The sequence below is a fragment of the Leuresthes tenuis genome, unplaced genomic scaffold (genome assembly GCF_036924035.1).
Source record: "Leuresthes tenuis unplaced genomic scaffold, fLeuTen1.0.hap1 SCAF_7, whole genome shotgun sequence".
Classification (NCBI taxonomy): Eukaryota; Metazoa; Chordata; class Actinopteri; order Atheriniformes; family Atherinopsidae; genus Leuresthes; species Leuresthes tenuis.
In genome coordinates, this window is record NW_027325361.1 from 5,781,502 (window position 1) to 5,925,680 (window position 144,179).

General features: G+C 38.4%; 4 protein-coding genes across 10 annotated transcripts; 3 read left to right on the top strand and 1 right to left on the bottom strand.

Moving 5' to 3' along the window:
- Window positions 1-22,212: 22,212 nt before the first annotated feature.
- hps3 (HPS3 biogenesis of lysosomal organelles complex 2 subunit 1) lies at window positions 22,213-36,553 on the top strand. Of its 2 annotated transcripts, none has more exons than XM_072388988.1 (25): window positions 22,213-22,321; window positions 22,662-22,845; window positions 22,958-23,029; window positions 23,587-23,680; window positions 23,888-23,961; window positions 24,619-24,822; window positions 25,104-25,173; window positions 25,588-25,676; window positions 26,249-26,366; window positions 26,618-26,780; window positions 26,860-26,942; window positions 27,243-27,417; window positions 27,612-27,693; window positions 27,921-28,078; window positions 28,271-28,372; window positions 31,997-32,105; window positions 32,233-32,495; window positions 32,917-33,094; window positions 33,196-33,429; window positions 33,696-33,893; window positions 34,089-34,271; window positions 34,356-34,460; window positions 34,690-34,896; window positions 35,021-35,108; window positions 35,947-36,553. In XM_072388988.1, the coding sequence occupies exons 2-25, from the start codon at window positions 22,795-22,797 to the stop codon at window positions 36,072-36,074; spliced, it is 3,228 nt and encodes a 1,075-aa protein (XP_072245089.1). In that variant the 5' UTR covers window positions 22,213-22,321; window positions 22,662-22,794; the 3' UTR covers window positions 36,075-36,553. The 2 variants fall into 2 exon arrangements, with proteins under 2 accessions (XP_072245089.1, XP_072245088.1); XM_072388987.1 differs by lacking the exon at window positions 28,271-28,372 and adding an exon at window positions 22,400-22,537 and having other exon boundaries at window positions 22,214-22,321; window positions 35,947-36,552.
- A 16,323-nt stretch (window positions 36,554-52,876) lies between these two features.
- Window positions 52,877-62,869, top strand: ttc14 (tetratricopeptide repeat domain 14). The gene is made up of 12 exons (XM_072388989.1): window positions 52,877-53,451; window positions 54,300-54,433; window positions 54,802-55,001; window positions 55,252-55,336; window positions 55,854-55,983; window positions 56,162-56,317; window positions 57,148-57,219; window positions 57,375-57,494; window positions 57,708-57,830; window positions 58,465-58,582; window positions 61,016-61,122; window positions 61,239-62,869. Exons 1-12 carry the CDS (start codon window positions 53,318-53,320, stop codon window positions 62,212-62,214), a joined length of 2,355 nt encoding a protein of 784 aa, XP_072245090.1. The 5' UTR covers window positions 52,877-53,317; the 3' UTR covers window positions 62,215-62,869.
- A 16,641-nt stretch (window positions 62,870-79,510) lies between these two features.
- Window positions 79,511-90,792, top strand: fxr1 (FMR1 autosomal homolog 1). 6 transcript variants are annotated; one of them, XM_072388990.1, is made up of 18 exons: window positions 79,511-79,577; window positions 82,330-82,382; window positions 82,504-82,597; window positions 82,697-82,768; window positions 82,906-83,054; window positions 83,264-83,357; window positions 83,582-83,698; window positions 84,681-84,851; window positions 85,224-85,302; window positions 85,506-85,615; window positions 85,755-85,850; window positions 86,588-86,813; window positions 87,030-87,123; window positions 87,238-87,359; window positions 87,465-87,674; window positions 87,934-88,011; window positions 88,617-88,699; window positions 88,847-90,792. In XM_072388990.1, the coding sequence occupies exons 1-18, from the start codon at window positions 79,527-79,529 to the stop codon at window positions 89,033-89,035; spliced, it is 2,088 nt and encodes a 695-aa protein (XP_072245091.1). In that variant the 5' UTR covers window positions 79,511-79,526; the 3' UTR covers window positions 89,036-90,792. The 6 variants fall into 6 exon arrangements, with proteins under 6 accessions (XP_072245091.1, XP_072245092.1, XP_072245093.1 ...); XM_072388991.1 differs by having other exon boundaries at window positions 85,758-85,850; XM_072388992.1 differs by having other exon boundaries at window positions 85,764-85,850.
- A 351-nt stretch (window positions 90,793-91,143) lies between these two features.
- dnajc19 (DnaJ (Hsp40) homolog, subfamily C, member 19) lies at window positions 91,144-92,988 on the bottom strand. Its single transcript, XM_072388656.1, has 6 exons — window positions 92,884-92,988; window positions 92,466-92,517; window positions 92,248-92,321; window positions 92,063-92,142; window positions 91,793-91,863; window positions 91,144-91,250 (listed from the first exon to the last, which is right to left on the bottom strand). The coding sequence occupies exons 1-6, from the start codon at window positions 92,884-92,886 to the stop codon at window positions 91,180-91,182; spliced, it is 351 nt and encodes a 116-aa protein (XP_072244757.1). The 5' UTR covers window positions 92,887-92,988; the 3' UTR covers window positions 91,144-91,179.
- Window positions 92,989-144,179: the final 51,191 nt, after the last annotated feature.

Consider the following 144,179-nt stretch of genomic DNA (forward strand, 5'->3'; position numbering starts at 1 on the left):
GTTCTTTAAAAAAATTTTTTTCACATTTGTTTGGTATTCCTATAATTTCTCAGTAGGAAGCCATAAACTTTCCACACAACATTCTCACCCTGATATCATCCTCCTCCCCTCCTTTCTCTCTTCTTCTCCCCCTCATTCCATGGACTCTTTGTCTCCCTCCTCCCTCCCCTCTGTTCTCCTCCTCCTCTGCCCTTTTTTTCTAATGGATCTGTACATAAATGCATGCTTGTTCCCGTGTGTTTCTGATCAGAATAGTGTGTGGTGTAAACATGTCAATCGTTAGGGCGCTCCTCATTCCTTCGGTTGCAGCCCCTTGGTCTTAGGACGAGAAGGCAAAATAAGTTTGTTCACGTAGAATGAAATCTGATTCCTTCTGCCTCCTGATCTGGTTTCTATGATACAAAATGTCAGCAGCTGATCCATGTTTATCTTAATTAACCACAAGGCTGCTGAATTAGTCAAGAAGATTAGTCATCTGTGGCAGCTTCTGTGTAAATCTGGATCTGTGGATGCAGGGGTCTTAAGAAAATGAGGTGATACTGTATGCATTTTTTTGGCAATTCTTTACATTAACTTACCTATCCTAACATCTTTAAAATAGTCCATGTACAAAAGTACACATAAAATGTCTCATGCATGAACCTACAATGTATTGCACAAAAAGTACCAAAGAAGTCTTTGTTTCTCGTGAACTTTTGCTCACCTGGAAAAGGACAATAATGAGACTGTTCTAATTTCTCTCATCTGTGCTTTCACATCTCTTCTTTCCAACCTCCTCCTACTTGTGCCCAAGAAGTCTTTCTCAGCAAAATAACATGAAAAATGTTTCAATCCCTAAAATGCAACTCGATGACAGGGGAGCAAGGAGGGAGGAGGCTTGGAGCTACAACCAAGGATGCACAGGTGTATCCTTTGCAAAAGTCTTTTGTGACATTGATGTAGAAGCATCCTAGCATCGAGAAAGGTATTTCTTGTCTTGCCTTGCTTTGTTTACATGAAAGCACGTTAGTGATTTACATCACTTGTCTGATAAATATAAAACGTTAACAATGATGTAACTCACAAAACTTATATTGAGCAGCAAAAATGGAAATAGAAAAAATTAAATCTGGTTTTATCAGCAAAAAAAAAAAGACTGAGGACATTTCGGATGTTTAGATTTACTACAAGGACTTATTATGATGTTTCTATTTGGGATCAGTCTAATTCTGGGAACTAGATATTCTCTGTTCTGACATAAGAGAGATAACAGCAGAATGTTGAATGTGCAGTTGGTGTGACTGATACACACAGACAGAAATGGGAAGATGTTGATAGTACACTCAGTATTAACTCTAGGTCATGTTGATGAGTCTATCACTTTCACAAGACAGATTGTCCGTGTTCATCCTGTGGAATAAAACATCTCTACAAATACAAACTGAGATAAACTCACGCCATAGCAAACGTGTTTTCACATGATTGTTGAGCTATCTGCATTGAGCTGTAGGAGGTTGTTCTTCGATGCTGCCCACAACAAACAGATAAACTGCCACTTTCTCTTTCTTTCAGCTTATTTTGGACCTTGTTCCACAAAGCAGCACAATACATTTCTTAAGACGTCTGCAATCTGTCAAAATAGAGATTTTGACTGCAGTCTAGGTTGTACTATTGATTACATGTGCAGATGACACATTTAGTAAAAATACAAGTATCACGCATTTAACTTATGTGTGGGAACGAGTAAAGAAAGAATATGAACTTCTGCTTTCCTTCAGTAACTTCTGGAGAGTTGAACAAAGAAAAAATGCAAACCACCACAACAGCTCAGCAATAGTTTGAATATCTATTATTGTTTATAATTGTCAGTGTGAACAAGAAGAGCCTTTTTGGTCTACAAATCAACTAAGTCTCCACTGACTTGTACTGTTAGTATACTGTTACGCTGGCAATCTCAGTGTCCACCAGGGAAACCTACACACAAACGAACTGCATGGCCACCTGCTGCCCCTCTCTTCCTCACACTCTCTGACACATACACACATTAATACTTATATACACACAGAAGCAATGTCAAACTTGTGTCAGTCCGTGTTTACCACGGCATAGCAAAGAGGTGAGTTGGTCTGTGTGTGTTCTGGTATTCCCATTACGAACATCTTGGCTCACATAACTCAGCAAGGGACAAAACAGATTTGGCCCTTGGACAAACAGCTGTTAGAGCTGACATGAGTGTAGGAATGAATTAATGCAAAAATGGAAGGCTATATCATAGGAATGGGTTTCTTTTCTCTCGGGAAACACAAGTGCTCTTCAGTGCATTTTTCTGGCACCACCAAAGAAAAATGACTCTTTCAGTTATCAAATTCTGGTGGCTTTGACAGGAACAATACAATTCCATCAAAATCCAACTAAAAAAGGCTGTTTTACAAAGTAAAGCAGTGGTTATACTTTGAATATTGTCTAATAAACATTCAGACTAATACTTTCATGGGCCCCCAGTATCTGACAAATGAAGAATGGGAGCATTACTTTTGACCATTAGTTTGACCGTTATTGTTTCCATGATGCCTGTTGTGCTTTAGTGCAACCTGAAGCTAGTTGACTTTTTGCCAGCATGCACACTGCCAGCTGTTTTGTTCTCACCTTCTAAACAATATGATTTAATAGAACGCTCAAGCCTTTTTTCTTTAGTGCTACATCAGAAGGTATACTCAGGATGGGTAAATGTGTTCAATATTTCTGGAGTCTTCTCACAATCAGCCCCTGAAGTTTCCACTGGTTTGCTTTGAGCAAAAAGTCAGCGGCTGTCAGCCAGAGTTCCACATGAACAAATCTATTCTGACAGACACTGAAGCACCCTGTCTGATCGGGACAAAATGACAGAAGATATGGGAATCACACAATGAACAACCATGTGTGGACTTAGAGCTGAATATGGAGAGATACAGTCTGGGAACAGGTATTAATTACATTTTCCTGAACCACGTTCTTGATTGAATAAAACCATCCATGCTGTTAGGTAAGTGTGTGTCCTCATGCACCTTCTTGAAAGCATACAGCACATCATACAAATTAGAGGGTGCGAGATAAGACAACACAGTGTTGCTGTTTTGACTTAAACTATTATTGGTTTAATCAATGGTTATGTGTGGTCCTGTGTTGTCTATGTTCATTTTAGAATACTTTATTTCAGTTTAATAATGGACACAAACTTTTAATGCTAATAAAGGTGGTAATTATCTGAAACCATTATGTATTTAACTTAAAACTACAAACAAAACCCAAGCTTTGATTACAGGTAATCTTTAAATGCAAAGAATAACCACAGAACAGACTCAGCTCTGTCATAACAGCTGTAAGCAAACAAAACTTAAAACGAAAATGCCTGAAATATGTGAAGTATGGGCGTGCATGTGAGGGTTATGCTGATGCATCTTATTTCACCCTCTAATTGTTCTAATTAAAGCATATTCCTCTACTAGAGCATTTCAATCTCTGCCAACAAGGAAAGTACCTCTCTCTCGCTCTTACACCCACACAAACACACAGATTCCTTTTCTGTCACATTTTGCTACAAACAAACTGTAACATGTTGAAATTATCAGACCTTCCAACCTTGAAAATGGTCTCAAATTACCCCCTTATACCTCCCATGTGAAACCATGTCCCACTTTGGCATCTGGAGGCAGATCCTATCTCTTCTTTTAAGATTAGGTTAAAAGCACTTTTTTTTTTATAAAGCTTTGCTTACTGCTGGCTCAGGTGATACTTAATCATCCCTTGCCTAAGCTTTAAAAGGCTAAGACTTCTGAGGACCCTGCCATGATGTTTTGAACACCTTTTCTTTATTCTCCTCTCTTTTCATGCTTTTGATTTAATGATTATATATCTTTATGTCCATTCACTTATGGACTTCACTAATCAAAAACATTGTTTTCTAAGTCATGTTCCAACTATCTCATGTAGCGTCGACAGTACATGTATACAAGATTAAGCCTTGTCAGGAACCTTCCCATCAATGTTGCCAGTTTTGGACTAGACCCAGTCCGACTTTAAGAAGATGGAAAAAACTTTGCGAACACGAAGGTTTTCACTGAAGAACGGTGAGAGAATTTTTGTATGTCCAGGACATTGCTGTTAAAGTTGACTGAGCTGCTTTTCCTCTATACTGAAGTTCAGGAAACTGATGAGATCACCTGTCAGTACTGCCAAAAAAGTTGCTTGCACAATGGCTCTGTGTTTTTATGTAGATTAAACCCCATTTCTAAAATGCCTACATAGGCTAATTTACACATTCAGGCTTGTGCTGGTATTTGGTTCAAGATGATTTTTTTAGGATATGTTTTACAAAAGCCAGAATGATCATCTGTTAAACCAGTTAGTTCTGCATAATTTAGATATATATGTATATTTTTTCAAATAATAAAACAACTGAAAACACTTCCTCCAAAAGTGGTGAACATTTTTGCCAGGAATTGTTTGGAGAATCATAATAATTTATTTTTATTATGAGCAAAGGAGAGGGTATACATGATTTTCAGACATCAAATGAAGACGCAATTCACTTTAAACCTTTTCTAAACTCTATCTAAGGATAGTAGGTTAGTTGCTGAACTTTTTATCTCCCTTCAAACATCTCCTCGAAAGAGGAAATTACTAACAATAACTTGAATATGAACAATACCGATCTTCTGTCAAACAAAGAGCTGCGAAAAGCAAATTCTTTCTTTTAACTTGAGGTTTGCTTTTGTTTTTAAAGACACTGCAGAAAATGACTGGTTTGACTAAGATTCACAAGACTTTTTAAAGTTCCTGTTTTCTTTAGGATCTTCAGAAAATCTGACTTTTGGGAAATGCTCAGTTTAGCCAAGAGAAACAGTGTGGTTTCTGAGGTGATGCAGGAAGTACATCACATTGTTTAGATTGCAGCTGTTCTGTTCTGACTTTGAATATGTCAGCCTTTAATCCTGTACACTAACAGCTTTATTGGCTAACAAGATTTGCTAAAACTGAGCAAACAAAGCAGTCTGTCCCACTGTTTCTCTCTCTCGCACACACACACACACACACACACCTATAAAGGTGATTAAACCGAACTGGCTTCAGCACTTTTCACTCTACTTACTGACAACTTTGTAAATACGTGTGTGTGTGTGTTCGTGTGTGACACAGCATTGTCCTTAACCAGACAACCCCCTCAGCAACATCCGACCACCAGACATAAGCATGCCACTACATGACAGTGATGCTACCTTTCTCTGTCTTACTGCCTACTCTTTGGGAACACAGGGAGTCATCCTTGGGGAATCAGCAGCCTGATGGAACAGATCAGGGATCAGAATGTCTGGTTATCTATGTGTGGTGTGTGGGAGCATCTGAGTACCTCTCCTCCTTTCTCGCTCCTGGAGGAGGCACAGAGACGTAAGAAGATGCAGGCGGTGGAGGTGATTGTGGACTCCAAGCTCCAGAAGATCATACTCTGAGAGGTGGAGAAGATCCTGTAAAACATTAAAAAGTTAAGTAAATTGTTATTAATGCAATGCCATATTAAGGTGGAATAATCTGGTAAAAAAATTGAAGTCACTACCAACAACCAAACGCAGGAAAAAAACAACCCTTGCATTTTGTTTTTGACCCCCATTTCTAAAAATTGACATTGAGCCTCTCAGACTTTTAGGGGCAACTTAAGTCAACTTAAGTCAACTTAAGTCACTGCCTTTCTTGTCTAGCTCAAACTTCAGATGATGCTGCGTTTGCTGTATCTTTTGCACTTTGTTATCAACATTAAATCTCATCATATGTTATAAGGTTAACTCAACTGAATAAATAAATTACCTAATAATGCTCTACCAGTGCTTTGCTTAACGGTGTACACCCTCACAAGGACTTCAATTGTTTTAAATGGAATTTTCAATTTTTCTTTTGTCATGAATGTACCATTAGTACAGCAAAGGTAACAGTCGTAACAAAAACAAACATTGGTGAAATATTGGCCATACAAGCAACAGCTCTAAATGTTTTCAGCTAAATCCACTTGAACAGAAGTGTGAAATAATGAATGAAAAATAGAGCTTCTGTATTGTCTCTCTGTGTTTTTTGACCAAAGCAGGTCACAGACATTCATTAAGATATCTGGAAATTATGTCAGTATGTCAAGAAGGGGCATTATAAGGCATTATATAAGACTCAATCTTTAATAGAAGTACTATATCACTGAAATATCAATTTGGTTTTGAAAACTAACCCTCTGAGCTATTTCGCCGTAAATACATTTTTTTACCAGCTACATCAAACACACAAACCCACAGAGGCTCAACTAAATTGTGGGTGATTTAGCAAAGCCACATATACATTTTTAATCAAGAGTTGAAGAGTAAAACCAAAACTAAAATGTGTAAGACTTGCATTTAACAGATTTACTGATTGTGTTGTAGAATAAATAAGTGTTCAACATTTCTGGCTTTTTATTTTTGTTTTCCCATCTTCACAGCTACAGTATATCATTATTACAAACACAGCTCTTCATTTAGATTGACTTTCATGTTGTAGTCATACCAGAAAAAGTGAGACAAGGAGTTCTGACCCTGCGACCCAGGCAGAAGTGAACTCTGCCACCCTTCTCAACCAGTTTCAATCCTGACTTTGACAAGCGTCAGGTGGTCATCTTAATGAGATTGACATTTTGAAACAGAGACAAGAATATTTCTGGGGTCATTCCTTTGGTCTGTAAGTTGTACTGTCTCATCTTTTTTTCTTCCTCCTTGTCAAGTCTCTGTCTCCTTATTCATCTTCTCATTATTTTTCATTATTTTCAACTGTGTTAAGTTGTTAAGAGTTGGTTTAGAAACAGAATACAGCTGTTGTTGTCCCAGTTGTAAAGACATCCAGAGTTAAAGCTGAATTTAAAAACAAAATAACTTTTCTGGAAAGCTAAAAGCTGTCAACTGATCTGCTGAAACATGAAATAATCATTCAAATGTTAAAACTAGGTTTTATTTAAATATATCTTTTTCACCTTTATATGATCGATATTTGAGAAAAGAAAACAATTGTTTGTACATCTTAAGAATATTGGTGCAAAGCTCGTGTCATATTAGACTTAAATTCTAAAAATGTATCTTATTTTCCAAGAATCTCCCAAAAAATAACAAAAACAGGATGGTTGTATGTCTATACCTTCTTTGGTGTCTAAATATGGGATGAACCATGTTGTACTGTGTTCTGTGTAGATTAATGTCTGTGAATTTAAAGAACTGACTTTCACAACAGTCTTTCAGGCTTATTTATCTACTATTCTGAGCTGAGAGAAAATAACTGAGGTTTGAATTCTGTTTCTTGTTTTTATTAAACTTATATTATACTTCATTTAATTTATACAGTCACTGACAAACAGAAATGTAAAAAACTATCCACCCGAGCTAAAATCCAAAGTCCTGATTTATTAAACACACTTAAAAACAATTTAGTTGCTAAAGTGTGTATTTCTGTCAAGACTTGACATGATCTTCCTGATAGGTATAAAGGCATCAGCACTTCATTGCCAGAAACAGAGTTTTCTAAAGTAAAGACATGATGAAATGTTCCATAAAGAGTGTATTAGACTAATGTTGAGTAACCATGGTTAACTAAGCTTTATCTGTGGGTTAGTCGTGAGTTTTTTGGCCCAGATTTGTTTTTATTTTGTGACTGTAATCCTGATAAAGGCTCGTATGCCAAAACGTGTTATAATCTGTCTTTTTTGGTCTGAGCAAAAACGGCAGTCTTGTATATTTCAACTGAACCAGTGATACAGTTCATGTTAATATGTCTTGTGTTGTAATTATAAAAAAGGCAGCTGTGCCTGTGTTGCTGCTGAACTACAGGCTCCTGATCATCAACAGGTCTGCTTGTTTCTGACTTTACCCTGATTTCACCATGCACCGCTTTAGTCTTTATTGAAATGAGGTGGTTGTGCCTGTGTTTGCAGATCAAAACAACTTAAGAACCTCACCAGAACTGAACATCCCAACTGGTGCTATTAATGATTTCAAACACAAGCTAACCTACCCATATTCATAAATTCAGGCCTGTGAACCATATGAAAGAAAATAATGGAGAATGCTCTAAAATACTATCTAAGAGGAGTTTTCTAAATGATGCCTTGACTTTTCACTTGTCTTACAGAAATTATTGAGTTTCCTCTTTCCAGAAGCAACAGAATAACCTTAAGAAGTATTTGTCCAGAATTGAGTTAGACTGTCAAGCAGAACAATACTGTTCTCCATAATGGAAGTTTGAAAACAGTCAGTACAGACAGTTTTGTTGGCTCCAAAAAGCACTGAAACTACTGGTGACCTCCCCAAAAGTGTGCCGTGTCCTCCCCTCATCTTGCTCTTGTCATTACGCTGTCTTAACACACGAACAAACACACCCTGACTGACTTCAACCCTCACTTTGGTTTTAACTTAAATTACACCTGAAACAGACAACAATCACATCTTTAAAGCAGAGCCTTGTACAGTAGCTAATGTCACTACTCAAAAGCACAGGCATGTAAATGACACAGTGTGTCATCACATGCTGCTTCCAGCTGAAAACAAGGCCTTTTTGTTTTGGTTTCTCAACAATATGACTATTCTCTTACTTGATCACAAACACTGCTCTATTTAGACTACACACACAAGTAGTGGGCTTTCCCATGAATATAAACACACACACAGGCAAATCACACAAAAAGAATACACATTCAAAGCACAGCATCAGAGAGAGATATAGACACAAGGCACAACCACACATGCATATCTGCATCACAAAGTGGCCAACTGCACACACACTCAAACTCACGCACTCGTATGAATATACGTTTGATACAAAAAAGCCGCAGCAGGAGCCATTTGAAAAAATTAATGTGGACACACTGCAGATACATATGCACACATACAGGCTCATCGCTGGTCATTGCGTTCAACATGCCCAGACAGCTCAGTAATAACATGTTAGTCAGTTAAAGCAGAACACTACATTCATTCACACCTATAACATGTGTCTGTGTGTGTGTGTGCGTGAATGTGTGCACAAGAGCCAGAGACACGGCTGGCATATCACAAGTCGGATCTATCTTTCTCATCTCCTCTTGCATTGAAGAGCAAGTTGACATGTTTTCTTTTGTCTTTCTTTTCCAGATCATGCCGAGCTGAACAACAACATGAACTCTCATACCAGCCCTGTGGAGAGTTGATACAGCAGTTGTGGATGTTGGTTTTGCTCGGGCAAATGTTGTTGGAACAGTGAAGGTACACGAGAAAAGACAAGGCAGAGCGGAGCAGCAGAAATAGTTTTGGACAATAACCATCTCACTTTGTGGCATGAATAAATTGTTTTTGAACAACTCTACTTAGAACTGTGGTGTCACATTTTAGCACAATTCTCTGTTCACACTCAAAAACAGTTCTGAGTCATATGAAAGAAAATCAAAAAGCAGACACGAGACACTTCGGCATACAGTGGAAACCCAATGTGAATCATAGGGTAGCACTAGCGAAGAGGAAAGTGTCTTCTCTAACTAAATGCTGTGTGTTCACTGTAGTTTTGTGAAAAATAAAAGGGAACATTTTTGTCCAAGTATACATTAAAGAACTACCCACTGACCAGAAGCTTCTTTTGAGGTTTCATCTGTAATGTGTTGCTAAAGTTTGTCATTTGGAGCAGATGACAAAAACAATGAGTAATGCTCTTTGGACACAGTGTGCATGTATATGTTAGCAGTGTGAATAATGTTGGTTTGGTTTGCTTAACAACAGAGTGTTGTGTTCACAAGCAGCTTGGACAGCTCAGAGGTACTGAGCTGCATGTTGTTGTTACAATACGGAGAGGAAGTTTAGCAACGCTGCACTGAGTTCATTATGAACAGCCAATGCTCACAATTCAGTTAAGTCGTGATTCTTAGTTTTATGACCCCTAAATCAGCAACTACTCTGTGTACAGGAGCGTCAACAGCTCCAATCGTCAGTTTTATGCATACAATTCAGGTACTTCATTGAGACTGTCCTTCAAACTGAACACCCACGATAAAATGTAGTGGTTGTATGTAGATTGAATGTAAGAGTAATTTAATTGCTAAATTTCACAAGATATTAATCATAGCAACTTGCATGTATATTAAAAGCCAATTATGGTGCACCAGCCACTTTTACCTTCCCTTTTCAAAGGAAAATGCATTCACTAATTACACAAATGCTTTTTGGGTAAACATAATTCATGTCTTATTGGCTCATCAATCTAATCCCCTAGCCAATGGCTATGCAGCATTCAAAATGAAGTTGTTTAATGGCTGGATGTTAAAACAGCCTCTTCACCTTCACTAGTGTCCATTCAGTGTAATAGGCCCCCGATGAAGTTTTATTAGGCTGCTTTATTAAACTGCTGTGGGAAACACTCTTAAAAAACAACCGCTCTTCCCATTGGTTTATCCAAAGTAGAAATGTTTTTCTCCACAACGTTTATTGTAATCCCTGCTTAAACAGACTGGCTTAGGGGCAACCTCAATGAAATCACATATATTCACTGACTTATAATTCACAGGAACAACTAATTTAGTTTATGATAACACATAGGCTTTCAATAATATAATCATAATCATGGTGCCCTCTGTGTATAGATTTTGCTTTATATTATTTAAAATGGTATCAGTTCAAAAGAATCTATTCAAACAAAATTAAATTCTGAATCAACTTGTTGAAAAACCAACAGTTGGAGTTTAGTGACTTCCTGTTCTGTGCACCAGCCATTGTTTGAATATATAAATGATAAAAACCTACATTGTGTGCTGATACCTGAAGTGGAAGACCACCTTAATATCAAAGGCTGCTGTTTGATACCTGACTTATATGAAACACAACATCTTTTAATGATGACAATAATTGTGATCCCTTGACCTTTCAAACATAATTTTCGTTCCATAGACTCAAGCAGTCCTTTCAAACAAAGTCAGATGATTAGCAAACTTTCATATGAACAATTTTTGTGACAAAGTTACAAGTGTTGTTTTGAATCATCGGGAGCTGCAACTCCTTTTGTATTAGAATTTTGTGTGAAAATGGTTAAAATTGTTAATAATGCACATTACACACCTTTAAACGCCATAGTATTTACATGCAATGGTTTCTTTGCATCTGGACAGGACATAGGGCATTTGTTAACTTTACATTTCTATGTTTTTTTAGCTCCTTGTAGGTGCATTCATTGAGCAGCTGTTTCAAGAGTCACTTTAAGAACAGGAAGCTGAACACATTTTGGGCGAGATTGCATAAAATTGCGTAATTTCATGACTAAAAATATGAATATGCACAAAATCAATCAAGCATTCTTTATGCCAGTGCATTTCTTTTTTATAAATCTCAATCATCGAGAATGCATGTGCATGTTGTAAACCTGGTTTCTACACCTGTTTTTAGCCCTTAATGCATAAAAACTCTCCCCTAATTTGGGCAACTGCATATCAAGACATCGTTCACAACTAAAAAGGCATGATAGTGTAAGCTACAGTAAAGAAGAAGTGCGGATTCAGTGAAGCAGAGAAAAGTGTTTTATTTGGTGTCTCTGCTATATAATTGCAATCCAACCAAAAACTGCTGTATTAAAAAAGTAACAAGCAATCAGGTCTGTAAGAGCAAATGAGCCTGGAGAGGTAAATGCGCATCAGTTCATGCATCACCTCAGGGTTACAACAGAGAACAGGCAATTCCAGTTTTATCTACAGTAGATGAACACATAGCCTGTGCAGTTTTACTCGCTTGAAGATGATCAGGGGGAGACATAAATGTACCGATGGATCATAGTATGTTTGCGGTTATCTTTAACGACCATGTGGAAGCTTATTAGACAACTCTAAATGATAATTTCTTTTTAAAGTGTCACTAAATGTCATTTTAACCGCACATTCTTCCTTTATAAATATTAGTTTGTGTGGTGATAAAAGGGTACACGTTTTTTTTAGGTGCAGTCACCCGTTATGCATCTGCCTCCCTAGTTTATGCATAAATGTCTGTGTATTACCTCCACACCATCATATTCCTGTTCCAACACCATGCAGTACTGTGGCAGTCCCAGTTGGCTGAGCCAGCGGGAGATTGACTGGTGCTTCATGGTGACACATATAACCACACAGGAATGTAATCTGATGCAGACAGGCTTTTCAAACTCTTTCTTCTTTTAGACGGATCCTGAGAAAAAAGAAAGAGAGGAGGAGAATCAGTTGAATTTAGATGACCAGTGGAACAAATGATGCAACTAAATTAACTCAATTTAAACTAATACCAAGACTACAAATTGCTAAAATATTTAGTTTTTACTCTCATTAAAGGTCAGAGTGCATGTTGTATGCAGTTATTGCATTTAGTCTAAGACACAATTTAAAGATAACTCATCATTCCTCTGCTAAGTGACCTTTCACAGCTAATGGCTCTGGAATGTTCCAGTTTACTTTTAGCAGGAATTTTCGGAAAGAACAGCCAGACATGAATGGTGAATGTTCACATCCTTTAAGCTAGTCTGGATGAAAAACACTGGACCATCACCAGCAGCAAATTTGGGAGGTTTCTCTGAACGTATCTAAGGTATTTCAATCAATGCTAGATATAGTCGCTTTTTAGAAATCATTTTCTAGACTGCACAAAAGCTGCACTCACAGCAACACCGTGAGATTTTTTAATGTTGTGTCTGACTGGTGTATGCTGATATTTTGACCATTCATACTTTATTTTAGATCAGAAAACACACCACAATAAAAAACACACAATAACAGTTCCAGGATATTCTCATTTAATGGCAAAGCACTGCAACTTTGCAGCTCTGTTTCTGCTGTATATCATTACTTGTTTGTTGTCAGGGTCACCGTGCCCTGCATGTACGGTGTTTTGTGGGTTGTAGAGCACACATGGATGTAGGAGGTTATACTGTCATCATGTTTTATGCATGTGGGTTTTTTCAACTGTGTGTGTGGTGGCACGTCTTTGGGAAAGGCAGAACAATGAAACCACTGTCAGGCAAAGAGGCTGTGACTGTGCACGTGCAGTAAACCCCACACCCCAACCAATCACATTAGATACAGGATGTCAGTGATGTCACGAAAGGTTATCAGACCCACCACTCTCCAGGATCCATCAACACTTATACTTCCTCAGGATCCATCAATCAAATCAGTCTAATCTATGCGTGAGCCATCATGTTGATTAGAGAAGGAGAGCCGTTCATACGGTATATGGACTCCTGTCAGAGTATCCCACCATTACCAGTTTAACGTAATGGAGGTATGGAGGTCATTCGGGAGAATGAACGGCCTCTGTGTCCTATTTACAGTGAGCTTATACACTATACAATATCAGACATCAGATTTCTGAGCTCATGCAAGAAAAAGTTTGCTATCACCTTTGGAAAAACCAGGATACCAGTACAACCAAAAAATCTGATATCTTCATCCAACACACAGTTTAAAACAAACACAATCCAACTTAACTAGTGACACACAAAGAGTTGTACTTTTCATGCCTTCAAAAACACACTAGGGAGTCACACAGTGCAGGCTGGAACAGTACATGAACATCTTGAATCTACCATCTAGAGACTCCTCATGCAGTAATATCCTTCTCCAGACGTTTCCTCTGGCTGATTGTGAGACCTCCACAACAATGAGGAAGAATTTTGGGCCATTCGTCCCCACAAAACTGAGGTCAAAAAGTCCTGTAAGTATAAAAACATCTTTAAGAATTATTTTACACCTTTTGCTACTGATATCATCTGTCTTTAGGGGATTTTTTCGTCTTTTTCTTTTTTTTTAAAGTGTGCTTTTTATGTTGTGCTTCTAAGTAATCAGTGTTTTACCTATAGTAGTAAGCAGTTAGAGCACTCGCAGTTTGAAGAATCCTAAACTAATCCTGACGGGCCATCCAAGCTTAAACTGAGACGGAGGTCATAAAGATAGCTAATTTCCCATAGTCTAAAACCTAAAGATTTTAATAGTGATTTGAGTGAGAGCTATATTGTGGATTGTGGACAGTCGTTTACACATCAGTTGCACAGGTCTGCACTCTTATCGTTTAGCTTAGCGGAACCATCAGAAATAATTCTGATTCTCCAAACTCACAGCAAACTAACTGCTGTTTACTGAGGGTAACGTGGAGATTTTGTCAGTTATAAAATCAGGAATTTATTAGAGCAGAGCAACCATCTGGAAATGCTTTAAATGACCGCAAGTTGACACTTTGTATTAAGAGACCGCTTTCAGTCTCTGACACATTTAGCCGTCTTACACAAGAAAGGGAAACATATGTTAATGTCCTTATTGAGAAATCAGCTGTATTAATATTATTGTTTACAAAAAGAAGCACATCATCCCCTTTCATTATTCTTTATTGTTACTGGCCTCTTCTTTCTCTAAATCTTCTTATTTTGCAGTCACACAAACTACCATACATGTTTGCACATCACACACAGACACACATACAGCTGTTGGCATCAACAGCCGTTTCATTTTGATAGGATAGATACACTTTGCTGTTGCAAGTGTGCACACAAGCATCCCTAATCTTACTCTGCTGAATTAATCCATCAGTTGATAACGTCTTCCGAAGCACAACTGCAAATCATTTTGAATTGCAGCTATGACATGACATCTAACAAGCTGCAGTTGTATCATAAATACAGTGACAGTAAAACAACATTTATTAAATATTTTTAAGCAAATTGATCATTGTTCTCATGTTTTTAAAGAACAAATAAGGTAACTTTTAAAGCTGGATATAGTTTCTACTGTAAATTTATGTGTTTGTTATATGTTGAATGAACACACAAATGGAAAGACAAAATTATATGAATTATATCAGTTCGATTTTGAAATTCGTTAATCTGGTTTGTTATTTCAGTTGCTGTAATGTTTTATGACTGCTGCTAAGTTTTGAAGGTTTAACAAAAAAGTAACTTTGGGCAAGATAATGTACCCCACATTGCCAGTATCTGCTTAATGAATGTAATGTGATGTTTCGTATAATGATTGTTTGTTTGATCATATTTTTTCACACTACAATGACCACATTTTCCCATTTTGTCTGTTAATTTAATCTGGTTAATCCATACAGTCCATATTGCTGCTCAAGATCAATTTAGATAGCTAGAGCCAGATGAGGCATTTCTTTAAAGCTGCTTAACATGACCTGCCTAGAACTTTTAAGGTATCAATATGTTTTTGTGAATCTGGGAAATGAATAAAAAAATGAATTTTACAAATATTTAGTCCAGTGTTTTGAAGATTGGAAGCATGAACACATCATTATCAACTCTTTCTGTCTCTTTTTCCCCTCAAAAATTTCCAACCAGTAAATACTTTGAATTTAGACATTTTTCACTGCTGTTTAAAACGCTGCCACAACTGCACTAAATTGCATTTTTTACTTTCACTTAATAAAAAGGATATCACAGATGGAAAAGGGTTCAAGTTAGAGTACGTCTGTGTGATCAAAGATGCGCCATCAAGTCACAGATTTAACGACTGGAGTTAATTGAGAAGCCAGTGAAGTATAAGGATTCCAATGAAACCAGATTTTGCCTCCCCTGACTGTCTTCAGCTCTTGACTTCAAGAGTTCTGAGTGCATCTTTCAGCCAGATGAAGGAAGTTACAACTGAGCAGCACAGACTACTGAACAGCTGTACGTCGTTTAAGAATGCTACAGCTTTTCCCTGACTTTGAGTGGTTTATCTCATAAAATTTTATAGGGCTCCACATGGCTGATTGAAAAATCCTGAAAGATAAGAGAGACGAACAAATGAACATGTGGATTACATCTGAACAGGGAGTTACAGGAGGTATCACTTGGTATTAGAAACATTATAAATATGCAGTAGTTACATGTCCTTTAGAAATGGATTTCTATTTCTGATTTCAAATCAAACACAGGTTGGCATCAGAAGATGAAAGAACAACTCAGCAGTCATGTGCCACTCCTAAGGATCTCTTTTCTAAGGCAGCAGCAATTCCTACTTGTTTATGAATGGAAAGAAATGCTCCTGTACACATTCTCAATAGTGCTGACAGGGGATGAGAGTAAGAAAGAGGTCAGCAGATGAGGAGAAAAGAAGTGAGCATGAAGTATTCCCTGTAGAACCAGTGAACAAGTTCACTATCGAGAAAACTGAAGCCATAATACGTCCCATGAGAGTTCTTCTTCCTCTCCTCTCCTCTTCCTGTTGGTTTGACCTCAACTGTTTCCCATGATCACATTTCTCTAGAGGACTGTCATAGCATCCACTTTGTTATAGAGCATAAATAGACTCACTTAATTTATGAGCTAAACAGACCGGATATTTTTTAACATATATTCAAAGCATAGCAAAGCACCTATTGCAAACAACAAACTCAGAGACCAGAGCAGCCAAGACAGCATTAGAGGAGTATTCCCCTTTTACTCAACCACTCTCTAATGCCTGTGTTGGCTACCCTCTATAATCCAAGGGCATCCATTCTGCCAATCACATTAAACTGACACACAGTCTAGCCAACTGAATTAAGCTGCAAAAAAACCCCATCAGCATCACCACCAAGCCAGTTCCAGCTCTTGCTACTCAACAAGGTAGTGTGATTTCTTAATAATTTGAAAAGAGGGAAACCGTGCAGGGAAAATAAGACATTTAGATTGCAAACAATTGTGTTGATAATTCAGGTAGCACATATGGCTGCTGTTAGCTCAAATGTAACCAAAGTCACTTCATCACACCAGATTTAGCCCAAGTTGCACATTCAACATATTGAATAAGTAAAGCAAAATATATCATTTGGTTGCGAAATGACCACTGATCGCACAATGATCAAATCTCAACTAGCCTCCATCACAAAGTCAGCTGTCAGCAGATCTACTGGTGTTTCTGTCAAACAATAAATACAGTCAGTATCAGAACTATATCGGTATTCAGACATATTTCAGATTCATCTGAGTCACATTCACTGCAAAATAAGAGCTGAAATTCATGTGATTTTAACCACAGTGGGTATAATCAGTCCAAAAAAGAACTATTCAGCCAACTAACCTAAAAGTCTCTAATTCACAGACAGATATTTTCCCTACACAAACTATCTTTTTCTACACAAAGTACCAAATGTGAACATGGCCAGAGTTAAATAATCCCAAGAAATAACACTCACACTTATGCAATAAAATAAATGCTTAAAACAATTTTACAATGTTCTGGACATTATTGGGCAGCAAAGTTCAGGCAGAAGGTGGGTAGATACCGGTCCATCCACACTAGGTGGGTGAGAGGACTGTAATCAGGGCTAACGTTTTCATTTACATTCACTCAGCCACAGATGGCTGTTGATGCAGGGATTGGTTCCACATCCACATGAGGCCAGTGACGTCAAGAACAGTGATCTTAATAAATCCTACAGAGTGAGGTTAACACATCGGAAATCTAGCAAAGTGTCTAACAGTTGGCCCCAACCATTACTAGTTTTTGATAGTATTTATTGTAAATTACTCCAATTACTGTTTACCACAGTAAATCCACAGGCAAGTTCTGTTTCTTTCTCCTGGAGAGCATTTTAATGATCTGCGTAGCTAATCAAAGCCATCCTTGAATCAAATTACAGTCATTTTTCAAATTTAAGAGTAACTCTGTGACAGATTTAATACTTGACTTGAGGCACAGCAAATGATGCCTTGACTGGTTTATAATCAAAGCATTAAATCACACTTCTAGCATGTGAAATCCTACAACACAAACGTACAACCTAGTTTTCTCCTCAGTGAAAAACAAAGCTTGACCTGAACACTGAAATAAAGGCAGTAACATCACAGCTTGTGAAAGGTTCCTCGACCTTCTCCAGAACCATTTCTGAGTTGTGAAGATAAACATGTGACTCAGGTGGAATATCATTTTCTCCCTGTGGTTACGTGCTTGCTTTAAAACATGTCTGAAGCTGTCTTCAGAATGTGTTCACCTGTAGGTTACAGAATCTATAAAAGTATAACAAGAGAGTATATCTCAATGGGGATCAGATGACAAACTCAGTGACAACTGTTTGTTAACAACAGGAGGAGGCAAAAATCTTCCCTTCTCATCTCCCAATTAATCTTCCAAACGTCTTCCATCCCTCATGTAGCTTACTCATTCTTTTTTTATTTATCCTTTATCACACTACACTTTAAAAAAAACAAAAACTCTCGACTCTCTTCTTTTGTTGAATCGTGACCTCATCTCGATTGTTCTTCTCCTTTCACCACCACGTTCCTCACAATGCTTTTAACTCCTTTCCTTGCCTCCTCTGTGGTTTTTCTTCCCTATTTCAACTCTTAGAAGTACACGATCTGCTCCCTTTTGCCCCTTTTATATCTATAAATCCATGTCAAAACTACCTCCACAAATAGTTGAAGCATCCTCACAGCTACATGCATTTCATGTATGCGTGCTTACTGTATGTGTGCTAAGACATTGCCAGAGGTGGTTTATTAAACTGACGGCTTTATTAAGTTATCACTGTCTTACTCTTGCACACACACACACACGCACACACACACACAGGTGCATATCAAGCATGGCTGGGCTTGCAACTAAGTAGCCGCACAGCAGTAAACATCTTATTTGTGTGCAATACTAGACGACTTTCACTGTATCATAGCTCCAAGCAGAAGGGCTATTATCACACTGCACCATAACATCAGCAGTTTTCATTTGGTTTGGATTTTTGCCTCAGAGAGGTTGAATTTCATTTGAAGATTTTCCTCCCTTGTTTCATTCAGATTCAAATGTTTTCTTGGAGAACCATTTCCCCAGCTTTATTAGTTACCCAGAGATAAGCCTATTTTTATATGTTGTACAGGCCCTGAGGGAATGAGAAAAATACTTTGGCAGGGTAATTCAACTTAATGAAATGATACGTTTTCCAGTCAAAGTTAATCTCCTGCACTTTTTCTTTGAAATGATATAATCTTATATGACTTAAATCACTTGACTGGCAGTAATTCGCCAGTTATTTTTTGTAAATTAATATTCCAAAGATTTATTTCATCCCGAATGCTGCTTTAGTGGGATTATATAGGCCTACCTGCTTGGTACTCAAAAGTATTTCAGGAGCTCTGAGCCAACATGTTTCTGCATTACAGTTTGCAGCCCTATAAAACATCATGCACACAAGAATTTAAAACTAGTTATCACTTGCAAGGAATTCTTACAAACTGAATTTGTCTTTAAAAGTCTGGAAAGTGAAATCAGCCAAAAAAAAAAGCAAAACAGTACAATCAAATCTTGTAACTTTTCAATCTGAATGACAGTTTCAGTATAAATACATCAGTTCTCCTCATGTTGACAAAAGTAAATTGATTCAGGAATATCTACAGAGACAATTTGATATCAAGCTAAGTTAAGACTTGTTTTTTTTACCAAAAAAGAGAGAAAAAAGGTCACAACTCAAATAAAGAAGATGCAATGAAGAAAAAGGGGTTTAACTTGCATGACTCTGCTCTGTGGTAGGGCTAATCCTGTATGGAGCTCACTGATTTCCACCAGGAGTACTGTGGACCTGCTAACAACATGGCAGCATCTTTTTTTTAATCCAATAAAGGTTGGAGAAGGTTAAATGGGGCAAATTGCAATACCTGTGGTTTACAATCATCTTATTTGTGGACAATTCACTGTACAGTCTCACGCAATATGACTTAATGTTCTAGAAATGCATCTAAAGCCTTCAAAATGAAAAAAACAGACAAACCAGACAAAACAGACAAAAATATATTTGTACAAAGTAAGTCTTTGTTTCAGTTCCTATCAAATTTTTGAATCACTTTATTTTCAAAGTGCATTACAAACAAACAAAGCGTGTCTTTTGCAGAGGTATTCCTCACAGGTTGAAATGTTTCCTGCCTGGTGAATGCAGCAATGGTTACAGGGTTGCATCCTTAGCTTTCGTTGAATTTCTACATATTTCTTTTACACATTTCTTTTCAAATACATTTGCATGCTGTAAAAAGGTTTATCAGCTAGCCAAAGAAATAATAAAAACCTGTCCTACCTTGCAGAAGTTGCAGAGCGACTGAATGACACAGAGCTGCAGAGAACTACTGCAGACTGCACTGTCTGCTGAGGATTGCTGATCTGTAAGCGCACCTCAGTAAGAGCGCTGATTATGGCAGGAACGTTACACGGCAGAGTTGGATCTCACCAACACCTCAGCTGAAGTCTGCAGAGAGCCGCAACCTTGGGCTACCTGTCAGCACCGAGATGTAGATGCTGCTTGCACAAGGATACAACTTTGCCAGCATCACGACAGACTGCTTAGACAAACCACTAAAAATAAACGTGACAAGATTTATAGGTTAACTTACCTTGTGATGCAGTAGCAGGAAAAAGGGAGGGGTAAATACAAATCAAGGTGGGGCTGATTAGCTGCAGCAACATGTCTGGTTCTTATCCTTCTGAGAAGTGTTTGTATTATCCAAAAAAATTAAGACCATGCTTTCTGCATGGTCTTAATGTTCCACTGATGACTCGAGGCTTTTCTGTCTCTGCTCCATCAGTTTTCAATGGTAGCCTCAACTTAACGAGACAACAGTAACGATGCAACGAAAAAAACAAAGTCTCACATTTTAGTATTCAGATTAGAAATCTGTTACAATCACCTGGTATTTTTACATCTGAGCAAATTCCTTTCAAATCAAATCACTTCTGTTATCACAAGAAGCTACGAAATAGACGCTGGATCGTGTGATTTCAAACCGTATATCACAGTGTCAGTGGTACAAGAAGGTATGTCTCAGTGCACATAATTGTAGATACATAATTACATTCTTTTTGGAAGAGAAAACACATCATCTGCGGCATAATTTTGGATCCCTGTCATATTTCTTATCCTTTTTTGTGTCAACTTCTGCCTCCATGTGGTAGTTTTAATTAAGTGCATCAGCTGAATTACACTTTCAAGATGTGTACAGGCTTTTATTTAATTGTTTCAGATAACGTCACTCAAGCTGGACTCTGTAAAGTATAAGAAAATAGAACTGTACAATATAGAAAAAACACCAAATGCTCATTTGTAAAACTATCCATTCAAAATATTTATTACCATAAAAATGCAGTTAAATGGTTTCTCAAAAATAGAACAAATCAAACTGAAATCGATTTTTTTTATGAGTTATCACCACAAAGCAAACTGAAACAAAACTATACATCAAAACTTAAAAAATGGCAAAACTGATCATCTTTATCTCTCAGAACTTTTGCCTTCATGCAGCTCAGGAAAAATGCACTGTTAGAACAAAGACCGCAGAAGTTTTAGTAAGCTAACAAGTGTGAGGACTATAGAGGATAACAATGTCTTTGCATTTTCACTCTTTTGCTGCGGAGATGAGAGCTACTGCATGTGGTCGAGCAAATGGCTGCCCAGCTGGTGTGTTTAGCACCCTGCTGCTGCCTCTTCTGTGCAGAGTCTGGTTTCCATCCTTCTCCTCCTTAACAACATCTGATATCCTGTGATGTATACATGTGCACTCCTTCTGACCTTTCTGGTGATACGCTTAGGTTGAGTTATTGTCAGAAGATGGACAAGGTCTGCAGATACCTGACCTAAGAACACTAGAGGATGAGAGTGGTGGGGACTGAGAAATAGAAGTGGGCCCTTGTGCAAATGTGCATGTTGAGTTGGGTGCCCCTCCGATCTCGATGTCTGCGTCTGGTGTCTGTCCATGATGAGCATGAAATAATGCTAAAGAACATCACTCTCAGAGCAGCTCTCCATTTAGGTCCAAACACAGAGATGTTCCATAGAGGGTTGAGGAAACTGAAGTTTCACACTGATGTTTGGTGTAATTAAATGATCTATATTTTTTAGTACATAATTAAGCATTAGTTTTATATTAACCTGAAAATATTGTGAATGGAATTGTATTAGTTAGCCATTATCCAACTTCAAGAATGAAGGACTTCAGTATATTTTCAAGAAAGTGCGATAAGAAATGTTTGCTAAAACAGGATTTGACTGCTTTTGAAATATATATATATATATCAGACTGAAGATCACTCTGAACGTTTTCCTTATGGTACAAAATGTGGATAAGGTCATTCTTTCGTTTACACCTTTGAATCTTCACAAAAGAAAATCACGTAGAGGAAAGATCCACCCTTTAGTTTATGACAGCTTGGTAACCAATTAGAGCATCCAATACAAACAAGCAGGCTCACAAGCCAATCAAAATCAAGAGGGGGCGGGCACTATGCTGTTGTTGATGACAGTTTACTTCCTTCTTTGCAGCGTGAGATCAATAAACACCAGCGAAGACCTTCGAATAGGAAGAGAGAAGAAGCTGAAGATTTGGCGCTGATGTAGGTAGCATTTCTTCTATACATTAAACGCAGAAACTAGAATATTAATAAATAAGTGATTAACTTTTCTGATTTGAGGTGAAACAGCCTGAGCTGCTGCTGCTGCTGCTCACAAGACTGCGGCATGTGATATCGATTAGAGACAAACACACGGCTGCCTTGTTCCAGCTCACGAATATAGCTTAGTAAATAGCTGCTAAAGATACAGCACTTACAGTAAGTGGTTTCCTGATATAACAAGTGTCTCAAGTTAAGTTTTAAGTTGTGTCTTTTAATTTAGATGAAGGACTTGTCTGGAAAATTTAGCTTCTGGCTCAAATTATACATGAATTTCTTACAGCAGACATATGAATCCATGACGAATGAAGCCTTCAAGAGAATAAGATTTATAAGAGGAGTGGAAAGAAGATAAAACAGCAGGTAACAGTATTTCTATCCTGAGTGGAATCTTCTCAACAAAAAGAGGCGCAAACATGGTACACGTCTACAACTGCCATCCCTTCACCTCACAGCAGATCGTACAGGTATGTGAAGCCTAGCTGATACGGAGTCTGTACATGCCATGTTTTAGTATATTAATGATCACATGTTATATTCTGGTTGTAGTGTTAACTGCTTTCCCTCTCTGTGTCTCAGGTGGAGCAGGAACCTGGGCTGGTCTGCTGTGGTGGTGGAGCCCTGTTTGTGGTGGCAACAGGAGGATGCAAGGTTATTTACTTTTTTTTTTTAAATTATTTTTATCATTATTTGTATTGTTTGCTCATTATTCTAGCAGTGACCAAATTGTCATCTTTTGTTTCTTGCAGTAGCAAAACATTAATAATAGTCATATTAAAGCGATATCCTCATATGGATTAAATACCTTTTTATAAATAAAAAACAGAATACAAGTTAACTGTCTTATTGAATATTTGGGATGTCTTCAGTATTAATACACAGAAAAAGACAAATGTCAAAGACAAACCAGGAATGTGCAGCTTAGAGGCATGATTCAGTGTGGATTTTAGTTATGAAATAGAAAAGCCTCTGAAATCAATTAGACCAACATGAAAGATCTGAAACTTATATTCTGTGAATCATCAGGTGAAGCTGTTCATCAACAGCTTATAAATGTGCATCTGTACTTTCAGTGATGTGTTGTTTCTTAGACCACCAAATAAATCTAAGATAAAATTCAAATCAAATAGAAAAAAGTCATTTGTGGAAACTGCAGAATTCATCACCTGAATGCTTTGACTGATTGTGATGTTTCGACCTGAACCAAGGTGGAAGTGTACAGCCTGGAGAAGGAGGGCTGCCCTCTCATCTGTCGCTTTGCCACCATGGGCACTGTGAGGAGCATCCAGCACAGCAGAATAGGTGTGAACATTTCCTCTCTCCTTCTGCCACATTAGTTAGAGATACAGGAGGTGTTGATCCCCTCTTTAGAGAGCCGGTTTTCTCAGTGTGTGTCAAACTGCACATTAGCAAAATAGCTGTGTTGGGTATGAGTTGGAGAGAGAACTGTGAAATATTGCATATTTTTACATCACGTTTTTGTTTTCTTTTTGCTCTTCTTCTCTGCAGGAGACTACCTGGTAACCATTGAGGAAAAGAACAACGCTACCTATCTGAGAGCCTACACCAACTGGCGCTACCAGGTACACTGTACACATTAACCAAATGTTTCTGAACACACATTTCTTACAAATCCTTTATATCAGAGTGAAGTTTGGAAATTACGATATTATCACTTTGAAGTGATCTAAACTGGACTATAAACATGAAATAGCCTTCAGAAAGCACTACTTGGAGCGCTTCCTGGATTTATACTGGATCTGTCTGAACTTATCATAAATGTTTGATGCAATATGGCATCTGCTTGAGGCTGAAATGGTCTTCAGTTTTAGGTTGAACATGACAATGCCGCGATAAGAAAGGCGTTTTAATGGCTGTCAAAAAAGAGAGTATCTCAGAGCATTGCTAGATAAAGCAACCTTCCATTTAACAAAAATATTTGACTACATAGACTGTGAAACAGTTTCTTTAACACCTGATGCAGAAACTGGCCTGGCCTGTTATGCAAAGGTGTGCTTTAATAGTGATTGACAAATCTATGTAATAGTCTTAATATGACAATGTCCCAAAAGAGCCTCAGAAAGGCTTCTTATACTCACCTGACTGCTCCAAAACAGGTGCTAAAAAGCAGTATATTATATACTACTTATCTGCATCTTCTAAAATAATCTTTTCTCCATAAAAATGCATGATATTGTGCATTCGTGTGTTTTTCTGTTTCTATCTTCTTCTTTGTTCAGGCAGAGGAGAAGGCCCGTGTCGGGGTGCGTTTGTTGGGCCACTTGTTGCGTGGGGCATCTGTGGGGGGCGGAGTGCAGATGGAGATCATTGAGATCCCCCTGTCAGAGCGTCCCATTGCCATGGCATGTTGCTCTATAACAGGAGACCTTCTGGTTGCCTGCAAGAACACTCTGGTTCTGTTTACCTTAAGGAGACAGAACCTGGTAAGAATCCAGTTGCTTAGAAAAGTTCATCTCTGTATTCTTTTTGTTTATTTTATTTATTTCTAAAAACTTTGATGGTTTGATCTCCAAATGCACCATGAAGAACTTGCTTTTGTTTAAGGGAAAAACCTTTTTTTTTTTAAGCCCACAAAGCTATCAGAGGGTGTCTTACTGTGTTTGTTACTGTTAATTTCTGACTCCGTTCAACTCCAACAGATTGATTCATAAACTATATGTTACAGTGGTTTAATGTTTGCCTCTTTGGAACCTCCACTCCCCAGCAGAATCAGAGTCAGCAGAACCTTCAAAGCGCCTGGCCGAACACTCAGCAGAGCTGTGCTCAGAGTCAAGGTAACCCAACAAAAGTAACATTTTAAGTGTGAAAATGTGAACACATACGCAGGCAATGATTTCCTTTGTCCCAGCATCTGTATGACACCATCACAGTTACAATTCCAAGAGGAAGAAATTTAATATGGTGAAGTCTGTGCCATAATTAACTTTTTATTAACAGTATAATCTGTGATTCAAGATAAATAATAAAAAATTGGTCTGTCATGTAATACAATTAGCATGGTATTAATGTTTGTAATTTACATTGACACGCACAGATTTAACATACAGTGCATATTCAGTGCAATGCATTTGATGTATAACATTTTTTGAGGGAATTAAAATGAATGTGATTAAAAAATATATACTGTTTTCTGTCTGTTGTGATTATGTTTTTCTACTCTGGTTCAATGAACCATGTTTTTTTTATAGGTCAGACTTCAAGTTCAGACCAAAATCTTTCTGTTCTGGATTTTGAACGCTCTGTCATTCTGCATCTTCCAAAAATGACTCCTAAGCAGGTACGTTCATCTGATTTACTTTCCCAAAACTTCTTATTTACTTTTTCAAAAACCTTTGGAAAAGATCCACCAATATTTTGGGGAATTGTACACATCCCTCAAGGGCATGTTAGTCTAGTTAACCAAGAAACAAGATATCATTAAAAAGAAAAAAGACTTATTTGGATGGTCTAATGCCATAGAGTAATTGCATCAATCAAGTTTGCCATGTTCACACACATCTGTTCAAAAACCTGTTCTTGAGGTCTAATATCTTCTTAATTGTGGAATAATTTCAGAAGGCTCAGTGGCAAAAAGATTTATTGACTCTACTGCTTGAGTCCATTGGAGATGTTCAGGGAGCACCACCTTGTGGTCATTAGCGGTATTGCATTTTAAGGCACTTTTAAGCAAGTGACTGCACCTGTCTTCTTTTTCTAATCTATGACATTTAATCGTATTCATTAAAGGGAAAAAAAACTTAAATTCTGTATAACATCAACAACCAGAGACTTGCAGATACTTGTGTTTAATATATAGATTACTGTAGCATTCCCTGTGCTGAAATGAGTAAAACCTCACTCCCCTCTCAGGTGGCACTGTGTGGTGGATATGTGGCAGTGCAGGCAGAGCTGGAAGTTTTGGTGCTAAAACTGGAGGCGACATCTGAGCCTACAGCTGTGGAAGAATCAGTGGACACTAATAAGAGTGGTAAAAACTCATATGACTATGTTGGTGTTTTTTGGTCTGTCTTTAATGTGTTGCATGAGATTCAGGAGCACTATTTCTTAACTTTAAGCATCTGGTGCCAGAAAAACACATTTCAGCACTTTTTGTTTCCCACAGTTTTCTTGTTATTTTAGTTGTGCAGCACAGGAATAAAATGACATATTTAGGTAATTCAGAGAAGCTCTGGGTGTATGTTATGGGCCACATGACAGATTAATGTGTTACGTGTGTAGTTGTGTGTGCAGCAGATTATCTAGAGGACCAAAGTGACTTTCTGCTGGTTCCAAGACACCAGGAGCTGCTTGGTAATCGAGCAAAAGACTGCGACATCCCTGTCAGCATTGAAAAGACTGGACTGGACAGAGGACAATACGCACTGTCCTACGTTCTTTTCAGGTGTGTGTGTATATGTTTAATTGAGATTTTTATTTTGAGAATTTTCCTTTTTTTTAACTATGTCGATCCCGTCCTGCAGGCGTTTTTCCCCAGAGTTCTTCCAAGGCTGCAGTATAGAGGAGATGCACCTCCACTCGCTGCAGCTCTACCCGCTGTTCACCAGTGAGTGAGACGCATGAGACACAGATGGATCCACATCAATGCCTGTAACATGAAGTGTTCAAGGCTGTTTTAAATGAGAAGAAATAAAATGACACTCGATGCCGCAAAAGTTGTAAAGTACAAGCTGATTTGTTTTCAAATCTGGTCTTTTTTTAGCTGATAAAATTACTTGTTAGGATGGATACTTCTCTGCAGTGTTTTAACAATAACACACATTCAATCTTGGAAATGAGATAACTGAGAGGCTACATAGGTCGTCTTGATCATGCTCTCTTATATAACTGGTGTGTTTCTCTCCAGGTAACCAGTCAGTGTTTGCAGATGAGCCAGCGTGTGTGTTCTGCTTCTTCTCTCTCCCTACTGCTGGCTATCTGTACAGTCTGAAAGGTGGAGTGGAGCTGCTCTCAGCCTATCAGTATCCAGAGAAGGTGCTGGAGGCGGTGCTAACAGATCACCTGTTGCATGTCATAACAACGTATGTCAGCAGCCATGAACGGTGGCAGAAATCATTCATGTAGTTTGTAAAACTCTGAAAACAAGTCCAGTCAAGACTAAGCTGTTACAATTAAGATATCATTTTAAAATGAGTTTTTGTTATGTGTTTTTCTCTCAACAAAGATCCTTTTCGTGTGGAACGTAAAAAGTGTGCTTTCTCTATGTGCATGGCAGGAGTGCATTGCAGTGCTTCACAGTGCGTTGTTCAGCGGTAGCAGCCAGGTTTGAAGATCCTTACATCGATACCACCATGAAGGTATGATCCTGTTTACCAGCAATTCATGAAATAGGAGGCTAGCATTTTCTGGCTATTCTTGGTACCACGATTTTGCTGTACAGCTTACTCTCCCTGCCCTCTAGTGGCCATAAAATCAACAGATGTAGCTCTACTCTTTGGATTTCTGGTCCAGTCTGATGTAATACGTTGTAGTTTTTTTTTACATGCACTTAGTTACATTTAACATGTATATGTGTTTCTGTGAGGCTTGTCCACCCTACAGCCTGGAGGTGTGTGCTCTCAGAATGCAGTTATTTATTGGTCTGCGGTCAGTGTGCGTCTATGGCCGCCATGTCATACTGTTCTCCGCTGCTGATACAGAAACACCAGAGGAAACCGAACGCAGCACACAGCGCAGGGGCCTGTAAGTCACTCACATTCAATACACAGACACAGAGACACTCTGCAAACTTTTACTTTTAGAGGCTTTAGCAGAAATGCCATCAGTTACCTGCTTGTGGATAGCAGAATGCTCTGAACAGGGTATGAGTGATGTGTGTTCACAGACAGTCCTGCATTCATGAATCTTTTCACTGTATTTTTATTGTTATTTTAGCGAGTTGAAAGACAACAACATTCTGGCTGGTATTTTCCTTGCGGTGGGAATCAATCCCGCAACCACACCAGCTCTGGAGAACCTCCTGTCTCGCCCTTTCTTGTAAGAAAAGTCCTTGTTGTCACTTTCAGATCAAGCTGCAGCGCCAAGATCCTCAAAATAGCCACCTTAGCAAAGGATTAGTGTACAAAGCTGTAACAGCAAGAAGTTTTTATTTTTTTTTTTTTTATCCTTTCATGGAGAAGAATAAGAAGCTTGGCTTCTTGCATTTTGAAAATGATAAGCTGTATCAGTTAACATTTTAGGGTATCATTTTGCCATCAGTCTACCCCTATTTTTAGGAATAGTGAAAGATATTAGATACTAAAAAAAACTAAAGCATAACCAGGACTTTTAATGGTCTTGGCTATGGCTTGAAAAAAACTCATTTAACAGCAGCAAGGTGGGATTCAGCATATTAAGACAATTTATCCTCTTCTCCAGGAAAAATCGGATCATGTGACAACAGCAGTTAGTAAATTATCTGCAAGTTAAATGATAATCTCTTTTTCTGTGTGACACTCCAGCTTGGTCTAAATGAGACAACATTTCCTCATTTATAACCAAAGCTAGATGCCCATAACCTGCCTAACTGCCCTCTGTGTGTGTGTTTGCATCTTTTTGCTCACAAACTAAACACGTGGACTAAAATCGGAAATTTTGTTTTGGATTTTATCACTTAATAACCTGTAAATATTAAGTAGGTTATTGGGTTTCTCAATACACTTGTACACATTAATTGAATTCTTTTTGTCCTCACAAATGTCTAAGGACAAAAAATACGTAGTGTAGATACTTTAAAACATGAAAGGAGAGCAGCATCTTGCAGGTTCTTCAGAGGCGGGCGTTGCTGTGTGCACAAACACTTCACCACATCATTTGTGGCCGAACGTTAACACAAATGTTTTAATCTTTATCAAACAAGCACCAGAAGCCCTGTTTACCTTTTTCTCCCATGTTAACCTGTTCACTAACAGTTCACTAACTGTTTGTTTGGCCATGTAAAATGTTATGTTATGTTTATGTATTTAGCAGACGCTTTTATCCAAAGTGTCTTTAAGATATAACAAGCTATATAAAAAGCTAACAATAAACTACATAGAAGGATCCCACTGGTCCGACTCTGTCAGAGGTGACAGAGTAGAGATAGGGTGTAGGCATAGAAAGAAGTGCAGAAAGATCAAGTGCAAAGATAGAGGGGATAGGTAAGTACAAGGTAAGTGCTAGGATAGGAGATGCTCTCTGAAGAGCTGGGTTTTCAAGAGCTTCTTGAAGATAGACAGGGACGCCCCTGTTCTGGTAGCACTCGGTAGGTCATTCCACCATCGTGGGACGACACATGAAAAGAGTTTGGATTGTCTTAGGGGTGGTGTAGGAGCTGCTGGACGACAATCCTGGGACGAACGGAGGGACCGAGTTGTGACATAAACCTTTGCAAGAGCATTCAAGTAGATGGGAGCCGTTCCATTAAGCACTTTGTAGGCTAACATCAGTGACTTGAATTTGAACAGAGGGGTGACGTGTGTTCTTTTAGGCTGATCGAAGACCAGACGCGCTGCCGCATTCTGGACCATCTGCAGAGGTTTCATAGTACATGCTGGGAGACCAGTTAGGAGAGCATTGCAGTAGTCAAGGCGGGCGATGACCATGGCCTTCACCAGGAGTTGGGTGGCATGTTGGGTTAGATATGGTCTGATCTTTCTTATGTTTAGTAATGCAAAGCGGCATGAACGAGCAACCGAGGTAACGTGATCTTTGAAGGTTAGGTGGTCATCAATCATGACACCCAAGTTTCAAGCAACCTTTGATGGAGCAAGAGATAGGGATTCAGTTTGGATGCAGATGCTGTGGTGTATGGTTGGTTTGGCTGGGAAGACAAGCAGTTAATTTTTTGGGAGGTTAAGTTGGAGGTGATGGGCTTTCATCCATGTTGACATGTCAGAGAGACAGTCTGTGATTCGTGCTGAGAGTGTGTGGTTGTCAGGTGGGAATGACAGATAGAGCTGGGTATCGTCAGCATAACATTGGTATGAGAAGCCATGTGATCGGATGATCTGTCCCAGTGAGTTGGTGTATATGGCAAAGAGAAGAGGTCCCAGTACTGAACCTTGGGGGACCCCTGTGGCAAGGTGGTGCGCTGCAGAAGTGTGACCAAGCCAGGATACTTTGAAAGACCGACCAGTGAGGTATGATTCAAACCAGGACTCCCTGTGATGCCCATGCTAGAGAGTATGGACAAAAGGAAACTGTGGTTGACAGTGTCAAATGCAGCTGATAAGTCGAGCAGGATAAGTACAGAGGACTTAGCTGTCGCTCTGGCTTCTTTTAAGGCTTCAGTCACAAAATGTTGTACTCCATGTTAGTTGATCTCAGTTTACACAGCATGAAATCCCAGAGGTTTTTCTTCCCTGGAAGGATTATAGCGACACAGAAACCATAGTGGCCATAGTAGCAGTACACAGCCTCCCCTCTTTTGTTAGCAATTTTCAAAGCATGTACAGTGTCTTTTAAGATGGATGCTCAGTTTATTATTTCCTTATTGTGATATCAGTAACAACAACCAGATGCAGACATAATCCTGTAAAATGTAAATCAGAACTGACTGTAATGAAAACACTGGATACCAATTTAAGAAAATGCGTCTCCCATTGGAGAGAGTTTGTAGATTTTATCATCAATAGTACATAATACATTGACAGTAAAAAAATCAGTGTGTACAAGTGTCAATACCTTAAACCAGTGCTAAACGGTTGTGAACCTTCATCCCTCTGGCAGCACTGCGGTAGAAAGATACATTTTGAAGTGGGATTAACTTCACTGGCCCAGTAACACTTTTGAAAGCTGTTACTCGTGAAACAGTCTGTGACTGCATCCACTGATGCAAGTAAAAACTCGACCATGCAAAGAAAGAAATCATTTATAAACACCCCAGAAACTTCCCTTTTTTTCAGAGGTGAAGCGGTTTCTGGCCTGTGGTTTGATTGTGGAAAGTAAATAAATGATCACCAGTGGCTTCTTGACTTGTTGTTTTAAAACATCATGTCCAGCTTTCTGTTGTGCTAGTTGTGGGTTTATGGAGCCACAAGTCATCATATTTGACGAAAAGGTAGAGCTTGAAAGCTGCTTGGGCAAAGGTGTGTATCTTTGAGGACAAATGTATTTTAAATAAGTGAATTATTTTCAGAAAGACCAAGTTTGCGCTTTGTCTGTGGTAGCCAGAGATGTTTTTGGGCCAGATCAGTAACAGCCGTAAACGTTTTTAGGCTTAAAGGCATTTATGCGCCTGCTTCACGTCTGACGGCAGATGTCTATGTCCAAAGTAAGGATGTGATCTTTGAAATTGTGGGCAATGTGTCCTCCATCATTCAGTTAACAGCCATTCAACAGTTCGAAAGCAAACATCTGCGAGGAGTACACTGTCCACCAATAGCTTTCACATCTGTTGCACATCTGTTGACACCAAATATTGTATACATTTTACAATATTTTCATATATTTTTTTTTTACATTTTATGCATTGTTTTTTTTTTTTTTGTTAAAAAAAATAAGCTTCAAAGAACAGGATAGAAGGATGAAACACTTATTTAGAAATTCTAGGAGTAAAAGGTAGTCTTCATAGCCAAGGACTGAGCTATTTTTTGCTAGATTATGCCTGTTGCTGCCTGTCTTTTGAATGTTTGACCTCAGGAGCAGGAAGTGGACAATCTCCTCTCCCAAGGAAACCAGTGCAGTCGGACATGGATGGAACCTCTATGTTGTCGACACAGTCTCTCCCCTCACTCTCTACCAAGAGATGGTATCACAATCACACTCACTTAAGAGATGCTTATACAAACAAAATCTACTTGCTGTGTTGTTACTTGTATGTATTTCTTACACTTTTATACTCATTCATTAAAGATTCATGTAAAATACTGTGTCAGGTTGAGTACAGTCGGCGCTATGCAGAGACCAACCCCCAGGCCCAGAGTCTTCGACACCTTCTAAGCGAAGCTCACCTCCTCCTCCGAGCTTCCTTTCTGGAAACATCAGAGCAGAAACAGAGCGGCGAGGGCGACCCTGCAGAGTCTTTGCAGACACAATCTGGCAGAACAGCTGATAAAAAGACAGCTGCACTGACAGACAGACAAGAGCTGGAGGAGGCACTCAGGCAGAACTGTGCCCAGCTGGGAGACTGTTTCAGCAGGTAACACATCCACAGGCTTGTTATGGGATTATTGTAATTTAAAACCCCTGTAGAAACCATAATCATGTCACAACTTACATAAGTCATTTTGACTTATTCAGACTAGATATGTATCAAACTCAGTTATTTTATCCCCTAATCCTGAAAATGAGATCAGTGTGACGACTTTGAAAGATGAGCTTTTTCTTTTCTGGAAGATTAGATCTCTCTGTTGTTTCAATCCTTACTTTACATTCATCTTTTACAGGGTTAAAGATAGAGTCAAACTATTTTTTTCCATATTACATGCTGAGATTGCTTCAAGGTCTATTAAATCGATGCACAGTATTTTTGTGGCAGCTCTCCAACTTTTTAATTCCGTAACTTCAGAACTGCAAATAAGTAATTCAAGCACTGTTTCTGCTATTTTCTGTTCTGTAAGGGGAAGTCAGAGGGACTGCCACCTGGCTTTGCCATACTACAGGATGTCTGGTCTGTCCGTCACTGAGGTCATGTCCAGGAATCACCCACTTCCAGGCAGCCCTCACACCTACGGTCCTGGCTTCCTTTTTTACCTGAAACATTACCTGTTAGAGGAAACAGACCAGAGCCTCACTCGGGTATTAGATCATGTTTTGTTTTCATTTTCCTATACTCTTAATTGTTAGCTAATTATAGCATTAATATTAGAATGAACCTTTCAAACATTCTGCCTCTGCAGGAAGCTGCTGATGAGGTCATTGACATTTTCAGCCAATCAGAGCCGTCACTGCTCATCAGTGTGTGTGCCAGCCCATGCATGATAAACGTCAATCCTGCCCGGACGCTGCAGATTTTACAACGTCTGGAGGACACAGCTGGCGTGTCGGTACCGCTATCACTTACCATGGCAACCATGATGCTGCATCTGGGCGACCTGCAGCAGTACACAGAGCTGATGGCGCGACACGCTGAGGTTGGGATGTTGTTTCTGTTATTTTATGTTCCCAAATCTATAGCTCTTTATCAGGAAATTTGTCTTTTTAATCCATCCATTCTCTATATACACTTAATCCAACTCAGTGTCGCGGGAGGGCTGGAGCCTATCCCAGCGGTAACTGGGCGAGAGGTGGGGTACACCCTGGACAGATTGCTAGTCCATCAGATTTACAACCGAAATTAGAAAAGAAAAAAACATTTTTAAATGTCAACCAGCGTTAAATGATGTTGTGATGCATTCAGATGCTGATGGTGTACGGGTTCATCGAGGAGCCGAGGCTGCTGCTTCATGGTGGAGGAGGTGGCCAGCTCGTGCAGGTCCGTCCTACATCGTTTGCTCGGCAGCTGGCAAACTCCCAGCCTGGACTGCTGGTGGCTGCCATGGTTGCTTTACATGAGAACAGTAAAGTTCAGCTGGATCAGGCTGATCACATATTCAAGGTGTGTGTCATTGGTACCTGAAGGTTCACAGTCTTGAAGGTTAAAAGAAAAATCAACCCTCTTATCTGTCACATTGCTGCCTCACATGACAAAACGATTTCTTGCAAAGTATCTAAATTTGACTTTTTGCCTATTTTGATCACTTATTCATGAAATATTCTGAATCTAACAGCAGTAATTGTGCGCTGTGTGCAGGAGCTGGGCTGCGAAAACAGTTTACAGGTGGATTTCTGGGAGGCAATGCTCATGGCCTCGTCACAGGATGCCGTGATTCAGGAGCTATTGTTCCGGCTGGCGTCAGTTTACATCGACCGTCTGACAAACTCAGTCAGTGGTGCAGTTCCAAGACACAAGTCACTGAAGAGCACTGAGGATCTTGTAAGCTGCTTTGTTTTATTTGTTTCATACAAATTTTATTGATCCAGAAATCAGTTAAATTACTCACACATTTGTCTGTTTTAGATCAATTCATGCTCTCATTATGGTGCTCTGTACCCGTGGCTCACTGTTCTCAATCCAGCTTACACTGCCAGCTCCCAACACCAGGAGGCGCTGCACAAACTGCAGGTATTTAAATGATGATGAGAAGACTATTGACTTAAATATTTTATTAGTATTATAAAGGACATCAGTTCATAATCCATACACTAAACATACTAAACATATTTAGTGTTTTTTTTTAGAGCTTAACTGATTTGAAGAGCCGACAAGGCGAATGACTCGAACATGAAAATCAATGGATCAATCTTTTTTTTTTTTTTTTTAATCTTAATGATGTCTTTGTCTGTGTCTGCAGTCTCTGCTGTGCGGCCCGTCTCTTTCTCTCGGCTCCATCATGCCTCTATTGGAGCGTCTGTCAGAGGAAACCTTGTGGGGCTTCAGCCTGCACCTTCTCTGTGCTACCAGAAGGGGGCAGTATGAAAGCAGCATTGAACAGTTGCTGGACAGATGTCCTCAGGCCATCATAGCCTACGCCAACCACCAGTTACAAGACAAATATATGGTGTGTACTGAACACGACTTTAAAATGTAAACTATATTGTCTTCACTTGGTATGATGTCTCTGCTTTGTAGTTGTTTTTCTTTTCATACCCACGTTGTCTGACAGACTAGTCTAATCTTTACAGGCACTCTGGTGGGAAAAACTGCTTCCTGAGCTTTGTAACCGGACAAGAGCAGCCTCAGACAACAGCATCCTACTGGGTGCTCTCAAAGGTAGATGATTGTTGTAGAAAATTTGCTTTTTGACTTGAGTGCGTACCATAGTTTAGTTGAAGGGTATTTTACATTCATGTGATCCATTGTTAATTTGACTGAGCAGGTTGAGCAAGTTTGACAACAATTTGGACATTAGATACAGGCCTTTGGTATTGCCAACAGCTCTTGGGAGTAAATTAATGAGTAAGGAAATATGCCAAAACAATTTGTTCTCTTTATGAACATTAAAGACTAAATTCTCATATCCAGAATATAGAATTTAGACAGGAAATGGAAATCACTAGTTATGTCCTTGGGCTGCACGGTGGTGTGGTGTTTAGCACCGTCGCCTCACAGCAAGAGGGTTCAACTCCCGGCTGGGGCCTTTTTGTTTGCATGTTCTCCTCATATATGTGTGGGTTCTCTCCGGGTACTCCAGCTTCCTCCCACCATCCAAAAACATGCATGTTAGGTTAATTGGTGTCTCTAAAATTGTCCCGTTTGTCTCTGTGATGGACTGGCGACCTGTCCAGGGTGTGCCCCACCTCTCGCCCGATGACTGCTGGGATAGGCTCCAGCACAAGTTGGCACAAATAAGACACCAAGCTCAATTTTAGCAACTATTTGTATCAACATCAATAAAAATATTGCCATAAGTGGTTTGAAAGTTTTGTAAAATAGAAAATATTTTGTTAAGCACACATATGCTTGTCAGAGGTCACGATCTAATTGTTACATTCTAAAGACCCTCCTGTTTGCTTTTGATTGGCATATTTGGAGAAAATTTACCAAACAATCTAAGTGTCATTTGTGTGTGCGCATTTGGGTTTAATGTTACTGGTTTCCATATTTACAGAGACTCTGGTTGTGGTCGCCATGGAGACGAGTCCGACAGAGTTCTTGGAGCTTATCCCTGATGATGGCACAGCATCGTACTTCCTGCCTCACTTGTTGACATGTAGCCAAAGACACCTTCTGGCCTAAGAAACACACGAACAGTCCATGAACTGAAACAGAGAAAGTGTTCCGGATGGTCTCACACATTTGTCTTTGAGCTACAGCGTCGCAGCACTTAGAGCTTCAGCGTTGACCCTCAGCAAATCAGAGGATGATTCAGACAATCATGTGTTTGAAGTATTTTGCAATTATATCAAATTAAAGAGTGCTTGAAATATGTTTATATCTCCTCTCATGGATACAGTTGAACATTTCTAAAAATTGTTCTCAGACATTCAGTGTTTTGCTATTGTTTACATTTGTTTTTATAATTATTTTTAAGACTTTGAGCTTGTTTTAGCTGTTTTATTGTTCTTTACTTTTAAATTGTCTGTCTTTGTGGTGACTTTCAAATTCAGGTAAAAAGTAAATATCTCAAGTGCAAATCAGCCTTTTCTTTCCGCATGTCTATGTTCTCACCATAATGTGATATTTTTTTCCCTCCCACTGGGAAATTAAAATATTTCCTCATGTTTTGGATTTAATCTGCTGAAAAGCTGCTTTTGTTTTGTTTCCTTGTTCTTTTTCTTAGGTGTTTCACCTGGTAAATCTTAAACTCAGGTATGAGGTCAAAGTTGTTGATGGGGCAAACAGGACAGTCACCTCTGTTGCAGATTCCGCTGACTAGGTAGATAACATGTTGTTGCGTTCGTGGTTTAATAAGTCACAAAAGAAGTGAGATGTCACTTGAAGTGAACATTTTTCCTTTCTTCTTCCTCCTACAAAAAACATGATTAAATAATGATTAACTTGTCTATAGTCAGTTATCAGGGCTTCTGCTTAAGTCTATAAAAATAGAAATAAAAAAGTTTTCTTAAAAAAATCAGTTATTTGACAAAATCCAAACTGCTGATTAGGGGCATTTTAGCACAAATATCTCTAAATATTCTTTTTTGGGGCATGTAAAATTTAATTATGATAAAAACCTTTTGAAAAGCAAGTTATCATGCTTCACATATGACAATAAATCAATATTCTAATCTTAAAAAAACAACTTGAAATACTGCTGAACCAGCAACTGCTTTTTGAGAAGCATTCCAACCAATGATGGCTTCCAAATTGTCCACAGAACCAATCCTTGCCTGAGAACACAACTGTAAGCCAATCAGAGTTTTAGACTCTGATAGACTTCAGCTTGAGTTAATGAGAGCTCAGCTGATCAGACATTTCAAGGACCACCTACACCTGGATATCTGGAGGTTCAATCTTTGGGGCCGTAGCTGGAGAATCAACAGAAAATCCTGCTGGTAAGAAAGCAGTCAACAGGGATTAGAAGACTGATCAAAGATCTAAGAATAAAGCAAGTAAAATAAAAAGCAGAAGAGGACTTAAAAAGGAAGGCAACAAATCTGGCAGCTTGAGCAGAGCTTCAAAGTAGAATAAGTAAAAGTAAAAAACTAGTGGAGACTTGGTTTTTGTTGGTGGTATCACACAGGATGAGGTTGGGTAACAGGAGGGCCATGTTTCTGGCCATCTCAGAAAATATTGAGATGAAGCTATTCTCTTCGGATGAGTGCTGTGTGGTGATAACAACGCAAGAAAGGAGGGATAAAAACAACTCGGATCAGGTTTGTATTCCAGAACATTGAAGCAGATGCCCTGTGAGTGAACTTCTAAATCCTGAATCCCAGACATGTAATGAGTGACATAAAAAGAGGGACTCTCTGTAGGATTAATTATATCAAGACATGTAAATGAACGCGTCTCCTTGATAAGTTTCTGCCAATATTTGATATATATGTGAATGTTGTTCAGACACTGCTGATTTAATCAAACCATCTGTTTTAAGTGTCATGTGATGACTCCAATGATGAAATGTAGGTGCTCTGGAAGTCTTTTGAAAGGACAAATTCAACCATTTCTCTGACATGTGTATTTTCCCATGTTTTTAGTGTAATGATGCAGAAATTCATCCTGATCTTTCATTACAAGATTAATTCCTCTGGTGCTTTAAATATCTAAATAAATACCTTCTAACAGAAATGTGTCTTAGTTGCACTGGACAGTCCGCTGACCACTAAATACAGTTTTATTTAAGGTAATAGAAGAAACTTAAAAGATTCACCTTTATAACTACTCAGCAAAAGTATTACCAATTAAATGCGATGCAGTACAATCAGTGGACCTCAGCCTGGAGTCACAAGACAAGTCAGGAGATAAGTTGGTTGGAAAAAAAAGATTTCTCTCACACCAAGTTGCCTTACTTTTAAAAAGGATTCTCCTCTAAAGTTGATCACTTTGTCAGAATTATAAATATTACCTAAAAACTGCTCATATAAAACTAGCTTGAACTGGTCTTAGGTGTAAAACGCATGCAGCCAGCGCTAATATAGCTCATGCCAACATTCTTTTTGAGGGATAGCAAAAACAAATGGAAAGTGTGATTTGTAGGTTTTTAGGGTAATTTGGGTTGATTGGCCCATTTCACCATTTAGATTCTATTGTGGAGATTCTTTGTGGAGACTGTGGTTTGCAATGTGTTATATGATCAAAACAGTCATGTTTGTATGCTCAAATGGCTCGTTTTTGGATCATTTGTGCTCAGACGTATCTCTTTCTCCTCTTTTTCAACAAAACCTATGAAGTATTTTTCATATGTATGAGAGGCGACTGGAGAAGGCAGAGAACTGAACATCACAGTCCTCCAGCCCTGCTTCCTCCATGCCCATCACCCAACATGAGCCAGATGAAGGGGGGCTGCACAAAAAGAAGAAACTGATGATTAAATTGAAGAAATCTAAAGTTAACATACAATTAAATTTTGGGTAAATGTTTAAATATATTAAAAGGATGAAAGAAATTCACATGATCACTGCTGGTTGTAACATCTTGCATTTGGCCCCAGTTTTTTTCTAAGTTTGTCTTTTTTTTTTTTTAATGCCAAACCATAAACAGCCAGTGTGATGAGCACCTTTAGTTTCTTTTGATAAGTTGGACTTCACATATGTTCCTTAGTAATGCAACTTTGGGTGAGCAGAAAATCTCAAACCAAATCTTGACAAGTGTATCAACTTTTCTTTTATTTATAATTCCCTCCCTAGAAATGCAAAGTACGCTGTAAAATGTAACATGCACCTACACCCACTCTTGCTCTGTCTTGAACCCAGACATACAGATACATGGAGCATCCTCTAGTGACTGACTGTGAGGAGGATCCCCAGCCGCATGTCCACAAAACCAAAACACAGCCTCCTGTCCTGGAGCCTCAAAACTGCTTCCGTGTCATGGACTTAACACATGTAATGGAGACAGAAATGGAGGTCTGCGATGAGAACTTATTCATAAAGTTTGTGGTAACTTTTGTGGTTAAATCAAATCACGTCAAGCTTTGTTGTTCTTGTTCACAGATAAAAGAATAAAACAAAAGATATATCAATACGCTTTTCCCCAATTCAGAGGGTCGTGTTTTTAAATATCATTCATTCTATTTAATGCACATTTCTTTTCTTACTCTCCTTTTTCCCCCCCATGCAGTTGTTTCCTCCCATTAACCTTTCAGATATTGAGCTGGTGGAGATAAAGCCAGGTGATTCCTCCATCGTGACCCCGGTATGTATTATCAGGTTTCGTTATCATGCAGGAATCACAGAAAATGTCCCCATCAGGACTCAAGATGAGAGGAGGGCATTTAAATACAAAAACAGAAAACCTAAAATCATATATTTGCAGATTGAATGACTTTTACAATAACTAATGAGATTCAGATTCTGTGTTCATCAGCAGTATTCTAAAGGTTTCAAAGGCCTTGAGTGTGCTAGGTGGGTAAAAGTCCTAATCAATACAAAATCATTTTCCTAATTCAATATGAGTTCGGAATTTGGTGTCTATGAGTGTTGTGTAATGCTGTGTGCAGGCTTTTATGATAAAATTAATCTTATAGTCAAGTTGGAACAATACTAAGAAGCTAATATGGTGGACCTCTCAACGACATTTTTATTGATAACACTTTTGAGTTCTAAATGCTAAAAGATTTGGACAATTACCTGCCCTAAATCTCTAGATTCTCAATCAATTTACAAAACCTAAAGATTGGAATCATTTAAGGCTTTTATGAAGCTGAAACCTGCATTTTTTTTAAAAAAAATTCTTTAAATTATCGTAGATTTGTATTGTTCAAGTATCAACATGTGTGACATTACAGCTTATCCATCCATTTAATACATACATCAATGCTCAGTTTATTGTTTGAGAAAACTGAAAGATCAACAACAAATGAAAGGCGCGAGGATAACTGACTCTTATCAAAGCAACACCATGTTTCTGATGTAAGGACGTCACTTTTTATTCCATTTAACTGAAGTCAAACGCAGCTTAGCTGAAAGAATGACTAAATAAAAATTGTGGATCCATCGTGTTGCAGTAATACAGTATGATATTGTGTTGTGTTTCAGCCATCCCAAAACAAAGCTAGTCGTGTAAAGTGGAAGAGGCTGACTCCTGAGAAGAAAGGACTGGTAGTTAAAGATGTGATCTGTCTACCCAGAGGACACTACGTGGCACAGCTGGAGAGGTGAGCGTATCTGGAGTTGGAGGTATTCCAATTAGTTTAGTGAGATAAATGTTGTTGCTTGGATTAGGAGACTTTGTTTTTTCCAGAGAAATGTTTTAGACTTAGTAATTGGTATGAATATTCACGGTCCCCAGTAGCACCAATACTGATCAGAACCAACCAAAACTTTTATATCCAGGCTGTTTCACACCCAAAAGATCAAATTTTCCTTCATTTTCAGTGTGGATATTGTTGGTCCACAGTTAATAAACCCTAACCTAACCCTATGACCCTGTGATTTTTCTAAACTCCTTTGTTTCATTGATATAAACACCAAATGGTCAGAATGGCAGTACATTTTCTGAGAGTATCATTGCTTCTTAGAAAATTAATCCTTTCCAGTCTTGACACTGTGACATTTCTCTGGTGTTTTGTGTTTTTTTTTGTCTTTTTTTTTTGGCCTAACAGATATGAAACAGTTGGGTTTTCCTTGTCAGTTGTTTTAAAAGCACTGTATACAGCAACATATGTGCATAATTGAATTTGTAGTCCTATAAATATTCCTTTTTGTTCCTCCAGACGAATTGCCCCTAAACAACAAGTTGCTGAGGCCATGGGACTGACTGCTCGAGTCACTGTTGACTATAACTGGTCAGCCAGTCAGATGGAGAGTCGACTGGCATTGGTGTTTCAGAGCCAGTTTGTAAAGAAAGCAAAACAAAGGTTTTCCTTCACATATCTACAGGTGTGTTTTGAGGTGTATCTTTAACCTCTGAAAGTACATGTCACTGGTTCCAGTCTGTCAGAGTGATGATTCCCTGCTTTATGTATACATTTGATGGTTTGTGTTGCTGCAGTGCGTGCAAGGCTCCAGAATTCTGTTTGTCCCAGAGACCCCTGAGGAGGGCTGGACTGGCAAGCAGGTGCTCAGGATCTCTGGACATGGTGCTTTGTACATCCTCAGTCACCATGACTACCCACAGGTACTCCACAAGAACTCTGTGTATCTTTTAAGTTTGATTTCCTTCTTGCTGCATCACTGGTTGAGACTTTGTCCCGATTTATAAAAATTTCAGAAAATGGGATCCCTGCAGATTTCTCAGAAGCTGGCTCATTTTCTCAGGGCTATATCTATCTCCTTAGCAGATTTGAAACACCACAATCAATTTAAAATGTCTGACTCAACAAGCACCTGAACACAAACATGTAAAGTTGCCCAGACTAAAAGGATTTTTTCTTTTTAGCCTCCTGTTACATTTTTTTTTTTTTTTTTTTTTTTTTGTACCACAGGGGCCATTTTGAGCCACTTTGAAGTAATTTGTGTATGTTTGCTTTATTTTATTTTTTTAAACTTTAATTCTTATGAGTCCCTTCATATTAGAATTGTTTTCTGTAGTATTTTGAACTTATTAATTCCATTATATGCATGTTTTGTAACCCAAGTTTGAAATACTCATCTGTCAACAGGTAGAAACTGAAAGTTCAGCATGTGAGACTCCAGTTGTAAACAGGTAAGACGCCATTCCTTGTGAAGAAACATTCTTAAAGTATCTCAATACTATTTACCCAAATGTATTTCTGCAAGGGAGTCTTATGTGGAAAATGACCGTCATTTGGAAAGACGGATTCAGCCTTGTATCTGCCGGACACCACATAAGGTTAGTTTATTGTAAACCGACTTACAGGATTTAAGTATTTTCTGTATTTTAATCAAGGATAGATTTGTCACCAGTTTTCTGTGTCTTTCATGTGCAGCTCACTCTCAACCTGGACACAATCCTGAGATTGTACAGACAGGAGAACATGGACCGAAATGTGGAAACTCACATCCAGGTGATGAGGGAAGATGTGCTTCGCAGTGCTTTGAAGGCAGTGAGGAAGCCGGGCTTCCGCTTCACGTCGACACCTGTAATCCTCTTCAGTGAAGACGAAACCAAAAGTCGTGAGGAACCTGTTAGGGAGTTCTTCAGGTTCTGATTATTACACTGAAACTGCAGCTCAATCAAATTTGTATTTATGGTTTCTAACATAATTTTTAGTTTCTAAGCTGTAAATATTATCGGTTTTTCTTTACTCCTTTCACATGAATTCCATCACACTTCAAATATTTTCCCGTTGAAGTATAAAGTTATAATTTGTGGCGCCACAACGAGAGGTTGAATTTCTTCTCTTACAGGTTGGCTCTGCTGGAACTCGCACAAAGTTGTGTGTTTGAGGGTCGTCCAGGAAGCCTCTTCTTGACCTATGACCTCACAGCACTTGAAGATAGGAAGTATTACGAAGCGGGTGTTCTCATTGGCTGGTCATTGGCTCAGGGTGGGCCTGGGCCTTGTTGTCTACACCCTGCTCTCTACCAGGTTGGCCAAAAAACAAAAAAACTTTCGTATGTAGTTTAGTCATTTCAGTGGTTATCACAGCTCTTGACGCTTATGCAGATCCTCTGTTTAATTGAGAGTAAACGGAAGATCCTATTATTCCATGAGGATTTCTCAGGAAGGTTTCACTTAAGGAGCACATTTTAAATCCTAACACTATATGAATGTTGAAATCCTTTATTTTTAATCTTATTTCAAATTAGATTCAAAACTTCTCAGAACATTATTCTTTAGCCATGTTGTTCTGTGTTTTTACTTTGTATTTAGATATCAGTCTTGTCTAATATTGTGTCTGTTTATTTTGGGTTTTGCAGTGCTGCATGTTAAATGGTAATTTAAAGCTATATATCTTTCAAACTCCTGTTTTTCTTTTACAACATGCAGTTTTTGGTGTTTCTATTTGGTTTTAGTGCAGCATTCAGCAGACAGAGCCCAATATAATTCTGCTTGCTAACGACTTTTCATAACTTTGCTGATGCAAACACAAAATAAACCAACTTATGCTTTTAACATTCCTTTGCTGCAAACACATGTGCACTGATATTAAGACTATATGATGGCTTTTAACTCTGCAAGTTTGTGTTTCGCCTCAGTATTCTCTTTGTCATTGTATGCTTTTCCATATATCATTACAGCTTATGTGTTGCCAGAGTCCATCTTTGGAAGACTTTAACTGGAAGGATATTGCTGATACTGAAACGCAGATTCGATTGCAAGAGGTAGCACACCCACATAACGAACGCACCTGTACCAAAACCGACTCTATTGGAGTTCTCTGTAATTGTTTTGATGTGCTCTGATATGTCAGGCAGTTTATTTGGGGATTTTCTTCAAGTGATCAAATTATACTATTAAATTTACCAAGAATTTTGATTTTGTTGCATTTTTTTTTTTAAGCAGAGTAGGCTACAGTAATAAGACAAAGTTGCTTCTGGATTTAAATGGTGAGAGAATCTAGCTTTTCTCTGTGTGAATAGCCTATCATTACACTTTTTTGCGTCACAACTGTCAAGATAAACTAACTACTGATTCATTAAAAACCTCCTTTACTTCCAGCTGGAGACTTTTGCTCCATTTTATATCTCTTCTAACACTACTCTACTCCTGTTACAGTTGCATTGTTGTCATGATGTGAAACTGTTGTCTCCCAGTCTGCGTAACTGGGTTTCGCATTGTGGGATCCCTCGAATCCAATCGGCCCATTATAATGAAATACCAACTATTTATGCCTGCTTAGTAAAACACTACATCTACCATAGGTAGGACACACACATCACACATTTTTAACTTGTGAGACACTGTCTCTTCTTTCATTTGTATTTCTGTATGTTTATAAAGAAATTGCTGTCCTCTGATGTATTTTGTTGGCTGCTGCTACAACATTCACATTTTGCAGGGTGGCCAGTATGATCTCCCAGTTTATTGAGGGGCTAAACAGCTGTGGTGGATTGTGGGATCTGGTGAAGTCTGAGTGGGAGATGTTTCTGCCAGTAATGACAAGTACACAGCAGCAACCTCTTACCCTGGAGGAGTTCAAACAGCTCTTCACCATCTGCTACAGCCATGCAGACTCTGAACTGAGGGCAGCTGAGGAGGCCACAGCCACACATTGGGAAACAGTCCTCACATTGGTCAGCGGTAAGCAAACTGAAGGAAGCAAAGAAGATCGAATTCTGATCGAAGAAAAACTAGAGTGTCATTAAAATATTCAGTGTTTTCGGTTGAGCTGTGAGAACTTTTTTACTGACATGTGTCCTCATTGTGCACAATCAGGTGGTCAGACAGATTTTTCATTTGAAGACATCCTCATATTCGTCACAGGAGCTGATCGTCTTCCTCCTCTTGGCTTCCGTAAACTGATCTCTCTGCGATTTTACTCCCAGGTTGGTTTCTATCAGATCAACTTGAAAATAACTGAAATATTTCCAGTTCACATGAAAGAAGTCTAATCTCCAACTTTCACTTTGAGAGGGTTGCTTACTTTAACATCACATACAGTGGTGGCACATAGATCAGTGTATTTGATTATATAAACTTGCTTTCAGTTTTTCTTTTTGCTTGTTTTGGGCCACAACAGGCTAAAAAAATTGCTGACAGTAGCTTTTATTTAAAAATTGTCTGTCTCAGCGATAGTAGGTATACACTTTTTCTTTTTTTCCCCTTTTTAAGTGGTCTGTTCAGCAAAACAACATACATTATAAACTCGAGCAACATAGCTGACTCAGGAATATTTGTACAAGACTTCTGCTGTTTGATATCAGTATAAAATTAGTCTTTACATCTGATTCTTAAACTTCTACCCAGTTCTGCACATCGGAAGCAGAGATGTGCAGGCCATGCCTTTTCCTTTCTTGTATAAAAACAACAAAAAAAACAAGTTGACTTGCTGAATGTGAAGCACATCAGAGGGGATTTAGAATGGGGTATAAATCTGTTTACCCATCGATAACCTGCACTGCACCACTGACAACACTGGCTTCTCATGTCAATATCCCAGTTTTATCGATTACCCTGTATCGTTATAATACTTTTTAAAAACCATTTCATATATATATATTTTTTTTTCTTGACTAAAAGCACGCTCAAGTTAAATTGGACGCATGCCTTCTCAGGATACTTAATGCTATGTTTTGCATCCCACTCAAGTAAAATTTTACTTTCGAAGTTTCCTCATTGTGAATTAATTTTCCAGGATGTGAACACATCAAATCTCCCCCATGCCACAATGGGCTCTCTGGAGCTCTTCCTGCCGAGGGGAGTGGTGGAGTGCGTGGACCTGTTGATACTGCTGCGCAAAGCCTTACAAAAGGCTCTGAGCTTAACACAACTGCAGACAGATGGAGATGGACAGGAAAACTGTTCAGAAGTTGTGATGTGATTTTTGAAATGGAGGCCCTCTTGGATACTGCATGTTCATGCTACTTTCTGGAGGTCAAATTATTCTGCTGGATGTTAATGTGCTGTGTCTGGTTGATTTTAATCAGTGTCTTGTCTGTTAAAACTGCAAGTCATCTAATGGTATTTGTGACCTGTGAATGATTATATATTTTGGAAGATTAGCAGGGAATGATACTTTAAACACAAAGACAAATATTAGGACTTTTAGCTGTTGATTTTTGACTGAAATTTATTTAAAAACTGCCTGGTTGTTGACAAAGGAAAGTGAGCTACTTCTATGAATTTTCAACAGTTTTCAATGTTTTATTTGAATATTTTAATTGTCATTTTAGCAAAGTGAAAGAGCATCAACATATTATCATGATGCCACTATGACAACATGATACAATTCACATTTATGATCAAAGATCTTGAAGAAATGCTTTACAAATATGTTTGGTCTGTTTTTTTTTCTTAAAAGCTTTTAAAATAACAGTGAATGTATTTTTAACTATGTTTTAAAATTAAGTGTTGAATAAAGTTTTTTTCAAAAGGATGAGTAAAATGAAAAAACAGCTCAAGAATATACAATTCACACGATACTTTATTAATCTTGCTTTGTCTTGTTTGCTTTATTAAAAGCAAACATGACAATATTGTATCATATATCTATTTAAACTTCACCTCATGCCATAAAAAACCCTTATAGATTTTTTTTCTTCTAACAATTCCATTTTAAAGAGGTCAATTAGTAGATGTCAGATAAATAGATTAAAAAGTTCAAGGCAAAAACATCTTGAAAAATGTCAATATGGAAAACTGAAGAGATTAATTTGACTAAATTCTGTAAAGGTTGACAGCAAAAGAAAAAGAAATCAAAAGTACACCCCCGTTAATTTGTTTAATTTTCTGTGAGTGTTTGAGTCATTTAAAGACTCAAATACCAAAAGAGGAAAGTTTGCACAATGAGACATCAGAATTTCAGTAATTTATATGCAGCTCGTCCTTTTGCAAGTTAAACTCCCCATGTCTTAGATTTTCCCGCCAGTGAGAGTAGATTCCACATTACACATAGATTGTGAGCGAAACAGAGTAATCATTGTCAGGTAAAAAACTGATTGAAATCTAATTGATTTCTGTTTCTGCAACAGAAATAGACTTGGTATGAGGCACTCGCGGAGGTTATTTCCTTGTCAATGTACAATGAAGGGAGGCGTGTATTAGAAACCTACTTTAGTTTCTAGGTAATCAAGCTTGTCAGTATGGTATCTGCCTCTCCAGTTACAAAGCTTTGGGAATTACCAAAGCCTCATAGAAATCTATAACAGAAGAGATTTTTCAAATCTAAGATTCCAATAATATTCCTAAATTGCAATGTGACACTGGAGCCAAAAGCATATGGATGCTCATATTTGATAAATAAATTAAAAAAAAGTTTTCAGCCTTTATTTGAAGATGGCAATGAAGAGACTAAGAGACAATAAGTCTGAAATCTGTTTTTATGGAAAAACCACTTTGGAGAAACTGATTGTGAATATGATAACATTTATACCTCTCATTATATTAAAATGATGCCCCACTAGCACTTGAGTGAAATGCTGTACTTCATTCGTGGCTTCTGTGCACATAACCTTTTATGGGTTGACTCGAACCCTCTGAATGCTTATCACTCTAACCATGTGGGATGTTTCATTTAGGATCTGGTCTCTGAAGAACTAAACGGAGAGAAAAATGCAAAAAAAAAATGCCAACGGTTTCTTTTTATGTGCATTGTATCATCGAAAGTTAGCTGAAGAGAATTCACAAAAACATTTTTAAAATCTCATTCTGTTTCACATACCTCTTTAATAAGCTCGATGAGGGTTCCATTGCTAACCTCTCCATAAGAGGTTAACTTCATCTGTATATGTGCTAGTTGCTGCAAACCTGAATGGATTTAAAAAACAGTGCTTTAGTTTTTCTAGTAATGAATAAAAGAACACAGAATTTCATATTCATATTTTACACCTGCTTGAATAATAGCTTGTAGACAGATCTTAGCACTAAGCTACTTTAAAACAAATGATAAACTAAAGATGAAGCATAATTTCTCGACATTGTCCAAATCCATGAAAAGAGTCAAATTAAATTAAAAATACTTTCCTCTTTTTTTACAATAACATGTCATGTTTTGATTTGTTTTTATTTCATGTTTTGATGATCCTCAGAAAAAACACTCTATTTTCAAAATTGTTTGGAATTACATACCTGCCGATGTCGTTACATTTGTTGTTGGGCCAGTAATAAGCACAACTGTTGGTGCACCAGTTATTGCAGGTGAAGTTAGGATAGTTGGTGCAGCTGTTGTTGTGGCATTAGTTATTGCAGCTGTTGTTGGAGCAGCAGTTGTTGCAGCTGTTGTTGGGGCAGCAGTTATTGTAGCTGTTGTTGGAGCAGCAGTTGTTGCAGCTGTTGTTGTGGCATCAGTTATTGCAGCTGTTATTGGGGCTGCAGTTGTTGTAGCTGTTGTTAGAGCAACAGTTGTCACATCTGTTGTTGGGGCAGCAGTTGTTGTAGCTGTTGTTGGGGCAACAGTTGTCACAGTTGTTGTTGGGGCTGCAGTTGTGGAAGCTATTGTTGGGGCTGCAGTTGTTGTAGCTGTTGTTGGGGCAACAGTTGTCGAAGCTGTTGTTGGGACAGCAGTTATTGCAGCTGCTGTTGGGACAGCAGTTATTGCAGCTGTTGTTGGGGCAACAGTTGTTGCGGCTGTTGTTGGGGCAACAGTTGTCACATCTGTTGTTGGGGCAGCAGTTGTTGTAGGTGTTGTTGGGGCAACAGTTGTGGTAGCTGTTGTTGGGGCAACAGTTGTCACATCTGTTGTTGGGACAGCAGTTATTGCAGCTGTTGTTGGGGCAGCAGTTGTGGTAGCTGTTGTTGGGGCAACAGTTGTTGCAGCTGTTGTTGGAGCAGCAGTTGTGGTAGCTGTTGTTGGGGCAGCAGTTGTGGTAGCTGTTGTTGGGGCAACAGTTGTCACAGTTGTTGTTGGGGCTGCAGTTGTTGTAGCTGTTGTTGGGGCAACAGTTGTTGTTGGGGCTGCAGTTGTGGTAGCTATTGTTGGGGCTGCAGTTGTGGTAGCTATTGTTGGGGCTGCAGTTGTTGTAGCTGTTGTTGGGACAGCAGTTATTGCAGCTGTTGTTGGGGCAACAGTTGTTGCGGCTGTTGTTGGGACAGCAGTTGTGGTAGCTGTTGTTGGGGCAACAGTTGTTGCAGCTGTTGTTGGAGCAGCAGTTGTGGTAGCTGTTGTTGGGGCAGCAGTTGTGGTAGCTGTTGTTGGGGCAACAGTTGTCACAGTTGTTGTTGGGGCTGCAGTTGTTGTAGCTGTTGTTGGGGCAACAGTTGTTGTTGGGGCTGCAGTTGTGGCAGCTATTGTTGGGGCTGCAGTTATGGTAGCTATTGTTGGGGCTGCAGTTGTTGTAGCTGTTGTTGGGACAGCAGTTATTGCAGCTGTTGTTGGGGCAACAGTTGTTGCGGCTGTTGTTGGGACAGCAGTTATTGCAGCTGTTGTTGGAGCAGCAGTTGTTGCAGCTGTTGTTGTGGCATCAGTTATCGTAGCTGTTGTTGTGGCATTAGTTATTGCAGCTGTTATTGGGGCAGCAGTTGTAGCTGTTGTTAGAGTAACAGTTGTCACATCTGTTGTTGGGGCAACAGTTGTCACAGTTGTTGTTGGGGCAGCAGTTGTGGTAGCTGTTGTTGGGGCAACAGTTGTTACAGTTGTTGTTGGGGCTGCAGTTGTGGTAGCTGTTGTTGGGGCAACAGTTGTCACAGTTGTTGTTGGGGCAGCAGTTGTGGTAGCTGTTGTTGGGGCAACAGTTGTCACAGTTGTTGTTGGGGTACCAGTTGTTGTAGCTGTTGTTGGGGCAACAGTTGTAACTACTGGGGTAACAGTTGTTGTTGTTGGGGCATTAGGTGTTGCAGCTGTTGTTGGGGCAACAGTTGTTGTGGCTGTTATTGGGGTACCAGTTGTTGTAGCTGTTGTTGGGGCAACGGCTGTTGGGGCATTAGTCGTTGCAACTGTTGTTGGGGCATTAGCTGTTACAACTGTTGTTTGGGCAACAGTTGTTGAAGCTGTTGTTGGGACAGCAGTTATTGCAGCTGTTGTTGGGGCAACAGTTGTTGCAGCTGTTGTTGGGGTTCCAGTTGTTGTTGGGGCAACAGTTGTAACTATTGGGATAACAGTTGTTGTTGTTGGGGCATTAGGTGTTGCAACTGTTGTTGGGGCTGCAGTTATTGCAGCTGTTGTTGGGGCAACAGTTGTTGTGGCTGTTATTGGGGTTCCAGTTGTTGTTGGGGCAACAGTTGTAACTATTGGGATAACAGTTGTTGTTGTTGGGGCATTAGGTGTTGCAACTGTTGTTAGGGCATAAGTTGTTGAAACTGTTGTTGGGGCTGCAGTTATTGCAACTGTTGTTGGGGCATTAGCTGTTGGAACTGTTGTGGATGAAGTTGTTGCCTCTGAAGTTGTTGTGGTTGTTACAGGGGTAGTTGTATTTGTTAGTGCCGTAGTTGCTTCTGTAGCATTTATTTGAATTGCAGGTATGGTGGTGGTAGCAACAAGAGTTGCTTGGTCTGCCGTTGTGGTAGTCGGTGTTGTAGTTGTTGAGACTGCCGTCATATTGGTTTGTATTGCACTAGTATTTAGTGGTGCACTTGTTGCTGTAAAAAAAACAAAACAATTACAGATTGTCATGAATTGTTTGTACACATTCTTCCACATTTAGACAACCCTCCCATCTTTACTTGAGCAGTGACTACAAAGACGACCAGAGTTTGCACACTCCTTTTTCATTCTGTATGGAATTCTGTCATTTTCATAGCCCAGAGAGTCACTGTAAAACCAATGTTTAACACAAAGATCATTTCCCTACTTTTGATCAGTCTTAAGACGCTTTATACTGCATCAGTGCATTTATATTGCAAACATACTTTATTTAAATTTTTTTGCAATATGACTTTCATATTTTATATTGATTCATTTTTTGTGTCATTTGCTGTTTTAAAATTAATTAATTCAAAATTAATCCTTTGGTATTTTTGTTGTCAGAAGTACAATAGGAATGAAGACCCATTCTATCAACGTCTCCTCCAACTGAGATGATCACATAAGTGCAAATGTATGCAGTGCCATCTTAATCTGTTTTCTGGGCTTGTGTTCTTTACAGAGCCACTGAAACATGAAGTGCCCTCTTGAAAGTAAAACAAAGCTAATGAATCATCTTTGCTCGACCTACTCACATAAAGTTATTACTAACTATTTAGCTTACATTTCACCAAATTATTTTTTTTTAAATGGAGATTGTTAAGTCTGACAGTCATACACATAATCAATGTCTTGTCATTCATCATGTCTTAATTAACAAGAAATAAACCAGTTTTGTAGTCTTATCTTTCCTACTGCAATATGGAAGTCCTGTAAAAAGACCCTTTTTAAAAAAAAAAAAGGAATGATTAATAGAACTTTGGGAAAATATCTAACACAGGCAAAACATAACATAACATAACATAACATAACATAACATAACATAACATTTTCTAGCATGTTAAATGTATAAGATAGAATAAGCACCACTCACTTATTACTAACATGTTATCTTAGAGCAACAAATACTGCCTTCTGTTGTCTACTATGATCCAAGTATCATAAAATGCAAACTATGAAAACGATAAAAATATCACTTGTAATGAATATTTACCCTGTCCAGAGGATATGTGAAAATATCCAAGAAACAATACCAAACAAAGAATTCTCTTGTCCATGATGAATGGTTTTACTTCACACTCCTCTCAGTACAGACAGATTGTTAGTCTGTGAGTGCACATTGTACTAAGCTTGTGAATTGCTCCTCCCTCTGCTATACAGAGGGAGTGACCAGATATCAGTGAGAGCTGTTACTTTCGAATAACCTGAAAAACCAGGTAGAGTTATAGGCAAATATATTCCCATAACAAAAAAAAAAGACTGTGTATATGACATGCCCAGCGTTATTTTACAGACATATTTTTACATAAATAAAGCTATCCATCAACATAATATTTTATATATTCATTTATTTTTCTTTTCTTTTTCTGAGATGTCAAATCTGTAACCACAACTCCACAGTTGTGGTTTTCAATTTCAGTATGCAAGTCTACAAAAAGAGCAGTTACACTTGCAAAACAGTGAAAACACAGCAAAACAGACCTATAAGCAAAAGGTTTGCATGGATTATCATTTGCCATCAGTGAAATTTTGATTGTTTGATTATCATCACTGAGTAGAACTTATGACTCTCGCAGGATGCAGGTAGTAGTTGTAGTTGATTTGAGAAAGCCATCTATTTAAATCAATATTCAAGTCTATGAAAAAAATAATTAAATTTTTTTTTTATCATAATAATAGTTATTTGGATCTACATAACTTAAAGCAAAACGGATCTCTCTATATCTATATATTTATCAGGACGACTGTATTTTCTGAGGAGGAGATCCACAAAAATTTCTACAACTGCGTTGTTGAGAGCATCTTGACCAGCTGCATCACTCCGTAACAACTAATAAATTATGAACTACTACATGTCTACATTTGCTCTACTAAAAATATATACAAAAATACATTTGATTAGCACTATTCAGCGTATATATTTATAATTTTCTTTTGTTTATTTGTATTTGTACATTGCATTTTTTAATACTTTGACAGGCATTCTTGCAGACAGCAATGTAAGTTTTTCGTTGTACAAGAAAATGTGTTTCTACTGTGCATATGACAATAAAACCTTTGAATCTTAAATGTTTTAATCTTAATCATTTATTTATCTATAAGAGAATACTCCATATTGTATAGAAAAATAATTTCTGCTTAAATTGTTATTGTTATTTTTTAAATTAGTTTTTTTCATTAATTCGATTGATCATTGACAAATCATTTAGCATAAACCTCTGTGACAACGATGGTTCCTACTTTGAACTTGTATCTCCGGACAGTTTCCGTGTAACACTTTATGCGCATGCGCTCATCTCCGCTGCATTTTGGCTACGCCTGGAGAATAAAGTAGTCGACTTCATCGCTGGTGCTAAACTTTGTTTAGAGACGATAGTCTTGTTTTTGTTATATGGAACGAGGTTTAAGTGTATAGGTATACGTGTTTCAGTATCAGAATTCGGGGAATAATTTGAAGATTACAAACTGCAAAATGTACATATTCTGGAGCGTTAGCATTCATGTTTGTTTTTTTTTTTAGCTCGTTAGCTGAACAACGCCGAGCAACGTGGTAGTTAAAGTACCAAACATGTCTCAAAGACTTCTTTAACTTATTAAACATCCCCCATGTTTAGTAATAAATCAACGAACATCTCTCTCAAAAATAATGTTGCAACCTCAAAATCAGATCCTTTAATTTTTGAAAATCAGAGTCAGAATCTGCGAAGTGTTTGGCTTGTATGATAATGTGACTGCGGTCCTGTGAGAACAGAGGATGGACAGAGACTTGTTGAGACAGAGCCTGACCTATCACGGTGAATCACTGCTCAACAAATTGAAATGTGAACAAACTGAAAATCCGGACTTCCAAGCGGTGGTATCTGACCTCTGTAAAGCCACATATGAGAGGTATGTTAGCAGCTCAAAAGCTTTCACAGAATCCCTAGAAGGCTTCCGTTGTTTGTCTTGTAGGTCAACAGTCACGTGTGCGCATTATTTTGTTCGTTTTCTATCTGTGTAAGGAAATGTTTCTATTTTTTTTACATATAGTTCATCATATTTAGTATTTTATCTTCAGCAAAGTCGCATTAAGTACTCAATTGATCTTTTGTTCGTTTTCCAATTTTGGATCCTCATTTGTAATTTCTGATTGAAGCCATCACTTTACATTTAACTCCAAAGTGTATACTAATAATTATAATAATTTCGACAAAAGTGCGTCCCAAAGGGTGACCTGACGCTGCTTGCCCAGACCAAAGCCCAAACTTCCCTACCTCAAATTCACAGCTTCCAGATGAAAGGAATGTCTTTTGGAATGTCTTGATGTTTGCAGCCTTTATTAAGCTGTTTGCTTTAACTAATAAAGCAGCATTCTGGAAGAGATTTTAATGTTTTCTAACTTAGAAAAATGTATTATTTAAAAGTTTTTACACACATCAGATAGACTTATGGGAATTTGTAAATATATTTATTTAATATGTTTAGTATAATCCAGCATAATTTTTTTTGTTGGTTGTATATTTAGCTGAATTTCTTTATCCATATATTTTATTATAGTTGTATTAGTTTATTTTTTATTAACTAAGTTTGATTTGTATTGATTTATCGATTTAGGTGGTTTAGTTGTCTCAAATGTTTTCACCTAACAAATTTTCCTTAAGGTCTGCATACCAGGAGTTAATTTTATAACATTTAGCCTGCCTGGACTTTATCTGGTGAAGGGCCATGGTCAAACATTTCTGTTTTTTGGCTTGCAGGGGAGAAGAGCAGGGCAGCACACTGGTGGAGCAATTTATTGCCAGGAAGGCTGACATCTTGTTCTGCCCAGCATGGAAGACTGCAACTCCTCAGGAACACAAGCACGAAGAGGAGGAGGAGGAGGAGGCAGCAGGTGTGTGTTTCCTCGGTTATATTCCTGATTTATTTCACTTTAAAAGGGAATTCATGCACAAACTATTTGGGACTTATCTTAGTTCCACTGCAAAGTCTCACCTCAAAATAGGCATTCATGTTCACGTCTAGTTTGTTGTTGTTTTTAAATGGCCGCTACTAAGTCAGCACTGTTCCAAATACAGTATACAGTCGACTGTAGAGGGACCTGATGGACCCTTGTGAACTGGTTCATGTCACGCGGGCCGAGCAATGCATGAATTCCCTCTAAGCCAACAAATTCTTCAGAAGTCCATCCACAATGAAGTAATCTCTTCCTTTTTTATCTATGTGTTTGACATTTCTGAGTGTGTGTGTGTGCTCTTTCAGAGCCCTATGCCATCATGCCTCCGGTGGAGTTATTCATGGAACTGTCATATGAGGAGAGAAGAACCATGATTTACAGGGACTTGGAGAGAGGAGACATCGTGGTGGGGAGGATCAACAACATTCGAGAATATGGCTTCTTTCTCACTCTGCTTTGCATGGCAGGAGATCTGAAGAGAGACATAGAGGACCTCGAGTTGTCAGTACGTGAACAAGTTAAATCTGTGGAATTTCTGTTAGTCCTGTCGTAAACCTTGTGTGAAGCCCATGATGTACAGAAAACTTTTGTTTTACGATTTCATTGTAATTTTTGAATTGGTGATCGCAGAAGCTTCTTTTTTTTTCTACTCTGCTCGTTTCCTCCTTCAATTGAATTCAACAACTCTTCCTCTCCTTTAATCTCTGCTAACTGTCTGCTAACATTGTGCAATTTTCATTATTTTCTGACTCCAGGCTCTGTGTCACATAAGAGAAATTCCCTCTACTGGCAATCATGATGATCCTCTGTCCTACTACCAGATCGGGGACTTCATCAAAGGTTAGTGGAGCTGCTTCAACTCCTCATTAAATTAAAGAGTTGGCTGGTTAATATTTGGAGGTGTGGGTGTGAAAGGTTCTGCATTGATGCAGTGACGGAACGTAATCGAGAGTTTGCAGCCTACTAGAGTCTGATATTAATTGGTGATTTTTTTTTTGTTTACAATACTGTTAAACAGATTTGTCATTAAGTAGCTCTTTCACATTAAATTGTGGGAGAAATGTTCTGCTAACCCTACAGTGATATGTTGGGTAAATAATACACATGTGGGGTGTAAAATGTGCCTAAAATGTATTAACTCTGATAATACAACTTATATGAGAAATAGCGTTAGTCGTTTCATCTGTGGAGACCTTCGTAGTTAAAGACATATGGCTTTATTCGGTCATGGAGGAGTGGGTTTCACCAGCTGTTGGGGATCTGGTAGTAATATGAAACTTGACTCTTTCCTCTTTTTTCGTCTCAGAAAGAGAATTAAGCTCTTCCTTTTATGCTGTGCTTTTCTTCTTCTCTGCAGCTGGAGTGAAAGACATTGACCGCTACCAGGAAAAGATCACCGTGTCACTCCACCAGGCCTCTCTTTCTCCCAGCTTGGAGCACATTAAACTGGGTGTCATTACACGGGAGGAGCTGCCTGTTCACTACAGGTAACAACGCGCTAGTTTACAGAACTTCACTGTTGCATTTTATTTGGCTTCAGGATGGCTTTGTCAACACGAGAGGAGTTACTGGACCTATGAGTCTGACCCTCATTTTGATATTTCTAACCGCATATAAATGCGGTTAGTGTTCCTGTCTGTTAACGGTTTTCTTTCTTCTACCTAGTCGTAGCGTTACTGCAGCCGCTGACTCCAACGAGACATATGAATGTATACTGAAAAGTTGCCACGGTTACCAAAACCCTTCTGTGGTGGACTACTTGCTGGAGAAGGTGGGAATTAGTGACGTGCACCCACCGTCAATGATGCGAGGACTGCAAAGGTGAATATGGATACTTTTGTATTCTTGGAAACTAACATTCTTGTTTTCACTGTTTTGTTTAAATCGAAGGGCAAAGTGGTTGTTGGTAAGCTACAGCTCGGATAGCTCATATCGTTCCTTTTTTTTTAAGCATCAAGGCAAGTCGTGAAATGTACAAACGACTGCTGCAAGTACAAGGCAGCTATGCTTTGGATTCTGGCAAACACAGTGCTGGACGGACGGGTTCTTTCATGAGTCACCTTTTCAGTCAGTTCGCACTAGTGTTGTTTTTGGCGGCCGGTTTTCATTTTAGTCTTTGTGTCAAGCTGTCATTTTAGTTTCTATTGGTTTTAGTCACGTTCATACTCTTTTTAGTCTAGTCAAGTTTCAGTCGACTAAAAGTCCGTGACTATTTTCCTCTAGTTTGAGTCAATGAAAACTGTACTTAACGTACAGTTAGATAACGTTTTAACATTTCGTCTCGTTTTAGTCAACGAAAACGAAGAGACATTTTAGCAGATTTTCATTTTGTAAAGCACATTTAGTCTAGTTTTTATTCGTCAACAATACTGCATCATATTTTTGATTCTAGTTATCGTCACATGACCAACATTTATGTTGCGTCTTGTTTTCGTCACGTGATAAAGGTTCGTTGATGATGATATTTAGTCCTAATTTTCGTTGACGAAAGCAACAGTAGTTTGCACCATCCTGTTAAAAGGGATTCTGCTAACTGCTAAAAGAATGAAAGTTTTTACCTTCTTGCTTCTGCTTTTTTTAAACAGCAATTTTTAAAAGACAAAAGCCTGTTGATGTTAGAGAGTTCTTACTTCTGCCTCTTTTCTTTACAGTAAACTTTTCCAAGAGGAAGATTTTGCTTCTGCGCTCAGGAAGAAGCAGTCTGCATCCTGGGCCTTGAAGTGGTAATGCTAAACCGTAAACTTTGATCAAGCATTGTCCTCGATGCTTTTTAAATTTGCCACTGATGAACTTTTTAACCTCGTGTCTAGTCTTTCTGGCCTTTACTGACTTTACTTTGACACCAAACTGACCATCATGTTGCATTACGTGCTCTCAGTGTCCGCGCAGGTGTCGACCACTTCAAGCACGGTCGTCACGTGGAAGCCATGAATGAATATAACAAAGCCTTGGAAATTGACACTAATAATGTGGAAGCGCTGGTGGCACGAGGAGCTCTGTGAGTTTACTTTTAGTTCGATCATTTATTTAGCTTCACTGGGGTCTCTGCACTCTATAGACTTTAGGATATTCTTTTATTTCCATACCGATACTATAAATTACAAAGGCCACCTACATTTTACCTATTGAGTTTTAGCCTCCTATATAAGAAATTGTTGATAAATTTTTTTTCCCAGAACACAATCAGTCAGTTTACTGTTCTTGCTCTCAGGTATGCAAACAAAGGCAGCATCATGAAGGCTATATCAGACTTTGAACTGGCTCTGGAAAACTGCCCAGACCACCGAAACGCCAAGAAGTACCTCTGCCAGACGCTAGTGGAGAGAGGAAAACAGTAAGTAATGCTTCACTTAATTCAGTACTTGAATTCAGCGGAAGTTAGTTCAAACACATTCCACTGGAGTCACATTTCTCAGTTCCCTCATTTCTCAGAAAGATTGCGATCAGTGAGAAATATGTCCAGATCAGGTGAGCTGGTTTATGGTTGACAAAGATGGACTCGTGTGTCATCTCATGAAAAATGTAATTTGTAGATAAAGGCAGTGTGTAAGCACTTTGGCGTTTCCATAGCTTTGAAGTTTTACACCCATGGAGTGAGAGGCTCAGAGGGTGCATCGCTTGTTTCTAAAGCAGAATTTCTTCAGTGAATGACATTAGTTTAATCAGTTGGGTTATGGGTTGACACATGCATATCAGCTTGTGCCCTCAGATATTTTTCACTGATTGGTTTAACTTCAAGTGTCTCTCAAGGAAGTCATACCCCAAAAGAATAATTATTATGCTGCGCAGCCTTGATGTGAGGAAGAAGGTACCAGAAACGTTTGGATGAACCAGTCGAGTGAGCTTCAACTTGACCCATTTGTTGCTGTTGTTGAAATGAAGCTCATTCCACTGATGGTAGTGCTGACTTTGAAATATTATAATAGACAGTATATAATTAGAGTTTCATTGTCTGTGTGTGTTTTTAGGCTTGAAGAACAAGAAAAACTTGTAACAGCTGAGGGATTGTACAGGAGAGCTTTGACTCTTGATGGCTCCAACCCTGAAGCGAAGGAGTCCTTACATAACATCACAGAAACTATACAGGTGAGCGGGCCACGACAGACGCACGCACACACACGCACGCACGCACGCACACACACACACACACACACACACACACACACACACACACACACACACACACACTTTCAGGAAAGTTGGCAGGTATATACTTTGTCTACATTTATAGATTTATCACCCAAAGAAGAGGTGTCCTCATTAACTCACTACTGTTCCTCTTTATTTGTTCACATATGCCAGACACACGGGGCTCAGCCCCACATCTGCATCTGCTCACACACTTAAAGCCGGCATCACGGGATTAGTGGTGTTGCTGGTGGGAGCAGCATGTTCTGTGTTGCTGACTTGCCCTTACACACATAGCCAGTTTTGCCTCCGTTACTTGGCAATAGATCAACTTCGACTGACCATACTGTGTTGATACTTTTACACACGACGGACCCGACTTAAAAAGCATGTGTGAAAAGGGCTTACTTTGATACTTTGAATGTGAGGTTACATTTGAGATCAGAGAAAACAAATGAAAAACGTTAGGAGCTACAAGGTGAGAAGTGTGAAGACTGCTTTAGAATAACTTCTATGACTCTGTCAACCGCATCTGTGCCTTTCTAGTGATCTTCTTGGGAACATGAAGCAGCATGTTACACAAAAATCCGACTCTGCACTAAGTTGGCAGCTAAATGCTGAGCAAAGTTGAACATAGTGGAGATTTTGGCAGCTATGCAACCATCAATTTCTCTCAGCAGCTGATGGAGACCAAAAGCAAAATCTATATTGTGACTATATTTATCACAAGGCCAGAAATTCAATTAGAAATACTTTATAATTACTTCATAACTGTCAAATGTATAAAAAGCTCATTAATGATGTAGTAAGTCTGGGCAATAAAATGATATGATGATATCTCGGTGACGATCAATACCCAGTCAATCCACTGATAGAGCAGCACAATGAAATGCAACAGCAGCCAGTATGTCTGGCTATGTTTCTTATGTGATCACACGTAATGCAAATATAACTGTAAGGACATATGAATTTATCTGAAAAGTACGTCATTACACACACATTGACGACATAATACATTTCTATATCGAGATTGATCATCAAAGAAAACAATGTCGAAGTGAAATATTTTGAAGGATCAAATGAAATTGGTAATAATGTGTAAATGATTTAGAACGTGTTATTCAATAAGATTGTATTTCAGTGACTTTGTGCTGCTTTCGGTGAACTAGCACCACACCAAGATCTGTTGAACATGTTTTAGTCGATTCATAAATCAGTCACAGATGTCAAACCAGAAGAACACTTATGTGTTGATGAGTACATTAAGGTGAAAAGCAGTTAAAGGTTCATATCAAACATAAGACGTTGAAACCTCAGAAACCTTGTGTTTTGTAAGTATATGAGGTCAAACTCTGGAACTGTTGAGCTGTGACAGTTCTCTGATTAAACGTACCAACTGCAGAGTCACTTCAAATGGATGTATAGATACAAATATAAAGATGGCAGTGGGTTTTCCTAGTAAAGCAGTTAAAAGGCCCTGTACGCTACTAGTTTCTGAGTAATTACTATATAGTACACCCCTGCTTAATCTAAAGAGGAATTCATTTGTTTTGATGAATAAGTATCCAAAATAACTGCACAGTTGGTAGTTTGTTCTTGATTCTATCTCTGTTCCAATGTTAAGAATAATAAAATCCTGAAACCTGCTTAGACTTCAAATTATGGGTGCAGCGTAGTCCATGCAGCTGAATCATGCTTAAAACATTTACAGATGTATTCTGGATCCCCAAACACACACGTTCAGTTTAAGGTTTTGTCAACCTTACATGAACAAAATGTTCTCACACTGATTATAGATATTTTTCTCGACGCTGTGTTTGTAATTCTGATGAAGTGTTTGGTGTGTGTGTATGTCTGCGACTTCTGTACCCTGGCCTTTGACCCTCTGGCTGCCACTGCCTTGTTACCTGCCTGGTGGGGGTGAAAAAACATGGACTTCACTATGTAAATGACTCCTCCTCCACTGGACACCGGTGCGTGCCGTGTCCCTGCTACAAATCCGGTAACGTTGAAACCTTTTCCATCAAAATGGAAACCGAATGCTGTTTGATTTCTTTGCACTTCCGACCATCCATCTACTTCTATGCCAACTATTCTGTTGGACCACACCACTTTGTTCTGGTAAATATGTGACTCTCCGCTCATTTCTTCATCATTCTGTGATGTTTGGTTCATGTTTCTGCTGTTTTTATTCCCTTTTCAAACTTTTGTCTTTCCTTTTTATCCCTATACCCTCTTATTCCGGTGGAAATGACTGAATAAATGAATGAATGTTGTTTCGGCGTCTCTGTTGCATGTTTCGGGTCATTGTGTAAATGTTTTTGAATATGTTTCTATGGGCTTTTGCCTGCCTGCTGTTGTCATGCATTGCCTTGCCCGGCAATTGTAAAGAAATCGATTCGCCTGCGAGAAGAAGCACTTGCTAAGGAGCAGGTCAAGGAAAAGAGCGGCCAGACCAGCGCTGAAAAATTACGTAAGATCTTAAAAGATGAGAAGAGGTATGTTGACTGATGAATTGAAGGTAGGGCATGGCCAGCACATTGGCGTAAGCGTCACATTATTTAAAAAAAACAAAACAAAAAAACATTTTCAGTGGGTGTCTTTCATTTTTTAGGATGAAGAAGAAACGGAAGCGATCAAACTCTTCCTCCTCATCCTCCTCCTCTAGGAGCTCCTCGTCATCATCCTCCTCTTCTCGCAGGAGGTCCAAGAAGAAGAAGAAGAAGAAGCGGAGGAAATCTGAGCGGGGAAGTAAACGCCACCGCAGGATCTCATCTAGAGAGAGCAGGAGGAGTTTAGAGGGTAAGAGGGAGGAAGAGGAGGATGAGGTGGAGTGGATTCCCGCGCCTCCCAACACCTCTGCTACTTTCCTCAACCAGAAAGGTGGCCCCATGTTTAGTGGAGGAGATGATGAGGAGGTAGTAGGGAAGGACAGAGAAGATAAAAGGATCAGTGAGTTGTATTCTTTGTCGGCAGCCTCAGAGGAGGAAGAGTCTGACTCTTCATGCAGAGAAAGACGAAGGGAGAGTACAGAGAGCAGGACGAAAAAAAGAAAAAACAGCCGGAGCAAAAGCCCACTGAGGGAGGAGAGGAGGGGCAGGAGTAGAGAAAGGAGGGATAAGAGCGGGGAAAGAGGGAAAGAGGATAACAGGAAAGACAGTGACTCCAAAATGAGGAACAGCCTGGAGGAGAATCGAACACGAAAGTCATCCTGCTCATCGGCTGAGGTGGAATATCTCCAGAAATCAAGTTTCCGATCTGAATATTCAGGAAACTCTGGTTCTACTTCTAAACATCCGGAGAATAGGATGAGACGCCACTCATCCACGAGGAACTCCTTTGATGGTGGTAGGTACGAGAACAGAGGGAGGCAGGAGGAAGAGGATGCAAAAGGAGAGAAGGAAAGTAGAAAGTGGAGATCAGAGGAAGAGAGCAGCACGTCACATGAAGGACTAAGTAAAAGATCAGAGAGTGCTCGTAATGGACAGAATGCTGTGAGGCCTAAGAAAGACCTCCCTGCTAACCTGCTGGATATTTTTGACAAGATTGCTCAATTTGAGAAAGAAAAAGGAGTCAACCCAAAAAAGTGACTCAATAATAAACAATAAATGAATAATAAAGTCCACAACATCCCCACAGATGTTATTGACAAAATGTACAATGAAATCTTTGAACGGTAAATCAGAAACAGACACAAATGCCCAAATTCGTTGCTGGTCGAAGTTCTTTTCAGTGTTGCAGAAAATGGTTCATTTTACTTTGATACGTCTTATTCTTTCTGGTAAATTTAAGGCCTGCTTGTATCTACTGTATATTAGCTTGTCAACATGTAATCAAATTTTCCATCTAAATGAGTTCAAGCTACAGCTTGAGTTGATGACTCTTTTATTGTATTAATGTTCAAACTGGGGATCTGATCAAACCTTTTCAAGAGTTCTTTGTAGTCTCTTCATTTACAGGGTTGTTCACTGAGCATGTTGATGAGTTCTAACTATATAGCACAACAGGCTTTAAAATCGCTTGTGTAACGTTGAGACTTTGTACTTGATGAAGAAAACTGCCTTATGTTTACTGCCATGTGCCATGCTGTATGTTCTTTGTATTGCTTGTTTAATCTCTTCCCAAACAACCCGACCTTTGGCTTTACATAGAACAGATGCTTCCAGCTGTGCTCCAGAACTTTTTTTCCTATAGTAAAACAAACTCAAGTTGAGTCAATAAAACAATCGAAATGTTCTAACTTCATGTCATTTCAGTCCCAGTGATTTCATTGTCATCCCAACCAACAATGTTTATTTTACTTGAATACTTACTCTTTTGTTTTAAATACCATCTGCTATATTTATTTAAATATCTACCTGTGATGGGGGCAGGAGATAGTAGTAAGACTAAAGATTCCATTAAACAAGGTAACTAAAAGTAAAGATGAGAATTATTTTGGAAAGGTTTTCACCTACGTTCAAGTTTAAATATATCATCACTTTAATAGTTTGAACTTTTCTATATCAAAGAGGACATGGACACAGTTGGATTATGTTGAGGCATCAATGAAGGAAAGCTCTGGTTAAACCAGGTGGTGTAAATATTCAGCTGTTTGAAGTGAGTGACAGAATCCTGTCAGAGAAATGCCACTGCACTTATTATCAGTAAAATGTGTGGAAAAAGATTAATTTTGCTGCAGGGTATTGATCCTGAGCTTGTATGAAGCTGCACTATACTGTCATGTTTGAAGTCCAAGTGGGAGTGCGAATTTCAGGCATGTGTAGCTTTTCCTCCACGTTAACCAGGCCCGTACTTCAGTGGAAAGGGGAAATGTGCTGTAGCATGACAAAGGGATTTGGGTTATCATTGAAGCTTTGCTTCAGACAAATGACAAGAAGAAAACGAAAGGGAAGGGTGGGGGGGGGGTGAAGTCTCCACAACATAAACAATAGAAAATGACTAAACCTACAGGGGAATATTGTTTAGAGCACCAGAAAATGTTGAGATTTTGTTTGGCCTTTTTGTTATTTAGGTGGACCGATCCTTTGAGCTGAGCTGGGAATCATGACAAAAGCAAACTGCAGGTCTTAAAAAAGCTAACCTAAAACCATAAAATGTAAGGTTTTGGAAGGGGTGTTTTTGGAGCCAGTTGTCTATTTCCATAACCTACGTTGTTTCATATCTCTTCATACTGGGACCACACTGCTCCTGAAATGAGACGGTCTAGGAAACACGGCCTCATCCCTCAACAAATTAAAGCCAACGTGTCCCTGTGGCTTATTGGCTCAGTAAGCTACTTGGTGTCACATATTTGATTTAATAACTGGACACACACATCAGCGATTGTGCGACCAGCCGTGTGTCGTCTCAAGCCAAAGTAGCTTACTTCAAGCTTAGCTGCCAACCTCTGGCTGTCCTCCTCCATCATTACTGGTCCCATCATCAGTGATGTGCTGGGGAAGCTGTTCGGCCCAGTCTGTATCTTGTTAGGGCAGATTAACCGCTAATATACAGGCAGAGAGGAGGCCTCTTCATTTCATGCTGCACACACACAGACTCCTGATCATGTGTGTCCTGTCCAAAAGGCCTGACATCTTAATCTTTTAAAAATACTGGCTACAGGAGATCTCCTAAAGTGCTCGCTCTGTGTGCCCCTGTGAAGAGTCACTGAAGGGGAGTTTTAGCTCCTCCTCAAGACGACTGATCTCTGTGGTGACCGAACACAGGGTCACCCTGGAGGTAAAACATAGGATACAGGTAGCTGCATTGCTTTCTTACTGTGCACAAGGGCTTTGTAACTTTAACCTTGAACTCTTTAAACTTTAAAATAGTTTTAAGTGGCAGATGCATCTGAAAGTCTTTGACAATGCATCACATAAGGTGCATGCAAATACACCATTATCATTTCTACTAAAATGTCAGTTTTTTTATTTAAATTGATTTTAAGTGTCCATAAACAGGGAACTGACCAACTAACTAACTAATTAACTAACCAATCTGCAAATGCAGCAGTGCTGCAGTCCTGCAGGTTTCCACTGGAGGGCAGTGGAACACTGTGGACTTTAGCAATGAATGAATGAATGAATGAATGAATGAATGAATGAATGAATGTTTGAATGTCTGTCTGTCTGTCTGTCTGTCTGTCTGTCTGTCTTTCTTTCTTTCTTTCTTTCTTTCTTTCTTTCTTTCTTTCTTTCTTTCTTTCTTTCTTTCTTTCTTTCTTTCTTTCAGTGAATAAAGGTAGTCTCGTGTTGGAAGAAATTCTGTTTCTGCAACATTTTCAGTTGAATCATAGTAAATTGATATCAACAACTTCTAGTTTAATAAAAAAAAATCATAATTGTCACTTTTTCAAGTGCACATACATCTAAAGCGAAACTTGAAAATCAACTCTGTGTCCAATTTATTTAATAGAAATTATGCTTAAAATTAGAAAATAAGATAAAATAAAAAAATAAGTAACAATCATCTGGATAGATACATTATTAAAAATTGGTATATTCAATTTAATATATAAGAATGTTTTTGAGAAGCTACATTATGATTGACATTTTGCTTGAGTTAAACAAGTATTTATGTATTGTGACATTTTACATTTCTAATGAAAACAACACAGGGAAATATTTTTTAAACCATCCCAGATGTTGAAGTAGCTGTGAGTAAACTATCATGTATTCAATTCAGAAACGTGTTTGAATGAAAAATCATTCGATTTCTTATCTACTCTTCTTTCACCACCCACTCTTTTACCACAACACAACTCCTTCAGGAACACCTAAATGTGTCACTGTTACTGTATCTGTCTGCCCAGAGATACCTTGTAGATGTCCTGCTCTGCATTACTGAAGGACTTTTATTTTCAGAAAAGAAAGAATGACAGAGGTAAGAGAGCAAGAAGAGCCATGTGACTGGTGGAAGGAAAAGGGGACCTTGAGTCCTTGAAGGTGTGGGTCTCTCAACTTGTTCTGAAGGTCAGCAGCAGGTTTTCCTGCTTGACCGAGTCTGATGAAGCTGCAGATTCTCTCCTTCATGAATCATCTCACTCAATTCTCCTCCCCCTGCTCCTCTCCCACCTGGACTCCTTTTCACAAAGAGAGGGGATTCCTCCTCTTAGGCCTCTTTCTTCAGCACTGAGGCAATCAGACCGTTGAACACGCAGAAGGGAGATGAGATATTTTAAATTAGTCTTATGAGAGAGGGACAGAGAGAGAGAAGGGGAAAATGACATTTTTCATTTTCTACAATAAAAGGTACTACATTGAATTCTCGGAGCATGACAATACAGAGCAGTAAGTAATGGAATAGGAGCAGACGTGGTGTCTGTGTGTTAGTGGATAATGAGGAATTTAAAGATGTATGGTCCTCTGCTGCCATTCAATCAGAGTCTTACCCTGTCGCTGTCATGGGCCCTCGTCTCTGAGCTGTCACAATACTCCACAGGGACGCAAAGTTCCTCGATTGGAGGAAGACTTGTTTTCAAAATTATTTCTGTGGTCATTCAGAACTGGTCTTGAGGGGTTTTAGGCATCAGCTGATTTAGTAAGAAAAAAACAGAAGTACCCAGATTTGTTGTAACAGTGGCTTTTTCTTATGTTACGATTTTTTTTTCTGGTAAATATATGATCAGCCTTGATGCTGACAAGCTTGTTGCTTAAAAAAGTGATCATGATGAGGGTGAAGCTGGGGTGAAGGTTAAACACACTTCGAAGAAAAGCCTGTAGAGACATCAGGAAATCTCTGTCCTGGAGTCCTGGAGCGACCCAGTCCCGTTCTGGACCTGAACCAATGCAGCATAGGTGGAAGTGCCTGAAAATGGCTGGACCCTGATCTTCCCAATCAGCCGGTTTGAGCTTGAATATTTCTGCTGAGAAAAAGGAAGGAAGCCTCTGGGGGAAATGTCTGCCAGGCTTGTAGGATCACTCCTAACAGGACTTAGGGCTTTCAAAAAGATAAACACATTAAACAATATTTTGAATTATTTGCCACATAACTCCACTGTGTTACTTGAAATTTGGAAATACACAGTTTTATTGTGACATGTTACAATACAGGGCTGCACGGTGGTGTGGTGTTAGCACCGTCACCTCACAGCAAGAAGGTTCCAGGTTCGATCTGGGGCCTTTCTGTGTGGAGTTTGCATGTTCTCCCCGTGTATGCGTGGGTTCTCTCTGGGTACTCCGGCTTCCTCCCACCATCCAAAAACATGCATGTTAGGTTAATTGGTGACTCTAAATTGTCCATAGGAGTGAGTGTGAGCGTGCATGGTTGTTTGTCTCTATGTGGCCCTGTGATGCACTGGCAAGTGCTGCTACACTGAATGACTGGCGAGTGCTGAATGACTGCTGGGATAGGCTCCAGCCCACCTGCTACCCAACTGACAGATTGACAGTATAGAAAATGGATGGATGTTACAATACAGTACGTTTAATATTTATACCCATCATCACCAGATCAGAAATGACTGCTGTCGACTGTAACTCAATTCATCATGAACAAAACTTTTGACTCAACCTTTCTACGGCCCATTAAATTTTTCATGTCTATATTTCTATTCAGTCCTCTTTAAACATACTGCAACATTGATTGATGAAGTGTTCTTTTGATTAATTTAATTTCCACTGTAAATTTTTAATTTCATCATAATTTAGCAGATGTGTTTCCACAAATTCACTTATGAATCAAAAAATTACAAAAATCCATGTAAAGTGCTGATACTTTTCAAAGTTTATTTCAATAAAAAAAGATTTTCAAGTAAACTTATTTCCGATTACGACATACAACAGACATCCTTTCAATATCATCGCCATCAGTGGATAGTTACTCCCCTGTACATCCATGTTGGTCCTGCAATGGCAGTGGAGAAGTCTTTGATAGGTGGGCTTCATTATTGTATTTGGGTTTGTTGGGTTTATCTGTGAATGTGTGGATATAAGACATGTATGGGGTGACTTTGAGGGGATTTTAATCACTCATGCTGCATGTGTTTTTGCTACTGCTTCCAACATATTTTGACTTAGATGCTCAGTTTTATGATCAGATTTATCATGCCTGAGCAAACCCAGTTGTACATGATGTTGAGACTGTATAACCACCTTTGCACCTTCAATAAAGTTTAACAAAAAAAGAAACTGCAATATTCACTAGTTTGCAACAGCTGTTGTCTGCTGCAGAGTAAAATACTGATACCATGTGCAAATAACAATGTATTTGTGTTCGTATACGTTATTCTTAAAGATGCAGCAGAAACACTTAAGTGTGTCATCACAATGATATATCCTCGGGATTTTTCTCCAGTACTTTCACTTTCTGATAACTATAGTATTTGTAAATTATAGCACCATCATTTAGATACATTGCATTATGTCATTATGATAAAGCCAGTAATTTCAACTTTGAAAAACCTGTCAAGAGCAGGAGGACCAAATCTCAAAGGACAGAAATATTTGTTCTCATTACAGCAACAAAAACTATTTTGACATAATTGCTGCCCTTAGAGTGCATGAAGTAGAGAGAACCTTATTTCTTAGTCCTAACATCCCCCAGGGTTTTTTTTTCCATTCCAGGGACTAGTCATTAGAAAGAACACACACAGCAGGAAGGAAGCCCAAGTTCAAAATGTAAACAGGTCTGTGTGTCATTGTTCGGTGCAACCCTTGAGTTATTCCTCACAGCCAATTGGAACAAAGCAACTTTATTTCATCCACTGCATTTAGAAGAACCAACATCTGTTCCATTTTATTTCTTTGTCTTTTACAAATTTCACTGTACTGACCTGACGTTTTGAGTAGAAAAAAGCTAAAAACAGTGTTAAATAATAGAACTGCCTACAGTTTTGATAGCTTATAGTCAGCAGGTGAGCACTCCTCTGTCTTTCCTTGCAGAATGGCTGGTTTTTAATTCTACACAACTTCAGGATGTCAGCTTCAAGTGTTCAATGCACTTCAATTTAGATTTGTTTCCCCTGCCTAATGACTTCCAGTTTGTGTGTTGTGTTATTTTTTTTCTAGCTCTCATTATTGAATCAGAAGAGGCAATAGTTCAGATTGGAGAAAGGCTGTACAGCAAGCCATCAGAACATACTTCAGCTTATGTGGATTAAAAGAATGAATGCTCTGGAAGTGTTCAAGGCCAAAGTGAAAGATGAGAGGAATCTGTTGATTTCCTAATGGAGCAGGGGTGGCAGAGAATATGCAGTGCCCTTTGAACAAAAACACTCATGCTCTGACCTCTTTTTAAAATTCATTTTACACCTGCCCTCCATTCTCTGCCCACCTTATCCCAATTTTGATTTCCCCCCTCTCTTTTTTGTCCATGCATACATAAATGTTTTAGTCACCACCCACTAACTGATCTTTTCTACGTCTTCAGCATCCAATTGTTACAGCGTCAGCTACTCTGAGGATGGAGGAACAAGCACATTGTACATTCAAAGGAAATGTCCTTGCAACAACAAAATTAGATTTGGATACAAAACAGGCATGCACGCGCAAGTGTGCACATGTACACTAAAACACACAAATGCATTCTCTCTCTGGTATACATTTTAGCATACATTTACACACAGATAGACACGAATGCAAAAAGATGTTTTCAAAAAGCTTTCAAATTCCATTACATTCCAAAAGGATTTGGGTTAATTTAGTAAATACTGGGTCAGAGTTGCCACAACAGCCGAGAGAAGGTAAGGGTTGTCTGCACAAGCTTCGGTCTCAGTGTGTGTTTGATATGTGCATGTTCACGTAAGTGTGTGAGGAAGAAACGCTGACTGTGTGAAGCAGAGAGTCCTGGAAGCAGCAGCAGCAGTCTAAACCCAGTCCACACTCTCCAGAGATAGCGCTTCTTTCTCATTTGCTCTGGCCCTATTTTAATAATAGCTGTGCATAAGTAATTTCTAAAAGGCCAGGCAGGCACATGGGCACGGGTGGGGGAAATTAAACTCATTTTATCTGTGAGCAGGTGGATTCCTATTTATCATTAACATGCATAGAATTTGCACAATGTTATTTCTTGCTGCTGCTACTGATGGCACGTCATCCAAATAATGTCAGAGAAGGGTCTTTGCCTTTTTTTTTTTGCTTATGCTGGAGTGAAATTCATAGATAAAGGTACCAGGATTTTTTTTCTTGCAATTTTCTGCAAACGGAAACTAATTCTGGGAAGCTTCTTATTACAGTGCAGGCTCATTTGGTTTGCATTAAAAGAGGGACAGGGGCGACATTAGGATTTCTGCCAGATTTCCAGGAGATGCTCTAACATTCGTTCTTATATCATTAGTAACGCCCCACCCCCCTCTTCTTCATACAGAAGCCCTTTTCCTCTTTTAACTGGCATTAAACAATCTCAACTCATTATTGGCCCAATAATAAAAATGGAATATATTTGACTTCCTGATTTAGATCCTATCAAAATATTGGAATATAAATGTGTAATTTTGAACGCATGATATGGAGGTTTAATAATTGCTGGATATTTTCTGGGTTATTTTAACATAATTCAGCAGCAGGATTATTTGTCATTTATTCAAAATTAGGATTGTGATTTTTAATTTGTTTTGGATAGTTAATCTTTTTCGGTGTAGCATCTTGGGGGTGTTTCCAGTTGATCTAATTTTAAACCTCCAACTTTGATAAAAGTCTAAATTCTGCCTTTTGAAAGAATATCTAATCTAGTCTTATGGTGCATATTCATCAGGGCTGAAAATTATATTTTCAGATCTTAACCTATTGTTTGTTTTATAATATATGAGGAAATTTTTTGTTTGATGGTCTAAAATGGAATCTTTCAATTGTCTGCTTTGCCTGATTAATAGACAAAAACAACAAAACATTCATTTTACGTTTGTATAAAACAAACCAAAGCTGCAAATCGTCACATCTGAGATGCAGCAACCAGAGATTTTTTCAGTTGAATAATATGATTCAAGTTAGAGTTACTGCAGCTCTAATAGTGTTCTTCTTTTGTTTTTATTTCTGTACTGTACATCACAGTTTTGGACAAAATTTTAATCAAACGTAAATCTGACATAATGCTAAAGCTCAAACCACATCTAACTTTATACCTGTCACCTCTGCATCCATAATATTATCATGCAGGGGAACATCACATGCCGCACTTTGCAGAAGGGGATCATGGGAGATGCGTGTGCAGGCGGGATTAGGCTCTCTGTGACCAGTCATTCACACCAGTGTTTATGGCGATGAAGAACGAGATGATGATGTGTGTCTCTGTCTCCTTTTCTCTCCCCTGACAAATAACAGCATGGCAGCTCATGGCAGCTTCACAGCTCCTGACAGCCAGCCAAGCAGGCAGGCAGTCAGCCATTGTTTTGTAATGTGTTTCACTCTGCCAGCGCTGATCCTTTGCTAAGGTACTTACTAAACCATTGTTGTCTAAGTATGCTATTTTCTGGCTGGGCACCTCCACTATAGAATTGGGTGCACCCCCCCCTCCTTTCTTTTTTCTTTTTTTTTTCCAAAAGAGAGGTTTGTTACAGTCACCATCATACTAATCCTGGTGTGTGATATGTATATGTGTCAACACAGAGAAAGAGAGGGGGAGAGAGGAGAGTCTTAACCCAGGAGAGAAATGGTTCGAATGACAGGAGGCAGATAGACAGACAAGTCCCATTCAGTCCTTTCTGTACTCCATGACACCAAATTACTGTTTATCAAAATAAGACGAGCTGCATTATTAGGATACTTAAGAAGTTTATCGTCTAATGCGTCTCTAATGTATACAGGCCGTATGGCATTCCCTCAGAAACATTCACTGAGTAGTCAGATTAACAGTGCAGGTCAGAGGGGGACTTTTAGCTCCTGCTGTGCTCTTTAATGATATATATGAGAGTGTGATGTTACACTCTTCTGCAGATTTGTATGCAGTTAAACATTCTGGAAATATGAGAGTAAGATATGAACATTGGCACTACACCTGTCTGGGCATTAAAGATGAATAAACTGGAAACAGAGGAGGCAATCTGTCTCATTGACTATCATACAGACGCGAGGGTATTAAAACGTCCAATGTGATTCTAAACAACACTCATGTTTATGCATTTGGCAGACACTTTTATCCAAAGCGACTTACACTCATATCCCAGCTAGGCAGGTAGCATAAAGCGGTCTTGCCTAAGGACCCCTACTGGAGGTAGGGGTAACTCATATTATGCTGATCCAAATTATTCAAAACCAACTTTATTTCAAATGTCACCAATAATGGGAAAGTTTCCTAAAAGTATCAACATGTAAGTCAGGAATTCTGCAGGATTGAGTGTTGAAAAAACCCAAAATAAAAGGAAAATCTACTCACCATCTATTCAATACAAAGTGGAACAAGCAATGAAACTTCAACGATGGTGTCATTTTCATCCATTTATTACATTCTCAATTAATGTTAACATTAATGGTTTTGATGCTGCTTGAGAGTCTTTTCTGTTTATAATTGTAGTACTGACATAACAAATATCTTTTTCATATTAATGTAATTTTTCTTTTTGTTCTTTCTATATTTTTGGTATAAATGCATCTGAGAAAATCTGAGACAAAACAGAGGACATGTCCATGGTGGCTATGTTTAATACAGAATAGATCAGTTGCATTTCTCTCTGTTGTGTGATAAACCATCACCCAATCTCCACTTTCTTGATCACCACTTTAAAATCTTTTATTTTCCCATTTCTGGATTAGTCTGCATATTTCTCTCAGGCGTCCTAAGGGTGGAACAGAAAATCTGTGTGAGCATTAATAAGCCTAATATAGAAATATATTTGAACCCTGGTCCTCCACTAAGTAGATTATAAACATTTATTATTGCATGTTATCATAATATCCTGCACAGCATATTGCAAAACTTCTGTGGGCCAGTTTTTTCTCAGTGCAGTGGAAGATCATAGTTAATTCAGCAGCGTTATGGTAATGTAGAGGTCCCTATCGGTCCCGGCATCACACATACTAACAAGCTTAGGATAAGCCCAGCCTGGAATGGTATGAGGTTTGAAATTCTGGAACCAGCACAGTCTCTGCAGCCAAATCGCACTTCAGCAGAATCCAGAGGGGTGATTCCTCTGCTTAAAAAATTAGTGCTAGTGCATATATTTTTTTCTGCAAGGAAAGGAGGTTTGATACCTTACGACTGAAAAATGCACTGTATGTAAAAAAAGAAAAAATATTTTAAGGATGGCAGAAATCGTCTTGAGAGGGCTAATCAGCTGGCAACTCTGAAAAGCCTGTAAGGTGCATTAAGAGATTTATACAGAGCGCAGGGTAAAGCCTCAGAACATTGTTGACTCATTTAAAGATACCAACATCTCAACTTTGTGCACTGTTAACAAATGCACACATGTTAAGTTGGTGTACTCTGCACTTCTCCTGTCTCTGTAAATCTCGGTGTATCTGCCATAAGCATGTTATGCCCCCAGGCTCATCAGTACCATATGATCCCCGGCAGAGCTGCCACTATGAGACAACATGCTAAATCCTGTTTGTGAGACTTGACTGTGCTCAGCTCTTAGACTAATCTAACCACCCTCAACCTCCAACAAGGGGAGACGAGCATCTGTCGATGCAGAGAGGAGCAGAGTGTGGAAAAAAAGGAGTGGAAGAGTTCCACACATAAGGTGGTTTGCTCTGGTGCTGAATTGCAATAAAATATGAAAATGATGCAAACTCAGTGTTAGTGACTCAGATGTGTTTTGTAAATATTCAAAAGAAAATGTAGTTAAGTATGACGCTGATTATCAGAACAGTAACCTTTTCTTTAGTGCTCTCTGCACAAGGAGAGCAGCAAGACTGTTATAGTTCTTATAATTCAGACCATCGAAGTGTCACAGTCTTGACCTGCCATGATCTGTTTAATGCTTCCTTTCCTTCCACTGCACCAACACAGAGGAGTTGCCCCTTTGTGAGGACATTGGACACATTGAGGGGGAAAATTTTGCCTTTGCAACTATCTTCAGCAAGAAAAAATGTATATGGTAAAAATTATAAATGGACTGCATTTATTTAGGATTTTTCTAGACTTGTTGACCACTCGAAGCGAGCCATATTCACCCATACACACACATTCATACAGCACAGTGTGAAACCTATCACATGTTAAGTTTATTAGAGGAGCTCAACACTGTAGTTGTTAAATATATTGCATTTCAAGTTTGTATGATTATCTGAAATGGTGTTAAACAAAGTTTTAAAAGTGTGAGAGTGGTAAGTTATTTGATCCCGTAGATACTCACCACCTGAGCCAAGACAGTCTAATATTGGTGCTCCACACAAATTCAGACTAAACAAATACATAACAAAATGTCATTCCCAAAGCATTTATCAGTCCCTGTCTCTGGATAAATGAGAGATAACAGCAACTAACATTCTCCAAACTATTGAATCTGATCAGTCTCTTTTCACCAAAAATATAGTTAGCCATTGTAATAGTCATTGTACATGATGGGGTGTTCTGATATGATCATATTTGTTCACTTCATTTTACCAAGCTTCCCCTGTAAAAGTTTCTGACTGCATTACTTAACTTTTTAGATTCTCTGTCTTTCACAACTTTGCGTTTTCACGAAATACATCAAACATGAAAAAATGTGACACAACAGCCACTTGACTTTATATTACTGTGAGAAAAATAGAGAATGAAGAAGAATTGGGGCCGATATAAAGTTAATATTTATCTCCCTTTTATCCTCCTTCACTGTATTTGTCTCTCTGTCTCTTTGCACCTAGCTGTCTGTCTGTCTCTTTCTCTCTGTCTGTCTCTTTTCTTTCTCTGCCTGAATGATAATTCAGAACATCACAGATTTGGCACTTGTAGCGTGTCTCGCAGAAAAATTAATTAATGCAAACTCCAAGTGCTATCGAAATTATACATTTGGAGTGGGCGCTGATACAGAGAAAGAGAAGGAGAGAGATGTGAGGACGTTCCGGTCTCATTAAGAGAGCAGGCAAAGTGGAATTAGTCTGAATATAATGACAGGCCACACTATCTCATGTAAAAACAGCCCTGTTTTCCTCTCTCATTCATTGGCACTAGTAATTAGTTTTGGCCCTAAAACTGTCACCCTTTACTCTGGAAAAGGCAGATGTGATTTGAGGTGCAATTTAATCTTGCTTTAATGAAGAACTAATGGACGCATTGCAAATTACTTTTTTCCCCCACCCCTACCCCTCCCCCCACCCCTGTATGATTGAACAGGGCTTGGGAAAAAAAAATCTATTTCCTGCTTTTGAAAAGATCAAGAGTATCTTTGATAATGGTGAGAGCGTCACCGGCAGCTTCATTGCATCGAGCCAACAAGCTCTTTTAGGCGAATCACAATTCATTGGAGAGGAGGCCACAATTAGTGACAAAGCAGAGAGAGCACTGCAGGGGCCTGGGCAGGCAGAAAGCCTCTCGGCGCTTCGGGCTCCTTGTTAGATACAGGCCCTGGAGGTGTCACATGGGAACAATGAAGCTTGATAAATTACCCCTTAAAAAAAGATGTACTACTAATTTTCAATTACACCTATAATGCATTCCCGATTGGAGAGAGAAAGTGAACATGCGTGGAGGAGAACAAATATTCTCAATACCCCTCTTCCTGTTTATGACACTGCTTTCTAAGGGCCTGTGATATCCAGAGTGTATTAGCAATAAATTACATGGTGTTTAAAATGGTTGCTCGCTGGTGATTTAGCTCCACAGAAAGAGAAACACACAGAAGAGGGATTGTATATTGGTGCCAAATAATATCGAGCCATTATTTATGATTTTTGTCAGAGGATAATCTCAGGCAAAAGGATAAAATTGCATTCTTATCTAATTTAACCTAATTTCCAAAATTATGTTGTTGTTTGGAAAAAGGAACATTTATGCAGGCCTTTTTGAGTCGAGAGATAGGAGGGGAGGAGGGTTTGAAGTGTGTGTGGGAGAACTCCCTGCCTGCAGCTCTCTAAACCACTTAAGGGACACTGTGTTTCAAACTGGCATCGCTAACGGATGATGTTGTAGAGAATATATCAAGGCTAAAAAACAGTCCTTGAAATGGGTGAAAGGGGATGTGAGAACTGAGGAGGGTCAGACATGTGGAACATGTGTATCTGTCTTTAGTATGTGTGTCCATGTATTTAACTACAGCCAGAGCAAGGCAGAAAACCTAGTGGGAGTGGGCTTAACGCCTGCACACAGCCTCACTACATATCTGATTACTAGGACCAGTAATTTTCTTTCCTTAAATAAGGGAGAAATTGGATAGGATGAATGAAATTTGGCTGCCATATTGCTATGATGGTGCAGCAGGGAGATTATGTGTTTCACATAATCGTTCATCATTTCCCAACCAGTGTTCAGGCTTAGCATAATGGAATTGGTAAACTGGTTTAAATCAGAACGTGAGGACAGACTATCAGGCAGACTGTGAGGGTCTGTGGTAATGTCTTCAGACCAAGCAGAATATTTTACACCACAGACCTGCACACCCACACTGAGTTACACATAGTACAAACATAACAGCAGTAGGCTATCTTCACCCCTGCTTGATCACAGTGTCAGACTTGCATGCTTAAAAGTTAATCTTTTTAAAAAAGTATTTTGCTGTGTAACAGCTCCTCTTTACACACAAATGTGCACCTGTTGTTATTCTATATTCTTACACTGATTTACCGATTCACTTCAATTACATTTTATATTTAGTGTCGTACGGTGGAGTTACACCATGACTACTGCAGTAAATCTGACAGAAATGAACGGAAACACATCATTCACCACTAACAGTTTGGAGTAATCAATAATGCTTTTTTTTTAGGAATATTGGCATGGTACTATTCATGTTGCATATTATGTGAAAATGTTATGATATCACATTTAACAGAGCACAAGTGAGCTTCCTTGCTCATTTAACGAACCCTATATTTATTTGTGTCTCAGAATCTTTGAATTGTAATTGGACACTATTCAGTTTTTTTTTTTTTAAGTAATACTGTCAGCATAATTGGCTTTTTTTATTTCCTTGCATGTGTAACCATGTCAACAATGTTTTTTAAAGGGTCAGTGTGGAATTTGGAGTGGAGTCTAAAAAAATCTCATGGAAACTTTTTGGGGTATAACCTTGAATTATTAAACAACACCTGTTCAGTTGATTCATTTAAGGGCATTTCTGCGGTTACAAATAGTGAAGAATGTATTTTCAGACACTTTTGGAGAGAATTGGACAACTGTGAATAATTTCTTTTAGATGTAGCACTGTAATGCATCTCTGGTGGAGTCTCGTGGTGGTGCCAGATGATAGAACATACCTGCTGTGCAGGAGTTGCAGTGCAGTCCTCGGGAGGTGAACTACTGGCCACTAGATGTCACAGTAGCTGTATCTAAAAGATGAGGCAGCATTTGTTCTCTGTTTGACTGTGTGCTGCATAAATTGAGGAGTCTAATGTGTTTTTTCTTAACAGCTTCAGGGTAACCATACCTAAAAGCTTGGAGGTCTAAATAAAAGATTTCAAAGACACATCAAAAATGAATTATGTGTTGTATTGTTCATTGGTTTTAAGTTAAAATTATGCTGGATTCAAGAGCCATTACTTTGAGGAAAATGTCACCTGTACAAGATGTGTAGGTATTTTCTGTTCTTTTGGCTCTTAAACATTGTGCCGAGGTTGAAATTTTCAGCACGTTTTTTAGTATTAATAGTATTTAATTAATTGTTTTAATTTTGATACAGTTTTGTGTTATCTGTGTAGGATAACTTTTTAGTTAGATTTAAATTAGAGACAATTTTGATGAATTTGATATCTGTCTTCATTTATATGCACTCAGGGGTGAAATACAATCATTTTAATGGTAGGAAAATAGCCTTCAGACTAAGGGTACCGGTAAGTCCTCAGATAGTAAAACAAGGAAGAGATCTGTTCTTCTTTTTATATCTACACACAACAAGATATCATAAATAAATTGCTTTAAGGACAAAGCAGCTTTGCTTCAGCTAAAATTGCCAGTTTGAATGTTTTTAATTCCACAAGCAATGCTCACTGTGGTGATGATGCATTTCTGTCTCATGGTTGCCAATTGTGTGATGAAGGAAACATGAAAATAAATCATAAATTCTTAATTTTGCGAAAGTTCTGATTTGCATTGAATAAATCTGAATATATAATTTTATTGCCCAGCTGGCTGCTGCATATGGTCACTGTTGTCAGGTCCACACATCCTTCAGTAACCACAGTTGCTGTTATTATTCTGGAAGAATGAACTCTCATAAGGACAGAAATGCTTCACCGTAGGAAAATAATCAACTCACTCAGTATGACTTTGAAGTGACTTGCACGTACAATTCCTCAACAAGGATTGAAAAGGATTCACTGGACCAAATCCACACTTGTAAAAAAGAGCTGAGCAACCAGAACTTTCTCAAGAATGAGGTGAGTTGCTTCACTTCTTTTCATTCATTTATTTTTGACATCTTCCCATGTTCCATAAGTGACCTTTTTTTAAAATTATCATTCAAATGGTTTAATTTCTCTCTGCAGCTTGGTACATTTAACTGACCTTTATGATTTGAGCTGAATCTCTAAGATTTAGGCTCAAACACTAGAAAATGGACCAAAAAGGCACCTGCTATGCATTATCATATAAACATCGATGTAATTATTAGACAGTTATTATTGTAACTCACTGAAAGGTGACCTACACCTTATTATTTTCTTTGCAGTACATTTTATTTATACTCCACTAAATTTAAGTTTGTGTATTTCATACTGTGTCACATTTTCACAAATACGTGATCATATTTAAACTGTTGTATCATAAGATATTAAATTAGGTCCACTTCGACCAAGTGCAATTTTTTTCTGCATTGACAGTTCACAAAAGTTTTCTAGCTCTGGTTAAAAAGCCAGGGGCCCATGTGATCTTATGGACACGGCAGTAGGTCTTGTTTGCTTCTTGATTTAATTTCAGTTTCATCCCATCTGTTCTTTCTCATAGAAAACATATGTTATGTAGACTTCACATGTTCTAAAGTGGGCTGCACGGTGGTGTGGTGGTTAGTACCCTTTCCTCATAACCCGGTTGAGGCCTTTCCATGTGGAGTTTACATGTTCTCCCTTGTATGCATGGGCTCTCTCCGGGTTCTCTAGCTTTCTCCCATCGCCACTAAACGTGCGTGTTAGGTTAATTGGTAACACTAAATTGTACCTCAGAGTGAGTGTGAGCATAGATGTTTGTCTTATTTGTATCTGTGTGGCCCTGTGATGAACTGGCAGCCTGTCCAGGTTGTACCCTGCCTCTCGCCCAATGACAGCTGAGATAGGCTCCAGCCCCCTTAAGTGGGTGTAGAAAATAGATGGATGTTCTGAAGTAAAAATGAGACTCTAATCACCTGTGTAATACAACAAATGTTATCTTTGTCAAGACAAGCAGCCTGACACTAGAAAGTTGCCAGAAAAGTAGATGACCAGGGTTGTTTAACCTCAGTGCCTACAATTGAAGTGCCCTTGAGCAAGTCACGGAAACACGGAATGAATTGCTTGGCAGTGCACCAAAGGGTGTCCACTGCTCTGGAGGTGTGCAACTGCTCAGGATTTACACATGCAGATCTTAAATTCCACCAGGGTATGTAAATAAAGGATTATTCTCCTATCCCTCAACTCTGCTAAACCTATAAACCGATATCATCAAGTAACTATAAACCATTAACCTGATCTGATTAACTCGTGATCATTGACGCCTCAGATAAATCTATATATGTATACTGTATAAACCAACCTACATGCCAGCTAAACAAACAAAAAATGTTCAGACTTCTCCGTGATATAGGTTAATGATTATAGAGCTTTGAATAAAAAAAGTATGGACATAAAGCACTGAAAAAATGCAATTTGTCATGTCTTCCAACTTCACTCCTGATGCTTCAAGAAACACCTGTCGTCCCGGCATCCTTTGCGTGTCCAATATGGAAGAACTGGCGGTGGAGGTCCGTGGCTCAAACGGCGCTTATTATAAGGTAAATAGTGGCTTATTAATACAGTTACAAACCTAATAATTCAGTACACAATACATTATCTTACCTAAAGCCAAGTGGACCGGGGCTACGTGTTCTGACTTGCTCTGAATCACCCCGGCTGCTTGTTATTAGCGTGTAATAGCACTACTAGCCAAAATTAGCAGGCTAAGCTAACGTTGCTCTCGAGTCGTCGCCAAGTGACACTTTTTGGGACAGTTACTAAACACAGACTGGAAGGAATACATTCCTATCTGTTTTAACTGGAACCAATGAAACCATTAATTAATTAAACTTTACTTTAGCTGTCGCCCTTCCGGGGTAAAATCAAGCTAGTTGCTTGTTGGCAGTAGTGTTTACATCAATTGATATGGTCACTCAGGTTGTAATTTATTTAACATTTAGGTCATTTGATTATTTTCACAGCTTTCGTAGATCAACACAATATTTAGTTTTTGAAGTTGTTTTACATGTGTGGTGTTCAGAAAGCCACATGCCTGGTTATCTTTCTGCAAAGACTCCATGAATGTCTGTCACCGTCTATTATTTGATACTTCATCATGCGAAAGCTATCTTTACTATGTGCGTGTGTGAGCCAGTTGTTCCTTGTCAATCCTGACCAGCTATGTCAGGGGAGGGTTGCTGATACCGTAGACTTACAAACTATTTATAGATTTGCTACCCGAAGTTTTACTTCTACCTCTTTGCATTCCCTCTTCCCTTTAAGTCTCCTGTTCTCGCAATTTCCTCAGTTTTCGGTTCACCCCCATTCCTCAGGTTCCTCTGGTTATTGTTATGATTATTCAGATCAAAACGTTCTGGTCTGTTTCTCCTTTCTGGAACAGTAGGTTTAAATAGGCTCAACCAACTCTGAGCCTTTCCTCACAGTGTTCAGTCACAGTTGCTCATGTTGACTGTTATTTAAATCTGTCCTTGGGTTACATTTAAAAAAAAGCAACTAAAATGGAGCTCTGATACTGATATTCAAATGATCAAAAAGTAATGAAAGAACAAAGAAGGTCTGAGTATTGCAACAGATTCCAAATTTCTCAAATCAAATCAGTTCTGGTTCACAAGGTCCCTCTCTGATTCGATTTCCGCTTTGATTAAATACAGATTTGCTTTGGGATATTTGACATACAGTTCCAATTTTGTCCAGATATGAAAGTGAAAAAGCAAAAGCTTACATTGCCACTTATGAGAATAAGCTTCTACCTTTCCTGCTGGAGTCCTGCTGAGTGTTGCTTTTGTTTTTAAATTGTTTTTATTCAGCTCCTACTGACAGCACAAAATGCTATGACTGAAGATAAAAACATAGGTCAAACAGACAATGTTCCAAGTCAAACATCCAGTTTTTAGGCACAAATTTAAAGAATAGTCAACATCATTTAATGACTACATGTTGATGTGTTTTTAACAACATTTTTATCTCTTTTTTTGTGTAAAAACAATAGAGGAGCTGCATGCATTGTCTTGCATACTTTCATTTTACAATGTCGTAGTTTTATCACCTACACTCAAATCATCCTCGCTGGCAGTGTTTCATTAGTATAATCACAACATTACAGAAATTTGCCCAGTATTCAGTACTTTATGTGCCAAAAAATGCATACCCTTTTAAGCAGTTATTACTGTAGTAAGTGTGCTGTAAATATTGAGGTGAAGGACAACTGGAAAGCTACCTTAATCTCCATGAATATCAGTGTTACAGAGAATAATGTCTAGATGTTACTATGAGCTTGGGATGAATGCATAATGTTACTATCTGGGTTTTTTAAATGATGACTGACAGATTGATCATTGAGGCAGTCATGTCAAAATTTTGGCATGAACTCTTTTCATTGAGATTTAGCCCTTTATTTAGCCAGTTAATGTAATCTGATATGTGCTGTGATATCAGTTGTAGGAGTGTGGAAATGAAATGGTGCCTGAGACACAGTAGGAGGGGGTAAGCGAGGGAAATAATCAGTTGGTTAGAAAGCACAGTAACAGCGAGTAGGTTGGGTACTGACTCAGTAACTGGCTCAGAGTCTTATTTACATTGCTTTCTGTCGTAGAAAACCCAGAGTTTTACTAATCTCAGGGTTAACAAATTCAGAGCTTGTCAGATGATATGTATAATTTTGTTTTGCCTTTTATGATCAATCAAAACACAATGCAGTTCAATTTAAACATGCAAAACACTAAAAAAATGATTTAGTGAATATCATCAGTCTTTTTTTCATTTGAAATGGTTTGATATGCAAATTACAACTGCGATTTCTTAAAAACATATATTTATATACACAATATATATGTATTGTGTGTATTTATTTGGCTTTGCATATACTCTGAACATCTGTTGATCTTATATTAGAAATACAGTTTATGTTATTTTGTGACAGATTAAAATGTCTTAATGCTAATAGTCTTACTGCCATTCCAAAAAAAAAGATGTAAGTTTTGTAAGTAATTCCTATTCACAAAAACATCGAAACAGATATGAAAACTTAAGAGTGTCTGTTTTTATGAAAAGGGCCTCATGTTGAGAGACAAGATAGAAACAGGTGTAAAAAAGAAAGAAAAAAGGAAGCAAAGCTTAGCTTGTATGTCGTTGAATCTACCTTTTTATCCTCCATGTGTACCTCCCAGCATTGCTGCTTTATTCAGGATGTTACTGACTTTGGCTGGAGAGTTTGCTCTCGTGCACAAGATAAGCCAAAAAAGTGACCCACTTTATGTCAATCACCTGCTCCTGTCTTCGTCTGTCCTGCAGGGCTTTGTCAAAGATATCCACGATGACTCTCTCACCATTGCATTTGAGAACAAGTAAGCCTATTTTCTCCTACATTTCAGCTGCTCTTGTAAAACTGCTCTTGAAATTAAAAAAAGACAAAAGCCAAACTGCAATGTTTTTAGCAAGGAATGATATGAGCATGCTCTGTTTTAGTTGGCAGCCAGAACGCCAGGTGCCCTTCGGTGAAGTCAGATTGCCACCTCCTACTGATGTCAAGAAGGAGATTGGAGAGGGCGAAGAGGTGGAGGTGAGAAGGACCCCTACAGTCTTTTTTTCTTTGCTGTTGTCCTCTCTTCTATTTTTTTTTCTTTGCTTTATTTTGCTTCTTATTTAACCTCTTCTGCAGATCTTCTCCAGAGCCAATGAACAGGAGCCTTGTGGCTGGTGGTTAGCTAAAGTCCGCATGATGAAGGGAGATGTGAGTATTGTCCATGTGATATGATGTTTCTATCGGTAAACGGCACTATATTTTATAAGAACTTTCAGTTGTTCAGGTGCCGTATGGAATGAATTAATTTCATGTGTTGTACTCACTCAACATGTTTGTATTTCCAGTTCTATGTGATTGAGTATGCAGCCTGTGATGCCACTTATAATGAGATCGTAACCTTTGAGCGTCTGCGTCCAGTCAACACCAACAAGGCCATCACCAAGAACTCATTCCACAAGTGCTCTGTCCCTGTTCCTCAGGATCTTCAAGAGGCGTATGTACAGCAGCCTCAGGATGTTAACATTAGAGATGCACACAGTCATTTGGTGTTCTGTTTATTAGCAATGATGATAGGATTGTTTATCATAGGTGTTGCAAAATGTCTTTATTTTGATTTCACGGTTCTGTTTCACCTGAATGTCAGATGAAGGGGTTAATCATCTTATTAGAAACAGAAAGTAAAAGATGTTTCCTGTGTTACAGGTGCCAGAGTGAGAATGCACATAAGGAGTTTAAGAAAGCTGTGGGAGCCTGCCGTGTCTCATACTGCCCTGAGACCAGTCAGCTTGTGATTGTGGTAACTATAGCTTGCTGTAATCTCACAGTGACATTTGGATATCTTCTGAGTTATGGCGTCCAGGCTGCTATGCGACATGTCACAATTTGCCCTGCTAATTATGTTTGTGTAATGGATGACTCAGCAATTCCTTTCTTTCTAGTCATCATCATCAGCAAAGGAGCAGCTCTACACACGTGTATAATTATTTATTTACGATATCTCCTGTGTTCATGTGTTTAAAGTCCACCAATGAGACGACGGTGAAGCGTGTGTCTTTGCTGAGTGACATGCACCTGCGCAGCCTCAGAACCAAGCTGCTGTTGATGTCACGCAACCAGGAGGCCACAAAACATCTCGAGGTCAGTTAGTAACAAGACAAAGTGTGTAATTGTTATCTGAAGGTTCTTCAATATTTTAAGAGTCATATATTATATGTGTATTTATATAATACCACACAAAGTTACTAGACACAACATTGAAATTAAACTTTTCATAGGAGCACTTTTTAGGTTTCTCGTCAATTATTGCAGTGATACAGTAATATTGGTTGAATAATGAGCCAAATCAAGTTCAGTAGGTTTTTTTAAAGAAGCTGTGCTAAACTTAATTTGAGATGAGCAAAAAGGTTAAATGAAAACATAAACAAATCTGTTAAGATCTACAACTGTAAGGATACGTGAACAAGTTTGGACTGTATTAATCAGACATGAACAGAATGATAACTGAAAAAAAAAATCTGTTAGCATGCTAATTGCATTGATCAGTTGACTCAGCTTTAACTTTTAAATCTCAGATCGTTTACCAAATTCAGTGTTGGCTTGTGATATCTGGGATGTGACATTTTCTGCATTATCTTAATGTATTTTTAAGTCATTTAAGAAGATAAACTATATCCAGACTTGATTTGTCTTAAACATCTTTCAAGTGTTTTTTTCTAACTTGTAAGCCTGTCACATGCTACTGACCCAGTGTTAGTACTGGTTATATTAGACACACAAGGATTGATTGTCCCTGTTAATGATCACATCTTATTTCATGGGCTGCTTGGATTTATCTTAGCTTTATTATATATATTAGATATGTATTTTTTAAATAATGTACGTAAAAGGTAGCTTGAATATTTGAAGCGTTGGGTATTGTCCAACTATTCAGTCCTAGCAGTAGTCAAGGTAGCCTTTTCAGTCAATGTGCCACACTTAGCTACTTTGAAAATGTTGCTGGTTGTATTTTTGGAACTGATTAAGACTAATCCCAAGTACAAGGATCTCCAGTAGTTTGGAATGGCTAAATAAAATCTACAACTGGCGTCATGAATATAATTGTACTCTTATGTTTATGTAGACTTCCAGGCAGCTGGTATCATCCTTCCAGGAGGAGTTTATGGTGAGACTGGATCTGATGGGCCTGGCTATCGGCAGCCACGGTAGCAACATCCAGCAAGCACGGAAGGTTCCAGGTGTCACTGCCATTGAGCTGGATGAGGAAACAGGCACATTTAGGATTTATGGCGAGGTAGGAAAGTGTGCGACGGTCATCCAAAAACAAAAAAAGTGGGAACTCACGTTGTATATAAACAAGATCAAAGTCAAAAGTTGAAAAGGCTATTAAAAACTTTTTAATTTAAATGGGCAACTGTGAGCACAGAGGAAAAGGCTCACAGTTGTTTTGACCGTTACAGCCAGACGCTGAGTTTCATGGTTGGGTCCAGGCCATTATTGTGTGGTAGGTTAAGTGTCATTTTTACTGTGTAGGTTATTTTCTGTGACATTGTGCTTATGCAAATTTTACTGTGATATGCGACTGATACTTTGTAGAAGACGGTTGCTTTCTGTGGATTACCCATGTGTGTGACCTTAATATGTGTGACTCTGTATTGTCCTTTAGACAGAAGAAGCAGTAAAGAAGGCTAGGAACTACTTGGAATTTCTGGAGGATTCTGTCCAGGTGCCCAGGCACCTTGTTGGTATGCAGACACAAATATTTTTGACTTTGGTCATTCATAACACATTAAGGCAGGTATGTGCAATATAGTGCAAGACATTCACCTTTTGTTCACAATAATATTTGTGCATCTTTGAAGGAAGAAAACCTTTGTACATACCAAAAATACTTTGACTTCAGCTGCCTCTGGTCATGTTCACATCTCTCCCTGCTCTTTGTCTCTAGGCAAAGTGATTGGTAAAAATGGTAAGGTCATCCAGGAGATTGTGGACAAATCTGGTGTGGTGAGGGTGAGGATAGAAGGAGACAATGACAACAAGCAGCCCAGACAGGAAGTAAGCCTGCTACTGCAACATGCTCACTGCTTCTCATAAAGTGACCTATTATTGTCAAAAACATGTACAGATCCTGTTTACTTTATCAGTTGGCTTCAGACAGCCCATACTAACATGTGTGTTGTGTATTTGTGTTTTGTTGACACAGGGAATGGTCCCATTCACCTTTGTCGGTACTAAAGAGAGCATTGGCAATGTTCAAGTCTTACTGGAGTATCACATCTCGTACCTGAATGTAAGGCCTCAAAGTGTGTGTTTAACTGGGGAAGGGGCTTGTGTTTGATGCATATTTGTTTGTGTTTGCTTGTTATTCCGTTCCACTAAATGTCAGGGTGGATGTAAAGTCTTTAGTGCTACCTAAATGCTTCTCTTATCTTATCACATTACTTTGGTGACAGCATGTGCATCACAAGCATTGCGGCATGGCTTTAAGTTTGTGCTCTGGAAATGTTGTGTACTAGAGTGACACTTGTTGGGCTGTACATGTAATTTGACATGAATGATGCCATACAGGTAATTCAAGATTTTTAAGATGAAACCTAATAATCTGCTCTGCAGTGTGTATTGTGCTGTATATACGTTTTGCTCTGTGCATGTATGCGTGTGTCCTGTGCTGTTTGCATGTTTCGTGCTGCGTTGGGGCTTTGTGTGGACTTGTTTTGCGCTGTGTGTGTAGGACATGGTGGAGCTTCTTGCAGAGGGCCAGCAGCTAGAGGAAGAGCTGAGGCAGATTGTGGATAATACACAGGGAAGCAGCCTAGCAAGATTCATTATTAACAGTACAATGAGCACTGTATGTGATGTGGATGTGTGCATGATGACTATGCCTATGTATCTAGTGATGACCTTGAAAAAGAGGTCATATTTGCCTGATATTCTTTAAGAAAAAAAAAATGTAATCAGTCTCTTTCGGCAACAATCCTTGATAGTTTTTCTCGTTATTCTCACCGTTTCCTGTTTGCGTTCTCTAAGGAGGTTGAGCAGCTTCGTCTGGAGCGGATGCAGATTGATGAACAATTGCGTCAGATCACCCAGGGCCACCGCCAAGTTGACAGAGAGAGAGGAGAGAGAGGGGATAGAGGAGCGGGATATAATACAGACAACAGTGCGAACACATCCTCGTCCTCCTTACACGGTAGTCGCTCCTACAACGGCCGAGGCCGTGGACGCAGAGGCCATAGCTACAGCACTGGATACGGTGGGTTCCTTTAAAAATCAGATAACACAAAATGCAGTTATTTGTTGCTAGAACATACCACTTGTGCAAGAAATCAGAATGAAATAGAGCAGGAGTTTTGGCCAAATACTGATTATTTGATCCTGTAACAGATGTTATATTGTCCTTCATGTGGCTCTCAGCCCAAGCATTCCTGTGGCTATTTCTCTTTTGTCTTGTGTATATGCTTGAATTTAGGCACCAACTCGGAGCAATCCAATGCCTCTGAGACAGATTCGGAGCGCAAGGAAGAGCTCAGCGATTGGTCCTTGGCTGGAGAGGACCAGGACAGGTGAGCCTTCGTTCGCTACTTTAACCCAAAGAGCTGCAAAGATTTTAAGTTCTTCCGGCATTAGCAGCATTTGGTGCATGTAGTTCTGTTTCATTTGCTCTGTTGGACTTGCAGAGAGAGGGAGAGAGCCCCTCGGGCACAAAGAGATGGCCGCAGGAGGCCAGGGCCCGGTAGAGGCCGAGGGGGTCCTGGAGGAAGGGGCAGAGGAGGAAGAGGAGGATACAACAACAGCTCTGGTAAAATTTACTGAAAGGGCATACACAGATAAATGAATAAATATCTCCTTTCAGTCATCTCATCTAACTATAACCTGCTGTCTGAATTTGATCCTAATTTTCGAGCAGGGTCCCGGGATCATGAGGACCAGCATCCATATGGAGCCTTGGAGACAAACACTGAGACAGACCAGACAGCTGATACAGATGCTAGTGAGTCCAACTTGCCTGCAAACCGCCGCCGAAGGTCTCGGCGACGCAGAACAGATGAGGACACCACGCTGATAGATGGCATGAGCGAATCTGACAATGCCTCAATGAGCGAAAATGGAATAGGTATGAAAGTCACATGATCTGTTCTGATCTTTTTAAAAGACATTTACGCACACAAACGTAAACGTTTCACATAAACAGTAAAGATTTTTTTCTCAGGAAACTATGGTGGAAAATCAGTCACAGGTGGCTGTTGGCAGCTGTCAGGGCTGTGCAACCGGGCACAATTTCCCATTTTAATTGTAAAATAAAGTACACATGTCGAAGACAAATGATATTTAAGGCCCCAATTATTCTCTTTTTGGTGACCTAACATCCTTAGATGACTCTGAAGCAAAACCTCAGCGTCGCAATCGTAGCCGGCGTCGCCACATCCGCCTGCCTGAGGAAAGGCAGCCAGGTAAACGTGGAAATGCCAGTGTGCTCCCCACTCATTGTTTTAATGGTGTAGCTGAAAGGTTGTGCACCTCACGTCATGTTTATTGGTGTGTCATCAACAAAATACTAATAAAACTTTTAGGAGCCAGAATTGCCTGGTGTGAGTGTTGCTTGCCCGTGTTGGTTTTCACTAAAAAAATCAAATGTGGCTGTTTGACAGTTATTCTCTAACAGAATCAACCATATTTTTGCATATAGGAAATATGCATTTTCTCTCTTTTGTTTTTTCATGGGCACATTATTTACTAATTACAAGAGTTGCATTTTATTATATTGAATAATCTTTATAACCTAAAATGATGAAAAGCTTCTCTTAAACAGGGTAACAATGTTGTGACCGGAAACTGACAAACATGATTTCTTTTTGAACTGGTCGTGTACAGAGGTGTGCAAATTGGAAGTGCCACCATTGTCTGTATTCTACTAATTTGAAATTGATATCCTAATGATGTTCTTAACATTTTGGACAGATTTGCTCTGCATTTATCAGAACTGATAACAATGAGTGTGCCAGCAAAATGTCCTCTTGCTTGAAGTTTTTCTTTCTGTGTTATTTTGTTCATGCAGTGACTGTGGCTGACTACATATCCAGGGCTGAATCTCAGAGCAGACAGATGACTGCCAAGGACACCAAGAAAAACAAGGATGTGGTCAGTACTTCATGCCATGTCATAAACTGTGTTCTGTTGTTGAAACTTGATCGTTTTAGTCCTGGACATTCAGTGTGTTTGGTTTGTTATCACATGTTAAACTAAGATTTCTCCTCCTCACTCGCTTCGTTCCTTCTGTCTGTTCAGGGTCAGGTGGACGCCATCACTGAGCACAGCCCACAGTCTGCTCCAGCCACCACCAATGGTTCTAACAGTGTTTCTGACAGCGTGGGCAACGATGACACCGATGCTCCCAGGTCTTCCGTTGAGAGGCCCGCCAAAGTCTCCTATAAGGGGGACTCTGACCCAGAACCTGTTGCTAATGGACTCTCCTAGTCAGATCTAAGCAAAGGAAATTGTTTCAAATATTTGATCTTTTTTGGCTGCACTTGATTGAATCCTTATGTCTCTGGGGTGGCCTCAAAAGTCATTGTTAACATTTAAACACAACAAGCACTGTTCTTTTTCTACTTAACAAATATTTGAAACCTGCTTGGCTGCACAACAGAGTTCTGAAACGTAACCTCCCCATTACACATCTATCTGTACGACTTTTTCATTTTACTACAGTTTTTTACAGTAGTTATTCCTGTATGACCTTGCCAAAGATAGTCAAACCCACATACTTACATACTTATGGACATGTACATAAAACTGTAGTACTTTTCAGTCCACTCTTCGTTGAGAGCTCAGGGAGAGGTTGGACTGAACACAGTATTTCTAAAACAGACAGGGATTCCACTCAAACCCATACTGTGGTATGAATGCAGCAGTTCTTTTTTATTGGAAAAAATATCATTGCAGGGTTTTACAACAATGTCTGCCTTTTATCAGGTGGACTCTGAAAGATGCTTCCACAACTTTTTTCAGGATATTTTGTGAATTTGAAGTTGTTTGTAAATGAAATGTTCTGCATGAGCAGTACCACAGTGCAGGTAGGTTTGTTGGAAACCCAAGTGTGATTAACATACATGTGATCAGCTGTTGTGCCTTGAGAGTAGATTCAGCAAGTTGCTGCCTGGCTCTGTACACCATCTGAAATCCTTTAACTGATTTCTGTGTAAGCTGTCTGCCCTCGCCTGCCACAGTAAACCAGATAAGGTGTCTCATGGTGCTGTGGGCAGGTGACGACAAACACTCAAAACACCCTTAAAGAATTTCAGAGCCACCTTTTTAAAACCAAGTGTGTCTGCTCTTAATGTTATTGGGTGGGTGGGTGGGTGGTTGGGGGGGGGTCCAGTTATCCTTATATATATATATATATATATATATATATATATCTCTGTTAAGGAATTTGACATTAGCTGCTTCCTGTTTTTTTTTCAATATGCAACCACTTTGGACATAGAAGAAATATTACAGCTCATCTGGAAAAGAAACAAACAAGAGAAGAGTCGTTTTGTTTGCACTGACATAACCTTTTTCTGTTAAAGCTGATTTGTGATTGTGTCTGAAAACTGACCCGTTACTGTTTAGTGCTGGACAGAGATGTTTACATCAGTGCTGGGTTTCCCGGAAACATCCCACTATTACAAATTGGGCAGTTTCATTAAGTGTAATGAGAGATCCTTAAGGCTTTTTTTTTTTTTTTGTTTTGTTTTTTGCTAGAAATCCAATTAAAATTAACAGTAATTAAGAGCATGTTTGCTGTATCTTTTGGGTTATCGGCCACTTTCACATGCCCATTAATTGTAAAACTCCTGTGTTGAGATGTTTCTGGAAATCCAAGCTAAATGTGACAACAATGTCATTTTCTTGGTTCTTCCACACTGGCTGGCTGGAAACTGGTCATGACTGTTCCTCTAAGGAAGGAGATTTATTTGGGTTATTTATTTTTTAAGAAAGTGTACAGTATTTAAAAAAGAGATTCTCTTTTTCTCAACACTAAAACGTGTAATATTCAGAAGTTCTCTTTAAAGACAAATGACAATTTGGGCTACTGAGAGTTGTGACATCCCAAGTGGTTTTGTTGAGTCAACTACAGTATATTGTTCTTTTTTTTTAAGGATCGTCTGGTTGGTTGATGTGCAATATGTTTTGTATGCAGGTAGTTCTTAAATAAACTTGATCTTCTATTTAGATCTAAAACCGAATTCTGATTATTTTACTTGTGAACACACCTTTTGTACAAATGCTCTTTTTTTATAGATATGTATATATAGTATTCACTTGTTTTTATTAATTCAGAAAGAGCTCATGAAACATGCACAACCTGAGATGTTATTAGCACAGAATTCAAAGTGAATAAAAACTCTTTGAATGTTCATGTAGGATTATCATCGTTTTAAGACAGACAAAATGCAATTCGATTCTTATCAAGTTAAAATTTGAGGGAAGTACACATGATGGACTAGTCCGCTGTCAGTTTGTAGAGTATTTTTTTTTTTATTTGAGAAAAATTAGAAAACTAAGTGCTCTCTCAAGTAAGCCAGTGCAACAACAAGGAAGAGCAGAGTGATGATGTTTATTCAGCTTCACTTCTATTTCTTGGTCTGGCCATCCATCAGGTCCTTCGCTTCATTTATTTTTGCTGCTATATAAGGAGATCCACCTGAGAGATCACACACACACGCAAGTTCATCAAATTATGTTCTAAGAGTTTGGCTGTTACTAAATATAGATTCATTCTACTAACATGCTTCCCCTTTACTTCTCCATAAGACTAACTGCTGGACACACATCTCTCATTCTTAGGTGAAACATGCTTAGAGAATATTTTCTTCAACTGGCAAAAACAATCTATCCAGCAAAGTAGCACAAGGAACAAAGGTGTACAAGCTGCTCAACTGAACATAACTGACAACCACTTTTACTTGATTGTTCTGGTTATTTTTCTAAAAAAAAGAAAAAGAAAAAAGGAGAAGAACAAGTAGATTCTCTGATTCTCTACAGTTTTTGTTCATTTAATCTTTCTACAAAGTATGGTAACCTCTGGGTTTTTGACTTCTGGATGGACAAAAAAAGACGGTGGGGTTGTGATTGGCAGTTGGTTTTTTTGTTTTTTGCCATTTATATATAAAAGAGTAATCCTAAAAATAAGAAATACATGCATCATAGATGCAACAACAGGGAAGTTGTAAATCCTCCACTTACCTCTATCTGGATGGTTCAGGATCATCAGTTTCCTATGGGCCTCTCTGATCTTATTTTTGTTGGCTGTGGGACTGAAAGAGAGAACTGTGTCATAATCATCTGTGTGAACAGGGGTGGGACCGATGACAGCAAATATGCAGGAAAATAAACTATCTATTAAACTACTGCATGTCAGATCTGGGAGGTACACTGACAAATTCCTGGTGGACTTGACTGAGAAACAGAGCTGGGTGCTGGAGAGTTCAAATGTGGGAACATGTGTCCACATACCTGACACCTAAAACAAGCGCAGCCTCTCTCTTTGTCATCTTTGGTTCAAATCCACCTTTGTAGTACCCTCCTCCAAAAGCCTGTGCAGTGCAGGAGAATGGAGGTTTATGAGTTATAATAAATTAGAGTGAAGAAAATTCTGACTAAATATAAAGATCAATATGTATTTCTGTTTTCCTTCTTACCGTCTTGGGGAAACTCTGAAGGGCCTGTTTCACTTGAGGCTCCATTTGCTTCATGGCTTGCACGGCGTATCGACCTGACAGACAAAAACAGCATGCAGTGTGGGTGAATTTACTATTAACTCAGCTGGTATCCATATTTGTGCATTTTTCTCTTACGGTTTTTTCATTTTCAACGCTGATATTGGCAATATTACAATTTGACAGTGCTAAAGACTCACCTGCAAATCCAGCTGCTGCCAGAGCCAGTCCCACTGCCACCATGGAGCTGGCCTGCAGAAACGCAACAGTGACATCTCAAACAGACTTCTTGGCCACAGAGACAGTCACCCTCTCACATGCTGTTCCAAAATGTAAACAAATGCTTTGCAAACCCCAAATCGCTCATCAACATCTAATTCAAACAGCTACTGGTGATCAATCTCTCATACAAACACTGATGAGATGATTGGTAAAAACATCGTATAAAACGTCAGCTGAGTTTGGTCCTGTCGTGTTGTGTCACAGACACATCAGAGGAAAGCTAACGTTAGCTTAGCCATTTCAATGAAGGTGATTTAGGTTTTTGGCAGACTCTTAAGCATGCATTTATTTTCAGACTGTCATCCCACTTCCATATTAATAACGTTTTCAACCTACCATGTCTCTGTGTTATGTTCTGTTTCTGATACAGAGGAGGACCATAACTTTTGACCTCTTATGTTTTCCCAGCTCAAGCGTCCATGTGTTTATGCCGGAAATGGAGGGGAAAGCTGTCGTAAAATCCAGACATACGTTTCTCCACCCCCCAGTCTGCAGCGGGCAGCAAGCTGAAACGCGAACTCAAACATTCATCTCCTTCCACATTGTTAGCTTCTTCACGAATGCAAATTGAGGAAGAAAGCTGGCATAAAGGTGTTTGCAGTAAGTTTAGTAAAGCCCTGTTGTGATAGTTTTAAACCAAACTATGTTGACTAAGCCAACTTTCTCTGGCTTTGTTTCACGCTAGTGGTCAAATTACAAATACTACCATGCATATGTTAAAATGCTAATGTTTCTGTTGACGTTAGCTTGATATACCACAGTTAAAGAAAAAAAGTAAAGTGCAAAGTGTGGTCCACTTCTTAATTCTTTGATGTAAGTTTAACTGCACTTCAGAGAGCTAAGAGCACTGGAGTCATGTGGAGCTACAGCTAACCTGGTTACTTTCCCTCAACACTGGCTACCATGTTCCAACAATATGTTACAGCATATATGAATGCAATAATTGTAACAGTAGAAGAAGTATAGATAGAAGTATAGACTCGTGTTATTTACGCTCAAACATCAGCCTGTGGTCACTTTGAGCTGCTGGTTACACCAAACTAGTTTGGGTGAGACTAATTTGAAAAGTTGTCAGTCACTAAATATAAATGACAGTTTCAACTACCATATGATTTTATATCAAGACTTTAAGTAATTTTAGATAACTTATTAGTCAAACATTGAAAAGCATTTGCACCAGTTTCAAAAGCACTCTGGTTAGATGAATAAATATTTGTACAGAAGCAGTGATATTTCATGTCAGAATAATTCAGTTTGAAGGTGCCCTGTTCTCGCATTCAGATTTTAAGGTTGAAACATTAAGTTATATACATATAATATATCTTTGTTCATATGTAATATTCCTGACTTTGGCTGATTCAAGCTTTCCTCAGGACAATATGGCTGGGGCTTCTCCTTCAGATTCAGATAGGTTCGTACCCAGCGCTTAATCCTGAAACAGTTCTTTGCACCAGTCTAAGAACCATCTGTTAGCCAGGGAAACTGGTTCCACTGCAGCATCAACTTTAAGCTGTTCTGGAGCTAACAACCACCTAAGTTAGTCTGGAGTACAGCAACCAACCTGAATAGCTGAAATGAGGGAGTACAATCTTTAAAGAAACAGGCAGGGTCTCTCCATCAATCCCTTTCCACAAGAAGAGTAACACAAATGGTGTCAACCTTGCTAAGATTTTCTCGAAACTCAAATGAATGAGCTACTTGAAGGGTTCCATGTTAGTTTTCGCCTCAAATTTGGGCTTCGTTTGGTTTTGGGCTGAGATCCTTCTCCTCTACTGCAGTGTTTCTCTATTCCGGTCCTCATGACCCACTGCCCTGCATGTTTTCAATGTTTCCCTCCTCCACCACACCTGATTCACATGAATGGCTCCTTATCAGGCCACTGCAGACTTACTTGATGACGAGCTGATCATTTTCATTTTTCAATTTTTCATTTCATTTTCATTTTGTTTAAGAAAATGTGTTGTTTAAGAAAATGTGCCAGCAAGCAACTAAATCCAGATGTTGTTTTCTTAGTTGAACAGGAAACCCAAAGTTCCTATCATGTCAGGGTCAGTAACCTTTGCTTTTAGGGACAACACGCCTTGTTTGCTTTGTTGCAGCTGTAGAGGTGGGATGGATTACACCCTCATTGTCGCTGCCATTACACGGAGCACACCCCTTACTCCGCACACTGTGGACCTAAACAGATGTTATGTGTAGACACATGTTTTTGCATGCGAGTGCATGATCCTTGAGTGATTATAGATCTATTTCACAGCAGGCATTTTGACTGATCGTTGCAAGAAAACCACTGGTGAATAAGACTACACAATACCAGGATTCTTCAGTCAGCTCTGATTGGAATGCAGTTGTATTTAGTGATTTGGTGATTTACACCTTTGTTTTGACACAGTATATATGATCATCAGAGTATATTGGAGGGGATTTCTGTTGTCATTCACAGATGCACTTCACAGCAGGACATTCTCCATCTGTGATGGAGAAATACTGTCTGATCTGAGTGGAGTGCTCAGAGATGTAATGAAGCAATGGGTAAACTATGGTAATGGTGTTTTTTTTTTGTACAGCATGTGGATGCATGAGGATTTCCAGCTATCAATTATAATTACTGGTTTTATGGTTGTTAATTTGACTCAGCAAAGTGGGTAAAATTATAGTCCGTGATTACATACAACCAGCAGCCGGTGATTCTACTGGTATTAAAAAGAAAAATCCTGGTTCTCCTCAAACATTAACAACTATTAAGGACCGATGTTTAAAAAAGATGTATACACCTGTAGTTTAAGTTGAGTGTTGGTTTATAATGTCATATTTTGAGATGTCTAAAAAGGAGAAAAGGGTTTTATTTTGATCAATTTTTATTTTGATTTATTTTTATAAATACCTGTCATTTGGCCTGAGGCATTCCTATTTAGACTTTCACAGACAAAGAGAGAAAGCCCTGTAACCAGCTTCAGTTTTTGAGAAAATGTTAGTTATTTATAGTCAAATGTTTTATTAGGAGCAGTTGTCTGTGCTGCTGTGCTGATAATTATAGTTCTTAGAAAGAACATTTTAAATGGTCAAAATGAAAATTTGCAGGTCTGACCTTAAAAAACTGGGATTGGGAATCTGCCTTAAACTGTAATTGGTGCTTCTCAAATCAATGCAACGTAATTTGAATGTATGTTCAGCGTGGTCGAGCAAGCTGAAAGTAACAGCATCTCTCACCAGCACACAAACTTTCACACTTAAATCCTCTGGACCTACCTGCATGGGCTCACTCAGTGTTCTAGATTTGTTATTGGGGAAGAGGGATGGATGAATTGTGTAACAAGTCCAAAGGGATGGCTACTTGGAAGTTTGAATCTAACCTGCAACTCCTCTGGAACATGTCTTGAACATTTCAGGGTTTACATGTACAAGCACCTCAGATGGTTAGCAGATGAAACGTTGTGTCAGTTCTAAATGTGCTCAGTTCAGTTTAAATATGAGTGTTACCGAATATCTAAGCCATGGTGTCAACTGTTATCCATTCACAATCTACAAAACATCAGGTGTGTACATCTTGTTACCAACATGGCTAAAACTGTCTGAATGTAAACATCTAGAAAAACTTTAAGCTTATGTTGAGTGGGCATATTTATCCTGTGAAATAATGAAAAGAACAGCATGACTCTGACTTGGAAAATATAAGTGTTTCTTTATAGCTGAGGACAACCCCGGGGAATATTATTTTATATATTTGCTTTTGAACGACTTAATTGCCAAACGTGGGCTTTCTCTAGCTTGATTAACACACACTGCTTGCATTAGGATACAGGTAATGTTTACAAGTAAAGCAAAATACGTAGGCTAAAGTGGAATATCCCAGCAGGCCTTTGTGTTGCAGTGACATGCAGCTCTCCCACAGCCAAACTGCACCCTGGCTCTGGGTGATCATGTGCACATCTGCAGACTGTGAGGAGCAATTGAAACCAGAACATGTCCTGCTGCGTTTCTCCTACCGTTGGACTGAAACACGACGGCAGCTAACACAATGGGACAGTGAAGGGCCTAATTATTGCCCCTATCATTTGCATAATTACAATGTTTTTTTTCTGAGGCAGGGGCAGTATAGAAATTGTAAATTGTAGTGGACTCACTGTCTCCTTAGTGGAAGTCATATTTAAATGTAGAGAGCCTGTTCTTCCAGCCCGGCAGCCAGGCTCAGGCAAGAGGTCCCAATCAGCCAGCCTCACAGGCTGCACATTCAATAGGATTTAAAAAGCCAACTGTGTGGAGAAATGAGAGTTTTGCCCCCCAAATCATATGGAATTACAGTGCTGGTTGCATATGAGGGGGAGCCAGTGGCAGGCACAAAAGCCCACAGGAAGCAGCTATTTCTGTGTGTTTTATTAACCCAACCAAGCAATTTAATTCTTTTGTTCGGGGGAGTTCTACTTCATTGATTAACAAAAGCGGGGATATAATTTTTTCAGCCCCTTTTGAAAAGCCTGAAATGTCAAGCCTTTTAAAGGAGATTATTCTGCCTGTGTGTGATGAATAGAGCCCAGAGTAACCTTTTGTCTACAATTAAATATTCCAGCATAAATATAAAAGAAAATCAGAGATGGGGAAGATTGAGTCAGGAGAGATTGGAGAGGTAGATCCTCTGCCCGATAGTGGCAACAGCCTGGCTCTAATTAGATATGCCAGGCGGGCTGTGAGCAGTCACTCTCCACAGCACGCCGAGAGAGGAGGCAGCCTGAGAGAGGAGGACAGAGGAAACCTATCTGCTCATCTGTCTGTCCAGCGCCTTCCTCTGGGCATCCACAAGGTATTTCGGGAGACTTTGTTTTGTTTTGTTTCCGCCGTTATTTGTTTTCTCGACATCTTTGCCGCCAGAGAGGAAGAGTCTAAAAGGCAATACCTTCTGGGAACTGCATAAGCAGATAGAGCCGAATAAAGAAAAAAGTTGTGAGATTGTTTATGATTCTGAGGGTTGATTAGGAATGACAATAAGATGCTTTCGGGACAGTGAGGTTTTTTTCTCCCACTGTGGGGCTGCCTGGAGGAGATGGAGAAGGGTGATATTAAGTTTTTATCGTTGCAGCACTGCATTTGATTGTGTTTTGTAAAAAGCAGTTGGACTTGGCATTTGCATTGTGCCTTCAGGAGGCTGAAATGTACAGGGACCCAAAGTGATCTGTCTGATTCGATTGAAAAGGGAATATAGCTGCGTTGTTTTGAAAGATTTATCTGATGATTAAAGTTTTGTCATTAGTTGATTAGAAGTTGCTGAAAAGATGGTTGTCATCTGGAATGTGCTGAAGCTTTCATTCTTGTCTTTTTTTCTTTTATATATATATTTTTAAGGCTTTTAATACAAATTTAAGGTAACTGAGTATTAAAGCAAACTTCTGGTTTAATTTGTTTTAAGTCTGTGCTGGTTTTAGCCTTCTGTCAGTGAATTATTCTCCTGTCCAATCATTTCCTGGAGCGACTCCTCTCTGCAAGGAGGCGTGTTGCTGCTTTTGGCACTTAATATGTCATAATATGTTCACACATACTGTAGCTACCTTTTGACATGCTTTTCTGTGAATCTATGAGCCCTGAGTCTGTCTATGCTTCTTTTTCTTTAACAATATGCAATAATGATAACTAATTTGTTCATAAATGCTGAACATTCTCGCTTAGTTCACCACTGTTGGAGCTTTATTCTGTACTGTTCTGATCTTTGATTCACTTTAACATCAGTGAAGTGTTCAGAGAACAATCTTAACACCTTTTGCGTTGTTAGGATTATGTGACATTATTTACGTGATTAGAACATTCTGTAAAAAACAGTCAGACAAAACCTTCTGATTTTGTAACAAGACTGAAAGTGAAAGACAAAGTTAATGTTTATTTCTTTGAGAGAAAATGCTCACTACAAACTTCTGGAGTTCCAAGTTACTTTAATCAAATCTTTTTTTCCATAAATTATGACAAAAGTTAACATTGAAAACTTCCCTGCTGCTTTAATCAATTGGTTATTGATACATTGGTCATTATTACACAGAACCAGTCAAAACTTTGGACCAGCTCATTCATAATAAATGAGCAGAATCTGCAACAATGTCTGATCAGAACCACTGCTGTACAAATACCTCAAGATGCTTTTTCTGTTGTTTTTTTTGTGTACAAAAAATTTAAATATTACACCTCTGAGCTGATTTATCTGTGATCCAAGCTGTCTGGTGTCATTGGACAACTATGTTTGGGTCTACTTATGGCATCAGGCAGTCATGTGAAAAGGTGAAACATCCCATGGACTATATGGCACCTTAAAGAGAAAAATATCGCCTTTTAAAAGCATTTTTCTTTTCTTTTTTTTGAACATTTTTCCATGCTCATTTTTGAAGGATGTTTGAGATGAGTCATGTGCTGTCTTTTTTTTTTTCTTTTTTCAGTCATACTTTAGTGGATTTGCCAGTGTGCTTATGATGATTGGAAGGATCTCACACTGTCTTCAAGCACTCTCTGACGTGATGCAGAATTTATTGTTCAATACAGAGAGATGGCAAAACCTCTAACTCGGTACCATGATATTTTCACCACCATGCTTAATAGTTTATTTTCTATCTGCCTGTCCAGGTCACATGATTCCAAAAGTTTCACAGGTTGTTGCTTAGTTCACGCTTTTAAAGCATTTAACTTAGTCTTGGTTCTACAAAGCACTTTACATGTCATTCCCCCATTAACACAGACTCATGGTACTGCTTATCATATATATGCACTCGGTGCAGTAGGCAGCACTTTTTCTCTACAGTCACTCACTGGTGAGCATCTTAGGGGCAGTGTGGGGTTCGGTGTCTTATTCAAGGATACTTTGACATGTAGACACACCAGGGATCGAACAACCCAGTTGAACGTGATCACTACCAGCTGGTCTTTATGTGTTCATTCACTAAGGAACTGTAGTTCTGCTCCTAATCTTCTTTTTGCACAGAAAAAAGCCTCTCCCAGACATGCCTCTTATGCAGATGGAAAATGGGAGGGCTCTGATTCTAGACACAGCACTTTAGCACTAACAACTACGGTTTTACTTGCAAATCCTGTTATGAGAATTTATTATTTTTTTTATGGTTTCTTTTTCTTTTTGAACACTGCTCTTGGGTGGAATTTGTTGGGGTGGCCAGTCGAGACTAAATAGCAGTTGTTTGAAATGGACACCATACATGATGTTCTGTAAAGTTGTCTTTCAAGTGAAATGTCTCATTTAGAATAATTTGGTGATCTTATCAGATTCACAACCTTACCTTTTTTTTTTACCTTTAAATTCGTTAGATCTTGGCTTAATCACTTCAGTAGCAATTACAATAGTAGATCCTACATTTTAGAGGTTTAAATAAGACAGGTGTAAATAGGTTTTACTCTCTCAGTAAAGGATGTTGTCAAAGGTTTGACACATTATTTGTTTAAGCTTAGCGTTTGCTAAGTAGTTACTTACAGTTGGACATTAGAAGATCAGCACATCAGACTCATCAGCTCTCCCCCTCCCCCTTGGTGAGAGAACTGGGGTGGACCAAACCAGTGTGAGGTAATAACATTGTTAGTTATTCCACCTGCCCCCCTTGTGACTTCTGTCTATTGTTCAAGGCATAACTCAAACGCAAGCTTTTCAGACACTCAGGCAAAAGTCTACGGCGTTTTCATTTGCATGGGATCTTACTTTATTGGTCTTTATCAGATACACTTTTTTTAACAGGTCACATCTTTTAGAGCACTGCGGTGTAAATATCAAAGTTTGCACAAAGTGGTGTCCAGGTAACCTTGCGTGTAATACATACCATGCAAACAAAGACACCACTTTGAGCCAGACAGATGTCGTTGCACTGTTCGTGCCCCAAACTATTTTTTTAAAATAAAGATATTAAAAACAATAGCCCATGTTTAAACTTAAGATTCCTGTTTAAAGATGTGATTTTGAGTCTGTTCATTGCTTGATACCCAACTTTGCCAAACATAGACCTCCTTTCACACAACAAACTGCCCTAAGCACATAACTCATTTTTGCTGATATTAGTTTTTATCCTCACCCTCCATGTAAGTGATAATCCTAAACTAAGCTCAACAAGACGTGAATAATGATTTAAAGAAAAATGCTGTACTTCAGGGTTTTTTGCTTCCATCACTTGGTCCTCATAAGTAATGAAACATGACAATTTACATCAAGGTATGTATGTACTCTTAACATTTCCATCACATATACATAAATCTCACATCACCTCTATCCCAGAAGCCGGTTTCTTGCCAGAGGGCTTTATCAGAGCACTGGGGGGCTGATCGGAGGTTGCTGTTGTAATGACTACAGGTCATGAGGTCACAACCTTGTTATGATAACTGAACTCTGAGGTCAGACACCTTAACAGCTGGCGACGCCATATAACAGCAGATGAATAATGTTTTATTTTACCATTGTAAATCAAAGCTTTTTTTTGAAGAAGGATGTGGTTTTTAACCAGTTCTCCGGTGGTGATGGACACCAACTGACCTATTTAGAAATACAATCATTTGCTCTAAAATAAGTCAGAAATTATTAGATTTTTAAATGAAAGTCAGAAAGTACATTTTCAGTTTATATTTTAGATTAGATGCTAATTTTTTGTTTTGTATTTAATTTTCATTCCTGTTGAAGCTGAGCCAAGAATAACCATATTCAGTCTTACTGAAATAATTCCTGTTCAGAGAAGTAACTCAGAAACGACCTAGAAAGATATTTAGCATACAAACACTTGACAGAAGGCACCATACAATAGTCAAAATGTATTGTTCTACTCCTCCAGACTCCCAGCAGCGTATGTATGACAAGGCCAAATTAAGGCATGGTAGTCATGTACATTTTCTTAGTGAAAATTCTGTTTATCAAAGGTTTCTGGTTCTAGTTTCAAGACATAGTTTGTTGGCTTTGATACCATGGTTCTGAAAAATATGAATTCTCAAGGCTCTTCTCGGTATTTAAGTTAACCACACACAAACTTTGATGACTCCATACAGAGAATGCAGACTACAGTTTTAAATCAAACCATGTGTTGACCAAAAAAAGCAAAGCTTGTTTGAAATGTAGTCAAAAAGCAGAAATACAAACATGTAGACAGGTAGTCAGTCATACAGTACAGAAGACTGACATCTACAGACAGTCAGTGCACATGTATAAATCTGGCATAATGCTGATTTGTACTTTTCCCAAAGAGGATTGCTAGCTTGGCAGAAAGGAAACAAGAATTATTCAATCAAACAGCTCTCCCTCCATATCCAGATTTGACTGCAGCCATATACGACTGGCCACCTAATCCTTTTATCAAACCCTACGATGGAGTACTCTTATTGGAAATGCCCGGAGAGCGAAATAATATTAAGGTCATTTCAATCTCTAGTTTATTTTCTCTTTTTAAGAAAATCACCCAGCTTTCCGTTTTTTATCTAGAGACAATAATTACTTGGGGTTTGCGTGTGGAGACCCATCTGCTGATTATTAATGTTCCCTTCCCACTGAGGGGAATCTCCGCCATCATCAGTAATAACAAATCAAACTGTCCTCGTTAAATTAAAAAAGAAAACCGCTTTGGAAGATGGGGTTATACTCAACTGTGGTGTGCCTTGGTCAGGTAGGTTGGAGGGAAATTGTAATGTGGGTCAGCTGGTGATGATGGCTGGTAGAACTAATATCTCTAAAGTGGTAGGTATGGAAGCCATGGAGCTTCTCTTCTGACCTGTCAGCGTTTTACAGCTTTATATGTCAGGCTGGTGTGTGCAGCTCAGGGTTTTGTCGGATTGAAACAATATTTTCTTTTTTACAAGCTGTTTACACTTCATTGGGGTTCAGATACTTTTGTTCCCTCACCTTTTAGCTTAAAATTGTTGAGGCTGTTAGCTGTAGAATACTTTTGACCAGGTATTCAAGGGAAAAAGTAGAGGAGCCTTGAGTTACTGCATAGCTTCCTTTTATTTACTGTACATTGAACATTCCTCCTCCATTTGGAAACAAAAAATAACTTTTTAAAATAAATAAATAAATAAAATTTTGCATTAGATAGTTGAGTAAGAATTTCTTGTCAATATTACTCCGCGTGCTGTTAAATACTACATTCCTTATCTGCTGGTTTTTGTCATTTACTTGCTCTGACAGTTGCTCTCTCTGTCTTAGTTGGACTGGAAGAGTATGGCCGTGGTTTTGCCACCTTCTGTAAAGTATCTTGCACCACATTAAACGTGTTAATAATAACATTGTTTTTAATGTAACTGAAGGTCACAGATTGGAATTTGATGTGTTTTCATGTTAATTATGTCAGCCTCTGTCTTTATTGACTTGTATTAATTTTTTCTTCTCCTGCTATAGTTGCTTGTCTTAATTAGTTTAGCCACATTTATGAATTTCTTTTTTAGTCCAAAGAAAATGTTACCACATTTGAATAATAGATTTTTCTATCAATCAATCTTTATTTACATAGCATTTTTTTTTTTCAATCAATATGTAACTCATAGTGCTTTATAAAGCAAAAAAAACAAAAAAACAACAACTCACAAACAAAAGAAAAACCCACACAAGGAAGAATTGACAACAAAATGTCAAAAAATCTTTAAGAATGACCATTGTGATACTACTTCAAAATCCTTACCTCTATTACATCCTCTTCTGCATCCAGCTGTTGTTATACCTTTTGAATATAACTTCACTAAACTCTAAAGCCAATATTTGACTATGCAGAACTTTTTTTTAGGCCAGGAATCACAATATTAAGTCATGAATTATGTTTTTACCACTAAAAAAGAAAACATTTGTCGGTCTTATTTTGAGTGCTTGAATGTAAACGTGTAGTTCTGAGGCACTCTGCATGAATATTTCCGTTTTCTTGTTAGTAATTCCACTCCACTGTAATTTCAAGTCAAATATTTACTCCACTATATTGATAAAGTAACTTAATCTGCTATACAAGACCAAGTCAATGACAAATATTGATTAAAAAACAGCACTGAAACAATGCAAAAAAACCTGAGCATTTTAAGACAAGTAGTGCACAAGTTTCAGTGATTTAAAGTGTTATGCTTTAGTCATAAAAAGTCTGGTTCCACTGGAAAGGAACATTCCATTTTTGACCTGGAAATTCTGGGAACCACCAGTAAGCCTGCTGTTCCAAAGCCAAACATTTCTTGTGGGGTTTCAGGCAACTATGAGATCTTTGATATTAAATGCAGCAAAGCCATTTAGAGCTTTATATATGGCAAGGAGCATTTTATATTTCAAGGGGAGCCAATATAAAGTGGCCAAAATGGGGGAAATGTACCACTCAGTACTCTAACCAAGGTGTTTTGAGCTAAATTTTTTTCAGGGAATTATTTGGACATCAAGCTAAAATGGCATTGCAGTTGTCCAGACTAGATGTGATAAAAGCATGGAGCTGTTTCTAAGCATCCCTTTCAGATAAGATGCTTCTGATTTTGATAATGCTACGTATATTGAAGAAAGCCAGTACCTAAACTTGTTTGCTATGTAAATTATAAGACAGATCCTAGTCCTAAATTATTCCAACATTCCTTACAATGAGACTGGGGGCCAAAGTAATGCCATCCAGAATAACTACATGGTTTGAAAGTGAATCTCTAAGGATTTTCGGACCAAGAACAAGGACTTCACTTTTGCCTGTGTATGTGTAGCATTTATGTGTTTGTTTTATAGCTTCTGATTTATAAGATTTTTTTTTGCCTGATGATCTAATTCCAAAAGTATTGCCATGAAATGTTTTTTGCAAGTCAGAACAGAGTGGAGCATTTCTTCTGCTCCCATGGAAGTGGATCAAAACATTTCAAAGAATCGAGCAAAATAATAGCTTTCACTTTGAATAGTTGCCACACGGCTGTTGTGAGATAATTGTCACAAGTCTAAGAAAAATACATGTTTAATACCAACTGTGTGTGATAACACTGTCATAATGTTAACAAGCTGGTTTTAGCATCAAGTTTGACTGAGCTCACGGCTGTAAACCTCAGTCGTATTTTTGTGAAGAGGACTTAATTGTCTGACACACCGTATGAGCTTTGTATGCAATTTTCTGTGTTATATAACCATTTATTTAAGCTCCAGTTCTTTAATTTATTGGCACTTAGCTAATTGTTCATTTCTGAGTGATGTGATGTGAATCTAAACTTTGTTTCAGAAAGAAAAACAAAGAGAATGTACCTTCACAGTATATGTGTTGACCAAAACTGTGCCTGTGACGGATGTTTTTCTGGCTACATAACTTCAGTGATGGCTACTGAATTATCACACTGATGGAATTGGGGCGCCTATGACCTGGACACTGTTTTCAGGTTTTAGCTCAAGGAATAAACTCACCCTTTCCCATTAGACTTTATGATCAGAGTGGCCATTGAATGACTCAGACCATCTCTTCGTCTCGGTGGACTACTAATGGGATAACAAGTCATAGTTCATTCTGGACTGGTTGCTTTGGTTTATACTGTACGTGTGTGTTTAAAAAGAAAGCAAGGCTACTGAGGTTTTTTTTTGTGTGTGTGTTTGAGAACACGTGAGTGCATGTTTTTCTGGAAACCTATAATTATCCTCCTCAGGAAAACAAGTGCAGAGTGAGTGTTCCATTGTGGAAACAGGATTATAGCCTGTAAGAGAACTGAAAGCTCTTCTCTTTTATGTTGTATAATGTTTTCACGTTCAATCTGAGTGCTTTGATTTGAGGTGAATGTATGTGTCTATTTATTATCGAATCTAATATTGAGAGCACCTCATGCCGTTAATGTTCTCTCTGTGCAATCTGCTGAATATGCAGCCTTGTTGTCTTGGAATGTGTCCTGTCATAGGTCCGGGGCAAATGGTTATTAATATGATGACACACACGTGTCGGCAAGCATGTTGTTTCTCTCAAAATCAGACAAATCATGTAGTTCGTTTTGACCAAGGTGTACGACCCAGAGAGAGTCGGACGCCGAGACGAAAAGAGTGAAAGAAAGGAAGAGAAAGAGGAAGCAGACATTTCTTTCACAGAGTTCTCCATGTCAGCCATGTAAGAAAGCCACCAAACCAATAATTTTGTCAAATTCTTTTTTTAGCAGAGCGACTGAAGCGTCTTTGGATTGCCACATGTATAAAGACAGCCCATATAAAGCCATTCACAGCACTGAATGAACACGCCATCTGTGGGGCTTTCTTATTTCCTCTTCTCTTTTCTTCTCCTCCTTTTTCAAGCCTTGTAATCAAATTTGAGCAAAATCAAATGGCGGGAGGATAGAAGGAGAGCAGTGGGGGGGGGGAGGGTTCAATGAAAGTACCTTTTGTTGGTCTGAAACGAGCAAGTAATTTACAAAATGCCCTCCCTTTGTGCAAGGGGCTAAGGGAAGAAAGAAATCAGTAGCTTTTAGAAGCTAGGCCTTGCGCTGCGACGGGCAAGATAATGAAAGCCGTCTTGTGTTTGTGGGCTAGAGAGCATCTCAAAGGCAGGCCGGGCCCCGGCTCAGGGTTAGCTTGGCTGCTGGAAAAAAGAAAAAAAAAAAATACAACACGCTCCTCTGTATGTGTGTTTGTGTTTTTGTGTGTTTGGCAAAAAGCGGCAAACAGGACTGCTGTGCCCGGCTACTCTTGGCAGAGGCACTCTCAGGAACACACAGAGTTGTCGATGCTGAGGAGAGGAGAGGAATGAAAGAATGACTTCAGCTGCACAGAGGGCTGCAGATCCTCTCTTACCTGTTGTCCCATTGCAGGTGCACCTGGCTGGCCTTGCATGCAGAGGTGGCAACACCTCCACAGAGGAGTCTGGAGCAGAGATGAAGATGAGGAGGAGGAGGGAAAAAAAAAATCCTGCAGGGATCGTTGTGCAAAAGGATTACGAAGTACTGAAGATTCTGGCTGACTGCTCATCTCATCTTGGATTACCACCTGAATGACATCTGGGGAGAGATTGCTTTTAAAAATCTTTACAGGTGAGATAATTTGTAAAAACATATATCTACCTATGCATACTGATCAGTACAACCTGTTAATATTCAAGAGTAATCAACTTAGACTAACTAAAGATGATAAACAGGTGTTTGAGGATGTTTAGAAGTTGCTCGTTTACCTGAGATCTATTAAGAGCAATGACAATTGGTTACATGTTTAACTGCATTTCTGATTTACTTAATCTATTAATTCATTTGAATTAAGTTTGTTCTGACAAAAAGGTTTTTGGCTAATAAATGTAATGTCTCTCTCTCTGGCCTACAGATTAGTTCCGGATTTACAGTGAATGGACTGATACCTGAAGTCTCCTCCTGCACAACGGAGACCGGTGAGTTCTGACAGATTAGACTGTTTACTTCCTGCATACACTCCATTTTGCTCTACAATAGCTGTATTATGTCCCTTTGTCACCACCTGTAACTATTTCTCAGCTGATTATCTTAAACATCTTTATCTTTCTCTTCTTTACCTATCGATATCTCATAGGTCTTTTGAAATGCCTGCATTAGGGCTGTACCATAGAGTTACAATCAAACTTAAACACATCCATATTACCTTTGCTGTCTTATACTTTTACATGTATGTGCATTAATGTTTTTCTTGTTGGAGTTAACCATTCTTGCATTTCAAGAATGTTAAAATGTTTTTACCTTGTGATATTTCATATAATATTTTATCATATTCAGAGGACATTGTGCTGCGGGGGAAATGTATTAATCTGTTTGTTTTGGTTGGATAGTCAGCTGGTGATGAGAATCATGTTTACCATGCTTAGAGACACAAAATCTTATAATCTGATTTAATCTAAACTTGGCAAAAATATTCTTCATGTTAGTTGTAAAGGATGTGATGCTTTGAATATGTAAACATTTAAGTATTTCTACAAATTGAACCTTTAAACAACTCTTAAATTCATCAAATGAATGAAAGGCATCAAAGGAAAATTGTGTTGTGTCAATTTTATTGAGTTATTGGAAAATTGAACAGTATTTAATATTTTTATTTTAATGCAACAGAAATGAAAACAGTCTGGAACATGTTTTACTTTTTTTTTCTCCAGAGGAAGATTTTACTGAATGTCTAGAATTCCCTTAAAATAATCTGCTGTGGACTGTGATAACTAAAAACACATTTGTTTTTGTGTCATCAGTCTGAATCTTTAAAGTTTATTAACCTGCTAGTGTGGACGATCTAGTATCAGTCAGCTAGAATGTAACTGGTACTTTTCGTTAGGATTGCTACAAGATTCTAGGATATGGAGTAAATAGATTGATATAGAGACAAACATGTAACAAACCTGTTGGAGGTAGGTACCCCCAAAGATTAAATGACAACATTTAATCACAAAATCAGTTCTGGTGTCCACAAAACAAGATTTTCGTTATTAAATAGTGAGGCTGATTGTGTCCTCTTTGACAACACTGCATTGTGTATTGTGATACTACTTCAAAAACCTTATCTCTATTACATCCTCTTCTGCATCCAGCTGTTGTTATACCTTTTGAATAGAACTTCACTAAACTCTAAAGCCAATATTTGACTATGCAGAACATTTTTGAAGCCAGGAATCACAATATTAAGTCATGAATGATGTTTTTATCACTAAAAAAAGAATTTGTCTGTCTTACTTTGAGTGGTTGAATATAAACGTGTAGTTCTGAGGCACTCTGCATGAATATTCCCGTTTTCTTCTGTTTGTAATTCCACTCCACTGTAATTTCAAGGCAAATATTTACTCCACTATATTGATAAAGTAACTTAATCTGCTATACAAGACCAAACATTATAGACAATAAGTTTAAGGTTATTGTCTTATGGACATACGTCGTGAGAGCTGAAAGAGGGAAAACCCAGTTATGGCATCTGTATACAGGGTTCAGCTGAGAAGCAGAAGTCAATCACTGGCTCTGAGTCAGCAAAGCAAGAGAGGCAAAAAATGAAATCAAACCACTGTCCTTTAGTCCAAAAACACCCATGGTTACTTAAATATGTTCAAGGAAACAGTGGGAATATACATTCCAAACTATGGAAAAACAGGAACTTCGAGTGGTAAGAAAGCTGAACTGTACAAAGAGACCTTACACATAGTGAAAGGTCAACAGGAAGGAGAATATTCAAACTGATGAATAAGCAAATGATTGAACACAGATGTGGCAGAAAAAAAGCTAGGAATAAACTGAATAACATGCAATGTATCCAGATGAAAAATGAAGTTACAAGCCAAAGCAATGACACATGGGATTTACATATAAGTACAATGGATCAATAATGATGTATCTAATGATAGGATATCTTGTCCTGAAATTGGCTGTAGATATGGGGAACATTTAGGACTTTTCTTTATATTATGTCATGACCATGGGCAAGATTTACCAAGCATGGCAAATTAGTGAGTGGCTACAATCTCAGATAGCTCTGAGAAAAGAAATGACCATTTACATGTCCTGCTTTATTAAATGAGCTCCTTCACACAAGTATGGTGAGGGATCACTCTTAAGCTTGATAACATTTCCATGTACCATTGTTTTGCATGATTCAGGACCATGGACAGCACATGAAATAAGGGTGATTTTTCATCATTAAAGCCTAGCACATTGTGACGAATGGAATAACAAAAACATTTTACCACCACCAGAAAATAAAGTAATGACAATAGTAATAATAATAATCATTAATAATAATGGTGATGATAATGATAAATAAGTATTGTATTGTGTTGTATTATCATGATTATTATCATTATTATTCATGTATTTATTAATTATTAGAGTATGGGGTCTAACGTCATTGTAGATTTTCTATAGTGTTATTATAATTAAGAATGACGTAGCCTGGCAGTCAGTGTGTTATTCATTTGCTCTGATCCATTTGATGTGCCCTCCTCCTAGCAGCTACTGATCTACCATCTCCAAATTATGCAGTTCATTTTGCACTGAAAGAGAAACTTCCAAAGCCGAATGTAACAAGTTCAGCTACAAAACTTCTTTCGACATCTCTTCAGTAAATACTAGGAGTAGTTGATTAGAAGTAGTAGTTTATTTTAGTAGTTTTTGAACTCCAAAACAGGTTCTGTGTTGGAGCCAACTTAGCCCTATATGTTTCTGGGCTGTTTTTTCTTTTTAAATTCCAATTAAAACTGAGTTGGGTTAAACTTGGAAAAAACACTAAGTTGCCCTGATGATAGAGACTGAATAGAGTGGAGGTTTTACGACTTGGATATAATCATCACACATCAAAGAAAAAAAAAAGGAACTACATTTACTCATTTGTAGTTGGACTTTAATTATTGTGCAAAACAAGAATTTTAACCATGTTGCACTTTCCGTGCCAGCAGAATAACCATATTTTTAGCTAATGAACGAATAGAGGTGATTTCAGTCAAGAGTGCTATAATTATATCAACAGTTCTTCAGCATGATCCATGCAGTTTAAACCGTACATTACAAATTTTAAATATGTAATAGGATATCCATCTGTTGCTCTCCTGTAAGCAGTTTAAACTGTAAGATCAATATAAAAACCTTCAAAGAATCATTCAGTTTCAAGACAAATAGATAGAAAGAATACATGCCAATCCTTCACAGATGTGTTTACTATCTGCACACGGAATAGTGTTATCATTTGTTATTTTCTGTAACTTTATTTGAAACACTGATCGGGTGTTGATAGGTTTATCTGCAATTAGCATACATTAATGTGATTTAGAATGTTTACTGTAGTGCTTTGGCCTTTCACCCCCAAAATAGACTTTATTGGGTGTTATAAAAAATTTCCTTCTGAAGACTAAGATGGTGTTAAAATCTTTTGATAGTTTTGGTCAGCACTATCTGTAATTACTGCAAGCTACAATATATGAAGATCATGATGGCTCATGAGGGACAAGTGCCAATTTTATCTTGAAGGCAAGAATGCGAATTAGTTATTTATTTCTAATGGCAAGCCGTACTGTGTTTCGCTGTTTGTCTACATCAGGTCACGTTGATTAATGGCATTACTATGAAACTATAAAAATGGAGAAGCAGGAAACCCTTTGGTTTTGAGAGGCTGCAGATCTTTGCAGACTGGAAGTACTAATGAGAAAAATTGATAAATGTGAAAAGTTGCAGTTAAAAACTTATTCTGTATGATATGAAATATTCTTTAAAAAGTCTTGAATTGAATTTGGTTATCTCTGCAGACACTAAAGTTAATCTGGCTTTTCCTGAGTTTCACCCAGTTCCTCCTCACTTTACTTATTGAATTTGTGGACCAATAAACAAACAATTGAACTGATTTCTCTGTGGTACATTGAAATGTCAGAATTTGCACTGGAACAAATATGCTAGTTAGAATTTATTTGGAATAGAATGGGTAATGAGCTATCTTGGTGTTGCCTCATTGGAACTGGAGGTCCCAGACTGCCTGCAGGGTTACAGTCACTTAGTCACATGGCATGCATCACTGCTTTGATTGTTACCAATAAATCACTGAATCCCCTACCCCCCCAGAGCAGGTGTGTCTGTGTATTAGCAAGTGTGTGCATGCATGTGAAGGTGAGAGAGGGGTATGAGAGAGTAAGAGAAGATATTGGATGGAGAGACATATTGGCTTTTCTCTAATTTGTTTTTAATTACAGACACAGGATACAGTAATTCAAACTTAATAGAATAAATTTTTTTCCTATTCTATAATTATATAAGGACACTGTTTTATAGTGTTATAAAACACAAGCTTCTCATATATTGCCCTTGACTGATTACATTGTCGCATTAAACTGATATTTGCTTCTCTGCTGACCTGTTTTAGTGTGATGCACTTCCATGCAAGGACACCTGAGTAAGACTTTCCCTAAAGGAAATGCAGAATCTCATGAGAATTACATTTAAAACAAAAGTTTAAAGAATGTCAGAATTTTTAGATTTGAACCTGAAAGTCTGTGGAATTGAACTTGTTGGGAAATCAGTTCCATCTGTTTTCAGCATGGAAAATAAGGGAAAACACAGGGGAAACTACTTTTATTATCAATGGCTCAACTCATTTAGAAGTAAACCTGTTGACACCAAATATACTACCGTAAATATAATAGAACAATTATTAATTCAGCTGTGCATTTGCTGTTATGATGTATGTGAAACGTCCGCTGTGAACAGCTTTATCTCATTTGGTTCTGACATTATATATTACCAGCAGTCTTTCACTTACAGCATCTATCATATATCTGTATAACTGCATCATTTTTCATGGGGCCTGTAAACATGAAGTATTAAAATAGATACTGCTTCTTGTTATCTTTTAACTGCGTTCTGCAGCGTATGTGTTTTCAGTATGATGAACAGAAGCATCATCTCTATTAAATCTCATGGGTTATTAATCTCAGTTAGGTTAGCGGTGTGTTGACCCATACAGCTCCCTGAGGACCCTCTAATAACTGCTAATGGGCTGTTAAAGTAGGGGGCGGGGACTCTACTGCTCAGACTGGATGGTTTAGTCTCACCACCAATTACAGCTCATTGAGCTGGAGCAGTTAAGGGCTGATTTCATCTGTAATCTGGGACTGTGTATGTTGTTGCACCTGTGTTAGTGTGTGTGTGTGTGTGTGTGTGTATCTGTCAGTCAGGCTACTCTTCCATCCAGCTAGCTGTGAGTAGACAGTTATTAGTAGCAGCAGCTAGTCATTAAGCCTGTCATTTTCTGCCAGCTGACCTACTGATTTGGACAGTGTCTGTATTTAACCTGTGAACTCAGTTTTAAAAAAAAACAAAAAACAATACATAGTGTACAGAATTAATAAAATGAGGCATACTTAATGCTGTTCTGTGCGTGCATATGATAACAAAGTGCTAATTGGTATGAAGTTAAAATAACGGGCAGAATTCTGCAAGCAGCAGTGTTTTCAGGTTGCTCACATTAGCTACAGTTGCCGGCAAATTATTCAAACCCCATACAATGGGGGCTGAATAATTCTGCTGTCAGATGATGATGGTGATGATGATGATGATCAAAGGCCAAGAATGCTATCTGTTCTTCCAGGTGTCAGGCGGCATACACCAATTATGAGAACACAGGCTATTAAAAATGTACAGTATTCAGACTTGTGATCTTAAGAGGTTCAGCTCCAGTTGCACCACGTCAAAGTAATGATTTTTCATGAAGGCCTGCTACAATATGAGCGTTGTCATGGTTCACAACAATGACTGATATAAGTATAACCTTCCAACATTTTAGACATGGGATATTATTGAGGAGGCACTTCAACCACTCAGTTGTATATACTGAGAATACTTTTTATTTCATAACATCTTCCTTTAACATTTTCTTTTATGCAATCTTAGATATTTGTTAAATGTTCTCGTTCCTTGTGTGTGGGATGAGAGTAGCACAAAGTAATATAATCCCTTAACATGTCCATCTTAAAATGATTCTTTTAGTTTTGAGCAGTTTGTTAGAAAAAAACAAACCGTCGTGCACAGTACACGGTGATTATAGAAATTGAATATTTGGCTGGTATGCATTGACTGTAGCCTCTTTGCTGTATTACAACCAGACATGCTGAACAATGTAGAAATCAATTATTAGTCTTGTGGTCAGGGGCACTTCAGAAAGAACTTGTTGCAATAAATGAAGGTATGTTTGGAGACAAAATTTTGGCAGAATTTAAGAAAATGAAAAAAAAAGCCCTTTTTGATGAAAAAAAAAAAGGAAAATCTCCCTTTTAAATTAAATACATTTTTTTTTTTAAGCGGTGCATGCAAGTTGGTTGAAAAATCACAGAGGTAAAAGACTTTTGAAAGGGAGAATGGGTGAAATATCCTGAAATCAGAAGGGAATTCTGTTAGATGCATGAAATTATAGGTATTTAGAGCAATAATTTTGACTAAACTTTTGCATGCTACTATATATTCATATCCATATATCCACAAATATATGCTAATGTAATTCTAACACATACTGAACCATTTTAAACAGGTGTGTAGTGGTCCCCTTAATTTAAATATCCTCTAATACCTTCTGACTTCTCCACTGCTGGGATTAACCTTGTGCTACTTTGTCTTAGCTGCCGCTCCATGCGCCTCTCAGGGAACCTCCTGAAGCCCTGGTAGCAGCGATAGAAGCACAAATTAGGCAGCTTTCTGCCCCAAAGCTGATGCATTAAGACAGCCCTCACCTTGGCCTGTGGAAGCCCCGTTACTCGTACAGCTAATCCAAAAACCAGCAAAGTCAGTCAGTCAGACTTCGGCTTTCCTTTGTCTTTTCCAGATAAGGTAGGAAGGATACGGAGGGGTTAAAGGGAAGTTTGGTGGTCGTGTATTTGAGTCTCAGGTGCCACATGTAATAGATGACCAGTGAATATCTCAGTAAATACAGACCTGGTAAAAGACAAGGAATCACAGGGGTATTGTCTTAAGAGGATAAGACAATGAGAGGCTTACAGAGTTGTATCAGTGGACAAAGATGGGACGACTTGCATAGTAATACCTGCTATCAAGATGTGACACTTAAGCTTGGCTCCTGAGCACAGAAGGTACTGTTAATATTCCCTTTTGTCTTGTCGTGATAAGCTAATGAGGGTTATAGTGAAGGTGATGGTAGTGTTAAGAGCTGCATTAGTGGACGGAGAGGAACAAGGGACAGTCAAGCTGTTAAACTCAGCTTTAGCTCCAGATGTTGGTTTGGAACAGGAGTTGTCTCATGCTGATAAGGAGAGGTAACAAGGGAGGAAGGGGTTAAAATTAGAGCTCATAAGTAGATATATTTATGGCCACAGGACTTTGTAATAGCTTCTAAAATTCTTATTAATATCCCTTGCAAATCCTCTAGGTCTTTACATTATAAAACCACATATTAGTCTTGATACAGGTGCCATGATTATGCTTACAAACTGCTGAATATGTTGTTACTGTATGTGAAGAAGTGCTTACAGATTAATAGGAATGAGTCCTGCTGTTATCATGGAAAACATGAAAAATTTGTTTACCTCACAAGTCCTTAACTTATTATTCTTATATCGTTACTTAATGTTGTTGTTTTTACTGAGTGTTCCATCTGCTTATAGTAATGTATAATGTATAATATATATATATAATGGATAATAATAGAGTCATCTGCATGGTGCAGTACAGAACATTTATATTCCAATGATGAACTCTATGTCAATTGACATAAGTAGAAATAATTGAATTCAACCAAGTTTTATTTATTTATATTTCGGCTCATTTTGCCTCAGTGAACAACTTTATTAGTGATATATTTCTTAAATACTTACTGTACATTATCTCTGCAGCATCAAAAAGAAGACAAATAGTGGTAAATCTTGCTGACAAAAAGCACTGTGTGACCATCTTTCGAATGAAAGTGTCTGTACCTGGGTATAATTACAACTGGTTACTAAAAAGTTAGCCATAAAATTAAAGCTGATGATGCTGTATGTTATTGTTGTTTACTTATCTTTTTCTGCTGCCTTCAACCAGTCAACAGTATAATTTGTTCTTGAAGTTGGCAAGTATTATGGGAAAACTTTAACCTATTTGGTTTGTTTTTTACAGGCAGAAAATGGAAACAATGCAGATTTACTGATAAACTCTGATTTAATTGTAGATCCCTCAAGTATATAGCTTTCTTTAGCTTTAAAGCACTGGCTTTTTACCATCACATCCTACTGACAGTCTCACATTGCTGACATTTGCCTCAGTGTCATTATGCAGTGGTATTGAATTTCAATAATTCCAGTCATCTTCAATGAGAATTTTGAGCTCAAAAGTATTTGCATAGCCAATTTCTCAAATAACAAATAATGTGAATGCTGATAGACTGTTCGTGTAAATATAATTTAGAATTAAATTATTTTTTCTTATTGCATATTGTAGAAAGGAGATTTTCAGTAATTTGGTCAGCTATGAGGTATATTATATTGTATTATATTATACTACTGTGACCATATAAATGTAAGTATACCAAACTAAATTAAATTAAACTTAAAAAATGCTACCAAGAGTACCTGTTGACAGACATTCCTTTTTTTTACCAACAAAATTCTTTTTATAAGCCTTGTGGACATGTCGTGAACATTCTTGTAAAAGATTCTTGTCCGTGAGGACGTTGACAGATTATTAGCAGTCTTTTTAAACTAAAATTTCAGATTAAGCCAAAATGATCAATTATTTAACAATTTACAAAAACCTGTGGTCCTTCTTTTCTGTGAAGTAGAAAAGATGCCAAATCTTTGCCAATTCTGGACGTCTGTATTCTGTCTTTCTCCTCTCTGTGAATCTTTAACTGTTCAACTGCTTGTGTCCTTCCTGTGACTATCTAAGCAGTTTTTTCAAGGAATACATCCTATTAGTTAGTCTTCTGTAGCCATCTTAGAGGCATTATATTTCTAACAATAATGGTTATTAATGGATTTTTCACTTTTATGCTATTTGTCTTACACTTTTTCCCTCTGTCATCAGAATATAGATTGTAGTTTATACGTTGCAAAGAAAAGAAAAAAAATCATATTTCATCAATAGAAAGGGTATTGTATTAAGATTTTAAAAAACAGATGACAATAACGACAGTATTTGAGTCACTATTTGGGAAGAAAAGGTATGTTTCTGATCAAAAGACAGAAACAGAGTGAAAGAGTGACAAGAAAAACGAATGATCTCACACAAAAACATTGTCTTCATGGGTGTGCCCTAAAGATGCCAAGATGATTAACCATAGAAGAAAACGGTTTATATATATATACGTATATTTATATATATATGTGTGTATGTGTGTGCGTGTGTATATGTTTGTGTGTGTATACATAAATAATTGTGCAGATGATAAAGCCAAGTGTAATCATCTTCCATCCATCAAACAGCAAGCTGACAGTAACACAATACAAGCCTGTGGAGAGGAGGTACGAATGACCACAGGTGAACATGAGCATGTTGTGATGTAAACCCAATTTGATTTCAGAGAAAATTAGCAATGATTTATGTTCATTCCTCTTGAATTATTTCTGCTGGAGGATGTGATCAAACTTTGTTCTACTGACCAAAAACTGCCCAAGTATTGCTTTTCAACTCTAGTTCCTCATCTGAGTGCAATTACATTGATACCTGTGGAAAACATGTTTTTTTCTACCTATATTAGAGAGCATTTTTCATCATTACTGCTTAAGAATTGTAGCTGCAATGACACATTGGCTGTGAGGTTGAAAAGACCTATACCTACTATTGATTGTAAAGTGTGTGCGAGCATACAACTGCCTGCACATGTTGTTCAATCATCCGTTGTTGCTGATGGTAGTAGATGTGCATCTTGAGGCCTCAAGACTTCGTATTCACATGCAGAGCCACACACACATCGACTGGCACCCTACTCTGCTTTTAGAGCCATTACTGTCAAACAGCTGTTAGCGCGTCAAGAGAAGTGGTGTTGATGGAATAGAGCGAAGGCGGGAGAGAGGCTGTGCGATAAATGGTCAGGGCCAATAGATGGGTAGATGGATGGATAATTGGGTCTAGGGTGCAGAGGGAGGGGTATGAGGAATGAAGTAGGGGATGGATGAATGGCAGGGTGGTGGGAGGAGAGAAGGGGGTGAAGGCCTCAGCTAGGGCCCCTCTAAGTGAAGACAGATTGATGTGGGTGTTAGAAAGGACTCCAGAGAGGAACAGCCCTTTATTTGACAGTCAATTATCAGATAGACCTAGTGGCCTTGCAGTCCAACCGCAGTCACCCTCATACTGCACACATGTTGGTTTCAACCACTGACTTGGCATCTAGGGGTGGAAAAATGGAAAATTAAGTGAAAGCCTAAAGGAAAAATAGTGGTTTCAGTTTGCAGAGTTGTTGCCACTATGATGTGATTTATACAACAGCCACAGTGGCCTCTTTTGGTTCTTATGTCTTAAGATAGTCAGACTGATAGAGTAAGTGTTCTGCTCAACTGGCAATGACACATAAACTGCTTTATTAGAGGATCAACAGCCTTAATCAGAGGGGATGCACCTCCAGGAGCTGAGGAAAACTTATTGTCATACCAAGTAGTTACTTGTGTTGTGGAGCTCATAATGCAGGACAGACAGGTTAACATTGAGAATAACATAGTAATAAAATCTCAAAGCAAGAGTAATTCAAAGCAATGATGTGTCTAGTTAGCTGGTAATTAGAAAAGCTTATGAGTTTTGGTATTGCATCATTTCAATATTCAAGTTAGCTCAAATTAGTGTTTAGCTTAAAATTACAACATTTATCATTATCTGAGATTTAGCTCTTAATTCATGTTTATCATTTATTATTTAGTTTGTTAGTATTAATTATTTTTATTATTCTGTCAACAGCGCTAAATGTGTAAAGTGTCACTGAGTCACACATATTTCCACCAATAATCTCATTCCTGAGAATGGTCCAACATATTCAGTAAATGAGATTTTGGTTGTGGTTTAGATGAGGATCAGGTTTCTTGATTCAATCTTTAGCAATGCTAAAGTGCTGTTAGGAAACACATTGGATCCCCAAACTGATCCTGATGATCAGATCTGCACCATCCATATTTTCTTTCTTACGGGAATGAGAGGCACATTGTAAATTTTAGATAAAAAGTACAACATAGTTTCACCTTTGAGTACTACTTTAATTAATTGCTATTTAACCTATAACAAACATTGTATAGCATTATGTTTAACCGATTAACAGTTGTTTGGAGATGTTGGTGATTTATGATAGATTTTTATGAGATTTTTCTGTTGAAATCCAAGCACTAAAGCTCAATGGTCATAAATATTTTTATTCAAAGAGAGGAGATCAGAGGGTTGGACTGTTCTTGAAATTGGAAATGTCCAAGGTAAATTTTACTTTAATGTAACTTCATCTGCCATCTGTACATTTGGTGGAATTAGCAGTTTAAACATTTTGCAGGTACATGCACAATGATGCATGGCACAGCTTTTAGACTAAAATAACATTTTAGATACAGAGTTCATCAGAGCTTTGAAAATCCTCATTATGTTTTAAATCCATTTTAAGCTTCGAAGCTATATAAAAACAGTTGAATATAATTTCCCTATTATGATCTTCAGACAGGATGTTGCACATGTAGCATTTTTTTTCAGCAAGGAATGGGGAAGTTTTGAAGGGGCATCAGAGAGTGAAGCGGCCTTGCAGACAAGGTCATTGGAGTTGTTTCCATTGTCTAACTGTGGAGCTTGGTGATGAAGTCTCATGTGTGTCATTCAGCATTTAGCCTTGAGCTGTGATGCCACAGGCAAATGGCGTGAAAGTGTGGAGAAAAAAAAACATACGCACACACAGGAACAGATATATGAATAGATGTGCCGTACAACCTTAATTTCTAGTCCAATTTCAGCCAAATGGGATGGTACTTTGAGGTTATTAAATGACAGAGTGATATTTAGACACACAAACACTCTGGAATCCTTTGTAATACAAATACAACATAAACATAAAGATGTGGGTCAAAGGGAACATCCATTTAAGTAAAGTATTTGGAGCAAACAACATACAAAATACATTTCCTTATTTTGTGGATGAGGGTAACAATTTAATGTTTAGCTGGCTTCAAATCTGTAATAATGGGTAAAGTATATATGAATGTTTTTGACCGTCAAATTAATCTAGAAATGCTTGGAGCTGTTTGTTGATTTTGTTGCCGATCTTTTTCACAGTTTTCCAATATTTGAAATTAAAAGTTCATTTATGTAAGAACATTACTTACACATTTTGTTTATAATTTGGAAAAACAACAACAAAACAACAGTCACTCTGCACTTGGAGACTCTGTCCATGGTCCTGAAAGCAAGGATTCTACGTTCAGACAAAAGAGGGACAAAACATTTGACCAAACAAACACAAAGTCAACAGCCAAGAGAGGAATTTTGCATTATTTAAGGCGATGAGAGGATAGGCAGGCAGCATTAGTCTCACACTGTTCAAAAGTGAAAAACATTCTTCTTTTGTTTGCGGAATCAAAGTGATCGGCATCCCCCCGTGTCTCAGGCCGCGTTGCTGCAAGAGAGAAGTTTAAAACATTACTGCCCTTCATCATGAAAGTTGCAAATATCACTAACAACAGTTAAGTTGTTGACTTTTGTCTGACTGAATTTAACAGTCTGACATTAACTCTTTAGTGTGAAAGTGTGGCTGGTAAGACCCTTGTCATCTGTTACCATGACCACAGTGTATCAGTTAATTGTGATAATAATTTTCTTTTGCTAAATACTGTTAAATATATATTTTTCCATTGGTAAACTTGACATGACATGGGCGTAACCCTAACCCCATATTAATATATAGTTAAAGAATCCAAAAATACAGTATACCGTGTTTAAACGTGTTTTAAGTGTTGTACTCTATTAGAAATAAAAGTAATATGTTGATTATTAACACTATCCCATCTACAAAGTCCTGCATTTAATCTCTTGTGGTTGTTGGCAGTTTTGCATTGTGAATGTTCTCATCTATTTTCTTATTCTTTCCCATACAGAGCTTCAGTTTTGAACAGGATTGTGTATTTTATCAGAGAACATGATCAAAACACAGAGAATATCAAATAATGTTCATCATAATGAAACCATCTGCAGTATAAGCAGCTCATTGTGTGATGAAAATCAATTGAAATTAAAACATTTAAAGAAAAAGCAAGATTAGAAAGTCAATAATACATCTTTTGCAGAACAGGTTTTCAAGGTTATTTCTTGTTTTAATTAAATAAAAAGGGTCCATACATTTGCCTCTAATCGTTCGATGTAACTGAACTCATCTTGATCATCTTTTTGAGATGGTATTTATTTATTTTTGCTCTCCCCTTGATGCTAATATATTAGAGCTCTCTCCTTTATTCTAATATCAGCGTTCTTACTTGCACAATACATTTTTTTCTAGGATTTGAAAAAGAAGACACTATTTATTCTGAAATAATAAGCTCTCGACTATTTTTCTCTGGTATTTGGCTGCAGATTGTACTGGTGCTATGGTGTGTGGGGATCATGTAGCTGGATCAAGATTTTACATTTAATTTGTTCCACACCTTCATGATGTTTTTTTGTTTCTCTTGTTTACTGTTCTGCTACATCCAACATCTGTAGATTGCTTCTTGGGCTTTCATATTAACCCGTTTGTATATTGAGGTGTGTTTATGTCTGTGGTGTGTGTGTGTGTGTGTGTGTGTCAGCAATGTGCTGTCAGTGCCCCCTGCAGTAAAACTAAAGGGAAAAAGAGACCAGGAAGCCAGAGAGACACCGTAGAGAAAAGATAGGGAGAGGAAGAGCGGGAGAACAAGAGGATCATTTTCATTATCTCCAGCACACAGAGGAACTTAATCGTGCTCATATGAGAGCGAGGTCTTATAGCCAAAGACCGGATCCTGTGCACAGAGGTATCTGTAATATACAAACCATGCTGCACTCTCAGGACATTGACATCACAGAAAAACACAAACAGAGCACATCCTGGTGCTTTGTTTCAACAGGAGATGTTCTTTTATTAAGTGAATTGCAAACCAATATAAACTATTTGTAGCTTGAGTGTTAAACAAAACAAGCCTTGATACAGAAGTTACTGATAATCAGCAGGATTACATCGATGGATTGTAAATAATCAAAAAAAGAAAAGGTTTATATGTCTCAGGGCAGTCTTGTCCTTAATTTCCTGTCAGTGTTCGGGTTGAAAGCAGTCATAGTTTATAAAACTGCATTTTGTTTGTTGTCTTTCCTGGTGAAGACAGCATAGTTTTTTGTTAAATTTTGAAATTGTAGTGTGCCTCACTGAAGATTGCGGCAACTGTTTTTAATCACTGTCTTTGGTGGTTCTACAAATGATGAGATTTACAGGTGCAAATGGTCCACAGATTAAAGGTTAATTTATTTTCTAAAATTCTTACATTTGTAGTTCTTGAAATCTTGTGCAAACCATTTTCAATAAAATGTTACACGCTGGTATTGTAAGCATTACATACACTGACTGGCAAAATTGGATAAGTACTTGTATTTATACCTTTTTATATATATATATATATATATATATACAGCTTCAATTGTTTTTTTTTTTAATATTCTTATAGCCAAGAGCACTTTACAGACCTGCAGACATCTGCAGAATTCACGTTATTCTCATTGTTTATATCTGCCTCATATCCAGCCAGAATCCTATCTCCAAATCTGTCAGTGAATGCCATTCAGTTATAAATGCACAAATTAGACAGGGAAAGCATCAGATTTTATTTGACTGTTTTAATTCAGGTTTCTTATATTGCTGATTTTTAAATTTTTTTTATTCTGTTCTTGCTACTGCACAACGATATCACTTTTACGATCAATGTTCATGCAGAAAATGTTCAGTAAAATGTAATTATCACAAATATTTTACACAGAATAATTTCTAATAATGGCAGTGCAGTCCTTTCAGTTATTCCCCCTGTTACTCTCAGGCTCACATTTTCTAAACCTTATCATGTTCAGTAAAAAAGAAAACATGGCAACAGTTTATTTACTTACCTTTTATTTGTAAGGCTACACTTCGTAATTACAGGTCCACGATTTTCTTTTCTTTTGAGCAGCATGATGTTTGGTAGCTTTTTCTTTGCATCTGTAGTAGATTTTTGCTTTGAAAAGCTCTCCTCTCTGTCTGATACTGTTATCATGGTAGCTGAGGCTCCAATAGGTGGCATCACAGCACTAGACTTGAGTCCTTTCTCTGCTGTGCAATGTTACGGTAGGTTGGTGTCCGTGAACCATGAGCCCAGCTTGGAAGTAGACAATTGAATATGTAATGTTAATAGAAAATAGAATAAATACGTAAAACTAATTCAAACAAAAACCTTAAAAGGTGACTTCATCTGAAATATTGTTTATATTTGGAATGAATGACTGAGATTTGTATGAGATTGTTGTTTTATAGTGTCGTTTTCTTGCAGTTATAGAACATAAATAAGAATATGTTTGATGGCTACATCTCCTTTTTCTAAATTTCTGATAGAAAATCAGTTTTTCTATTGCCTGAATTAAAATATCTCCTTAGCTAAAAAAAATATAAGCTCTTTATTTCAAGTTTACGTTTTCATGATCAAAACTATTAAATTAAGTTGATATTTAAAATGTATTGACTAATTTAGGTTATATTTCATTAGGGTTCTGGCCTTTTGAAGCCAGGCTCATAACTCATTTGGATTCACTTTACTGTTGACAGTTATGACTTAGGATTATAACCTGTGTGTATATCCATGTCACCAAACCATGTCAGTGTAATGTGATTAATCACACTCTATTACACTACCCTCATTTGTCCTGCAATGCAGTGTCTTACAAAAAATTAACACAGGGTTTTATTGCCTCTAGAAACAAATCAACATCAGCACCTTCGTGCTCATGAAAAAGGATTTTATTTGGCTAATGTGAAGAAGTGTTGTTTCGGTTTCAGAGCAGCCATCCTTAAATCTGTCACTCTCAACTGCAGAGGTGTGTGTTTCAATTGGCTGTAATGTGTTTTTGTGTGCGTGAATCCCCTGCTGGTCTGTTTCTTGCAGACACTTTAGACAGGAGAAAAGATAGTCAGTTTGGATAATGGATCATTTCTGTACAGCAAATGTCTAAAAAGGGCTCCTGAAATGACAAATGATTGTGGCCTAAAACATGCAAGGACACACACAGAGAAGAAATGTACTCATTAGAAATTATATGTGACTGGCAAGGAGCGCTGTGTTGGCTTTTAGTGTGGCTGAATATTGTGATGCGAATTTGATATTTTTGCATGAGATATGGAAACACAGACTTAAATTTGTCTACAACGGCCATCCAGTGACGTTCTGTTGGATTTTTTATTTATTTATTTTCATGTGAAAATAGTAAAAGATAATGATTTATACTCTTATTCAGGTGAAATAGTCTGTAATGATATCGGGAGCAATTGTTATGCAGCTTGTATAGCAACACATTTATACTACAGAGATGCAAAAATACTTTTAGTATGTATTTTCTTTCAAATAATGAGCACAGTCGGCTCCTGTGTGGCTATAATTTGTTTCTGTAATGTTGCTATCACATAGCTGTACTGTAATATTTAAAAGGTGAAAGCTCCCAGCTGGATTTTGTCTTTTTCCTCAGATAGAGGTATCATATCAAAATGACAGGCGCTCCATTTAATGTCTTTTAATGTCATTTAAATCTCCAACTGTTGTATGCAGACTGATAATCTTCCTCTGTGTGATCTGTGGACTAATGAGACCTCTCCTCTTTTCCTCTCTGTGGTGAATTCTCCATCCTAATTTCTTAATGCTGAAACACAAAGAATTGCCTGCAATGTGGCCTCAGTGGAGATCCGAACTGACCGTGATTTGATTGAATAAAGGAATAAAAAAAAAATAGAAGGGTGGGAAAGGAGAGGTGGGTGAGTAGAAAAAATAGAGGCAGTGTGAGAAATAGCGGCGGTGCCAAGCAGTTTTAGGCAGTATTGATGAAAGGCTATCATTTTAGCCAATTAAATGGAAGCAGGAAGGGATAGAGGCTTAATTTTCCACTAACAGGTCGCACCTTTGCATACAGGGAAGGAAAAAAATAATATACCAATCTTCCCTTTGCTGTGGCTCTCCACGCCACTGTCTCATCTGTGATTAGTACAGAGAGGAAAATCTGAAATAATGTGTAATTCCAGATGAGAGGAGGAAGACCTTTAGAAGAGAACTGTGTCATCTGCTATCCAGCTCACATCACTGTTCATCCTAAAGGTTAAAGCACAGCCCGGGCTGCATGGTATGAATACAAAATGAATATACATGTAGGCTGAAACACGTGCTCCAGAAACACATTTCTTTTGTCCAAATCTAGCGCTTTGAAAAAAGTTGAAAATGACAAAGAATATGATTGATTTAAAATAAAACATGTAAAAATAATTCTGTGATGTAACAAATTTTACTTATATGGGGATTTGGTTGAATAATATTAATGGTTTGTTGTATGTACAGTGTTTGTGTTTCTGAAACACTCACTGCTTGCATTTTCTGAAAGCCAGAGTAATAATTAAGCCATTGGGATGTTACAATGTATAGTATCCATTTTACAAGCTACAACTACTTCACACTGAATCCACTTAATTGTTGGCACAATTAACAACAATTAAGTTGTTAAGTTGGGAAAAAAGAGTTTAAAACCTTATCATTATATATCGGCCTTTACTATATATCTGATAGTTTGATACTTTACCCGTCTGGCTTATAATCTGATGTATTGATAGTGGTTTTGTCAGATCTTATCTTGTGCTTTCTTCATCTCTTAATCATTTAGCCTTCTTCATCAGACCTTGTATTAAACTCTTTTTTCCCCTCAATCCTTTAACTGATCCCTCTTGAAGGAGAGGCCCGACATTTCTAACTTGTCACATTCTTTTGTCAAATCTTACAAAAAGACCAAAACTGATTCTATAACAAATATCTTCATGATGATATGGCAGGGAAAAAAACTGTTTTCCATAAAGCTCCTGTGTTCCATGTTTAAGCCATCCTGTAACACTGGGTGAAGCGCTGCTTCGTTACGATGAGTGCTGGCGTATACACTTTCCTGCCGCAGTTACTCAACTTTAAAGTATCATTTAGCCTTCTCTAACACTGTAAGTACACATTTGTAGGAATCACTGAGCTCATGCAAGAAAAACATAGATAGAATAATGCCACTCGGACCATTTTTTGTGAGATTGCACAGTATATTATTTGTTTCTATATGGTTTTCTAACAATATTAGATAATTAGATTAGCCTGAACCACATTTATGAAGCGTGTATTAAATTATTTCTGATTTTCATCTGCTTTGTGTTTTACTTATGGAAGCACAGCCTCAAATCAAGTCTCTAAACACACATAAAGATTCTTCACACACTACATCAGTGTGTGCTCATACAAATTTAATGTATTACTCGAGGATCAAATACAGGCTTCCCACCAGAGAGTGAGTGTGTGTTATTAACCCCAGTACCGCTGCTGCTTGTCTGTGGGCATTAACCCCATTCTCCTCTCCTCTCCTCTCCTCTCCTCTCCTCTCCTCTCCTCTCCTCTCCTCTCCTCTCCTCTCCTCTCCTCTCCTCTCCTCTCCTCTCCTCTCCTCTCCTCTCCTCTCCTCTCCTCTCCTCTCCTCTCCTCTCCTCTTTCCAGCAGCAGTAATGAAGTTCAATAGGCACGATTTTTTCTCTCTCATGTGTTTATTCTTTCCTCGTTTGCCGACTCCCTCCATCTCTCTACAGTTGCCGGTGGCAGAGGTTAGACAAGCACTCTGTCTCTTCATCCACCCTCTCCCCTCCCTTTCTCCCTCACCCGGTCCCAGAGGTGCTTTCTGCTTAACAAGACTGGATATCTGTTTCCTAAAATCAATCGCCTGTCTTAAACGAACATCCCTGACCATCTGCTTCAGGGTCTGACACACACAACAAACACGCACACATTTCAACGCCTTTGCCGTTCTGGAGCTCCAATCTCAATATTTGTCGAGCAGGCTCCTCAAGGGCCCCTGAGAGCCAATGTTGGGGTCCCTCAAGCTGCCTAGATGGGGGTCTTGCGCTTGGCCCCCCTCTCTCTCTCTTACTCTCTCTCTCTCTCTCTCCCTCCAGTCTTTTCCCTCTGGTGCTTTTCTGTTTGATTAATCTCTAAATCTGTGTGACACATGGACGAGACTCTGCCAGGGAGCTGTGTGTGTGTGAATATGTTTCAGTGTGTATCTGGGAAAAAAAGTGAAATGCACAGTTAATCCTTTTAGCAAGCTGTTAGCTGTTGCATTGTGTTTGGGTGGTAACAGTAGCAGTAGAAGACTTGACGGTGATAATCTCACATCTCTGTAAGACGCTCTCACCCGTGTTGACCCTGTAACCTACCAGCTCAGCGATTTCAAAGGAATGTTTGTAACACTCCATAACTTGTTTGACAGGTCATTTGTCAAACTCAACTCGTTGATAAAGCATTAACGTGTTAGACAGTATTTTAGATATTTTTAGATATCATATTGCAGATATTCGGGAAGACATTTGCAATGATAGGAAATATGAGCATGTTGAATTAATGTTTGAAGCTTCCCTGTGCTCCTTTCTTTTTTAAGTACTTACTTGCATATCAGCACTAAAAAATAAGGGGAAATATGGGAAAGGGACTTGCAGTCGTACCAGTTTATAGCTTGCACTCCAGACCATTAGATAAGATATGTTAGAATTAGAATATGCTTTTAATTAACTATTCATTGTTAAATATTGATGTAATGCCTGTAATGCCAAAAAATGCCAGTTTAGAAAGTATTTTATTGAATATAATAACATGGCAGTGTCTCATCTTGTCAAAAGACTTTGCAGTTGCTCCTTTAAACGATCACACCAACTAAAATCAGTCACACCATAAAGTGGATTCTATGTAGACACCCATTTGACTGCTATTTGTGAAACTGTCACAAAAAACATGCAGCACTATTTTGTTTTTACTGAGAGGATAAAGTCCTCACAGGGAAGCCAGTGGAGTTGACATGCTATAAAAACCAGTTCACATATGTTTTCACTCACTCTATGCTTTCATTTAAAATATACTAAACATAGCATTTGCAACTTAGCACTCAAACATGGCTGTTCCCTCTGCTCAATAACTCTGAGTACATACAGAAAGTGAAAGATGGAATGCAGCCAGTTGCAGAATAAATCCAATAAATACATATTGTTTCCCAGCAGTTACATTGTAAAGCACAAGTAAGTCCACTCTGCACACCTTCACACAGCGTCAAGGGAAGATGCTGGAGTCTCAGATTTGTGTATATATATATGTATATACATTTTGATTATATTATTTTAATGGCTAATTGTATCAGGACAGAAAATGTTGTGGGTCTTTTCTTTGCTCATGTAGGACTCTTGTACTCTTACACCATCAACACCTCATGTTTTCATGCGCCAAGAAGAGGATTTTTTATGAGACATTTTGGTTAGATTCATCCAATAAAAAGAGACAAAGTCAATTTCCACAGGAATTAAATTAACAGCTTATTCATATTAATGACACAAAAGTGGTCAAATTCCACGATACCAAATATGGACTCCTGCCAACCTCAGCCCAATACAATTGGCATCACCCTTTAAAACCCCATATCTTTTCAACCCCAGATTCCTCCCCCTCCTCCCTGAAGTCTCTATTGTATTCCTGTATTCCCTCACCCCAAACCCCCCTCAGTAATTACACCCAAATTCAAAGGACGGTCCTGTCAATCAAACACTCAACTGTCACTTTCTAAGCTTTGTCTCTCACATCTCTGTCTGTCTGTCTCTGCTGATTTCAGACTTGGCTGTCAGAGCAGCTCAGTGATGCTCTTCAAGCAGTCAGTAATGTTTTGTTATTGAGTGTGCCTGCATTTGTAGATTTATTTATTTATTATTGCCAATACACTTGTGCAGTCCAATGATGCTCTGCACACACCAGAGTCAGTTTAATTCTCAAACAGATAGCCATGCTATGAGCTATAAGTGTGTGTCAAACAGTCACTTTAAAATACCTGAACAGATATTGAGGTTGTAACACCTTTTACACTGACAAAGTCTCCCTCAGTCTTCCTCTGTCATTGATGAACTAACCTAAAAGAGATAATTTGAAGCTGACAGTACAATAATGATTGACAGCTCTCTCATCTTCTCTGACATCAACATGATCCGTATGTGCACTCCACTAGACACACACACCGTTTGTTGACCTGTTATTACTTTTTGATTATCTTCTTTGTATCAAACACTCTAAATGCAAAGAACTAAGAAATGCCTGTGGACAAATGATTCAGCTTGAATCACAAGAGTTAGCATGGATTTCTCAGATAATCAGGAGTTACTGCATATTAGAATATTAAAATGTCTAATTATGCCACAAATAAAATATTTTTTGTTGATTTATTACATACTTGATATATTTCAAACACTCATTAAATGAATGTTGACTTTGTAGCTCAGGACTTTTTTCATATTATTATAATTATTGATTCATCGCAGTGACAAAATAGTCTGGAATAAACTGGATGTAGAGTAGATATTTCAGACGTTTGTTTGTGTGTTTGAGCATTTTGCTTTTATTTGGGGTTTTAATTAGAATCATTTGTAAATGCTATAAATCAAATTAGCTTTTCCCCACTGAGGAACAAGTTACCTGGCATTTTTAACACTACCTTTCAAGCCTACATCAATAAAAAAAGTAATTTTTAGATTATTTGATTGGGCTTTGGCACCTAAAGAGCTTGCTTAGGTTTAGGAAAGGATCTATTTTCCACTGTGATAAGTCCTGTGCCAAGAAAACACCAAAAGCAAAACACAGGTGTCTTGCAACTTTAAAGGGTTTCTTGAACTAATGCATTTTGTGTAAATGAAATGCATGATGAATAAGTAGTGCTGATTGTGTAAGTAGGTAAACAGGGACGAGGGGACAGACATGCGACCCCCAAGCATGTTTTCCATTTCCTTATTTGGGTCTCTATTTTTATCTGCTTCATTCTATTACTGCACTACTCCATTATTAAATAAGTAAGAGGTATTAAGTATTAGGTTAAGGATATATATTAAAATGATTCAGTTAAAGTCACAAAAACATCATGATTAGGTGTCACAATAAACAAGGAAGAACATTTTCTTTTTTTGTGGAAAGCTTCGACTGTCCTGACACGGTTACATTACCAAAAGTGATGGTTTTTAAGGTACCCTTGGCGTTTGAAACAAATGCAGCATGCTCCTGACCAGCTGTTAGCATACAATGAGTCGGGTGTGAAAACGGGTTGAGAGAAAAGTTGAGACTGGGCTCAAGTTTTCATGGAATTGCAAGGTTGGATTCTAAATTATTAGTCAAAATCAGTCTTACTTTTTTTTTCAACTTTGTGATAAAGCTGAAACTTTTCTTTGGTAATACGGCTGCATAAAGCTACCTCCATATATTGGCAGAATATATACACAGACATAGAGACACAGAGGCTAATGGGGTTAATTGTCATGTAAAACCGTAACTGCAGTCAACTTCACAGCCAACCACTCAGATTTTGTCTCAGACACACACACACACACACACACACACACACACACACATCCGCACACTTACATATTTACAAATTCTCCCATGGGATTTTGCTTTGCCCAGATGGCTTTTTTCCCGGTGGCTGTGTGCTCTAGCACGTGTGTCCATTTGTCAGTGAGCAGCATGTGTGTGAGACCTTGGCAGGCCACAAGGGGCTTTGCTGTGAATACGGTGCATCTTCTCCGTCTAATTAATTTACTATTATATAGCACCTGTTTCAGTCTAGATAGAGCTGAGGGCAGAGACACTCACACATACCCAACACACACAAGCTCAGGAAATGGAGCTGCAGTGGGGGAGGTAGGGCAGAGATGCAGGGATGGACTGAGTGGAGAATATAAAAGCTACAGTTAGGGAGAGTGTAAAGGAAAAGGAGAGAAACGGGTGAGGAAAAGATGGAGGAAGACTGAAAAGATGTGCAAGGGGAGAAGTGAGCGGTGAAGGGAAAGGGGCGGGGTGGAGGGAGACAGTAATAAATGGATTTTGAACTGATTATATTAAGCTGATCCTTTGATCATGTTTAAGGCCTTAAAATGGAAAATATGTTTTCTCTAATTGGAGGAGGATGGGAACTGATGGTAGAAGAGGGGGCAGCTCAAGACTTAGAAAAAAAATCCCACAACAACTGAAACACAATCATGTAATTTATCATATGAATGCAAATGCTGCACTCTTTAACCTTCTATATGTGCCAGCCATTGCTTTATTTTATACACCATCTTTTGTCTGTCCTATCATGTCTTCCTCACTGTTCAATTCGATTAGGATTCAGAGGGCTGTGACATGACTCTAAAACATTATCAACATATCCTTTTTTCTTATTCTTTTTATTTCTCACCATGTGATTTTGGTACTTTCAAAGCAAAGTGTTTGTAAAGAATAAAGACTCTACTTCCAGGTTTTATGAATAAAACTATTCCAAGACAATGAGGCAACTACAAGTTTACATTTTTCAGAGGTATCCTACATGCTTTCTTAATTTATTCCATGACTTTGGTTTTGGTCTTGTTGTAGATTGTGGGGAGTACTGTGTCAGTAGAATATCTTTGGAATTTATGTTGGCTCCACTGTGTGCAACATAGCACCAAAGCCCTCGTTCTCAGACTGCGTATGAAAGCATACTTTATTCAACTTCACTGAGGTCAAAGATGAGATTCTAATGCAGTGGATTACTCGCTTAGCCATTTTGCGCCTCTGTTATGTGCATTCTTTGTTTTGGCTCTTTGAAACTACACCTCTTGCACTCTGTCAACATTATCCTGATCAGTTAATCTTAAGTTTTACCCTCGACGTTCATGACTAAAAAAAAAAACTTAAAAATCTAAAATTCAGTTTGTCCCCCCACTCCTAACGCTTTACCTTTGACCTTCCACTTATGACCAAGAAGACTGTGTGTGTGTGTCTGCGTGTGTGTGTGTGTGTGTCTGCGTGATTGTGTTCTACGATTTTCAGGTGATTTGTAAAAATTTGAAAAAAAAAGAGCAAAAATTCTGAATGCTGTCAGAATGAAAACTTTGTCTGTTTAGAAGTTTGATTGTTCTGCCAACATGTAGCCAAACATGTATTGGAACCAAGTATTCGGCGTTGGAGTTGTACCAGAACATGAACAAACAACTTGTTTTTGTGGTGTTGTTAAACAACATGAAAATCATGGATAATTCAACTTTGAGACTACTTAAAGAGAAATTTAACAGAAGTATGCAAATATAATAGGTTGTAAATGGTGTTTTTTTCCCCCCGTACCTGTTTCTGACCTGCCTCTTTTCAGGCACTGTTTCATACATCAAGCCCCCGCAATCTGTCAGTCAGTCAAGCGATCAGGGAGTAACACATCATCACAGAGATGAATACACTTTAATTAAGCACAGTGCGAGTTCTTTCTATCTGTGGGAACGAGTAAAAAAAAGCATCAATGATACAAGAACAAGTCTGCTACTGGTACTGTGATCCACAGCTGCCTCATCTCTCTCCCTCTTTCTCTTTCTGAGTTCATTAGTTTCCAGGCTGGCGCTCCTCCTGGATTACCATAACTCGTCAGCCGTGAAACACCACAAAACAATTTTCTTCTTGTTAAAAAAAAAAAAAAAAAAAGGAAAAAAAGCAGCCCACCTCGCTCTGCTGCCTTTCACAGCCACAGAGAGGAGAGAGGGCGGAGAGGTTACGCTACCTGTATGTTTTTCTAATGAACACCATACTGAACTAATAAAAACATGTCAGGCGGGGAGAGATGCTTGGAGTAAAGGGGAGGATGGAAAAACTCGAAAGAGGAATTAATGTAGACGGATACATAAGTTTCAAACAGGTGATACCTGGTTAAATATGAATTGCATCATTTCCAGCTGAGAGGAAGGGTGTGTAGGAGGAAATTAATCAGTCACAAGCTGTTAAGATTAATTTTCTATATTTTCTTTTTAACTTTTATTTAAGATATTAATTTGCTGCCCATGCCAAGGATGTCATACGGTCAAATCAGACTACGTTAAACACACTGATCTTTCAAAACTTAATAAAACCTAAAACCAGCATTTGGATTTGAAAAAAGTTATGGAAATGGGAAAAAAACCTTGATTGAGACTGTGAAAGTATGTGATTATGGTTGGTGGCGAGGAATACGCTAATTGCTGTCTGTGAGAAGCCACAAACTTCAGTTTCCTGGTAGTTTTGTGTACTGCATACCCATCACACACCTTAGCCTTCATCCTTAATTTCCACCGTATCACTCATAGGTGATGTGACATGATACACCAGCACTGAACTCTTTCACTGGAAGTAAATCCTATGGTTTGAACATGTCCATCCATCTATCAATCATTTTTCTTACGTATGTGGGGTTTAAGTTACTTTAGCAACAGGACAAACATGGCATTTTATCGGTCCCTCTTCTTACTGTTGTGTAGTGTCCATACAACATTCAATTGAAGGGCCTTTAAGTTTTCTAACAAACCTCTTCATCTGCTTCTCCTCTGAGCTCAGTGTGGAGCTGCTAACTGATGAGTGGAATACTCAGCTGGGAAGTTTATATCCATTTTCAGCTTGGGTAGCCTTACTCAAAAGGTCTGTTTCTGTAAAAATCCATGTGAGTAGATGGTAAATTCATTTCCTAATAATCTAAAGTTTAAAATGTAAAATTTTTATGCATCTCAGCTGGAGAGCAGTCTCTGACAACTCAGAGGAAGCTCCATAGGTACTAATTTTTATTCTTCTCACAGCTATACCAATATCTGTTGATTTCTATGTTTAAATCTCCTTCCATTATAAACCATTACATCCTCGGCTGTGTCTTAACAGTGTTTTCTGTTGTCACATGATGCTTTTCCCCACTGATGCTTGATTTCCTGACAACAGGTTGGCACAGATTAAACAACTTGCTCCATTTGTGGTGGAGTCTTGTTACATTGATATGAGACTGTACCTTTCAGTATCGCCCGCTTTCAGTATTTGTTCTGATAAAACTGCTCTCTCTGTAAATTAAATTTCAGACCCCTCTGTGTTGACAGTTGAGGCAGCTGAAGGTATTAACGTTATTTGTTACCATGTGTAATGCTCAGGTACTTTGAAGCTTAAAGAAATGAAAGTGTAGGTATCATATCCCTGCAGGAGTTATTAATAATATATTATACAAAACAGCACTTTTCTAAGTACAAATAGACTATTGTCCATCATAGCTTGTCCTTTTGTAATTTAAAGAAATAGAGTTTATTTTTATCTAATTCTGCAGTTTTTATTGCATGTTTATATCTGATTTTTGTATTGACTTGTTGAAATGTTACACATTTCTGAAGCTATTCACTAGAACCTAACATTAATGCCATTTTAAAGAAATTTTTTTGAGATTTAATGTCCACTGATTTAATGTCCCTATACTGAATGTAGTATATTTGGTAGATATACTTGTGATTTGGTAATTAACACACACACAGAGTGAAGAACAGTTGCTCATTGCTGTGTTTTGTCCTAACTCCAAAAAACAGATTATTTCCATCTCCCAAAGACTGCACTGTGGATCCTGCTCCTGTCGTTAGACATTTTTATGTGAGAAAAATAGGGACAACCTATTTGCAATTTTTTTCCTGGCAGAAAACATGTTAAGAATTAAAAAGTTACAAACAGAATATGAATTGAGTGGGAAATTTGAGCTTTTTGATCTGATGTGGAATCATGATCATCACTGACAATTTATATTAATCTCATTAAAATTTTCGCCACTTCTGCTTTTAGTGAATCTATTCTGGATCAGATTTTCTCATAGTGTTTATTTCTGAATTTGTACGGTTGAAAATGCATTACATGCTACATTGTGGTGTGGTGGTTAGCACCGTCGCCTCACAGCTAGAGGGTTCCTGGTTTGAATCCCGGCTGGAGCCTTTCTGTGTGGGGTTTACTTGTTCTCCCTGTGTATGTGTGGGTTCTCTCCGGGTAGTCCTGCTTCCTTAGTTAATTGGTGACTCTAAATTGACCCTCGGAGTGAATGTGCTTATGGCTATGGTGTGTTTCGTTTGTCTCTGTGTGGCCCTGTGATGGACTGGTGATCTGTCCAGGGTGTACTCTGCCTCTCACCTGGACTTTGACTACGTAGCCATGCTGTTGTAATGTGTGGAGAAGATAGTTTGACACTGTCTGTTGTAATAAGCAGAGTTTTCTCTGAAATAGACATAATTTGGATTGTAGCATGTGTTGTGCCCAAACCTGTTTGTATGATTCAGTATTAATGTTGTCTGAAGCCCATGTGTCTGATTTCCAGCAGAATTGTCTGTTTTAAATGCAGTGGTGCCTGAATGTATGAAGGTCACAAACATTCAAAATTCATTTTTGTCTTTGTCCCTGCAAGTATTCTTCAGAATTCTCTGAATATTTCAAGGATTTTTGAATTGTTGAACTGTGTGCCCACCAGTGTAAGTCAGAAAGAAACACTCAGACTTCCAGTTGTTGAAAGTTCTCTTATTATTTTGAATTTGGGTGAAAAAGAACAAGAGCAGCGACAGTGAAATGTTGTGTCTGGGTGATAATATGTGTCTCCTAGCATTGAAGACTTCTGCAGACTGAGAACAATGTTGTATTGAATTGTGGAACTGTTTTTCATATGTTAAGAAGCATCTGCATAAGCACTGTTCCAACACTGGTGATTCAGTGGTGCTGTAGCACCACAACTACAGAGCTTTCAACTTAGCGAAAGCTGCTGCTTTTTTGAGGAAAAACAAATAGAAATATTGCCAAAAGCTGTGGAGTTGCCATGTATCATGGGTGAAATCCCTATAACCTGTTGAGCTATAACCAATATGCATTGAATGCCACACACTTGGTTTTATGTTTTCTTGTAAACGTAACTGTTAGTATAGTTCTATGAAGGCGATTTGGCATCTGTCATTCCTGTTATTAGCTTGCTAATCTTCACATTATACATTTTGAAACAGACTTGCCATGAGATTGAGCTGCTAGTGCATTCAAAGGTAAATGTTATCTGAAAAGGGGTGTTAATATTTGGTGATACAAAACGACTCTAATAGGTTACCCTTGGGAGAAATTAACATAGTAACGTAACAGTAATCTTGTAATATATATAGTTCATTTTGGAAAAAAAGTTAAACGACACTGGTGCCCATGCGGTCTTTCACAGAGAGGTAAACTTCTCCTTCACGTCTGAAAACTTCAGCCTCAGCTGAACATATTAGTTAGCTGTTGCCAATTACCTTAATTTTTTGTGAGATGTTCAGAAGATACATATGTAGTCATGCATTTTGTAGGCCACCTTATTGAAAATTAGCTTAACATGTTTGTTTTGAATTGATCTGATCATCGTCAGTCATTATAGTAACTTCTGGAAGCAACTAAAAGTCACTGAATGGTTAAGGCTGACAACCTTCTGAATCTGAATAAATACCAAGATACCAGCCCTGAACATGTGCTTACATCAGTTCCCTAATTCTCTTGATAATCACCATGACTTGACAGTAGCACATAAAAAAATGACAAAGAACAACATAAATTTGCACTTTCACAGAGATCACTCCTGGTCATGCATATGCCACCAAAGCATTGTTTAAGATGTTTACTTGTTACCGTGTATTTCTATGGATCACAGCAGTAAAGGATTTAGACTTGGCATTTTTGTTGCAAGTCTAATTTCTTGAAAGTATATGTAGAAAATCTAATTAAAAAATAAAAATGTATGGACACTCTACACGTGCACAAACAGTCCTCAAACAAGCAGCTGTTTCCCATTCTAATATTTATTTTCTCACTTTCTCCTTCCTCTAATTTCCACATCAATGTGTGTGTGCGTGCAGGTGATTACAGTCTGAAGGCTCCCCTACTTACCTTGGTGTGAACAATGGAAAGCTGTGAATAGAAACCGTTCACATGGTTTACTATAATGGCCTTGCAGAGCCAGACGCTTGCTGCCTGTGTGTGTCTGAGAGAGAGAGAGTGTGTGTGTTTGAGATGTATAGAGACAATGCACGTGCCTGTTGGCTGTATAATTACAGGCATAATCTTGCCATCCAGATGGTTTCCTTCATCAGAGTGGGGGTGAGATGTAATGACATAAAGTTGCAATATATTAAGAATATATTATAGGTTTATTCAGACTTGTGCTGTTGTAATAGCACACCTTGACATATGGTAAGGACTGGAAAAGGTGAAATTACAATGTATCAGAAAAGTGTGTAAATGAAGAATAGTGCCTGTGTGCCTCAGTGGGCACTTGTGTCCCTGCACCAACAGGGTAAAAAAGCTAATTCTGCTGAATCTCTTGAACTCTCCGCCTCTGTTTTTCTCCATTTGAATGCAGAAGAAGATTTAATCTACATGTATTCTTTTTTAAAAGTTTAATAATAATCATCTAAATCTAGTTGAGTATCTGCATTATCGCCACAAGCCTGATCCTCCAAGGCCTCACACTGCAACCCACACCACCCAAAGGTTCATCGCTAACACCCAGTGCCAGAGCCATTTTCAGGATTTCTCACCGATTCCAGAAAATGTATTATGTTCACATTACTTTAGAAAAAATAAATCTGACTATCGTTTTAGTCAGATTAAAACTGGACTTTTAAAATGTTACTCCATTTGAATGGAATATACAAAGCTGAAAAATTGTCCATTTCACTGCTCAATATTGTGGTAATTTGCAGCCAGATTATTTGTTGTAGTTGTTTGGGTCCATGATGTAATTGGCCATCCAAAAAAAGCCCATTGCTGTCAAACTGAATGGCGATATATTGCCACCCATCATCGCAGAGTTGGACGTACTTTGGTCAGTAAATCGATTTCCTTTCCATGTAACTTAAAGAGGATAAGAGTAGTACAGTAATTAAAAAGTTTTGTGGAGCCACAGTGCCTTAACTTAACTTTGCAGGAAACATAATGAATCATCTCATGTCTCTGATAGAGGTTCAGAGATGGCTGCTGTAATAGACTTGCAACAAAAGATTGCTTGGACCAAAGTTGTGACAGTGTGAGAATCTATTAAGCAGCCAGTGGGAATGCATCATAAAAAGACTGGCCGATCATTGTATCACAGGCTCTGTTGTGAGGGGAAAAACTAAACAGGAGTAGATGAAGGTAAAAATGTTGTATTTGGGAAAACAAACAAGCTTTAGTTGACTTGAGATGGCAGAAGCTTGTTTTCAGTTGTTATAGGTAGCAGGTAGAGTGTTGCATGGAGAGAAAGTAGTTGGGGATTCACAGGTGTACTTCACAGCCTATGATTAAAAGACAAAGTTATCTTTGTACAACCTAATTTACACATGCTGTAATACACGTTTATTAGGTAAATTTCGTACTGTGAAATATGCTCTTGATTTATAAGGTTGCTGAACTCTCATAATCTGTAGATGCCTTTATGTAACACTGATTGGTACGTGCAGGCAAGTGTGACATCAGTGTGACATCTGTTGGATGTGGAGGGTGGAGACACAATAGAACATCTAATGGAAATTTTCAAGAAAAGTTAACTGTCTCATAAAGTATATGAAGGTCTTTTTGTGGACATTATATTTAGTTTCCTATAATAAACGCTCTTCTCATGTGGGTTAAGATCAGTTCCAACCCACAATGTGACATAGAGATAAAACCAACACTCCAAACTGACTTTCTACTGTAGATCTCTGCGGCACTCCCTCTTCATTGCTGTATATCTCTTCTTTCTCTCGCTCATTGTCTAGAAAAGATTACAAACGGGGGGATGCAAGAGATGCAGAAAGGGGGGGACAGTTAGAATCCTCAAGCCAAGTATTTAGCAGCCAGTTAATGTACTATGGGATAATACCACATGTCCACAGGCAGCATCTTTATGTCCAATGTGTTTTTACCAGCTTCTCGGCAGCTTGGCAGTGTTTACACACTCTCATAACAAGTGGCGTCTTTCAGGGACCCTTTGGTTTATTCACCATTCAACCGCCAGTCCAGCTTTAGCCTAATCCCCTCCCCTCCTCGGCACACCACTCCCGTACAAAACACAAGATTTCAATTTTTTCACTGTAATTGCCTGGTTTTTAATTCCACGCACCCCATCAAGCCAAGATTGGAGCTCTAGCCAGATTGCAGGGAGGGGAGGTCAACCAGGGACTGTTGGGCAGTTAAGATTTTGGGGTGGGAGAGGCGCAGATTTAGGCGGCTTGGATATGGAACTGTGCGAAAGGGAAGTAGTTTGAAAGTGGTCTGTGTGGCTACGATAAAAAGTAAGAAATTAAAACGTCTTAGTTTTTGAACAGCTGTGGATGAAGCCTGGGCGTCCTCCGTTGTGACAGCTCAGAGTTGCAGGAATAATCTCCTCTGAGGCCTGCTGGGGCATGGATGGATGGATGGATGTTGGGGAAAGTGGATGATGAAATAGGGAGTTTGTGGGTGATATTAAATTCATCTTTCACTTTTGGTTTTAGGCTGCTGTGTGGCCAACGATCAGCATGCAGACTGTTTTTTTTCTTCCTTTTTTACATTAACTGTGCTTCTTTTTCCTTGCAAACTTGCAGGGCTTGTTAGATGTTTTATTCAGTTAGTTATATTAAGGATGCACACATATCTAAAGTAAAGTCCAAGTGGAGGCAGGCAAGTCTTACCACTCTACAGCCATCTTGGGAATTTCTCCAAACAGTTCAAGACTAGGGGTTTAATTTGGAAAACAGTGCATTTCTATCCATATTCGAAGTGTATGAGTTGCTAAAATTAAAAAAACCCACCCTACCTGCAAATGTTTTCCATGACAATAGCTAATGCCACATTTTCCTCTACACACCCACATTTGGCCACAAATGGCCAATGCCGAGCACCTTATGTTACATGATAATTTGTCGGGTGATTGGAGGCTCATGATGATTACTAATGGCAACAACTGAGAACAAGACAGAGAAAATGAATCCCAGTCTACCTGACAAAGACATCAATATTCACGTGGACCAGAATTTATGTGGTCCCTGAATTCTTATTTACTCTTCATTTTTCTATTCCTGTTATATTATTTGTCATTATTTCAGTGTCAGTGCAGTATTTGTGTTTTTGGCAAACTGATTGCTTTATACCTTACCAAAATGAGTCCAATCCGTCATCATGAAATATCATTTGCAGAGATAAGTTTTATAGGTGAACCAGCTGTGTAATTGAATATGTTTTGTTAAATGCATTAAGATCCAGATGTACAATGAAGATATGTTATGTTATGTTTATGCATTTGGGAGACGCTTTTATCCAAAGAGACTTACATATAAGGATGTAACAATAAAACTAACATCAAATCTAACAGTAAGCTATATATAAGCATATACAATATAAAGCATAATGATTTTGTGAGAGTCATCACACAGTATTTCCAGACCCCACCCCCACCCATGTACCACAGTAGGACTGCTGCCATGTTTTTATTCTCTGATTGTAGTGAGAAAAAAAACTACCCAGGGAGAAGTTGTGTGACTTCCCTTCCCAGCCATTTTGATCTTTTTCGGTCTTATTCTGGCTTGTCTAAAAAGATGTGTAGCTGATTTAAACACAGTTGATTTAATGCACATTCACACCACACCTCTCTTACGTCTACTCAACAAACAGGGCTATCATCTTCAAGAGGACAGCAAATAGGCTCTGATTTCTTTTTAATCTGGCTTCTGCTTGATGCTGGGATGGTTTCCAATACTCACTTCCACTTTCTTTCTTTGTCTTTCACAACATCTCTGCTCTTGTCTCCTCCACACCTGTTAGTGCCCAACAGATGTGCACTTGCTGCGCTTTATATTTGTTCGAACAACAACATCATCTCCATCATCAAACCCAGGATGAGCTAAAACAATCAGGCAGCATTTAAACTGAGCGCAGGCCAGCTGCACTGCCCATTACTTCCATTCACACACACACACACTCACACACACTCACACACACTCATACTCTCTTTTGTAGCTCCCAGACCCACAATGGCATCGAATATGAATAAACTGAATATAACCACTGGAGAGTAGTTATTCTTCATTTCCCGTTACTCATTAAGGTTTGTGCCATTCCTCATTTATCTTTCTCTGCTCATCATTAAGCCGCTTTGATCGCACCTTAACGATCAACGCAGTGGCCTCAAACAAAAGCGGGATATTGTGGCCTCCATAGTATTTGTCTACCATCTCCTGAGAGTCTTTGATTTTTTCGCTAATGAGCATGATGGAAGTGTTGATTGTCGAGTAAGAGAATAGGCTTACTTTTACAACACCATCAGTCCTTTTTTTTAACACAATGTGAGGAAATGCTGCAGAGCTGAGATACCTCTCAGGTTGCGCAGAAGCAACTTTAGTAACAAGTTACAATCTGCATTGATCAGATGGGGGTGAATAACATTGATCGTTTTAAGACAAAGCGATGCTCTGCTGGGAAACATATGGAAGTTACTTTGACATGTTCCAAAACTTACTAAACATTGCTGCAGGCCAAGCTCGCTATTCCATGGCAACAGCCCCAACACACCACAAAAATTGCTCTGGAATGACCTTAGGAACAGATCCAACATCCAAAGTCCCATCCAGTAAACCACAAGAACAAAACAACGCTCCTCTATTATTGTAAAATAACCTATTAAAGCTCAAAAGAAATTACCCTCCAGAGGTAATTTTATATAAGCAGAAAAAAACAAACATTGCTTTCCAAATTTTAAAGGTGACTTTTAGAATATGGAATATTTCAGAACATTCTTTATGATGATATGGAATTTTTTTTTACATGATTTTATCCCAAGAGCATGTAAAGAGCTGTAATTTGTTTAGTATGTAGCATGTTCTGCACACAATGGGTTGTACAGAGGCGCTGATAAATAGAAACTTCATGGCAGCCTGAAGTTTTAAACATTGGTGTTACTGAGTTAAAGTGAAAGGCTTCTTGAGTTGAAGCAAATTTTTCATCAATTTCGATGTTACGTGCTAATGTAATACAAAGGAGGAATACAAAGCATTTTTTTGTTTAGCATATTGTTGGGCAAACTGTCAGCAAAACTATTTAGAAAAGGGCAGATACACAGCAAAATGTGCACTAACAGTGAACACTTTATTTGACCTGCACTTTATTGATTGTATAACCAATGATATTAGTAATAATAAAGCTAAAAGAAAGTACACATTTCAAAGGAGATGATGAGGCAATGATAGAAATGCATAAATGCAGATAAAGAGTCTCAGTCTTCGGAGCTGAATTTGGTTCTACCCCTCTGCAGGCAGTGTCAGCCCTGAAACTTGTTACTGATGTAGTTAAAGAAAAAAAATATCCATCTGTATTGCAGTGGTGTGCAAATGTGGCCTTTGTGACATAGTCTACTTCATCAATTACCTTTGGGCTCTAACCTGTGGTACAGAGATGACCCACAGGCCAGGGAGGTTAATAAACTATCTCTGCTCTGTGTAATTGACAAGCACACACACAGTCATAGAAATAGGCAGAGGGATGTTTTTTCTCTCCAGCTGCTCTTCTTCTTTCCTTTTTTTTTTCTCTTTTTATGTCCTTGGATTCCGGCATCTTTCTCTACACCCCCCACCTCTGCCGTTTCATACTGAAGGAGGTGCAAATCTGTTTGTGTCTGAGTCTCTTGTGTATCATTCCTCATGCGAAGCCGTGGTGAAACTATCAGTGTTATCTGCTAACTTTACCACCTGGGTTAAATTGAAGGCAGTGATGTGGAAGAGGCGTCTACCTTCCTTTTCTCTCTCATGCTATCTATTCCTCTTTCCATTTCCATTCATTTCTCTCTCTACCCTCCCCTTTTCCTTTTTCTATTTCTCTCATCCATTTACCCCACCCCCTCTGTATCGCCCACCTATTAAAGTATGCTTACATATTTGAAGGAGACAGGCAGTCCAGGAGTTTTAGTTGCCCATAAATGAAAGGAAATCTTTATTTAAATGTTAAACCCATATTTGTGGTTGTTTTAGGCACACTCGAGCTTAAATATACAATATTTTGATCCTAAACACAACAAACAAAGGTTGGCTGTGTGAAGATGACAAGGTGTGATAGTGCTCCTACCATAAAGCAGTCACTGTCCCTTCGTGTGTGCTGTAATCTGAGTTTATGCTTTATTGCTGCTGCTGGTCCAGCTGGTTACAGATTTCCCCCCATTGAATAAACCAAATTTTCCTGCAACAAAGAGATGGACAAAACCAGAGTCCACATTGCTCTGGATATCCCTGTACAGAGAGTTCTATGAGTTGTTTGAGAGGCTCCAAGTTTTTTCTGCTTTTGGTTTGGCTCCTTCTCTGTTGAACTTCAACTCTGCTGCTCCAGTACGACACCTAGTGGTTTTCTAAGGTCATATATTGTACTTTTGACAGTTGGCAGTCCAGTACTACCTGCTCAAAAACATGTGAGCTTAAATCCATTTGCCCCGTGTGTCATGTAACTATTGCCATCAGTTTAAGCATTTCCTCATGTAATATCTTGATATCTTGACTGGTAGCGAACAAGATATTTCCTTGTGACTGCCCATGTTAAATATTAGTGACAAAGCTGCCCTGATTCCTTTCAGTTTTGTCAATGTTCTGAATGTTTTATGTTATCAGTTTTGTCCCAACTTGTTCTAACACTGTTTTTATTTACATTTGTCATTTTACATAGCATGCTTGGCTGTTCAGTTGTACATTAACAATTTGATCAACTAAGAAATGTATAAACATAAAGAATCGCACACAATCCCAGTAAATTTTTCCACTGAAGAGTGCAGAGGGGATCAGTAGCAGAGCAGAAAGATTTGATGTGCTGCTGTGTGTGTGCTGGGCTTGCTGTGATAGAGCATGTACCATGACTCTAAAGAAATCTATCTCCCTCAGAAGATTTCACCCCTCACTTCATTTCCTTAATGACTAAAACAGCACCACTCCCCTTTCTCTTTGTATGTACGCAAGAGCTGTAACGCACACATACGCGCAGACACAACACATGCAGTCACATAATGTATGCTTCTTAATCTGTAAGAGTAAATAAATGGAAGTGTGCGTCTATTGATTTATTATTAGGCATGTTTTGAATTTGTATCACAATTTCAACGAAGATTCCAGTTATATTAATAACAAAAAGGCCTTCAAATCACAAAAAATAATGAATGTTTAGTGGAAAAGAAATTAATAGTGTTATTCCATTTCAAGCTTGACCTCCATGCTGGCTTGTTGTAGAAAATTCAGAAATGATTTAGGCACAATCCAACAGTTGGAGACTGAATTTAATAACTGTCTTCCTTCTTTGATTTAAGAAAATCAAGGAAGGAATGCTTAATTGCTGAATGCATGATTTCAAACCCATGATCGATCCAGGGCTTCAAATATTGCTATTCTGTTAGCCTGGGTTCTCTGGGATGCCCGCGAGCTGACCATCAATACCTGAAATCATTGGTTGTTTCAACATAAGATTCTACAGCAAATGTAATTTAGGTGGCTGAAGGGCACATAACCTTAGAATTTCAGACTCTGTTTGCATTCCCTCGCTGTGAACTTTAAGTGTTCAGGTTTTAGCACTAAAACTGGATTAGCTTTAGTAGAAGAATGTGGTCTGATCCGAAATGCATAGCCTTATTGTATTATTCCAGCATGATGGATGTCGAGTGACTAATATGCTGTTGAAAAAGTGACATTAAAGACAACATTTAGCATAGGACATTAATTTAAGACAATGATTTTCCTGCAGTACTCTGCTTGAGACAGGCCCAATTTAGAGCTTTTGTCTTTCTGAAGAAAGATCCCATGCAAACCATCCACTCGGCTTTAAAAACAAGCCAATGACTTGAGCATTAAAAAAACAAGTTGGACTCACACAGCTGATAACTGAAAATGCTAGTGCAAGCAGGCAGACAGTCTTTATTTTTCTTCACAACTGTCCACCATCATCATTCTAGCATGTATACCAAAAATATAGTTCTATAGAGAAGAGTATAGGTATATATACGTTTTGTTGTATTACAGCTGTGTGCGTGTGTGCCTGGGTGTCTGCATCTATATGCTTATCTATATGTATGGTGTTTTTGTGGAGGTGTTGGGTGGTGTTTGGAGTGCATATATAGATAGATGTATGAATATACCCCCAGTCACCCCAGACGAGGAGGAAGGAAGCGAAGGGGTGAAATCTATTGAAGTGCTTCTGTAAAATAGACTTTGTTCAGGTAGTCACTTTGTTTTCATGCTGATAATATTCATTTAGCGAGTGAGATCGCTTCCTTTTCTTCTC

Excerpts from the sequence above, each read along its gene's own strand:
- hps3 (XM_072388988.1), top strand. The coding sequence starts at position 22,795 with ATGGTACACGTCTACAACTGCCATCCCTTCACCTCACAGCAGATCGTA. Across the intron at positions 26,943-27,242 it reads GCTCTACCCGCTGTTCACCA|GTAACCAGTCAGTGTTTGCA; the intron begins GTGAGTGAGACG and ends GTTTCTCTCCAG. Across the intron at positions 35,109-35,946 it reads CCTACTGGGTGCTCTCAAAG|AGACTCTGGTTGTGGTCGCC; the intron begins GTAGATGATTGT and ends CCATATTTACAG.
- ttc14 (XM_072388989.1), top strand. The coding sequence starts at position 53,318 with ATGGACAGAGACTTGTTGAGACAGAGCCTGACCTATCACGGTGAATCA. Across the intron at positions 53,452-54,299 it reads TGTAAAGCCACATATGAGAG|GGGAGAAGAGCAGGGCAGCA; the intron begins GTATGTTAGCAG and ends TTTGGCTTGCAG. Across the intron at positions 57,831-58,464 it reads CTAGTGGAGAGAGGAAAACA|GCTTGAAGAACAAGAAAAAC; the intron begins GTAAGTAATGCT and ends GTGTGTTTTTAG.
- fxr1 (XM_072388990.1), top strand. The coding sequence starts at position 79,527 with ATGGAAGAACTGGCGGTGGAGGTCCGTGGCTCAAACGGCGCTTATTAT. Across the intron at positions 83,055-83,263 it reads CCTCAGGATCTTCAAGAGGC|GTGCCAGAGTGAGAATGCAC; the intron begins GTATGTACAGCA and ends CCTGTGTTACAG. Across the intron at positions 85,303-85,505 it reads GGTGCCCAGGCACCTTGTTG|GCAAAGTGATTGGTAAAAAT; the intron begins GTATGCAGACAC and ends CTTTGTCTCTAG.
- dnajc19 (XM_072388656.1), bottom strand. Across the intron at positions 92,143-92,247 it reads TTCAGAGTTTCCCCAAGACG|GCTTTTGGAGGAGGGTACTA; the intron begins GTAAGAAGGAAA and ends TGCACTGCACAG. Across the intron at positions 91,251-91,792 it reads CCTGAACCATCCAGATAGAG|GTGGATCTCCTTATATAGCA; the intron begins GTAAGTGGAGGA and ends GTGATCTCTCAG.